Source organism: Rhinichthys klamathensis, unplaced genomic scaffold, assembly GCF_029890125.1.
Source record: "Rhinichthys klamathensis goyatoka isolate OS25496 unplaced genomic scaffold, OSU_Roscu_1.1 h1tg000170l_1, whole genome shotgun sequence".
In the NCBI taxonomy this organism is placed as follows: Eukaryota; Metazoa; Chordata; class Actinopteri; order Cypriniformes; family Leuciscidae; genus Rhinichthys; species Rhinichthys klamathensis.
In genome coordinates this window covers 1,387,596-1,531,774 of record NW_026606701.1, presented here as the reverse complement: position 1 = coordinate 1,531,774, position 144,179 = coordinate 1,387,596, and positions in this window count along the sequence as shown.

The window sequence follows — 144,179 nt, the reverse complement described above, 5'->3', positions numbered from 1 at the left end:
CGGAATTTGCATAGCGTAACTCCGCCTCACCTCGTGAGTATATAAGGAGAACGCTGGCAGCAAATAGCATGTTTCTTCGCTGAGGAGCCAACCTGAGTTCAGGCGATCCCCGCGGTACAGCGGAAGTGGCAGGAAGACGGAACGTCTCCGTTCCCTACTCAGGGAACGAGGGTTACATCCGTAACCGAGACGTTCCCTTTCGTTGTCACTCCGAGTTCCGTCGGATGACGACGAATGGGGATACCAGTCTAATCACGCCACTTCTCAGCTGTCTTCCAGTGCCCTGCGTAAATCTGAGATCCCTGTCGTGAGACTAGCACGGACGAAGGACTCCTATTTAACACAGGAATACCAAGGTACACTGGGGAGCATATCCCAGGTCTTAGGGAAGTATGCAATTACTGCCAACCCAGAGGGGGGGACTTAGAAATACACATATGACCCCGAGGGATGCATATGGGGAATCACTGGGGTATCCAGCCGCAGGTGGAATATTTCAACCCCAGGGGTGGCAAGGTGGCTTGCCAAGGGAAAGACACATGCTCAGAGAGGCTTACAGTGGGAATACACATGTGGGGGTAGCTCCGGGAGGTACCATGCACACGGGAGGCACCTAGCCGACGCACAGGCAAGAGACACTGGCGCCGACGTCAGGAGTGCTGGAGGAGCTCAGGGCTTTCGGAGAAGCTCACCTGAGGAGAATATCGCACGTATCCAGTCCGTAGAGTGGAATGGCGAGCAAGCGAAGACACCTGAGCGGGTCCGGTACTAGCTGGTTGAAGCGAGTACATGAGAGGACACAGGCTCCACTCGGAGATTGTAGAATCTGGCGAATGTGTTAGGTGTTGCCCAGCCTGCAGCTCTGCAGATGTCTGTTAGCGAGGCGCCATGCGCTAGAGCCCAAGAGGATGCCACACTCCGGGTGGAGTGGGCAGTCACACCAAGGGGGCACGGTCGACCTTGCTGCTGGTATGCCAAAGCAATGGCGTCCACTATCCAGTGAGACAACCTTTGCTTGGAGAGAGCCTTTCCCTTCAGCTTCCCACCATAACAGACAAAGAGCTGGTCTGAGGTCCTGAAACACTGCGTTCTGTCTACATAGATGCGAAGAGCACGTACTGGACAGAGCAGTGCCAAGGCTGGGTCTGCCTCCTCCGGGGGCAGCGCTTGCAGGTTCACCACCTGGTCCCGGAAGGGAGTGGTAGGAACCTTGGGCACATATCCAAGCCGGGGTCTCAGGATCACGTGAGAATAGCCCGGCCCGAATTCTAGGCACGCTTCGTCAACGGAGAATGCGTGCAGGTCCCCCACCCTCTTAACGGAGGCCAATGCAGTCAGAAGCGCTGTCTTCATAGATAGGAAGTTTAGCTCGACTGACTGCAAAGGCTCAAAGGGAGCACTACGCAGGGCAGTTAGGACCACTGCGAGGTCCCAAGAGGGTACGAGAGGAGGGCGAGGAGGATTCAGTCTCCTCGCTCCTCTCAGGAACCTGACGATCAGGTCATGCTTCCCCAAAGACTTACCTTCTATAAGGTCATGCTGTGCGGCAATAGCGGCTACATAGACCTTAAGGGTGGAGGGAGACAGCCTTCGCTCCAACCCTTCTTGAAGAAAGGAAAGCACAACACTGATCGAACAACTCCGGGGCTCTTCTCGGCGAGAAGAGCACCAGCTGACGAAGAGGTTCCACTTCAACGCATAGAGGTGTCTCGTGGACGACGCTCTAGCGGAAGTGATGGTAGCCGCCACCGCTGGTGGCAGGGTACTCAAACCTGCCTCGTCCCGTCCAGGAGCCACACGTGGAGGTTCCACAGATCGGGACGAGGGTGCCATAGGGTGCCCCGTCCCTGAGAAAGGAGGTCCTTCCTCAGAGGAATCGGCCAAGGAGGTGCTGTCGCGAGGAGTACAAGTTCGGAGAACCAGGTCCGGGTGGGCCAGTACGGCGCGACCAGAGTGACCTGCTCCTCGTCCTCCCTGACCTTGCGCAGGAGTTGCGCAAGAAGGCTCACTGGGGGAAACGCATATTTGCGGCCCCGCGGCCAGCTGTGCGCCAGAGCATCCGTGCCGAGCGTGCCCTCGGTCAGGGAATAATACTGGGCGCAATGGGTCGAGTCGTGAGAGGCAAACAGGTCTATCTGTGCGTCCCCGAACTGGACCCAAATCAGCTGAACCGTCTGGGGATGGAGTCGCCAATCTCCGGGGAGGGGCTGAAGCCGTGACAGCTCGTCGGCTGCACAGTTCAGGGCTCCAGGGATGTAAATGGCTCGAAGCGACCTCAGATGCTTCTGACTCCATAAGAGGAGGTGGCGGGCGAGTTGCGACATACGGCGGGAGCGCAGACCACCTTGACGGTTGATGTACGCTACAGTGGCGGTATTGTCTGTTCGGACTAGTACGTGTTGATTCTTGAGCACGGCCCGGAAGCGGCGCAGAGCAAGACGTACAGCCTGCAACTCGAGGCAATTGATGTGCCATAAGCGGTGGGGTCCTGTCCAGGAGCCCGCGGCAGCACGTCCATTGCACATGGCACCCCAGCCCGTGGTGGAGGCATCTGTCGTTACAACAACATGCCGGGAAGCTCGTTCCAGAGGCACTCCTGCCCGTAGAAAGCTGAGGTTCCCCCACGGGGTGAAGGTCTGACGGCAGGTCGGAGTAACTGGTACTCGGAGCGTGCCGTGTTGCCATGCCCACCTCGGGACTCGGTCGCGAAGCCAAAGCTGAAGCGGTCTCATATGAAGCAATCCGAGCGGCGTTGCCGCGGCTGCAGATGCCATATGCCCCAGGAGCCTCTGAAAGAGTTTCAGTGGAACCGCACTCTTGCCCTCGAACTGTCTCAGGCAAGTCAGCAGTGACTGCGCGCGCTCGCTCGTAAGCTGCGCGGACATGGCGACCGAGTCGATCTCCATACCGAGAAAAGAGATCCTCTGCACGGGGCAAAGTTTGCTCTTCTCCCAGTTGACCCGAAGGCCCAAACGGGCTACATGGCGGAGTACCAAATCCCTGTGTTCGCAAAGCTGATCTCGAGAGTGAGCTAGAATCAGCCAGTCGTCGAGATAGTTCAGAATGCGAACCCCGTGTTCCCGGAGGGGAACAAGGGCTGCCTCGACGACCTTCGTGAAGACGCGAGGGGACAGGGCTAGCCCGAATGGGAGAACTGCGTACTGATATGCCTGTCCCTCGAAAGCAAACCGTAGGAACGGTCTGTGTCGAGGGAGAATGGAGACATGAAAGTAGGCGTCCTTCAGGTCGATCGCTGCAAACCAATCCTGGTGCCGCACACATTCGAAAACGCGTTTGGCGGTGAGCATCTTGAACGGCAGCCTGTGAAGGGAGCGGTTCAATACGCGCAGGTCCAGGATTGGCCGTAACCCACCGGTTTTCTTCGGGACAATGAAGTAGGGGCTGTAAAACCCGGACCTCATTTCGGCTGGAGGGACAGTCTCGATCGCACCCTTCGCCAGCAGGGTAGCAACCTCCGCTCTCATGATAGGGGCATTGCCACCGACCAAAGTGGAGCGGACTCCCCTGAAGCGGGGAGGAGACCGCGCGAACTGAATCGCGTAGCCGAGCCTGATCGTTCGTGCGACCCAGCGGGACAGGTTGGGAAGCTCTAACCAAGCTCCCAAGGACTGCACCAGCGGGGTCATGCGAACCACAGACTTCCCGTCGGTGGGGCAGCGAGGCGGTATGACTGACCCAGACGTGGACGGCATAGCGGCCCGATGTGGGGGTGCAGTCATGAACCGCGCCCTGACAGAGGAGACCAGGGAAGGACGAACGTTCCACGGGGGTCTGCTCTGCCAGGGGTCTGGCGACAGAGGGGGATGAGAGTGGTGCGGTCCGGGGACGGCACGCACTGTCATCCGGCTCTGGGACAGAGGAGGACGAGGGGTGCACGGCCCGGGGGCGGCGCACCGTGTCGTCCAAGAACTCTGTGTGCTCAGGGATGAACGTGTTATTTCTTTCTTTAACCACATTAGGGTACTGCCCACCCGTGGGTGAGCAGCGGGGAGTGGAGAACAAAAGATTCTCCCCCGGCCCTCCACCGGGGGAAGGAGTGGTCCTGCAACCACCTCCTGAGAAAAACACGTCATCCCTGAGCAGCCCGTCTCAGGAGCGCCGCTTGGCCCGGCGTTTAGCGGGGGGCGGGGCTGGAGAGGGCTGGGGCGCCTTCTTGCGACTTCCTCCGCGACCGGGCCCGGGTGGAGGCTGCTGCTTGGGCCGGGCGGGAGGGGCGGGAGTCGCAGGAGGGCGCCCTCGGCGGCGAACAGACTGAGTACTCTGCCCGGTCGGCTGGGTGGAGGCAGCAGCGGGCCGTCGGGGCAGAATATGCTTGATAGCCTCAGTCTGTTTCTGCGCAGTCGAGAACTGTTGGGCAAAGTCCTCGACTGCACCGCCGAAAAGGCCATCTTGCGATATGGGGGTGTCGAGCAGCCGGGACCGCTCGGCATCCTTCATATCGGCAAGATTAAGCCAAAGATGTCTCTCCTGGACCACGGCTGTGGACATCACCAAACCCAGGGAGCGTGCGGTCACCTTCGTCGCTCGGAGAGCAAGGTCGGTGGCGGCGCGCAGCTCATTGAAGAGCCCTGGGTCCGTCCTACCCTCGTGCATGTCCCTGAGCATCTGGGCCTGGTAGACCTGCAGAATGGCCATGGCATGCAAAGAGGTGGCTGCCTGTCCCGCAGCTCTGTAGGACTTCGCCACTAACGTAGACGAATACCTACAGGCTTTGGATGGGTGCTTTGGCTCACCACGAGACGAAGCGCTCTGAGGACACAGTTGCATCGCAACAGAGCGTTCGACCGGGGGAAGCCCAGTGTACCCACGGGCAGCGGCCTCATCGAGGGGAGGAAAGGCGGATGAGATCATCGAGCGGTCACGGGAAGACATGGGAGTCTTCCAGGACTTCGAGATCTCATCATGCACGTCCGGGAAGAAAGGTATCGGGGCCTGACGCGGACGGGGGTCCGCAGCCTGACCCAAATACCAGTCATCCAGCCGCGAGCGCTCGGGACAGGGCGGAGGGTTCCACTCTAACCCGATGCTCGCGGCGGCTCGAGACAGCATGGCCGTCATCTCTGGATCTGACTCTGGCACAACTGTAGTCACACCCGAAGGCGGCAGCTGTGATGAGTCTTCACTTCCAGCAGACTCCGACCCACCTTGTGATGCTGCAATAGACATGGCATCTTCCTCTGGAGCGCCAAAGGAAACCCGCGGGACACCCGAAGATGATCTCGCCGGAATCCCCTGAACACTCACGGGTTGCAGCATTGGAGAGGGTGCGGCTGGGCACGGACTGATAGTCGGCGCTTGGTTCCAAACCGTCACCCTCAGATCACCCTGGCCACCAGCCGAAGTACTAGCTCTATTTCTAGAGTCAGTAGATCGGGGTGTGGATGAGGGGACCCTCACTCTTGCGAGATCACCGAGTCTTGACCGTAATGCTGCGATGGTCATGTTCCCACAGAGAGAACATGAGTCATCCACGAGTGCTGCTCTAGCGTGATCAATGCCCAAACACACTATGCAGCACCCGTGCCCATCAGAGTCGTCAACCAGCCTACCGCAACCAGAAGTGCACGGGCGAGGCATCTTTAAAAAGACGTGCCACGTGCAAGCTCTTTTGTGAGAATAGAAACCTGATTGTGTTGAAGCGCTCGGGGAGAAACACACTCGCTGTCGAACCACAGACAGATAAGCAGGAAGTGCGCGCTCGCCGAAGATCGCCGTCACACCAACACCAGAGAATCTTGCTCGTTTGAAGAACTGACAATTTCAGGAATGGCTTGTGGAACGAAGGATTAACTTGGCTCCAAAGCGAAAACATGCTATTTGCTGCCAGCGTTCTCCTTATATACTCACGAGGTGAGGCGGAGTTACGCTATGCAAATTCCGCAGACCCATGGCATTTCTTTGCCATTGGCTCGTTTTGAAGTATTTGAAGTTGATTGGCTTCTAAGCGAAACCCCCATTCGTCGTCATCCGACGGAACTCGGAGTGACAACGAAAGGGAACTACACACTCTACGTTACTCTACATACTCTTGAATTACAATAGCAACAACAATAACTGTTGAATCAAAACATAATTATATTTGAAAGACTTAATAATAATTAATTACAAAAAGGACACTAATGTAGTCTGTGACAAAGTAATACACTAAACCAAGTAAATACAATTATTACTGTTAATCATTTACTCACCAAGTATTTTGGCTCAAATGCAAATGATCTGTGTTGTGCTCATTAGGGTTGTCCACTAAGAACCATTGTGTGTTTTCTTGGCTTGAAGTCAATTTGGATATGTGGTGCTTTCACCCAGAAATTGCCGAGGTTTAATAAGGAATCAATAGGTGGGATAATACCTCTTTTGTGGAAAAAGCTATTCTGAACACAAAAGAGCGAAAGTAATGTGGCTTTTTGAAGATAAGAAAACAGGCACAGGTTACAGATTCGTGGTCATGTGTGAAATCACACTTTCTACTAATTTTGACAAGAAGTGGATGTGATTTTAGCTCTGGTTCTCTCAGTGTAGTGTATTCAAAATCTCATGCAAGTATCTCAGCAGAGCTTTGTGCTGCTCTAGCACAATAGCAGCGTTTCCACTGTCGGGCCAGTGCGAGCCAGGGTTTTAAACGGGACGTGCCGGGCTGAAAGCTCCGGGTAGCACCGAGCCCAAAACACACTGCATTTCCACCGTCGGGCCAGAAGCTCCACAGCGCTTCACTAAAACACGCCCATAACACGGCTCTCCTGGAACAACGTCACACAAACCCATCATTTCACCAACAAATGGAAGTTTTATCAGAAAACGAATCAGAAAGAAATCAGCGTGATCGCAAAACAAACATGATAAAAGCGACTGTTTGCTGGCATTTGTGTTGTTTACTTGAATATTTAAAACCCAAGAATCGATGTTTTACCACAGGTTTACAATAAAAAGTGATACATTGATACAATTAATTTGTGTCAAAATTGCACATTAGTCACACATAAATAAAGTGGTTTACCGTTAGGTCTATTTTAAAAAGAAAGAGGACAGACTTACTTATTCAGTCGCGTCTGTTTCTGTTTATTTGGTAGTTACAGGACATATTTACATCACATTTAGAAAGAATGAATGCTTGTGTAAAAAAAATATATTAATCGAACTTAATTATTTTTTTAATAATTGAGCCAAAACCAAAATGTGTTAGGTTGTGCCCCGCTCTCCCCTAACTGTCAAAGCCACCTCATTACTGATTTTCTGGAGCTCAGCTGTACAACTACAGTTACTACACAGACTGTCAACATACTCTCAACAGGTAAATTATTTCTTTCTTAAAATGTCTATAAATTTTAACTTTAAAAATTGGTAAACACTTTACTTGAAGGGGTGTACATAAGACTGACATGACACCTTCATAACCATGACATGACATATGTCATGAAAATGAAGTAGGGTTTATGCATGTTTATGACAACTGTCATTAAGTGTCTTTCGCTCAATAATGACATTTTGAATGCAAATATGACATTGTTTAAGATGTCTTTGTTATGACACCTTGACATAAACCATAACATCATAACCTGTCAGTGTCTTTGTCATGACAACTTGACATTAAATTAAGTTAAACTGTCATGTGGTTGCTTTTGACATTGGCTGTCATAAGGCCATTATAACTGTGTCATGAATATTTTTCGTGACCTCAACTACAGTGGTACAAATTGAATTTGTCATTAAACAGTTATAATGGCTTCATGACAGCCAATGTCAAAACCAACCACCTGACAGTTTAATGTAATGTTAACCAATAAAGCTAAGTGGTTTCTTAAGTTTGATAATTAATCTGCTATGTCATGTTTATGACAGGTTGTGTTGTCTTAGTAATGTCAAGTTGTCATGACAAAGACACTGACAGGTAATGATGTATTGGTTTATGTCAAGGTGTCATAACAAAGACATCTCAAACAATGTCATATTTGCATTAAAAATGTTATAATTGAGCGAATGACACTTAATGACAGTTGTCACAAACATGCATAAAACTTCCTTCATATTCATAACATGTGTCATGTCATGATTATGAAGGTGTCATGTTAGTCTTATGCACACCCCTTCAAGTAAAGTGTTACCAAAAATTGTAACAATCATTTCCTAACAATCATGTATTTTGCTCTTTATAGTTTAACAGAACATGCAAGTGTCAGCAGCTCTGTTCAGTTAAGGATACTCATCTTCTCTTCTCCACAAAGTAACAGGAGAAAGTAACAGAGACATGGAATGTTTTTTGATTTTTTTAATTATGATTTCATGCCTAAACATACCCAGTCACATTAAAGAAAAACATTAAAGCTATCCCATGACTTTATATCACTTTTGTCCTTTTAACATGGTAAAGGGCTAATACTGTCCCTTCAGGGTTGAATGGAAGAGACACAATGTAACTCTAAACTCAGCTGTGTATTTCAGATGCTGTCACGTATCATAACCTCTTCGTCTGCAGAGAGAAACTGCCACTCAGATTACACACATAATGAAGGACGTAAAGACATAAGGGATTGTGAAGATATTTCAACTTGGTCTTCATTATATCTATATCGTGTTCAATGTCAATTGTTATTTATTAATGTATTCAGCTAACAACTGTTGTTAGAGCTGTCATTTTTGCTACAATCTGCCATGTCAATAAAAAATAAAAGTACCCTATTGACACAACATGCTGTTAAAAAAAAAAAAAAAAAGTAAAACCCAAATAGAGGCAACGAGATATAAGACCAGGCAGAAAGAGAAAAAATATTAATAAATATTTTTTTTTTTTAAATTGATAATAATAATACTGATAATATGAAGCTACTAATGTTGTTGAAAAGGTTATTTGTAACACAATTAAGGTCCTACAGTATAGCAATTTTAAAGCAAGGATTGTTCATGGAACCTTATAAAAAGGGTTCTATTTAGCACCAAAAAGGGTTCTGCTATTGTTACAAGCCGAAGAACCCTAATTTGACTCAAACCAAAATAAACAAAATAGTAATGGGAATAATGTACTTTAGTGAACATAGTGAACTTACAATAAATGTGAATTAAATTCAGAGTTTTAAAGAAAAGTAAACAAAAAAGAAAAACACCACCAGTGACAGAAACAGGGTGGCGCTTGCAGCTGTGAGTTTTATTTTGAGCTACTGCACCATTCGTTTCTTCTTCCACATGTAAAGTCCTCCAAACCCCAAGTGCCCTAGCTGTGAAATAACTTGACTGGTTAAAAGGGGAAGAAAAGGTTTACATTGGATTCCCAGTCTCTGCTTTGTAGACTGTCACCAGTTTAGTCAAATGGGTCGACATATTTTAGCTGTGAGCTTTTGGGACAGTTTTTAGAGATAAGTACTTGGATATAAATTGTGTGTCTGGGTTTTGTGTAAAGCATGTTGAATTTGTCCGTGAAATGACTGTTACGGTTTGTTATTCGTGAATAGATCAGTCTGGCAAGTGCTTATCTCAAGCCAACAACTTCCCTCACTTGTCATGAATATACATCAGGCCAGAAACCTGAACACACAAGCCCCTCCACCAGTATGTAAAGTCTGTCCTGCAATTTCCATCAGTCATTCCACATTGGGTAAAGGCCATGAAATGAAGCAGTTGGCCTTCCTACTTAAATAAATAATCTCTTCAAATTAAACAATAGGAAGCTGAGGTCATGTAACATCAGAGAAAGTAAATAAACGCAATACCTGCTGCCGCTCTCAATGTTTAGGAGTGAACTTCATGAATCCATCCACTCATTCAGACGACTGCATGAGACCCGTATCTGGTGAAATGTAATTACTGGAAACACTAGTTTAATCTAACGCAGAATTCATAATAATAGTACAGAAATAGCAAGCTCCACGTAAGGTGAATGAATGGATATTGCAAAATATTAATGAAAAAAAAAACTGCATTTGCAGTGTGTGAAAATTTTCAGCAATATCACATCCTGGATAATTATGTTCCCTTACAGCATGAATGGGAAACATCTTTTTTTTATCATGTAAATCCCAATTTCATTACATTTATTTTCATATTCACACAGTTCTTTCCACAGTAAGGTTAGATAACAAAAGATATATATGTAAAATTTGTAATATTCATACACAAATCATACACTTGCTTAACAATATACAGTATATATGTATACTGTATAAAAACATTAATAATAATAAAATAAAACATTTGTTAGGCAAGCACATGACTTCAGCTCTAAATTTTTGTAGAGTGCTTTATGAGATGCATACAAAGCAGCCGAGAGACTTAGATCATCGTGTAGACTCCACATCTTTGAGTTTACATCTACTCCATCTGTTTGCTTTCATTTTCTACCAGAGCTTAGCAAAGCAGGATTTTTCCTGTGCTTTTAGTTCAGCTAGTTACTGTCAAAGGACAAATCATACAGGCCCACCTGGAATGCTTTCATAATCTTTCCAAATGTTTGAAAAATTCCAAGTCAAAGCATTTATCTTGCACAGGCTGGACACCGTATGAATCACGTTGTGCAAGTCTGATTTGCATTACTCTAAAAATATGTTTATACAGCCCTTAAACAAAGCCATATACAGTTTGTGATCTCTCTGAGTTTGAACTCCAGCAACTTGTCATTATCCAGTTTATTCGATTAAAACTGCAGAGATCCATTACCATAAGAGCAGAGGTCACAGTTGACTTGAAAGTGGATCAATGTACTGAATTTAGTCAACATTCTAGGCCAATGAATTTTGGGTTGAAGAATGGAGGAATAATATCTCTGTGCAGTACAGTTTAGTGCTTGTTTCATTAAATGTCTAGAAAAAGATTAATGGTACAAAGCACGATTGAGCTGATTGTCAAGTGATTTTCTATAATCTTAAAAGGCTTACATATTGACTGCTACCAATGGGAGTGTAGATCAAACATGTCCACAAGTCCCTGTAGAGGCAGGTGGAGTTTGAGTCAAGTCTTGGTTTCACTTCTTCGGGTCTTAGTCTTTTATCATTTTAGTTCACATATAAAAAGTGTTCAGTACGAGTTGTCTATATGCTATGAGTTGTTTGGTATTTCATTTGTTATTTAATCATTTGTTATTTAATATCACTCAGTACTTGTACTTGTAGGCCTACTCAGTAAATGTAATTACACTTTAACAAGCACACCATAAAATAAAATGTAACAGTTGTTTTATAAATCTTGTCTTGGGACATTTATGCACAGTTTAGCCTAGTCCCAGGCTAAAATGCACAATTTGGGCTGTCTAAACTGAAAGCAACTTGCACTGACATATCTTAAACAGTGCTATTGTTTTGTCTCAAGATGCAAGTAATGTTTTTTTTTTCTAAGGAAAGTTTAAAAAAGCTACTTAAATGTCTTAATTGAACTAAGACTTAATCCTGGCTTAATCTAAGCCCTGCCTTTGATACCGGGCTTAACTTAAATTAAAATGTTTTATTTCTTGGGATGCTTGATAATGGTACCATATCAGTTATCAGCAGATATTAAAGGTTTGTTATTGCTGTTGTTTTAATTTATATGTATATTTATATGTACAGCATATTTAATTGTTCATGCATATTTCGCACTGTATTATACATTTAGATTACCTTTGCCGTCATTTAACGCTCACTAAGCTAATCTTTAAGAAAACAAATAATTTAATTACACTGTCAAATCTAAAATGATTATACATTTTTTAGCTTATAATGTTGTTACGCCTAAATTTAAAACAATTGATTTTAGTTTATTTTTTATCAATTTAGACAAAAAAGCATAAACAGTATACACTGTACATTTTAATATCAGACATTTATTATAAAGTAGCATTTTGTAAAGAATTAAAGGCATTTGGACACCATTTATGTAATAATTATGTAAAAAATGATCAAATATTAAACGTTGCCAAATACTTTATGTAAATGTGAGTTTTAGACTTAGGTTTCCATCTCTTTTCCACCACGGAAAAGAAAAATGTAAAAGATAATTGTGATTTTTTAATCTCGCAATGCTGACTTTTTTTCTCACAATTATGTGATAAAAAGTCGCCATTGCGAGTAATAAAGTCAGAATTGCGAGATATAAACTTTTTATCACTATTATGAATATATATCTTGCAATCCTGACTTTTCTCAGAATTGTGATATAAACTGCTTTATAAAGTCAGAATTGCAATTTTGAGAGAAAAAAAGTCAGAATTGCAACTTTATATCTCGAAATTGTGACTTTATAACTCCCAATTCTGACTTTATATCACCAAATCTGACGCAATCCTGAGAAAAAAAGTAAGACATCTGTGAGATAAAAAGTCGCAATTTCCGTTTTTATTCCAATGCGGAAACAAGGTTACATAGAATTGCAAGTTTATATCTGTAACGATGTTATATCTCATATCGACAATACACTGACTTTATAACTTGAAATTGCATGTTATAAAGTCAGAATTTTAAGAAATAAACTCGATATTCTGACTTTTTAACTGAGATGTAAACTCAATTGTGAGAAAAAAAAAGTCAGAATTGTGAGACATAAAGTCGCATTTACTTTTTTTATGTTTTATTCAGTGGCGGAAACAATCTTCCATAGTGATCTGACACCTGATTGAATAGGAATGTCTATTAGCAATCAACAGCACAGAGACCAACTTCCAGGTGTTTAATCGCTATACCGGTGAAAATGCTCCATTGTTGTTCTGATCCACCATTGCTAAAGGAGGCTCATAATTTAGCAAAAAGGTCTCAGTCGCCTGTTCCCATGAATCTGTCTGATCACTCATAATGATCAAAAGACTGTGAAGTAAAATTGCATGGATTTGATTGGACTCTCAAAATATCTTACATGAGCTGAACCCAAATCTGTCATTTTTGGGGGGAACAATTTGATAAGTAGTCCTTTTAAAGAGCATTTCTCTCTGCGGTAGTGATGCTGAATCATACACTTTGATTGTGTTATCTGTGCAATTTGTAATCTAGCCAATGTGATTATAAAATGTCCACCAATCTGAGATGATGTCATTTGTCTGTGCCACGGCAACGGTTCGGTTCTGTAGGGTTCAATGAGGTTTTACTGGCCGCAGGATTGCGTGCTGGGACTTGAGTGTATTTGTACAGAATATTTCTAATCTTCCATTGTCTTTCAGACTCCAGCACTGACCCACAATGTGAGTCTCCATATTTTATAAGACTAATGGACTCCAGCAGCAAGCAAACATCTTTCAGCTCATCCACCCCACTTTCTTCTTGTTTTATTTACAGCTGTGTGTGACCTCTTAATGATAGCCATTGTTGTACGTGGCGATCTGCAGGATAGCGTGCAATAACAGCGGCTTTTCGAAACCATCAGCAGAGAGCTTTCTTTCCCTATTCTTTCTGATTCAGCTTTTCCACAAGCCCAGGCTTAGCCACACATGGCTCACGGCCATGGGGCTTCTCGTGCCTTTCCCAAACACCCACACACAACCCAAAATGTCAGAGGGCTGTGCCCCCCCCCCCCCCCCCCCCTACCCTCACCAAAAAAGGTAAGCAAACCCAGGAGGCCCATAATTCCAAAATGCAGCCTTATTGCTTTGGGATGGGTGATCCCAACGTGAGTCTCACAGGTCTGAGCTGTTTTGGTGCCGATCTAGTAGGATTTTATAATGTAACTCCAAGGTGTTGGACAATAAACAGCTGTCAAACCCATGAAATAGAGCTGCAACATGCAGACTTCTGCTTTAAAGTGTCTAGTGTCTTGAGAGAAAAGAGCAATGAAGAAAAGAAAAGCAGGCTTTTAACTCGCGGATCTTGTGTTTTGACTCTTTCAGCTGTGTGAGCTTGCCTTCTGAGACCTTTAAACAGGAACGTAGGCTCTGCTTTTAATTTCACCCGCGAAACCTCAATGGCTTCTTTGCCGCTTAAAAATGGCAGAATGCTAATTCAACTTTCCCTCTCAGTCCTCTGAAACATTTCTTATCCTTTCTGTTCTTCACAGATGCTTTTAAAAAGCATCTTCTAAACCTTCTAAGGCATCATTGTTCTATTTCTCTCCCACTCAATCTGTCTTCTGTGTGGTTTTGATATGTTTCTCTCTTCTCCCACCAAACGCATTTCAAGAAGGAGGCTGGAGACACTGAGGATGGCCTTGGATGCGGAGTCTTTGTAGTGCGTCCAAGGCCCTCTTCTCCTCATTGGGGATTCGGCATCAGTGTGGGCTGCCCTTGCTTTCCTCATCTGTCTTTCTCTCCTTTAACCCTTCAAGCTGGGGTTCAGTGGCTCCAAAGGACCCAGCACTTCACCCGGCCCGGCTATCGATCGCCATCACGCAGGACGGAGCGGGGGTTCAGCTCTCTCAGGTAAGCAGAGGGTTTAAAGAGCTTGTGTCGGAGAAACGAAAAGTGAGAAGGTCATGAAAGACCTGCCGTCTAGGCTGGAAAGGCATGATATCTTGATTGCAAAATCTCAAAGCTGCAAGTTTCTATAGGAACTGTGTAAGAACTGAGAGTAAGAGAGAGAGAGAGAGTCTAAGAGAATATGTCATGACAAAATTCAGGTGTGTATTACTCGAAAAAGTTTAATAAACAAAGATTATTGGAGTACTTTTTACTAAACAATAGTATTTCAGTCTTTCTACTTAAAAATTTCACATTTAAAGTAACACCAGGTAACTTTTCAACCTTCATAATATACTTCCACGTCTCTTGTGGAAGTATTACCTACTTACAATAGGTTGAATGACACGTCTGCCATAGCCTGACGGGGTCTGTAGCGTTTTTAATCGTACTTTTAAACTTCGGGTTTCGGGTAGTAACCGGCGAACAAAGAGAGCTACAAAATTCGACTGCTTTACGGCATATACGTCACTTCCACCACCACCCCCACTTCCTTAAAATCGGACGTGCGAGCCAAATGTAATAGTCATGGCAGAAGGAGCACAGAAAAACAAGAAAGCAAAGGTTTTATCGGAGCAAAGCAAAAAGAGAAAAAGAGAAAGTGATCGCGTTAAAGGCAGAACGAGGATCAACATTGGGCCAGCATTTTCTCGCTGGCGTGAGCTGAAGGAGGAGGAGGGGTGCCCGACCGATGCGGACTTGGCAAAAAAAAAAAAAAAAAAAAAATCAAATCAAAGCAAATGAAAGCCTGTCTAAACGGCGTGCACAAGTTTGGTAGGGGCTACATTCTTGCAAGTAAATATATAAGATGTACAAAATCATATTTTAGGATACCTAACATGTCTGTGATATTTGTTTATTTGTCTTGCCTCAAGCTATAATGCAAATCGATTTGTAAAATTTGCAGATTCATTTATGGTAGCTTGATATTATAATATTGACGATATATGGTTATTATCTACCACTCAAACATTGCATTGAAGTATCATATAGATTCAGTTACTAGGCTACTATAATGACGCTGGCTTGTAAACGTGATCATCGCGATCATTTGTCGTTAGAAAAAAAATTAAATCCATGAAATTATATTCATATGACATGCTGAAATATATGCCACTGTACCTGGGATGAAGACATTTCATACAAGACGCAAGCAGAACACCTGCATGTTACCTCTTCCTACAGTGTTCAGGGCTATCATGGTTGTCTTGTCAACAATTGCACGTGCATGTAGGATGACAGAGTTTACGACAGTAGTAGAGGTCTAGAGGACAATACTGTTTCCCAACTGTAGGGGGACCCCACCCCGAGAGCAAAAGTAACCTGGTGTTACTTTAAAAGAGCGTTACTTTATATGTCGAACGTCGCATGACCAAACCGTATGAACTAAAGCTGGTATCTATGGACTTTTAAGGTTATCAGCTAACCTACCTAGTTCACTTTGTTATTGGCGTTTTATTCTATTTAAATATCTAAACATTAGTGTAAAGAAAAAAAAAAGAAAATATCAATCTGCATATGCGAGGGACATTGGTTATGCTCATCTTTGCTCGCTCCTTTTAAGTTATCTTGAGTAAAACAGCTATTTTTTTTCACGAAGCACATACAAAGAACTGAACTGAAAGTGATATATTTTCTAAACAGATCGCAAGTTAAGTTGCACATAACCCCAATTCAGTGTGTTACTTGCTGTTTCTCTGTGAAATTTACTAGACATTTCTAAATGAAAATTGTCTCTACATACATTTTTTTCTCTTACAAGGTTTATTTATCTCTTCTATAGGTATATTCACTACATTGATCATTGGATTTTATGGAGGGTTTAGACTTCTTTTTTCTTCTTCTAGAAATATTTCACCTTAATTGCAACAGTTGCATCAGTGTGCTTGAATAAAGCATGCTTTTGTCATCAAATACACTAACACACTGAGCCGCACAGTTTTAGGCTCTGAGCTTGGCTCTGTTTACACCTGGTATTAAGATGCATTTTGGTTGATTGGATCACAAGTAGACGATGGAGACACAAACCCGTTTACACCTGGTGTTTTAATCCGTCTCTTTAGCCCACTTTTAACCATTTCTGTCCTGATTTCTTTAAGGGGAGGGGTAAATGTATGTTTTTTTCTAGATCTTTCAATCTAATGGACAAAATAAGCTTGTGCAATTTACATATGAACTCGCCCGGAGACTACCGAAAAACATACAGAGAGCATCAGCTTTCGTTTCTGCTACTATGTAACAGACAGACAGGTTATTAGAGTAATATTTATTATTATTTTACTCATGTTCATGTTGTTCTAAAGCCATATGCTATTTTTTTTGTTCCAAAAGGGGACATAAAAAAAAAAAAAAAAATGCAGCTTTTAATGCAATGACAGTTCATAGTGACCATGTCCAAAAAGGACACTATAAAAGTGGTTCATGTGTACGTTTTCTGAAGACATACGTTTTGTGGGACAATGAGACCAAAATGTAAGTTGTTATTCAATTATCTTCCTCTCCACTGCATCTCATTTCAAATTGGGTCTAGAATAATAATAATAAATAAATAAAAACTACATTTATGATGCTTTTTTGTCATGTAATTTTTTTGACTACTGTGATTGTGATGAAAAGAGCTGCATAAATATCATGTAAAAAATATCTATTTTATAAGGATGTACAGATCAAAAAAATTTGCCAATTCGATAAACTGAAAATAGTCATATTATGGCTGATAAATGATTAATTCCTGCTATTAAAATTATGCATTATTTTCTATAAATAAATTAAAGGGAATTTGGAAATTCCAGCATTAGTGCACAGCATGAAAAATGCATATTCATTTTAAGATTTGCTAAAGATTGCATTTATCAGTGCTATTAAATTATATTTATTTTTAAATATTAACTTTAAGTTAGCGTTATATGACAGCAAAGGTAATCTAAATGTACAATTAATGAAATATCCAATTTTAGCCGATACAGTTGAATAATAATAATAATACAATACAACAACAAAAAACACTCTAAAATCATCTGAACACATACCAATATATCATGTGCCAATTATTGTGTTAAAAGCAGATTTGAAATGAGTTAATAATTCCAGAATTGCAATTTTGGGGTAATCTGTCCCTTTTAACAGAGATATCATAAAAAATATTCTGTACATTGAGAATATACAATGGTACAAAAGGGGGAAAAAACGTGTCAAAAAAACACATGACTCTTCAGTTGTAAAGAAGAAACTGTGATCCTCTATGACTTTACTTGATCTGCACAATTTCCATCTGTCATTTTCCGTTAAGGAGAGAATGAAGCAGAGAAAGAGAGACAGACAGAGAGAGAAGAGATGTGTGTGTACTTGTGAAAGATGCCCAGACAAGGGCAGTAAAATGATGTTTCTTTTGTCTTTGAGTAAGTGACATGTTTATGGGCAGGCGCCGGCCCATCATAGCACATCCATCACTTAGAAAGGGCCGAGGGGATTGAGTTTCCCCCAATTTCATGCTCTCCGTCTTTTACCCTCACTCTCTTCTCTCTGTGACATATTTTTATGAGCCACCCTGTTATAGGCCGTGAAGCTACCTGTCCCAACTTGATGTGTCTTTGTCCCAGAGCGGAAGAGGAAAAGAAAGAAAGATGAAAATGTTCCTCAACTGAGTTGTCGTGACAAGAAAAGTATTTCCATTCATAAAATTCATTAACGTCCAACATTTGACCCCCCTGAAGCTTGATTTTTCCATCATGTCACGCAAACTACCTTCTGCATTTTTAGCATTTGAAATCTGCATCTTTAATCTTCTCTCTGTTAACGTCTTTTGAGTGGCATGTCCCATGGCCACTAACTGATACCATCATTACCAAATTGCGCAACCTCTTGTTGAAGTATGAAAATGTCATGGAGATTGGCTGTCTCACAGGGCACACGACACAGGAATAGAGGGCATGGTCAGAATGCCGGCAGACAGTCAGAGCGCTATCTCACTCCCTGCCACATCTGGGTCTCACATTAGCCTCTCCCGTCACATAGAAAGGTCAAGCATGAAATGCGACGAGTCTGATTATTCAGCGCACCATGGGCTCTGATCCCATCTGTACACAAGGGTCTCATACTCTCTCTTCATCTCTCTCTCTCTTCTTTTTCATCACACCCTGTTATTCTAGCCTATCATCTCTCCACACATCTCTTAAGGGTGACAAATATTCCAGGCTTTGTGCTGTGTGAAACAACAAAGTGATAGTTGCTGGTTGCTGCTTTGGTTGGACTAAGTCGTGTACATTCTGGACTTTCCGAAAATAAATCTATGACTGCCTTCGGATAATTTTGTGTGTGTGTGTCAGTGTGTGTGTGTGTGTGGGGGGGGGTTACATATGAAATTACATATCATACTGCAGTGAGTACAAGTAGGTCTTAAGATGTGATTTAAACATCTGCACAGTAGTTGAAAAACGCAGAAAGAAAGATTGTTCCACAATCTGGGAGCCACAACTGAAAACGATCACCTCTGCACTTAAGATGTCTGCACAATCTGAGAGTTTGATCTTAATGATCTTGTGGAGGATTGGATGTTTAACAGATCCCTACTTCGGAGCAAAATCATGAATGGCTTTAAAAGTAAACAATATTTTGAACTTAATTTGTTGCTTAATCAGAAGCCAATGAAGAGATGCCAAGATTGGAGTTAAATGGTGCCTCTTTTTAGTATTTGTCAATAGTCTGCACAGCATTTTACAGAGACGGGTTAGTGCCAAATTTGAGCTCCGAGTCAAAAATTACACCTAGATTTGTGACTTTTTATGCAGGATGAGAACTATCAGGCACCGGAGTACTTACAATGCTTTTTTTCATTTATCATTAATAAATTGGAATTCATCCAGCATTTCACATCCTTTAGGCAATTAAGCAGACCATTTTCAGCCGCATTATTTCCTGCTTTAAAAGGAAGACACAACTGTGTATCATCAGCATAACTGATATGAAATGCAATGTTTATTAAAAATGGAGCCCAATGACGTCATGTAAAGGGAGAAAAGTAGCGGCCCTAGAATAGAGCCCTGAGTTATAGGAACAGAAGAAGGATGATGATTCCCAATCTTTACCGCAAATGTTCTGCCCTACAGGTAAAAGCGAAACCAACTTAAGGTCACACTAAATATTTTCGCACAGCGTATAAATGTATAATATATGTTCATGTATAAAGACCCCTTTACACTGTGGGTGAAAACATTTAATCTTTATATTTTAGTAAGGGGGTTCCTCACAAGTAGTGTTAATTTCGTAAACGAAATCTATGACGAAAAATTTTAGTTGACAACCTTTTTTTCCATGACTAGGACGAGACAATGATGAGACGACACCAGCATCATTAAACGATAACTGTAAACTAAAATGTAGTTTAAAAATAAAAAAAGTACCAAACCTCTCTTTGTTTTTGTCAAAAAAGAGGATACAAATATTACAGACTGTTTTTAACAAGCCTCTACAAGGTTGCCAGATGTCAGGGTTTAAATTACCCAATCAGAGCTATACAAAATGTATAAAAAAAATACATTTTGTTTTATTTATTTTTAAATGAGTTGAAATTCTCTTGATTTGTGCTTATGGTTGAAAGTGCAATAATTCTGATGCAAAAATAAATTTCTCAAATGACAACAATCGCTTTGATTATAATTTTGAGCAAAATAATCGTTATTATGAGTTTAACCATGATGCAGCATGACGGAAATGTGATTACGTTTTTATTGACTAAATCTAGACTAAAATGCTGATACATAATGCATGTGTGCAGCTGTTTTAACTGAATGCAATTTGCACTGACATATTTTAAGATATGTCAGTGCCATTGTTTTGTCTCAAGATGCACACCGGTAATGTTTTTTTTTAAGGCACGCATATAAAAGCTACCTAAATGCCCTAATTGAGCTATCCTAATCCTGGCTTGTACTTTCAGTGAAACCAGGCCTCAGTTGACTAAAACTTGATTAAACAAAAACAGTAAAAAGTTGACTAAATATGATAAATACTAAAAAGTACATTTGACATAGGACTAAGGACTACTTTTTTTTAAAGCTGACAAAATGAACACTGTTCACCAGGGAATCATTTTCGGGGGTAATTTTAAGTAATTTTTAAGTTTACCTCAGGTAGAATTAGATCCTTACAGTTAATAAGAATCATTTTGTATGTAGTCGAGACACGATCACAAAAAGATTCATTTTATGAGAATACAATCTCTCTAAAATCCATTTTGCCACCCTAGTATTATTGTGGATTGTCTGTTTCAGGCCTTTAGATATTTGAAATGAGTGAAAACATATCTTAGTCCTGCTGTTCTCTTCCATTTAGCACAACTGAAATGAAGTGCGTGGGAAAGACACGTGGGATGTTAATGACGTAAAGTGAATTGAATCCTTTGTTTAATTCATGGGTTCAAGAACACGAGTAACCAATCTGTTACACTGGATTTTGCCCTTGTTAAAATGATTTGTCTCCATGTGGGCTTCCTCCATTAGAAAGATCTAGTAAAACACAGCTGTTCTGATCATATAGCATAATAACACCGGCACCCTTGTGGCCTGTGAGAAATCCCAAACAACAGGCTTTCAGCGTTCAGTTTTCAGTATGCGTGGCACTTCCAGTTGTGACAAGAGGCAGTGGGGTGGAAATGGTGCTGTAAATAAAAGTCTTAAAAAGAATTTAAGAGAACTTCTAAATGACAGTATAGTTCTTTTAATAATTTATTGTTCCATTAGAAGCAGAAAGCTGTTAGAGTGTGTTCTCCATTGTGCTGGGCTGTTTCTTTTATAACCGAAAGTCACGAACATTCAGTGGAAACTAATGATTTGGGCAATGCAGGACACAGTAGACGTTATGCATGCACAAACTATTGAATCGTTTGTTTTGGGAGTGATTGCAGCCTACGTGACTCTTGAGAAGGCAACATGCGGTGCAATGCAGCATTATTAATAATGCATTGGTCAGCAAGCCACTCACCTCACGAATACAATGTCTTAAGGCCTTTGTGTGTGTGTGTGTGTGTGTGTGTGTGTGTATGCGATGTGTGTGTGTGTGTGTGTGAGTGTGTGTGCAATGTTGAGCATAATTAACCCTTTGAGCTAAATGTAAGCTAAATATGTATTTAGCTGTGAGTGACCATTATTTTTTGTTGAATTATTTTTATCATGATACAATCATTTATTTTTTTATATTATATTTTCAATGAGAATAAAATAATAAGAGAAATATGTGCAGGAAGATTTAATTTGAAATCCTATTTCCGTTTATTTGAATACATCTCTTGTTAATGGCAGTGCAGATTAAATCAGTCTAATTTTAAAAATGAAATTGATGATGAACTGATCTGTACTAAATCAATGCAAAAGGGCATTAGAGTGTCTAGTGTTGTATGAATGTATTTGTGCCATAAGAATCCACTGAAGGATTTCAGCAGCTTACTTGGACAATATTCATAGATAAATATGATTGATGGTTTGAGTATGTTAATGTAATATATAAAATAAATATATTACCATAAGTTAATTAAAAAGAGGAGCAGATATATTTTGAGAAGGCACATTCTGGCCTCAATAGGAATGTGAGTCCATAATTGTGTCTTATGTTATTAATATCTCTGTAGTGTTGTGACAAAAGAGCTTGTTCAGGTGGACTTGTCTGATCCCACGTCAGCTCTTGTTGGTGTCCAACACTCCACCCTTCCTGCGTCGGAAGGAGACTAATTAACTAATGACATGGACTTCACTTCTTCCCATCAGAGTTCATTACATCTCCAAACAAACACTCCCATGGCACAATCGTGATTAACAGCAACGGGAATAAACAAGAGACACATCTCCCCAAAAGGCCAGCACTCTATAATTTAATCAGTCCACAAAATAAATGAAGAAGTGACAATGAACTTTTGACAAGTTTCCTAAGCCCGCGATCCGATCACTTGTAATTAGAAGCAGCTTTTCTTTTGAAAAATGCTTTGGGATAGGCCTACACAATATATTGGTATACTACTGTTTGATATAATTTTGTTTACATTTTTTGTTAGTTATTGCATGCTCGTTTCCTCTTTTTACATTACCTTTGCTGTCATTTAATGCTCACTTAAAGATAATCTTTAAAAACACTAAGTATTATTGTACTAATGTCACAGGTGGTGTATGCATGAGGATGATTGGTCTTCCTCTGCAGAGGAAGACCAATTTCCAAATTCGAGGTGACACAAACACCAAACGAGAACCGACCAAGACTAACTGAACAGAAGGAAACTAAATACAGATACTAATTAACAGAAACAGGTGGCACAGATGATGACAATGACTAAATACAGGTGACGATGAAGACGACAAGCAGGTGTGTAGACAAGAGGGATGCTGGGAAGTGTAGTGAAGAGGCGGATACAAGACAGACTGTGACAACTAATAACACTGTTAAATGTTGTATAATATGGGTTACCAAACAGTTGATGGACCCCATTGGCTTCTATGGGGCAAAAATACTACGGAAGTCAATGGGGTCCATCAACTGTCTGGTTACTGACATTCTTTAAAATATCTTCTTTTGTGCTCATCAGAAGAGAGAAATTCATACAGGTTTGGACCAACTCGAGGGTGAGTAAATAATGGCAGAATTTAAATTTTTGGGTGAACTATCCCTTTAAGTTACTTAATGCATGTTAAAATCCTCAGCTAACAACTCTCAGTGGAAATGGTATGCTTGGCTTGCGGCATTATGTTTGAAAAAAACATAATGCCGCAAAACTGACCCTGTTTTTTGACTTAGTGCTTGTATCTTGCTATCTGCATCTTCAGTAGCTGTTGTGGCTAATTTATGAAGTCAACTATATATTATGAATCACATGATATGTCTGTATTATGATCCGCCAGGCGATTAGGTGTTTGTTGGTGATTGATTGACTACATTGGATTGATATTCAACCTTTGAATCAGTGTGAGTTTGACGAGCCCTCTATAAAACCTGAAGCACTGCAGACACTGCAGTAACGCTGGCACATTCTCAGCGCTGATATATGATGTTGGACTGGCTTTGTTTAGCCATTCCTTATCTAATCAATGTTTTCTGGGTACTTTATGGCGTGAGAGAGAAAAATGGCAAAAGTACTTGTCATCTTTATTAGATATTAGAACGTGGAGCGTCTGCCAAGCCATTAAGTCATGTCAGCTTTAAGGCTCCCTTTTGAAAAATTAATTATCGACACAGTAAAAATAGTTAAGAAATTAAACTGTCATGATCTCTGTCTTGTAATGCTATGTAATTAAGTGGTGTTACTTCAGACGGTGAGTTAATCTGAGCTATAAGTAATGAGAGCTCGCTAACTGTGCAGATAAAATGACCTGGCAGGAAACTGTTTGAGTTCAGTGGTTTTTCACAGGATGCGGTTTTAAGCCAGAGCAAGGAGACTAATATCATACGCATACTGTATAAACCGCGCTATTAAACCCCACTCTGCAAATCCATCCTACTTCTATCACCACAGTAATAAATACCACAGTGACAGTGTGGTCACATCGCTTTTTTGTATTAATATAACTAAAAGTCGGCATGACATGGAAATTCACCCTAAATCTATTTTCTAAATGCATCTTATTGATCTTATTGTGAACAGGTTTCACCTTTTAGCTAAATGACAGACATTTTTTTTCTGGTGACGTAAAACCTCTACAATAATTTAGGCCGTTTACACTGAATCCTCTTTCTTGCATTGACTAAGAAAGGCCTTTTTCTTACAACTGACCAAAAGCTTGCATTCAGATCTGCCTCCCTTCAATCAACAATAACCGATGGATAGAACTAAAGCCGCAGCCTACTCTTGTACTTTTTTTTTTCTTGCTCGATAATGCGTTTCACTTTAATGTACATCACAGTATGGAAAAAAAGGTCTGTTGATACTTTCGGCAAAATAGGTTTGGATTTACAATATAAATACGTAATTGAAATTAAAATAATTAAGTAAATTAATTCAAAATTAATCCAAAGCCAAACTAAATTTTGCCTTCATTTTAAAAAATTTGGTGCGCCTCACTTTTTGTAATCCAAATTTGTACATTCATCATGAGACCTACAAGTTATTGTAAGGATCTAGTGTTATGTCGGAAAGTTAGCATGCCCCAAAATGAAATAAAGTGATTTACAGGTAGTTCACGGTGCTCCACAGGTGAGGGCAGGCCGACAAATCTCTTCCTCATTTTCCTAACCCTGAGCTCTCACTACACAAACACAACTGAGATCATAAAGTGCCCAGTGAGAATGAACAGATTGGCAGATAGAGAAGACCTTGTCTTTTTTTTCAGTTCCCTCTTCCCCCCGTCGGGTCTGATGGAGCTTTATTGATTGGCGCGGCAGAAAACCACACTGCATTTGGAGAGGATTTTCTGTCATCGTTCAGATAAAGAAAGAGAGGGAGAGAAAAAAGTCATAATCCGAACAGCAGGCTCCCTGACTGTGCTGAACACATCCGCCTTAAAGCCGTAGGTCCGCCGACCCGGTTAGTTCCACCGGGATGGCAAAGCGACTCGGAACGCTGGAGCCATGGATCGGCCACAGGCCGGCACAGGTGGAGTGAAGTCTGAGAATGGCTGTTCTCCTCTCTCTGGAAATCCTCTCTTTAACGGTCTCTGGATGACCTTGCCTGGTCAGATCGACGAGTTTAGCTCAGCTATCAAGAGGGGGGGAAGCTTTCTAATAGGCGCTGCATAGTGGTAAGGTGTCTGCCTGTCATACCTCATCTAGCCTGATACACCGCGACTACCTGCATCTCTCTGGTCGGACAATTACTGTCCAATTCCAATTTACTTCACCAAAGCACCGATGTAATGAAAAATAATTAGGAGGCTGAAAATGAGTTTTCTCATGAAATGGCCTCTCAGGTTGAACACAATCGCACTTGGCAGATGGCTGTGCAGGTCTGCTTTAATATGGGTGAGATGGTTAATCATGTCTAAGGTGCATGCGGCAAATATGAAACGCTCACGCTGGTAATGCTGCATGGAATATTGAGACCCTCTTTACCTGCTTCCACATACCTGTATTGATGCACATGCAAGTGAACCAAGCAGTAATGTTGGCAGACACAAATCTAAAATGCAGCTGAACGCCTCCTCAAAGGAAAACGTAAATTTGAACATATTACACCGGTTCTGATCTCACTTCATTGGCTACCAATTAAGTTTCGAATAGATTTTAAAGTTTTGCTTTTTGGTTTTTAAATCATTGCAGAATGTATCTCCCCAGTACCTATCTGAATTGCTTCACCCAGAAATTAAGTCAAGATCACTAAGATCGGGGGATTCGAACTTACTTTCTGTACCTAGGACCAGATTAAAAAATAGGGGTGACCGTGCTTTCGCAGCTTATGGACCCAAGCTATGGAATAGCCTACCCTCAAATATCAGATCTGCCCAAACTCTGACACTTTTGTATTGTATTGTAAAAAAACAATGAACTAAAATGAAATGGAAAAGCTAATGTTTTTCTTTGTATTGCATTAGTGTTCAAGAAAGTACTACCCACCCTCATGTTTACTCGCCCTCATGTTGTTCTAACTCATAAGACTTTGGTTAAAGCCACAATGAAATCAAAATTGACTATCTTTATTCAAAAACGTTAACCACCCCTAGTCCCTCCCCCCTCGAAATTACATCTGTTCTCTTAATGACATAAATCTCGGCAGAGGGTGGGGCTAAATATTCTCCACAAGTGACTGCAAAGTTTCATTCATATCTGCCTCCATTTAGTTAGCAACGCACAACTTCCTATAATCTAATCAATTCCAAAAGGATGAACTTAAGTCCCACCTACATGCAGTGTTGGGCAAGTTACTTTTAAAAAGTAATTAGTTACAGTTACTAGTTACTTCTGCCAAAAAGTAACTAAATTAGATACTCAGTTACAAATTTTAAAAGTAACTAGTTACTTAAAAAAGTAACTATTGCGTTACTTTCAAGTAAAATTAAATTTTAAATGCTCAAATGTGACCCGACCTCTACCCCTCTTTAACGGAACTTAAAATACATGTGCATGTTCAATTATTTATGATAAATCTGAATATTATAATAAACTGGACACTTAATACAATACATTATTAACAGAAACATGAAACATTGTACACACATCTAAAAAAAAAAAATGTTGCTGTGGGACAAAGTGAGACTAGCCTCCAATCAAATGCCATGGATGTAGATATTATGTTTATATAGTGGATCAATGCAAATAACACAATAGATGTTTTGGAACTTTTGATATTTATTGCCCCTCAACAGGCCACAACTGGGCAAAATTAAATTAAGCTTGTTAAGCTCGTCGCCATACCTGTCTCTCGTTGACTGACTGGCTTGTGTTGTTCCTTGTGTGTCCTGTCCTGTCCGACTATGCGTTATGATGGGTCGTTCGCAATTCATGAGCGTTAGCCGTTAGTGATGATGGGTCGTTCGCGAATGAGCGTTAGTGATGATGGATCGACTCGTTCGCGAATGAGCTTTTGATGGGTCGTTCGCGATTCTAAGAGTTAGTTACTCTAAGAGCCGGCTCTTTTAGGTGAACGTCGGGAGCTGGCTCGCATATCTGAAGAGCCGACTCTATTTTTTACAAATTTAGCCTATAGAAATTAAATAATTATGTAATAAAAATTGAAATATTATAGTCAAAGTCATTTAAAGAGCCGTTTGTGAGCCAAAAGAGCCTGCTCTTTTCATTGAGCTGAGTCAAAAGAGCCGAATGCCCATCACTACTATGCGTGCTTTCGAACACCCGCCCAACTCTACCTCTGATTGGCTTACAATGACATTTTTTTACTCTACCTCAGCCAATCGTCAGCATTTATGCGCTTGTCTCGTGCTCTGCCCACTAACCAAGGAAGAACAGTAAATAAAGTATTTGCCTCTCGCGCAGAGATCTAGTTGGTCTGATAAAAAAAAAAAAAAAACAGCTTCATCAGTTATAGAGGGAATGCATTAACGTCACTTTCCCGCCGGAACACGCCCCCCTCAGCCGGACTGAGTGGCAAAAGAGCTGCTGCGTGGCTGGAGTTAATAGGGGAAACTGCGAAAACGCGAGTAAAACAAACTATTATCAGTTTAAACTAAAAGTTGGACTCGATATAGTGTTCCTTGCAACTTATCAAAGATCCAGTGATCCATGGATATTGACATGCAGCCAGGAATCGTGTTTCCTGACATTTATATGTGCCTGATTTCGACGCCGGGGAAATAAATTAAGAAAATTTGCCTGTAAACGTTTTATATAAATACAATATAGATAGGTCTAAATCCGAGTGATCACTTACATTAATGTTATACTATATATCATCATATCGTCCAGCCCTAAAACTTGTATAGTTTTTTGTCAGTGTTTATTTAAAAACATCCAATTATGCAGAATATAGTCTGTTCTGTAGCTTTTTGCAGTCTGTAAAAATATACAGTACCTCAGATTTCTGGTCAAATCTAGTTGTACAGTCAATCGCAAAGCTCCTTCCCGTTTTAGATGTGTTTTGTGTGTTTTTTACGGCATTCACGCTGAAAACAAATGCTGCCGCTCAGTCTTTTTGCCACTTGTGGGCGTGACCGCATTCACTCCGGCCGACGGTGATGTCATGCGCATACCCTCTATAGTAACGCGCTGCATTTTTTGGCAGTAACGGTAACGGCGTTATTAAGATGAGAAGAGTAATCAATTAGATTACACGTTACTGGAAAAAGTAATGCCGTTAGTAACGGCGTTATTTATAACGCCGTTATTCCCATCACTGCCTACATGTTTATCTCATTCCAGACGCCGTTTTCCTTGGATATACGTCAAAATAGGGAAGAACATACCATTTCAACTTCCGTTTCAATTTGACTTTAATCTTCGAAACACAAATTAAGTTTTTTTTTAACGAAACCTCAGAGGTTTCCCTCCAATGACACTCAAGGTAACCAAGACTTAGAAGATCCAAAAAGGTCATAAAGGCATCGTAAAATAAGTCCATATGAATTCTTAATTGGTTAAAACCGCTCGATTTTTGGATATTGGAAAATATCTTAATTTGTGTTTTGAAGATTACTAAAGTCGTATAGGTTTGGAACAAGGCAAGGGTAAGTAAATTATGACAGAAATTAAAAAAAAAATTTTTTTTTTTTTTTTTTTGGTGAATAAACCTCTTTCAAGAAGGAACTCCTTGGCACAGAAAACAAATTTCTCCATTAAGTCTCATTCATATTTCAGTGTAATCTGAGTCTCCTTGGATACACTTGATATATTTCACCACTTTAAGCAACAAATTGAAACATTTGCACAGTAAAATGACTAAATAAAACGTGTGTCTCATGAGAAAAATCAGAATCTATATGTTTTCTTTTGCCAAATAGGAAATGTGCAACAAATCACACTGCAGTCAACGTGACCACTAGTGGTGCAATAAGGGCTTTAACTTTTACTTCCTTTGAGACAAACCAAGAGAGGGGAAGATTATCAATGAATAGCCTACTGACGTTCATCAGATAATGTGGAGTATAGTGCACAAACCGTTCATAGTTGTATAGAAAAGAATAGCCTGAGGTTGAGCAGATGATTTCTAATCCAAATATTTTGCTATAGACCTATTTTAAGTTTTTTGGTGCAGCAGGATAATAGCTGTGACACAAGCAGTCACAGATTTGATTCCCAGGGACAATGCAACTTTGATTGCCTTAATTGGGGGTTGTTGTAGAGACGGACTCTCCAACGGGGGGGGGGGTTGTTGTAGAGACGTAGAGACGGAGACGGACTTTTGACTTGAGCGCGGCGACTTCTCCAACGGGGGGGGGGGGGGGGGGGGGGTATGGGTATGAGCGGAATTTTGACTTGAGCTCGGCGACTTCTAAGGGCCCCCCCCCTGCCTCGGGCCCTCGGTACTTGGTACCCCTTTTCCCCCCACTACCACGCCCCTGCACACACATACACTGGCAGAGCATCTGTTATCAGTAAATGATGGAGAAAGTCCTTTCTTAATGGATTATTTCTTAAATCAAATCCAGATGCGACAGAACAGAAGTCATTCAATTCTCTATATGGTGAAATTTCACTGTCATTGACACGCGTCTGAATTATCACCATCAAATGTGCAAACATTGAGGGATCAGGCCAACAACAACATTCCTTTACAGATGTCACATTAAATACATAAAGTAGTGGGTAAGTTGTAATTTTGTATTAATTTTAATTATTTAAGATTTTCATTGAATTCAGTGTGTGCATAACAGATGCATTTTAATGTGTTTTTTTATTTAATTTTACAACTACCTTGTGATTGGCTGAAACATGTGAAAAGTAAAGTTATAAATGTTTTAAACGTTTTAGATGTATATATACATGAATATATTCCATTTTAATTATATGATAACAAAGCTGATAAACAGTATATGAGACATATTAGTTTAAGGAATCATTCAGACATGCCAGTAAGAACATAAACGTCTTAGTGTTTGCAGATATCCTGTTTATATAGTTCCACATATTTGGAATTGCTGGCAGTAAATTGGATGTATTGATAGAAAATTCCACTGATACCAAGGCCCTGGCATCCTCAAGGCAGCAAGGACACTTTAAAGAAATAACAGACTGCTTCACCATGAAGTGCTGGTGCTGGTCAGACTGTGGTATTACTGGACTTACTCCGATGTACATCAGCTATAATAACACAATGTGACATTTCTGTCTCGGAGCAGGTCCGTAAGAATGCTTCATTGCTGTTTACAGGCAGAATGAAAAGGTGTATGGTGAGATATTGTTGTTTATTTTGTTATGTAAAACCAATGGTATTAATTTTAAAGATAGCATATTTTTCAGGATTTCAAATCAGAAAACAGTAAATTTATTGTTCATATACAGGTCCTTCTCAAAAAAATTAGCATATTGTGATAAAGTTCATTATTTTCCATAATGTAATGATACAAATTAAACTTTCATATATTTTAGATTCATTGCACACCAACTGAAATATTTCAGGTCTTTTATTGTTTTAATACTGATGATTTTGGCATACAGCTCATGAAAACTCAAAATTCCTGTCTCAAAAAATTAGCATATTTCATCCAACCAATAAAATAAGTGTTTTTAATACAAAAAAAAAAAGTCAACCTTCAAATAATTATGTTCAGTTATGCACTCAATAGTCAATACTTGGTCGGGAATCCTTTTGCAGAAATGACTGCTTCAATGCGGCGTGGCATGGAGGCAATCAGCCTGTGGCACTGCTGAGGTGTTATGGAGGCCCAGGATGCTTCGATAGCGGCCTTAAGCTCATCCAGAGTGTTGGGTCTTGCTTCTCTCATCTTTCTCTTCACAATATCCCACAGATTCTCTATGGGGTTCAGGTCAGGAGAGTTGGCAGGCCAATTGAGCACAGTAATACCATGGTCAGTAAACCATTTACCAGTGGTTTTGGCACTGTGAGCAGGTGCCAGGTCGTGCTGAAAAATGAAATCTTCATCTCCATAAAGCTTTTCAGCAGATGGAAGCATGAAGTGCTCCAAAATCTCCTGATAGCTAGCTGCATTGACCCTGCCCTTGATAAAACACAGTGCACCAACACCAGCAGCTGACATGGCACCCCAGACCATCACTGACTGTGGGTACTTGACACTGGACTTCAGGCATTTTGGCATTTCCTTCTCCCCAGTCTTCCTCCAGACTCTGGCACCTTGATTTCCGAATGACATGCAAAACTGAGCAACAGTCCAGTGCTGCTTCTCTGTAGCCCAGGTCAGGCGCTTCTGCCGCTGTTTCTGGTTCAAAAGTGGCTTGACCTGGGGAATGCGGCACCTGTAGCCCATTTCCTGCACACGCCTGTGCACGGTGGCTCTGGATGTTTCTACTCCAGACTCAGTCCACTGCTTCCGCAGGTCCCCCAAGCTCTGGAATCGGTCCTTCTCCACAATCTTCCTCAGGGTCCGGTCACCTCTTCTCGTTGTGCAGCGTTTTTTGCCACACTTTTTCCTTCCCACAGACTTCCCACTGAGGTGCCTTGATACAGCACTCTGGGAACAGCCTATTTGTTCAGAAATTTCTTTCTGTCTTACCCTCTTGCTTGAGGGTGTCAATTATGGCCTTCTGGACAGCAGTCAGGTCGGCAGTCTTACCCATGATTGCGGTTTTGAGTAATGAAACAGGCTGGGAGGTTTTAAAAGCCTCAGGAATCTTTTGCAGGTGTTTAGAATTAATTTGTTGATTCAGATGATTAGGTTAATAGCTTGTTTAGAGACCCTTTTCATGATATGCTAATTTTTTGAGACAGGAATTTTGGGTTTTCATGAGCTGCATGCCAAAATCATCAGTATTAAAACAATAAAATACCTGAAATATTTCAGTTGGTGTACAATGAATCTAAAATATATGAAAGTTAAATTTGTATCATTATATTATGGAAAATAATGAACTTTATCACAATATGCTAATTTTTTGAGAAGGACCTGTATATATAAAATTGTTCAAATTAATAGAAAAAATTTATATGAAAAGTGCCGTTGGTACTGATCTCTCACATCATTTGCATATGCAATGTGGTTTTAATATTTTGTAACTAATGCAACAAGATGAATTTAGTGTAGCTTAATTGTCCAAAAGTGTCTTTAAATTGGTTGTTGGTATTCAAATTTTCAACATGGGTTTAATGGAAAAAGATGCCTCTATAATAAAACTTTTGTAAAACTTCAAAACCATACCTAAACATACCTGAAATGAACACTAAAACTAAAACACCAACAACTTTTTTCCTTTTACAAATACATTATGAAAACAGTTTTACCATAGTGCATGATTTGTACATTTTTACTTTTTCATCTCATAACCATGCAGCTTCAAATGTATGGCTTTTTGGATGTTGTGAAAGATCACCTGCACTTGTGATGCAGAGCACTCTAGTCCCGTGAAACACGCGATAAAAGAGCTCAAAACAGCTAAAATGGGTGGGCATGGCTGCTTTTATCTCACATTTGCTTTTGTTAACACTATCGGTAAGATTTGGGGTAGGGTTTAGGGTACGTTATTTTCCTTTTTTTTTTTTTACCTTTTAGCACCACTCACTGGACATTCCGAACGGCCACGATATGTACAACAACCAACATAATAAAACTTTGGCAGATTCATGGTCATCAAAACTGAAATCAATTTCACTTTTTGAAAGTATCACTAAATGTGCAAGAAGCAACATAATACCATTCCGAAGAAATGTCGCCACAGGCATTTTTCATTTTTCAATGAGCCTGTGTTGTAATATTTAGGGGAGAAAGTCCAGAGGAAAATTGGGGTAAATATTGAGGGTACGCTGCATCCTGCTATTATGCTTCAATCAAACCTCTTTGCACTTTTTTTTTTGGACAAAAGCATTTATCTGGTTCACTGCTGCGTTTGCTTGCTTATGCGTTTCTCAGTTTTGGTATTTAAATAGTATCTTTTGAGGCACTTTAAAGAGAATCTCTAAAATAAAAATGAGTTCTTTGCTTTGCCTTGAATGGAAATTTACAACAGCTTTGCCCTGGAAATCCACTCAATAACGATTCGTTCAGCTGTAAGAGACAGAGTCCTTTGCTCACTCATAGCAGTCCTTATAGGCCATTGTTCCCTACTGGTTGCGTGACTTTAGGTTTATATGATTTATTATACAATGTGTTTGAACATGTTACTTTCACATTGTACTGTATTGTTTTTTTTATTATGGATCATTAAATTCACATCATATTGGTGACTCATATTGTGACAGTATCCTTCGCACATCTCACATTTATTCAAATACAGGCTTAAACATCCCAGTATTTACACAAGGATTTAAATTTAATCGTTGCGTATTCAATTAGTTGCAACGGTTTATTCAAAGCACCTATTTAAAGGAAACTTATGAGCATTTGCTCAGTCGAAGATAAAGATATATGAGCAAACATTTTATCTGTTAGTTTTAAACATATATACTGTTCTAGCTAACAGTTTCAAAGAAAGAATTCAGACAATTAAACAGCCTCATTCATTTGAGTGTTACCAGTCAGTGGAAAGAAACCATTAATCTCCACTAGTCGTGTTCGTTGAGACACCAAGGCATTGAAATACTCCTGGGAAGTGGTAAATCTTCTCATTACAGCAAATATGAAGTCATCCATTAGTCATATTTTATAAGCTGCTATACATGAACTTTTAAAAAATATATATATATATTTTTTTTTTACGATCCAAACCCCTATTAATAATATGACTGTGTTGGTCTTCGGTGTAATAAACTGCAGAGTCCACTGGTTTGGTAAATAGGGCTGAAATGAAGTGTGGCTCTGATCATGAATGTATAGCATGATGCATTGCTGCTGTGCATAAGAGTAAATGTTATAGCTAAGTGAATAGTAAATCGCTGCAGTACAGGGGAGGCATCAAGCTTGTTCAGATTAAAAACTATGTTTTTATAGATTGCACAACCATTATTAGGTAAAAAATGTGCTTGTCTAAAATGCTGTGGCAAATATAAGACATTCACATTTCTAAATTTGGTTGATATTTGACTGCACCTTCCGTATCATTTGCTTTAAAGGGGTCATATAATGGTACATGCACTTTTACAAGTTGACTGTACTGAAATGTCTGTTGGCAGTGCCTGTACACAACCATCATATAATGATAAAAATCCATCCAGTGTTTTTGTTTTAATCTCCTTATATGTTTTTCCCTGCCTCAAATCCAGCCGTTCGACCGTGTGACGTCACACGGTCGGACGCCCCTCCCACGATTGTTGATTGACAGCAGCGTTTCAACACAGACCCGCACTGAGCGAGCTGTCATCATAGTGCGTTATTGTTGATACACTGGAGCAGAATGGCGTCTAAGCGATTGTGGTGTTCTGTTCTTGGGTGTAATAACGAACACAGCAGTCATTTTGATGTTCCTAAATCTGAACCGCTGAAGACACAGAGGCTGAGTTTTGTTTTCGAAGGGAATATTCCCCACGATCAACGTCAATGCTTTCATGTTTGCGCGAATCATTTCTCACCAGACTGCTTTATAAACGAGGGTCAGTATAAAGCTGGTTTTGCTAAGAAGCTGCTCCTAAAAAAAGAATCAGTAGCAACTATTTATGTTCCCTCTGCACCTCCAGAAGAAGTGAATGTAAAGTTGTATTAACCTTTATATTAATCTTTGCAAATCGCGAAAAAAAGTTTTTCATGACCATTAGTTGTAACGTCAATCTGTCAAAGAACTAACGTATACATCAGTAAACACATAGCGTTCATGTCTCACTACTGTACCCTGCCAGTACATACAAAGATAGATCAAAGTGACATTACGTTAACCAACCATTTAGAAACGTCCTGTTCGAGCCTTAATTGTCGAACTTCTTTGCGGCTGTCAGAAACTCCCGCCGCCATTCTTTCTCCAAAATATACCCTCAACTGTTGTCAAGGCAACACTCCATGTGCGTTGTATCAAAACGCCAGCAGAACAGAGGGGCGGGGTGAGCGAAGCTCATTATCATTTAAAGGCATATGCACTGAAACGGCGTGCTGAAAACAGAGCTGTTTTTGACCAGGTAACATTAGTGTTTTCTTACAATACTAATGAGAATTTTTAATAAAAGAATATTACAAAGTTTTCATTTAGACCCTAAACATTCATATTAACTTGTACAAAAATGGCATTATATGACCCCTTTAAACAGAACATTTTGTTATCATCTACCCACCCTCATTTTACATCAGACTCTAGCAAGGTTTTTTAATTCTCTCATATTTTATATTATATTGTATTATATTATATTATATTATATTATATTATATTATATTATATTATATTATATATTAAGTGATCCACTACTACCACTGTTGTCCCCTTAAAAAAATGGGAGCATGATGTTCCTGACTATATATTATCATCTTAGCATTACAAGAATTGTGCTTCTGAACAGTCTGGTTGCCTAGCAGATACTTCTTGTGATCACAGACACTGTGTTCAGTTCTGTGTGAAGGGGCGGGAAGAACACATTCATTTACATATCTTTGACTCCCACTGTAGTTTTACACATTTCTCACTGATCACAATCCAGCAGTTTGCCGCCATTGCAGACCAACAAAGAATAAATAGGCTAATCAAAAATAATTTGCATATCAGGGAATAATAAGTAATCAAAAATAATTTTCCAACACATTTATCAACACATTTGACATACGTTATTCAGCCCTTATAAATATCAGTAACTACGTCACAGCTTTTAAAATTTGAATTCCATACATTCATTTCTTATTCAAACTAAATCCTGTCATCCAGACATCTCCTCCCTTCCTCTTTCATCCTCATCCTTTTCACTAAAAAAAAATATTTTAGGTGGACAGATCAATACAGTACAAAGAACATCAAAAAAATGTTGGATGTTGGAAAATAACAATGTCTTTTCTGTTAACCAAATGCTTTTTAATCTTCGCTATTGCTTCAATGCAAATGAACAAGCGCGCCATTATTTGTTGCGTAGTGACGTGTATGTTCAGATATGCAAATTCTGCGAGTTGAGTATTTGCACTAAATCTACGCAGATCTGGCTTACACGAACTTCCCCAGCAAACTGATTAAACATAATAAGTAACCCGACAAATTGGCTAGTGATTTGCTAGCGTTACCCGTTGAATTTTACCTGCATTTGGCGGGTTGGCGGGTGTTAATTTCAAACCCTGTATAATATTGAAATATAGACATATAGAAAATATTGAAATGAAATATAGATGAAGTATTGCATTTCACACTACAGGACATGTCAAACTTCAAGGATTTCATGTCAGCTACCCCCCAAAAAAGATGTGTAAATGGAAAAGAGATTGTTATCGACATTGGATCACAAGTTTAGCTCACTTTTCATGACTTTCATGTGGCCCTAAAGTTTCACGGAGTCATCAGTGCAAATGGGGTGCCAAGTGTTGTTTTGGAGAAGCGCTGCACTTGCTGTGTGCATTAGACCTCTGCAGTGAGCTAAATGGCGATCTTCTGGCTGACTAAATGTCAGGAAATATACAGGAAATATAAAGTCACTCTCACATCCTTCATAACTCTGACAGCTTCCTCCCAGATAAACACACACTTCTGCTGCTGCAGAGCAAGAGTCATCTACGGCACTTATAAGAAGGGAGTAAAGAGGAAGGCTAAGAGAGAGAGAAAGAGGGAGACTTGTAACTATATCGATGTGTTGTCGACCTGTCATTTCTGATTGACCACCCCATTTAACATGGCACTCAGACAAGTTCTCATTTATCTGCTCTTACAAAGGTACAATATTGGCCTTACCTGTTTTCATAGAGCATGACTTCTTGTAGTTCATTCAAAGGACTTTACCACATAGCTTATCGGTAAAAAATCAACAACAATGAAGTCTCTAACACAGTCCAACACTGAAAAATGTGTTTATGTTCGAGAAGACTTTGCTACATGTATTTCAGATGGAGCCAAGGACACATTTATTAAAAGTGACAGTAAAGATATTTACAGTGTTACAAAATATTTTTATTTAAAATAGTGATAATAAGCAGCACATGTGATAATAAGAAATGTTTATTTAGCACCCAATCAGCATATTAGAATGATTTCTGAGGAATCATGTGACACTGAAGACTGCTGAAAATTGAGCTTTGTCATTACATGAATAAATTCACTTTTAAAATATATCAAAATAGTTATTTTAAATTGCAATATTGCACATATTATGTGTATATGTATGCGTGATTCAGGTTCCCTACCTAGTGTGACGTAAAAGTGCAGAATGTTTTCTGTTTTTTTAGGGGATAGAATATAGATTTTGACCGTTATGGGTACCTTTTTTTTCATTTTTTTTTTTTTTTCATGAAGAAACAAGCTTATTAATCATACAGAATTATCTTTTTTGAAAATTTGAAATGCCTATGGAGAGTCCTCATAAAACGTGAAAACCCACCGTGTGTGTGTGTGTGTGTGTGTGTGTATGTGTGTGTGTGTGTGTGTGTGTGTGTGTACGTGTGTGTACGTGTGTGTGTGTGTGCGTGTGTGCGTGTGTGCGTGTGTGTGTGTGTGTGTTCTGCCATCGTAGTAAATGTTGGCTTGGCTGTTGACAAAAATGTTCTGAGGCCATGTAGAAAATCACTGAGCTATAATAAAAAAGGAAGCAGGTGTATAATCACTTTAGTAGGACCATAAAACACATTGTTAAAGTTAAACAAGTAAATAAACTCCTGTACACGGATAAAAGTGCCGTTCCCTTAAGGGAATACCTTGTTTTGGTGTACTACAAGTATGGAACTCGAAATAATTGGATCCAAACATTACTACGTGACCAGTAGGAAGTGGCTTTGTACAACTTGTGTTGTTGTTTTGAAGGCTTTTTCTATCACCACTATCACAACATCTGCAACGCATGTTACTGTATAGAATGTACTGTAAATAGAAAATCTGTTTTGAGGTCAAGGTCATGCTCAAAATCAGATCAAATCAGAGAAAAGTATGCTGTAAAATCCTTTAACTGGGTGTCTCTCCCGCAGTGGGACCTTGGTATTAATTCTCTTTTATGAATGACGTGGAATATCATATCCAGTTTTATTTCAGCCATGCTAGAACTCCCCAGGGGCTCAGACTGTCTTTGGCTTTACATTTTCACCAAATTCTTTAGGAAAACTGTGAGGCATGTGTTATCTTCTGACAGCTTAGCAATATGTTGGATTTGAGGTACTGTACAGCAATGCAGAATGACATTTGTCATAAGGCACAGGAACTGACTGTAGCTCACTAAGCAAAACTGGCATTCATACAAATCCACAGTTGAGCATAAATCTTTCCACAGCACAATAACACTCATCCAAACTTTTGCGGCGTCCTTATGTTCATATATTGTTCAAGATGTAATGATGAACGGAGGTGCTAATTAAGTGCTGGTAATGGTGTTTTCATTTCCTCTCTCTGCATGTGTGTCTGGCTCAGAATCCGTCACATTCTCCCAAGCTTCATTAGCTATGAGCGAATCACACGTGTCTTTACTTCCGCCTCGCTGCTGTCCACCTGCCCTGTAATTAATAAAGACCTGCCATTTATTGTGCCTCTCCATCTTTCTCTTTGATTCTCCTGTCAGAAGCTATTAAAGCCCACTCTGGAGGCCCACAGAGCACCAGCAGGAGGCCACGTCAGAATCACATCAACCTGATTTAGTGGGCATATTGGAAACCTGCAGTGGAATCCAAGGGAAACACAAAATGAGTGCATGAGCCTTGAAACATTGTTCATTTGGCAGCAGGTTGCTATTTGTAGCAACTAAGTTTTCTTTTCTTTTTTCTTTTTTGTATGTCATTTCCTAGTAGATCTGTGGATGTCCAGAGATAACAACCATTACACAGTAAGCATAACCCCCTTAAAGTCACAGTGACATGTTAGTAGCGACAGATATTTTCTTCCATATTCTGACGTACATATGAATGGCAGGGCTTGTTCCATGCATCAGTTGGTGAGATGAGTTGGATGGTGAGATGTGGGCATTGCTCTCAAAAGTGGAGGCAGATGAATATGAACTTGCAGGGGTGGGGTTTAAGCAGACTAAATGTTTGGAGAAGAGATAAGTTTATAGTTTTCACCAGCAGGTCTGGTTGTGCTGATTTGAATAAACATTATGAGGCCAAAACAATTTTAATGGATGAAACATATGCGTGGACAATTGTTCACACTTATATCTATGCATTTAAAAATATGAATGGTTGAATTTTCATTACATGCCAACTTTGCATTTACTGATTAGCCAATGGGTTAATAAAAGCCTTCTGAAGCGAAGCAATTGTGTAAGAAAAATATCCATATTTTATTCTTTAAAAACTAAAACAACTAGCTTCCGGCAGACGGCCTACGCAAGTCGACTTACGCCAAAAGAGTAACACCTGACGCGATGTAGGAGTAGCGCAATCTTTGACGCCTCTCGCGGTTCAAACGAATAGGGCTGGGCAACAAACTCAAGCTCCTCCTCTCTTAGATCGAAATCCTCAGACATTTCTCTTTAAAAAATCTTATTTTAGACTTTTAATTCGTGACCTGTTTTGTTTTGCTCTATCCATTTTTTCAATGCGTCATGCGTCAGCTCAGGGGGTTACTCTTTCACCGTAAATCGATGTGTACGGCCGTCTGTCGGAAGCTAGTTATTTTAGTTTATAACGTTTTTAAACATGGATAAATTTCTTACACATACGCATCGATACGCTTCAGAAGGCCTTTATTAACCCTCCAGAGCCATGTGGAGTACGTTTGTGATGGATGGATACACTTTTTTTTGAGCTTCAAAATCTCATCCTCCATTTACTGCCATTAAAAAGCTTGGAAGAGCCAGGACATTTTTTTTAATATAACTCCGATTGTATTTGTCTGAAAGAAGATAGTCTTGTACACCTACGATGACTTGAGGGTGAGTAAATCATGGGGAAATGTTCATTTTTGGGTGAACTATCCCTTTAAGTGTTACTCTTCATGCAGTCTGTGAATGTTCCATTTATGAACAACTATGAAACCATGAGATCACAATATAGGCTTGTTTTTATTTCTCTTTGATATGTATATATTCCTGACAGTGGCTTTGTTCATTGATAAACATCTTATGAACAAAATAGTGCATGCTGTGGCTCAGTATCAGCTTGTTTTGCTTTGCTTCTTAGCCTCTGGCTGTGAAGTGACATCATTAAGGGGCTTTGCTCACACTCGTTTACATGCACTCATCTGAACAGCCCTGTTTTTCCTCCTCTGCTTTGCCTTCTGATCTGATGGCCAACAGCCCTCACTTTCTTATTCATCCCTCTCTTTCGTCCTGCATCCCTCCCTCCCTCCTGAGCTGTTAAGAGCTGCTTTGTTGGGCATTTTGATGTGTTTATTTAGTGTGTGTGTGTGTGTGTGTGTGTGTGTGCATCTTTGATCCAACCTGGAGCTGAAGAGAGGGACAGAAGGAGAGAGGCAGACAGGAAAAGAGAGTGTGATGGGAAAAGGTTTGTCGACATAAGACACACCTGAGAGAAGTGTCACATCTGCTCTCTGTGAGGAAAGGCAGGCCATGAGAGAAAGTCAAAGGGGATGCAGGGAAAACATGGAATATACAAATCCAGAGAGGAGCGCTGCTGGTATAGTAGCTGAATTTCCCGAAGGCACTGTTGAATACAGAGATCACCATGGTTGCTGGGAAACTTGGCTGGGTGCAACAAAACAACTATTACAATCCTTTGAAAGCTTTCAGAAATCATCCACCTTCATAAATTGATCACAGAGCTGTATTCTCCAAGACCAAGACAATTCTTTTCACTTTTAACTATTGTCATTTGCAGCCTCTGTAGATCCAAGATACACTTTTCCTTAAATAACTCTACTGTATAAATACAGTGGAAAGTGTAAAGAGGTTAGATGCCATAATATATGCTGTCACAGTCCATCACTCCGAAGAATAATGCAACTGAGCTTTTTTCAAAAACACGCCTTTCAGAAACACACAGACAGCAAATTGCATTATTCGGAGTCACTGCATATTAATTCAGGAAGATCAATAGCTCAGCGATGTTTGAAAGCTTGCTTTCATTTTATTGGCAAACACTGTATTTGTTATTACTTTGGCTAATGGCCTAATCTGGCTTAGAGTAATGAATGAGCATTTTTTGCACAGCAAAGCGTGTAGCACTATTTTTTTTTATATTTAAGTTCGGATAAAAGATTACCACACAATAATTCAGCACTATTTTTCTATATGTATTTCCGGTATAAGTGCAGGATAGAATGGACTATTATTCTTAGGTCTATAAAAAAATGCAGTTTTGGTTTACATATTATTCCTAAATTAACTATCTATTTTAAGTTGATTAAAGTGTCATGTGATGCTTTTGAAATATTACCTGCAGTGCGTTACTGTGTTTGTGAATGCAATGTAATATATAATATAATATGTATACATGTTCTTACAGAAAACATGCACTGAGCATTTTAAAACCTAAGCAAATATTTCCCTGAATTTACATGTCTTTTTAAAAGTTGATTCTCTTAGGTTCTTTGATTTACATAGTCTAAATAGATATTGGTTGCAATGGTGGATTGACAGCTTAATATTTTAACATCAGTAAGTACATAATTATTAAAATAATTAAGATTTAGTCGATTTAGTAGAGAATTCAACATTTTTCTAGGTTCTATGAACAGAATTTATTTCAGTGTTCACCTAAACATTTGTATGGGAGATATGTGGTTGCTGTAGCACTTCTGAAGTTAAGGATCATGCACTCTCTGATATTTTAGTTTAAATTCTATTGATTATTGAAAGACTCCCTTCAGCCTTTCTAGCACACAATTACACTCCCTCACACACATACAATTTGACCTACTTAAGGGTTCATGGGAGGAAGTCATGGAGAGGCATGTGACGGACTGTTATCTGGACAGAAAACATTCCTATCACACCTCACCTGATACGGATAACCTTGGGGCACTTAAACAATTCATAAATCTCCCTGACAGACATCCAGAGAAATTCTCAAGTCCTGTTCCAGCTTCCAAATGATCTGGTAGTTGCATGATGAGGATCCCATATCTCCAAAACTGAGACAGATGACACAAATGGGCCATAAGATATATAAATATACCCTGATAACATGACAGGCCTTAGTCCAAAACACTTTATGGTTCCAAAAAGGATTTGTGCATTTGACCTGACAAATCAATGGAAGACTGTTTCTAAATCACTTTAAAGATATAGAATTGTTACTCTGACTAATGTGCACACATTATATCAGCTATCAGTTTTAAATGATAGTTCACACAAAAATGAAAATTTTGTCATTGCTTACTCACCCTCAAGTTGTTCCAAAACTGTGTGAGTTCCTTTCTTCTGTTGAACACAAAAGAAGATATTTTAAAGAATGTTGGTATTCAAACAGTTGATGGTAGCCATTGACTTCCCTAGTACGAAAAAAATATATATATCTATGGAAGTCAGGAAACTTTTTGGGAGATCTTAAGGAATTACAATTTTACAAGCAATTGTCAGTTTTCAAAATAGAAGAAAATGATGTGTCCGTTCTTCAAATACATCAGTATCATTGCTTAAGGCCCTGGGCTCCTGACAAGATGAAATTATGGCCTAACCTTAGGCCTAGTCATGGCAGGCGACAGGTTTGACTCTTTACCCCCAGTAGAAAGAGACATCTGCCTCAAAGACAGGCAGACTGGATCAAAGGATCAAAGAGGTGCTGTAGCATTAAATAATAATGATGAACTCTCATTGTGCACTGTTTATGAAGCCTCAGTCTTGTTCAAGCAGATCATCCTCAGATCTTCCCCTGCCTTTCCATCACTATTTATTCTCCTGTCCGGCCTCATCAGAAAGACACCGGGTCAGTGCTTGGGTCTCTTTCACAGAGGTGCATGTGTTGTACTCCATCTCTAAACATTCAGACCAACAACTTTATGATTTATCATGTGGACATAACTCTATGTCTTAACATTGGGAGTGACCCGTGTGTAAGTTCAACTCTTTAAGTTATTGCTCACTTCTCTTCTGACCCGACCAGCTCAATTCCTGTCTATTGAATCGCTTCATCCTTAGACACTTATGCAACAATCTGGGATCCTCTTGTCATACATTTATTCATTAATCTGCTCATTGGCTCTCTCATGAATACAAATGCAGCTGTGACCTGCTTTACCTAACCCAAGACGTTTACAGGGCTTTCGCCACAGCTTTTGATACCTGCTCTCCTCATGCATACACATCACATCAACAATAACCAAAGGGCCGGGCACGCTGATAACACAAGGCGGAATTGGACTTCCTTGGCTTCGCTTCGCTTTACTTTGCATGGTGCAGTTTTCATTTGCATAGATCAAAATACAATTTGATCCCATTCCGTTTCAAGGAGGAAATACAATATCACGCTATTTCTAAAAATCTGATGGCTGGTAGCTGAAAACACATATGCCTGTCAGAAAGACGTGTAACGTCCTAGATTTAATATAGATGTTGTTATGATGAAACGTAGGGTCTTAAACTAAATGGGAGGTCCATTGTTTTGCAACCAAGTTTCTTTTGTTTTTCATTTGCATGTGTATTGGCTTTCACATCGATTTGGTTTTTAGCACAACCAAAAAAACACGAGGCTTACACTTATGCAAACCTTTAACAGAGGCTAGAGACACGAGGACGGAAAAGATGGAAGCTTCATGTCTGTGTGTTTTGTTTTGTTTTTAAATAATTTATTAGGGCAGTGCCAGTGATGATGATCTGGTTAATGGCAATGCTAATATATTGGTTATTATATTATATTATATTATATTATATTATATTATATTATATTATATTATATTATATTATATTATATTATATTATATTATATTATATTAAACCGCTTTTTTAACTTCAAAAACCTTTAGCTAACTATCTTTCTTTATGCCTCTCTTGTTTTTCCTTCAGTTGTCTGTTTATGTCTTTTCAAAGTGCTCATTGATCACTCTTTTTATCCCAGGACTTTCTCTCTCTCATAATAATAGGTCTCTTTCACCATATTCAAGCATTTCAGTGTCTTAATTAGCGCTAGTTTCTCTTGGATATCATCCTCACTGAAGGTTACTTACTTAACAATGATGTTTGGGTTCATGTGCATAACTTTGATCTGCCAAACTTGAAAAAATAACAGTGAAACGGCATCACAGTTGATGCTTAAACCCAACGCCCACAGGAAAGGCACAGCATACAAAAGAGAGCAGCTTTCCTACGTTTGAAGGTAAGAGCTGTGTCTTTGAACTGTCATTTGGCTGTGTTATCTCTCTGATCATGTGTCACACACTCTTCCCAAATGGCCCAGGTGGGGACCTCCAACCTCTCTGACCTCTCACACACCTCATTATTTAATCAGACATTCAAGCCAAGCAACAGGTGCCATCTTTATAGCTTAACCTTTGACCGTAGCACTAAAAACAACCCACGTCTGCACACTCCCCTTGTGAAAGCGAAGTGTGCTTAATTGTTTGTGTGTGCACTTGTAACGTACTTCAAATATTAAAAGTATATTTAAAAAAACAACTACTTGCAGATAATGTAATATTAATGAAATAAAAGCCCACTTAAGTGTATTTTCATGCACTTTCATGGCATACTGTATGTTTCTTAACACACTTTTATAATAATAATAATAATAATAATAAAGGCCTTCTGAAGTGAAGCGATGTGTTTGTGTAAGAAAAATACCTATATTTAATACTTTATCGACTAAAATAACTAGCTTCCGGCAGACGGCCGCTCACAAGTCGACTTACACCAAAAGAGTAACACTTGACGATGTATGAAGTAGGATGTAGGAGTAGCGTAAGCTTTGATGCCTCTCGCGGTTCAAACAAACAGGGCTGGACAATCGCGTTCGTCATTACGTTGTGTGTCAAGGTCAAGGGTTACTCTTTCGCCGTAAATCGATGCGTAGTTAACCGGAAGCTAGTTATTTTAATCGATAAAGTTTTAAATATGGATATTTTTCTTACACGAACGGATTGCTTCACTTCAGAAGGCCTTTATTAACCCCCTTGGGGCCGTTTCGAGCACTTTTATCACGGATGGATGCACTTGGATGGACTTCCAAAGACATGATACACCCATTCACTCCCATTATAAAGCTTGGAAGAGCCAGGACAGTTTTTAATATAACTTCGATTTTTTTCGTCTGAAAGAAGAATGTTATTTACACCTAGGATGGCTTCAGGGTGAGTAAATCATGGGCTAATTTTTATTTTTGGGTGAACTATCCCTTTAAGTACATCTTAAACCATTGTTTTAATGATATTTTGTCATGCTTTTGGAAATAATTTGATGTTTTGACTAGCTAAAGCATATGTAAAATACTATAATTTGTAATATTTTATTTGATGTAAAATTTTAAGTTAATACATTGTATACTAAATTGCAATTTCATCATTACAAAAGTGTAAGTACAAATACATGACACAATTTTTAATATGACATATAGTTAGTTTACCATAAATGCTTGTCTATATTTAGCAGCACCCTTTAAGAATATCTGAAAGATAATACAATTTCGAAATTACATGTAAAGAATGCTACTAAAGTAGGTGAAAAAGCATTCTAAAGTTCAGATAATTGATCATTTAATATACCTTTAAACTACACACATGTTTTATATAATTTGCAATTAACAGGAAATTTAGTTTCCAAAACATTACATTCAATTCACATTTAAGTAAATTATTTTAACGTATATTATTCTGCAATACGTTACTGTTTTTTTTAAGGTATGCTATAACACTTGTCTGTAAGTCTTTACTAAACTGATATTTTAACACCAGATGCTGAAATAACAATACCTTTAATATTGAGATATTACTATTGATTTAAGGTGTGAGGTCTCAGTGATTTTAATAACATCAACTGCAAAAATGAGTGATTGGCAAAGTCGATCATTCTTCATTACTGTGTAACATTTTCATTATTGTTTATGATTACATATTTTCTTAAAATAACATAGCAGACTTACTTTCTTCTGAAATGTTTTGAACAGTGATTATACTTGTTCTTCATGGGCCTGGGCCTGGATTCTGCCCAACTGTTTGTTTTCCAGCATTTTTGAAGCCCCTCCTTCAGTTTCTGGCAACAAACATCACCTTTCTTGCGCTCTGTCTACTTCAGTGTAGACAGATGTCGTGTTATTCATGAATATTCGGCACAGAGGCAGCGAGCCTGGCACTATAGACAAGCCTTTGATCCTCGTTTCAAAGAGGTGGCTGTCTGTGGCCCTGCCAGAGACGCCCCGTGACTCACTGTAGATTTGCCGCAGCGACCTGTTTGTTTTAGACGAGGCGCAGAGCCCCGTTGCTTGCAGGGACGTGGGTAGAACGACAGGCACCTGCGTTAGCGCCCACATTCGCCAGTGAATATATTAGCCGCGTGACAGCAGTACGTCAATAAGTTTGTATATATTAATGAAATAATTAGACATATATTTGTGCTTTGTGCTATCTGACAGTAACGTCAACAATGCCGTTCACATGCATGGGTAAACAGGAAGCAGTGACAGGCTGACTATATTATCAAACACAAACGGTAGAGTAATCTCCTCTCGTCGCCGAGCGAGCCGATACAATGGGTGCATCTCATTTTCCAACAAGATTACGGGGTATGTTTCATTAAAACTCTGACGGGCAAATACACTAACACACTGTGTGCTTGGAGATCGGCAAGTGTGTGTCGCTTAATCTGTGGTGACATTCACAAAAGAAAACGCAAACTGTAAAACAACCCATCTGTCTGGCCGACGTTACCTCGTAAGCATTTCGAAAGCATTTGCGGGTGGGTGTCTGCGGTGCTCTGTGACACTTTCCCATTAAAAACAATGAGAAGCCGCCATCTGCAGTCTGAGAATCTACTATGTGCCCGCGGCCCCTCTCGACCCCTGTAAGAAAAAAAACACACACCCAGTAGTCCATTCAATGCTGGGATCTTTTCATCCTGTCTGCTCCTCCAGTGTCGCTAATGATATTGGTTTCTCTCATCGAGGCATTTGAGAGGCAACCCGGTCTCAGGCTCTCTTTTGTCATGGTGAAGGAACGGAGGGTATCCTCTTCCCATCTGCCTCTCCCAGAATGCACTACAGAAGAGCGAGGACCTTGTTGGCACCCACCGATTCTCATAGTTCCTCACCTTTAGTATACAGAACAAAAGATTTCTGAGCAGTCCTCCACAGCTACGTTTCCATAGGCCAAAATAATTGCCTAAAGAGCACCTGAAAATATTTGGTGAGTGAAACCCCTTAGCGGATGAGTAGCAGAGATGTTTTTAGTTCTCACAGACTTTATCTACACTACTGTAAAAAAAAATTGGTTTACATTTTTTTCAATGTCTTTGCTCACCAAAGCTGTTTTTATTTTATCAAAAATAAATGTATATTTTACAATATTTATACTCGTCACAACACCAAGAAGTGTGCTTATAGCAGATAGACGAAGATTCAGAAAAAGATAATTCCAATACAAAGTTTAATCCAAACAGGCAATGATCTCATACAGGGCAGAGAAAACACACCGAACGTGAACGTGACTGAACAGAGAACAAATGTGAGGGTAGAACTTAAGTAGGAGCACAAACGAGACTAATTAATTAAACACAGCTGAAACCAAGGTAAACAAATGAATAGCGGGAAAACTGAACAAAGGAAACATGAGGCTAATGAAAACATACTAAAAGTCTGTGAATAACAAAACTGACAAAACATAACTGTGACAATACTATTAAAATACATTTAAAATAAAATAAAATTCTTTATTTGAGTATATTTGAAAATGTAATTTATTCCTGTGATGGCAAAGCTGAATTTTCAGCATCATTACTCCAGTGTCCTTTCTGAATAAAAGTAATAAAAAAAAGAAAAGAAAAATATATATTGACATTATATATAAAGACATAATGTATTTTTAAAAATCACTTTATAATTACAATAATTACATAATTTATTAAAAATAGAATTTGATATATATATATATTTTTAAGTTTACTTAAAAATTGAACTGTGCTCAAAAGAGAAAAGCCAGTCAGTCCTTAGGTGTATTATAGAACAAAATAAGTTAAAATCAACCAAGTAGCCGAAGTTGCCTGCACACTGAAAAATGCAATCAGACCAAAAAAAGAAGGTCTATCAATGCATCTTTAATTTAACTTTTTGCATGCGAAAATGTACACAATGTATTAAAAAACAGACCAGAGACTTCAGCCCATAGCTTTCTTTAGTGCTCATCAAGTTTTCTTGGAAAAAAAATGAAATAGCTACATTCAAAAATCAAAAACGCAACAATAAACAGCTAATTTTTTAAAAGTTTTGAGTGTGCCGCATAAATAGTCAATTTTTTGCCATCCAATTTTTATTCACAAATAGTTCAAATATCTTAAACAAAAGAACATGGCACTAGCAACCACAAAGTCATGGGTTCAAGTAATGCAAGAACTGACATCTGACATAAAATATGTACCTTGAATGTTGAATGAGTCTTATGTAAATTTTAAAGCCTGCACTTTATAATCTGATGACATGTTTGAGGATGTATTTTGTATTAATTAACAATAGTATAATTTTCTGGCCTTTGTGTACTTCTAGTTTAATTGTATCAAAGTTATGAATTTAATGAACGGGTAATTACTGCCATTAAATGTTTAAAGCAAATTTCACAGCCTTAAAATTTTGTGTAAGTTGAACAAATATCTATTTTGATGGACAGTGGAAATAACTGTTAGACAAATGACAACATAGAATGATATTACTTGTGTAGCTTTTGGACGTCCTTATGGCTGTTTCCTCAGTGTGATTTATGGGCTCCGTCCAGATGTAATGCTTAAATCAAGACTGGAGATTGGAAGGAAATCGGCCTTTATTGAAACCTCTGTGGTCTGATTTCACAATTGCAACTGCTGACCCAGTTTGCCAGTGAGAAAAGCCATTAGAAGCCTAGCCAGTCAGTAGAGCCCAAAGCAGATGCTTCTCATTGTTATCATCCTAACTAAGAGGAAGAACACAGGAGTTTTGGCAGGAACTTCTGTGCGCTCAGTAGAAAACAAAAAGAAAAAGGGCGGAAGAAGAAAGCAAGTCAGAGAAAGAGGAGGCTTGGGGCCTGAATGCAGTCTGTTGCCCTAGGCCATCTTTATGTCTTTTACAGTGTTGACAGTTGGCCGTATTGTTTCGCAGAGAGAGGTTATTTGACTGAATAAACTTCAATAATAGGAATTATGTGACATCAATTTAAAATAATGATCTAATCTGCATCGCCACATAGTGCTATCAATCAGTATATTAATGAAGATTCTTTTAAATTTGCATAAAAAAAAAAAGAATACTAGTTCTTGTTTAGTCCGAGACTAACCACGGCATTAAACCAAGCTTTGTTTACCTCATTAATAACAGTGTTCTACACAGTCCTGTCATTACCTCATGCTAATCAGATGATGGATTCGCATATGCTAGCCTCAGTGTGCAGTAGCAGGACACACACACACACACTGGGATACAGTGATTAATGTTTCTTCCCCTGTTTGTGTATTCGTCTATTTAGGCATTTCCAGAGCAGACCTCAGGAAATGTTGATTAAGTACTGCAGGAGTATCTCTCTCTCTTTCTCATTTTGTCTCAGTGAGAGTATAACAGTCTCTTTGACCTCAGCCTGATTCTTCTGTAACGTGCCACCGTCTAATTGGTGCTGGCAGGACACAGACTGTCCAAGCTTACGATGGGGGCTAATTTAGCAGACGTATTAGCTCCAGGGTGACACGTCCAAAGTGTGCCAAACAAAAGAATGAAGAGCTAAAGCATGTGCAGTCGGACACCTGCTGCAGCCTGTTCATTCCTAGATCTGTTCAGTGGAGGAATAGGGTTTAGCCAGTTAGCATGACCCTGTTAGCCCCTGCTGGTTGATGATGTACAGTAACTACAGATTCTGCTTACATCTGGTATAGCTAATAAAAAGAGCTTTTCTGATGATGTTAGTGCTATGCTAAGCTAACACGCAAAGTTGCTAACTGAAGGCTGACTGAAAACATAAAGGAAATATTTAATTTGACCAATCTTTGTATTCTGACTAAATGTGTTTGTAGCAAGCAACGTGGTAACGCTTTAGATTAAAGCCCGGAATGTACTGTGTAATTAAGAGGAATTTACAGCGTAACTTTCTGTAATTATAGTGTACCTATAAAGTACTTGCATGTAAGTATAAGGGAACAATATGTAAAGTTTGGGAAATAAAGGGATAACAACCAGGAGAATTAAAAAATATTTATACTGTAAGTATTATAGGTACTTATTCTACTATTATGATACAACAATCTTACATTTGGGAGCAATTTAGCGAGAACATACACTGCGTACCTTTTTGTAATAATTGTGTACCAAGGCAATACATACTGTATAGGCTTTTTAAAAATGACAGGGTACATATATAGGCATTTATACAATTCTTTTTTTTTTTTTTTTTTTTTGATAGCAAAAGTACAGATGTTTAAGTTTGGGCTAACATGTTTCAAAGCAAGAAAAGCTAAGACTATTGCATTTTTTTTAAATACTGGGAAATATATCTTGTTTGATGTGGTTACAGGGTAAGTGGTGCTTGTATAATAGGTTATAAAAAGGTATAAAAAAGGTTTAAAAGTATAAAAGGTTTCCGAGTCAGTGATATAAAACTGTGTATGCATTTTATTGTACTTAGCCTGTAACTACATGGAACAAGAGGGTAACAAGCACCACTTTAATTTACAGCCCGCAATGTCACACTTACCCTGTAACTACATGGAACAAGGGGGTAACAAGCATCACTACATGAAACAAGCATCACTACAACCAAATATTTAAGCAAAACTTGCAATAGTTTTCGTTTTCAGTGCACTTTTGTTAAAAAGATGACTTTATAAATGCATAGATATGTACCCTTTAATTTTTAAAAAGCCTGTAATTTTACAGTATGTACTGGTTCACCATTATTTCAAAAAGGTACGCAGTGTATGTTCTTGCTAAATTGCTCCCAAATGTAAGATTGTTATATCATAATAGTAGAATAAGCACCCTTTAGTTCTTTAATACTTACAGTATAAATAATTGTTTAATTCTTCTGGTTGTTACCCCTTTATTCCCCAAACTTAAAATATTGTTCCCTTATACTTATATTGTAAGTACGTTATAGGTACACTATAATTACCGAAGGTTATGCTGTTAAATCGCTTTAATTACGCAGTACTTTCCGGGCTGTAATCTAAAGCGTTACCAGCAACGTTACCGTTCAAAAGTTTGTCAGTTAGATTTTTTTTTAATAAATTAATTAATACTTTATTTAGCAACTGTGTATTAAATTGGTCAAAAGTAATAGTAAGGTATAATGTTACAAAATATTTTTTTTTAATTAATTTTGTTCATTTGATCTTTCTATTCATAAAAAGAATCCTGAAAAGTTTCCACACAAATATTAAGCAGCACAACTGTTTTCATTATTGATAATAAGAAATGTGTGTTGAGCAGCAAATCATCGGAATGATTTCATGTGGGATGTTAGATCATGTGACACTGAAGACTGGAGTAATGATGATGAAAATTCAGCATTGCCCTCACAGGAATAAGCTACATTTTAAAATGTATTAACACAGAAAATAGTTCTTTTAAATTTGAATAATATTTCAGAATATTGTTTAACTGCATTTTTTTTAATCAAATGCAGTCTTGGTGAGTATAAGAGACTAAGTATTTTATTTCTGCCCAGAAGGTATTAATGAGAAAATATTATGGCAAAAATCAAACCATACTTTGGGCTTTCAACAAACTAAAATGTGTAAATGCTGTAAAAGCTATTGTTACAGTACTTATTAGTTAAATTTAACTAATATTCATAACCTTATTGTAAAGTGCTAGCAGTACGTCTATTTTTTAACCTTATTGTAAAGTGCTAACAATAAGTCTCTGTGGGCTGGAGAGGAATTTCTGCAGTCATGTGTCAACTGCCGCACATCGACCAATAGTTCTTCTGTTCAGCCCAGGCATCAGATAATATTTTATATAATGACAGCCACTTTTTGTGTGACGAGGATTCAGTCTTTGAAAACAATTGAAAAGTAGCAAAATTTCTTGGAGCTGAGGGCTGATGAATAAAACATGAAATGGCAAAGGAACGTTATGAGAGAGAGAGAGAGAGAGAGAGAGAGAGAGAGAGAGAGAGAGAGAGAGAGAGAGAGAGAGAGAGAGAGAGAGAGAGAGAGAGAGAGAGAGAGAGAGAGAGAGAGAGAGAGAGAGAGAGAGAGAGAGAGAGAGAGAGAGAGAGAGAGAGAGAGAGAGAGAGAGAGAGAGAGAGAGAGAGAGAGAGGCTTTTTTCTCTGCAGCAGTAGCTTTTCTTCTGGAAGTGCTGAGGGCGGCTTGTATAGAGCCAGAGGGCTCTGCCTTTGAAACCCCTAATGAAGATCTTCTGCTGACAGCAGCCCGCACAGAGTGGCATCTGTAGCCCACATGTAGCATTTTTAAAAGGCATGTTGAAACAAAAACGAAAACAGTCTCGAACATGCACCCTCAGCACAGAGGATGCAGACCAATACACAATCTGACATATATATATATATATATTTATTACATAGCCTACTTATAAAGTGGTTTGCCGTCTAATATATACACACACACACACACACACACACACACACACACACACACACACACACACACACACAGTGTATCTTGGGTTAAATGGCAGACAACTTTAAACCTCAGGAAAAGAGTCAAGCATAAATTAGCCAATAAAAGTAGTATGTAAGCATGCAGTAAATCTATGCATCCTCAACAGAATAACAACAATACCAAAAAAAATATAAATAAAAAAACCCTGCTAAAAAAATGAACAGATTGGCGCACTGCGATGCATTAAAACAAAATGACCACTATTATAATTTATTAAAAGTGAAACACCCTTTGTGGCAAGTCAGTTGGCACATGGCAGAAACCCTTTTTTTTTCTGTGCAACACATAGTTCATACTTTTGAAATAATAATAATAAACAAAAAATATATGCATTTTAGTTATGTCAAAGCCAGCTCAGATTTTCTAGTCTAGTCTTTTGTTTTGTTTATTGTATAAACAGAATGCAGTTATGAATATTTTTTTGATATAATTATACTTATATTTATTTTATAATTATTTTTATACTAAAGTTTATTTTCAGCTCATTTAATTTTCATCAAGTTCATTTAGTCTTTGTTCATGGTTAATGTAGGAAACGATGTGCACCTTTTCTCTTATAGTTGTGGAACATAAACATTTAGCTGATTATCAGTATAAGTTATGTTTTGGGAAATGAAATACTGGTCAAGATGGTCACGCATCATACAATGGTCTACCTGTAACAATAGCCAACTTAACCAGCTTAAACATTATTTTCCTATGTAACCAGTTTACACTTGTCCAAACTGGTTTGATATTTTTCCGCAAGGATATTACAAGATCAAAAATAAATCAATAAATAAAACAAGCGATGAGTTGTTGATCACCATTTCTGAAGCATTGCACTGGGTAGCCCCGCCCACCGTTGAATGTCATTGGTCCAAAGTTACACTTTCAATCAAATGTTTTGACTGGCTGTGAGTGAACATCTGACCAAACCAACCCGATCTCACGACCAATTCGTCCGAATTTGGCTAATTCGTAACAATTCGTACGACCTCACTCGTACAAATTAGTACGATTTTTGCTAAAACGTACATATTTGACGAGTTGCCCAATTCGTACGAATGACCTACCCCTGACCCCGCCCCTAAACCTACCCATCACGTGGGTTTAGACAAATCGTACAAATTCGTACGAATGAGGTCGTACGAATTCGTACGAATTAGCCATCTTTTAATCACTCGTCAAATTCGGACGAATTGGTCGTGAGATAGCGTTGGACCAAACTCATAAGTTTGTTATTTCAAAGATCTTTATGAATATGAATCTAGAGAATCCTCATGTTACACTATATTCTAAGGCTGTGTACAGACATGCAGTCTGCTTCACATGACCTTCTCTGGCACATAAAGATTTATTGCCGTACCACTCCATATCAACAGCTGCATTTCAAACGTCTTAAAAACATGTCTACTGCTGATAGACCTATTTTACACTCAAGGTAAGAGACAAAAATGTATGTAAACATGTCAAAACATGCATTAATCTCCGTTACAAAGGCTCTCCTTTACAAAACTCTCTCTCATATCCAAAACCTTGATGAAAAGATAATAGTAGGTCTCAACATAGGTGGTTCATTTCAAGTATGTGACATAGCCGAGCATCAGTTCTTCATTAATTTAAGTAAATAAACAGCACGTGTTTTGCGGGTGGATTTGTTTGCACGTATTGAGCTGGGTGGGTAAAATGAACACAGCTGGCTTGTGAACTGCAATCCTCTTACAGGTTGGACGGCCAACAATCACAGCATGGTGTGAGAAATAAATAATAATACATTTACATTTATTCTTCTTTTTTATTTTCATTTGACACACTTTTAACTAGAGATTGACGATATTGACTTTTTATGACCAATATGATTTTTTTGTTTTGTTTTTATTAAAGTGCCCCTGTTATGCTATTTTAAAGGTTCCTAATTTAGTTTTGGAGGTCTTGAGGTATAAAACACAAAACCACATAAACAAAACACTCATTATAAAATATATACATCGTAGTTGTGATTCTGAGGAGCAAGCTGGTGCAAATAAACTGGGTACTGACCCATCTTTCCACAGCAAGTATTTTGTGAATCCCGCATTGAACTCCGAGATTTGAAAAGCAGTCATCAATAACATTACATGTTTGAAGGTGGGATTGTTTGCGGGTGGACAACGTACAAAATAGCCGTGCATTATGCAAATGTCTTATCTAGTGATGAAGAACCGTAAAGCAGTGGGATTCGAATTACTGACGACTCGTTTAGGCGGTTCAGAGTCGATTCTTTCGTTTGGGAGACAATAACTTTATTTATCACGCACTTTCGACTTTATAACTTCGCAGAATGTTTACATTCACAAACTGTTGAAAGGGAATATTCGAAAAACCGTAATGGAGCATTTTATCTTTTAATAATAATAATAATAATTATTTATTGTATTTATTCAAAGTTGCGTTCTGTTTTTTTTACTTCTTTGATTTGTGTTATGTTTACATATTTCTCACTTGAGAATGATTGACTCTTATATAAAAAATGTAGAAATTATCTGTACTTTTGTTGTGAATTCAATGTACACTGTGTACACATTCATATTATGTGTGTTTCCTGGAAATCAAACTCATGTCCTTGGTGTTGCTAGCAGCAGAGCTTAATAAAACACTGGATTCAGACATATTCCTTAAATGGTTTGCATGTAGTATAGGACAGTCATGTTGGGAAATGGATTGTCATTTGTGAGACCATCAGAGCGTCCCATAAAATCCAGTGGATTATTAAGCCATTTTATGGCATTTATGAGCACATTTCCACATTGGACTGTTGCATCAGAAGGTCGTCTTTTAATAGAGAAATATTTATGTTTTTTCCCTACATTAGTTCCTACATGCTGTTTTATGAATAAACGACAATGTGTTGTGTCAAGAATCTCATTCATTTTTGATTAAAAAGTCATCAGCTGCATTTTCACTCTGTTTCAAAAACAGGCAGAAACCACTGCAGGCCTCATTTGCATTGCCATTTTTAAGGCAAATGATATTTTAATGACTTAATTATGTTTAGTAACAAGAGTAATGCAATTCTGTATTCTGTCGGTGACTAACCCCAATCTGTTGGCATAGAAAAGTGGCACTTTTTTCCTTGTAAGCACTGCATTTTTGTTGAGAGTTGATGTGTGTTGATTTATTGTTTAATTGTCATTTACACAGTGCTTGTGGGTGTTTGTATGAGTGAATGTAAGTGTTACTGTGGACATGTGTATGTGAGAGGAGGTGAAAGGGAGAGTGAGAGAAGGAGTGGGTGAATGTGTGTATTTGCATGTGCATGACGTGCTCACATATAAAATCTAGTGTAACCGAGACAATTGTTGCCTTTCATGTCACTGGGAGAAATGGTTAATCAACCCCTTGATTTCTGTTACAGAGGCATAAATGTTCCACTTGCCTTATCACAGAACTGCTGAAGTCTGTTCAAATAGCATGCAGTCGCTCTAAGTCTGTCATCTAATGGCCTCAACTGTGTAAAATGCAACACAGGGAAAGTAAATTTCAAATGGCAAGCATGAAGAGCAGGGAAAAGAAGTAGACGATGCCGATTTGGTTTGTATAATCTACCCATTGCTCTCAGAATGGCATTGAGTGTATCGCTAGTGGTGTGACAAAATTTCTTTTTGCTGAGTGAGAGGCCAAATCTGTCCAAATTAACTTTGAGGTCCATTAGAATACTGCATTTAGATGAAAATCTGGAGAAAAATAGGGACGCAATTATCACAATTACTATACCGTAAACCTGCAATAATTGCCTTAAAAAGTTGTTTCTACTTGATTTATCCCATAAACATAATTTTGTTGGTATGAATTCACATAGCCTACTTACAGGGTTCTACGCTAAGGTTTTTCCCAAGGAGCACATGTGCTCCTAAATGAAAAAAATGTAGGAGCCCACAAAGAAATTTTGGAGCGCAGTGAAAACTTTAGAGTTTAACAAACTATTTATTATATATATATACACTACGTGTGTGCTCCTTCTCTTTGTGTTCAACTATGGTGTGAAACCGTCGATTTGATGCAGAAGTATAAATCACACTTTACAATCACTTTATAAAACAGAACAAGGGGAACGTGTTGCTCTCAGGAGAAGGCTAGGAGCACATTGGCACACCTGTGGAAATCTGCATCTTTCCACTGCAGAGGCTCTTTCCACAACATGGAGAAGAAACTAGTTTAAATGACTGTATTAGTATTACTAGTATTAGTATCTACTGTAGATTTAGTCGACTAAAATCTTATTGTATTTCGTCGACTAAAACTACTAAAACTAAAACAATTCATATGACTAAAATATAATGGGTTTAGTTAATGCATTAATTTAGAATTTCTCTAAAATTTCCAAACCCATATACTTCCGGAGAAAACATCTATTAACCAGTTAATATGAATGATTTTAAAGTTTGAACATGCAATACAGATTTAACTACTGTGACTTAAAAAATATCTTAAAATTAAATAAAACCACTTTTCCTAAAGTAGATAGTCTTCTTTTCAATTAATTATATATGCATTCTTTATAACTTGCATACATCATTCTTTATTCCTTTAAGCAGCAGACATATTTATTTGTATGAATTAAATATAATGAATCCTTATTAAAGCTATTAACGAGCAGTGAATGCTATTCTCTTTTTCTTTTGTTGCTTGATGACACAGACCGCATTAGGTTTATTACCCACGGTCACTTTAAGACATAAGACATCATGTCCAATGACATGCGGATCCAAATGCACTGATGCACATCCGATAGCCTACACTCAAAACTGTTTAAGACATAACCAACATAGTTTACCTGAATACTCTCCAAAACGGACATTTCGACATAATGTTGTGTGTTTGTCCATTCAGACACGAAAGAGAGCTTAATTCAGTCCTCGCGCGCTTTATATGTGTCTCTATGTGCATGGCTGCACGCTTCGGTTCGGGTGTGTGCGCACAGAAAACCGTACCGAATAGAGCTCTTTTTTTGCGTCGTCACTCTTATTCAGATATGTCTGCTCTACTAATTCTCCCAGACGTTTACATTTTTTTACGTTTTATGAGATGCAGCGCATGTCAACCCGTGTGCCGCTGGGTAGATCAGCACGTTACAGTACAAATGTGCGCATACCACAAACGCAGGACATCAGTTCTGACTGGATCGCTTCCCAAAACGTCAGAATCTAACATTTTTGTCTAGTTTTTATTCGTTGACGAAAATGTCAATAGATTTTCGTCATAGTTTTTGTCATTCAAAACTAGTTTTTATTTAGTTATCGTCTCGTTTTCGATTATGGTAGGTTGTAGTTACTCGCACATTGTGCTCGTAAATCATTTTTCCGGTTCGGAGGTATCGATTTTTAGGCGCATATGCGAGCAAAATGGTCGCACTGTAGAGCCCTGACTTAGATTGGTTCAGCGATATTACATTATATTTCTGACTTGAATAAAAACAGTTCATTTAGATGTTAAAATCTTTTTAGTGACACTCTTGTAAAAGTATAAAGAAATCGTACATTCAATCTTGTAGTTCGAAGATGAAGATCCACTGAATGAGGTTAAAATTGTCTATATTCCATCTTTGAACTGGTCAGTGTGGTCTGTGTGCTGGGTTTAAAGGGGTTTTGGGCACTTTTCAGCTGGTCAGTCTGAGAGACTGGTGGGCCGACTAGCTAAACCAGTCTGGGAGACCATGTTATAGCAAAGACCAGCTTGGAATGTTTTTACATGTAGCAGAAGTATGATATTGCTTTCACACAGTACTTCTACATATATAAACAAGAAACTCATATCAACATGTTAACTTTTCTGTCTGCTATACAAAACCAGAAAGACCAGAACTGCAACATATTTCTTTATTCAACTTTAGCATTTCGACTTTCACTCCAATGCCATTCATTCTGATGCTAGAGATCATTTAAAGATTAAATAAATGTTCACCGGTAAACATTACTTTATCTGGTCTGTCTCCATGGCTCATTTCCATCATCATTCCTGTGGTACTACTGCATTCATTCTGGTGGAATGTGCTGTCATTATCTGCATTTGAAGAATGAACTAAGAACCCAAATATGCTGCTAATGAATGGAGGAATTGTGAGTATTTTAATGGATGTCAAAGCTCATGGAGTCCAAGTATGAGACGGAGGTTAGGGAAAGGTAATGGGGGCCAAGGGCACTTTAGCTCATACTGAACACATAATCTTATGTCCTTGAGATATTGAGGAATACGAAGCTGAAGTTTGATGTCACTTTTATACAACATTTCTGTAAACACGAAAATAATGTCCCTCCTAAACATTGAGCTTTTTGTCATTGTATTAAAAAGTAAATTCATTTTTATACTTTATACACTTGATATTCCTCCAGCCTTGGCTTCAAAACATTCCCAGTGTTTTCAGTTCACCTTACAATGTGTGTGATTGAATACAGACCTAGTTTAATGAAATGGCATGCCTCGGTTATAGTCCCAGAACCAGGTTGGTTCAGCAGACTCCTTTATTTCTTAGTGTTGTAGCTGAGAAGACAGGAGTTTCCTACTTATCTCCCCGTTTCACTCTCTTTTTTTCCGCAGTCTCCCTTTTTTCCGCAGTCTGAGCTAGAGAGGCTTAATAATATCCCAGAGGCACGGATGAAACGCTCTCTCTCCACAGTGTCTGTTTACCAAAGAGAGTGTTTGAAGTTGTGCTCAAGATGTCTTCATTTCTCCACCAGAGGAATGTTCCAACAGGGAAGATTCGTTATTCAAACGGGGGGTTACGACGAGGAGAAATGATGAGGAAAAGAAAAAAAATCAGCCAGTGTTTCCTAGATGTGCTATAAATATCGCTCAACCAGAGGATTTCGTGGTTGGAAGCATCCTTGTTTATATATATTAGAGAAAGCGTGTTTAGGAACTAGCCTCTCGCGACATGATGGTTTAGCATTAGTGTCGTATCAGTCTGAGTCTCCCACAGCTGCATTAGTCTGGCCATCATCATCATCAATTCATCGCACATTTCACTCTCTCAGGACCTCCGTTCAAACATCTCCTTCATTTTAAATCTGAATACAAAGGTCAAATGTCAGATTTGCTCAACTTTTTGATAAAGTGATATGCACATTAAATAAAATAAATGGAGGATAACATAGAGCTGAAAAGTAATAAGTATGCATGAAATGTGAGGTGAACACATTTCTAAAATTAAAATTAGCACACTTGCAGTTCATTTCAATTAGGGTGACTATATCAAAAAGTTACATTTATACAACAACAAAGCCTTCATTTTCATAATCATGTCAAAAACGGTACAGTGCATGCAGGGACTCGAATTGGTGAATCATTTTTGAATCTGTTTATTTACATGAACCATCCGAATGAACCACTAGAATGAATCAGACTTTCAAAGTCTACACATAAGTGAGAACCATTTAGGATGAACTGATTTACTAGAATGAATTGGACTGAAAGAATTGGAATGAATGCTGCATGTGTGAGAGAGAACCATTTAGAATGAAATGAAAGCTTGAACATAAGTTCTGCCGGGAAGACTCAATTGTTACGTCACTTATTACCTTCTCATCTATCCAATCGTGTTTTAATACTTGTAGTATAAAAGATCGGTACTTACAAATGTCTGAGTTCGCAGATGCTGACGCCTACATTCACCTCCATCCTCCCCCACCACCACCAGGATGGTCCCTTCCTATACCTCCCAGGGGGTCGGCTGCGCCCCTGCCTTGTCTTCAGGCAGGAAATGCAGGTTCTGTACCCTCGGATTGCGAGCTACGGACAAAGATCTTTATATCATAATACTTGCTTGCTGGGCTTTTAATAAATGCATACTTGTTACATTATTTTGCCTCCCGAGTCTTTCTGGTAGAACTAATTCACTAGAATGAATTGGACTCTGAATGCTGCATGTGTGAGAGAGAACTGTTTATAATGAACTGATTCACTAGAATGAATTGGACTTTCCAGTGCTATAATGTGAGGGAGAACAGTTTGATGAACTGAATCACTAGAAAGAATTGAAACGTTTTACTGCTACATCCACTACAGAGAGAGGACTCTCTGAATGAACTGACTGTGTAGAATAAATTAATCGTATTTTCCAGCTCTGTGTTTGAGAGATAGAGCTGTTTAGATGAGCACGTTTCATTAGTCACTAGTGTTTGGTCAGGCTACATGGCTATTTGTTGGAAAAGTAGCTTGTTACCCATTTTAAACGCTAATTTGAAAATAACTCACACTACTGGAAATGTAGTTAAGTTAGCAACATTAGTTAATTCTGTCTGGTTCTGCCTTTACTATGCTTGAGATTGACAGATGGCTAAGCCTCAATGAACTTTAGACAGAGATAAAGTTGTCTTGTTTTCAATACTTCTGTTCACTAATTTTCTTATTCTTTTTTCTAACACTAAAATATAATATGACATTTAAATTGATACTATTGTAACAGTTTTTAGCACATTATATATTATCTCCCTTTGGTTTTGAATGGACAGTGAAAAAGGAGGTCTGGACTCCCTAATGAAATATTTAGTAAAATAATTCTACCTTTCACATTATGACAAACAATCCGATCCACTGCACAAGACCATCCCCATTATTAAGGACCACAGTGAGAACCATTATACATATATTTTGTCCAGTACAACCTTTTACAAAAAGACACATTCCACTCAGCTGTAGCATAATGATTTTGTTATTTGTGTTGTCTATGTATTCAGCATAGAGGAAGAGAGAGAACAACTGAGACTAAGCCATCGAGCGTCACAGTATCGGCCTTCTGTCCTGCGGCTGAACAGCTACTTATCAGGTCACATAAGCCACCCATTGATTCCCATTACTGAATCTTGTTATTGTTGGTTTGTATGGCTCAAGGGAGAGTTTACCACTTGCCACTTAAATCAGTTGACTTACAGTGTTCCATTTGTGCTCATTAAGGCACGGGTCATTGAAGGGCAACATGCCTTCGTCACAGTTTGAGGAAAATAGATAATTTCACACTCAATTTAAAGCACAATAGAGTGGCATTAATGTTCCTGTAAACATTTACGTTTCTATTCCTCAAAAATATATCACTTGCATTTGGGAGTTCGGGCTTTGTTTGATGTGCATACCAGTTAATATTACTTTTGGATGAATGGAAACTCTGGCCACAAAGTCTAGACCCATTTCCAAAAATGTTTTACTCTTAAAAATGTCGTAGAAGAAGCTGTAACATGTAGCAGACCTTGTACTGTTAGCTAAAGGTCTAGTTTGTGAAACTATGTGCAGAGACAGCTTTACATAAGGCAGGTCTATGACATCTTATTTGAAATGTTGCAGGTTTCACTGATACTATATGTGATGTTTCTTCTTCTTCCAAGCAGATTTGAAAGACGGAGCCCAGAAAGATAATGCATTCACCAGAGTCTATTACACTGTACTTCTGACGGTTTGCACATCCTGTGACCTCGCAGTAAAGCGATCTCCGCTTCTGACGGCAGAGATGAATCTAGACCTGGATGCCGGCTCTGTGCTGTCTGGCCTTGGAGGAGAAAAGAGGGTGGAGGCCGGGGTCATCATCATCATCTGTTGGGCCTTCTGAGAGACACGATCACAGGCCTGCCAGCTCCTCTGACAGTACTGAGAAGCCTCTGATTGAAGATGCTCTGGAAGAGAGCGAGCCAGAGAGGGAAAGGCAGACAGAGAGAGAGAGAAGGTGGAATATGGTCGGAGGGAATGAAATAAGCAGTCAAACTGTCAAGTGAGTCGTAAAATAGCTCCCACTTTGCCGAAGGACACTGCTCATCCTTTCCTGACAGCTCTCTTTCTCTTCCACCCCTCCCCTTCTGTTTTTTTCCCTCTCTCTTTGCTCTCTCTTGTTGTCTTTTAACAATTATCCAAAACCTTATTTATCTTAACAAAACTTAAAAAACATATATATATATATATATATATATATATATATACCAGCACAAACTTTGAACATAAGTACCCACACCTAAATATACTCTACTGTATATACAGGGGATATGGGAGCTTGCTGTCATTTTTTTTTCTCAATATACTGTAGGTTTATTTTTTGAAAGACAGTTTCAAGACATATACCTTAATGTCTGGGCAGCAAAAAAAGTTATTGAACATTTCTACTGTCATTGCACAGGGAGAGAAAAAAATATTACATTTGGGTTCAAACGTTTGGAATAAATGGAATGGCATGATAATTATTTCTGAATGATCATGTGACACTGAAGACTAAAGTAAAGGCTGTTGAAAATTCAGCTTTGCCATCACAGAAATAAATAACATTTTTTATTAAATAAATGCAGGCTTGGTGAGCTTGAGACTTCTTTAAAAAAAAATGTTCTAAAGCAGGGCATGTGATAAGTTGTCACAATAGAACCTGCCATTTAACAGCCTATTATTGTTGACTAAATACAAACATTAAGACAATTTTGAAATCCTTAACGTGTCATGAAACATCAAAAATATCCAACCATTGCTTTGATCAACAAATATAATTAAAAATGGCATTGGTGAAAAAATATGCTTATAGGCCTGAGAAAATGGTTCAACCTTTCATTTAAAATCTATAACCCAACAGATAGCAAAAATATGATAATATTGACATTTCTGATTGGAGGGCAAAATTCATAAATTCCTTTTCTTGTTGAATTTTTGACTCCAAACCTTATGTTTATTTGGATAGAGCCCCAGTGACAGCTTCCTAGAGTGACAACAAGCTTCTGTCTCGCCATCATGACCTTTTGACCCAGGAAACTTTCTATATGCTGCCTTTCCTCCTCTGGTGCTCTTTCTTCATTTACTTTCCCACACACGGTTTCTCTTAAATCCCAGAGCTCTTCAGTTTCTTCCCACTAAAAGAATCAGTGTGACGTGTGAAATCCCCAACATGATGCAATAATAATATGATGAAACATCCCTGTAAATCTCTTACTTATTATTTCCCTTAATCTACAGCACTTTTAAAAACACGCATAATAACATTGTGTTGCTTATATTGGCAATATAAAAGTGATATAAGTATGAACGGATTCGTCTTTGTTTTTTACTTTTTTTTCTTATTAAAATATGATTGAATGTTTTTTTTCTGTAACGCAGATATGCACGTTTTTTTGTTTATATATATATATATATATATATATATATATATGTAAACAATTTTAACAATCAAAAATCAGCTCATTATTAAATCCTGACAACTTATAATGAGGTTGTTTTTTGTTGCCTGTTTTTACATCAAAATGTAAACAGACATTCTTATCATCAATTAGAAATATAACTATTAAAAATAATTTTTGGTAACTGAAATAAAGCTGAAATAAAATGCAATTAAAGCATTAAAATTATTAAGTATATATATATACACTCACCGCCCACTTTATTAGGTACCCCATGCTAGTAACGGGTTGGACCCCCTTTTGCCTTCAGAACTGCCTCAATTCTTCGTGGCATAGATTCAACAAGGTGCTGGAAGCATTCCTCAGGGAGTTTGGTCCATATTGACATGATGGCATCACACAGTTGCCGCAGATTTGTCGGCTGCACATCCATGATGCGAATCTCCCGTTCCACCACATCCCAAAGATGCTCAATTGGGTTGAGATCTGGTGACTGTGGAGGCCATTTTAGTACAGTGAACTCATTGTCATGTTCAAGAAACCAATTTGAAATGATTAGAGCTTTGTGACATGGTGGAAGTAGCCATCAGAGGATGGGTACATGGTGGCCATAAAGGGATGGACATGGTCAGAAACAATGCTCAGGTAGGCCGTGGCATTTAAACGATGCCCAATTGGCACTAAGGGGCCTAAAGTGTGCCAGGAAAACATCCCCCACACCATTACACCACCACCACCAGCCTGCACAGTGGTAACAAGGCATGATGGTTCCATGTTCTCATTCTGTTTACGCCAAATTCTGACTCTAACATCTGAATGTCTCAACAGAAATCGAGACTCATCAGACCAGGCAACATTTTTCCAGTCTTCAACTGTTCAATTTTGGTGAGCTCTTGCAAATTGTAGCCTCTTTTTCCTATTTGTAGTGGAGATGAGTGGTACCCGGTGGAGTCTTCTGCTGTTGTAGCCCATCCGCCTCAAGGTTGTGCGTGTTGTGGCTTCACAAATGCTTTGCTGCATACCTCGGTTGTAACGAGTGGTTATTTCAGTCACTGTTGCCCTTCTATCAGCTCGAACCAGTCTGGCCATTCTCCTCTGACCTCTGGCATCAACAAGGCATTTCCGCCCACAGAACTGCCGCTCACTGGATGTTTTTTCTTTTTCGGACCATTCTCTGTAAACCCTAGAGATGGTTGTGCGTGAAAATCCCAGTAGATTAGCAGTTTCTGAAATACTCAGACCAGCCCTTCTGGCACCAACAATCATGCCACGTTCAAAGTCACTCAAATCAACTTTCTTCCCCATACTGATGCTCGGTTTGAACTGCAGGAGATTGTCTTGACCATGTCTACATGCCTAAATGCACTGAGTTGCCGCCATGTGATTGGCTGCTTAGAAATTAAGTGTTAACGAGCAGTTGGACAGGTGTACCTAATAAAGTGGGCGGTGAGTGTATATCGCTTTAATTTAATTTAGGTTTTAGTTTGAATAATTTTACTACTTAATAATTTTAATGCTTTAATAATTTTACTACTTAAAAGCAAATTAGAAATGTGGACTGAAATAAACTTTTTAACTTAAAATTTTAGACCTGATATTTGTATTTTATTTTATTTCAGCTTTATTTCAGTTACCAAAAATGATTTTTAATAGTTATATTTTTAATTGATGATAAGAATGTTTACATTTTGATGTCAAAACAGGCACAAAAAAAACTCATGCTAAGTTGTCAGGATTTAATAATGAGCTGATTTTTGATCGTTACCATTGTTTACAGTTAATTTCAAAACCATAACTTAATTCCTCTGCCATACATGCTGAAACACCTTATGCAGTTCTTAAGTAAGGAATAAGTCTTCATTATAAAATAGTGATTCAGCAGAGATGCTTTACACGATTCAGCAGATACAGCTAAAACAGCTAGAGGGGGGTATAAAGAGTTTCAATTCAGCTGGGAAACTCTCTCTTCAAAACACCTCATGCATCATTACTTATTCAGAGCTCTAGTGATACATTGTACAAGTCAACAGTGCACAGTGTTGGAGGCCTGTTACCAGCTGATTAGATCTGGAGAACAGTTTGAGCTTTCCTCAAATAGTAGGGCCACATAAAGTTTTGGCCACTGGAACCTTTGCCAAAGTGATAGATGTGGGTAAAAGGCAAAGTTCAAAAGAAAACTGATAAAAGATCTTAAATAAATCATGGATCAAAAATGTATTATTTTTACATGACTGTATTCCCATCGCTTCTCCTTTATTCTTCTGTACTTTAGTGCAATTACGTCATTATGAACCTGTGTGATGTTAATTTTTCCATGGAACACAATAAGATAATTTTTCACATGTTCAACTCAGTGACTCAATCTGTTAAGCTTTGAAAATAACAAACACCATGAAGTGCCCCAACTCCATTGCAGTATCAGTTCTAAGAAACAGACTAATTTAAGTGGTAAATCTGAAGTAAATTGTACATTTCACATTATCGACCACATTTCGTGTGATCTTTTCAAATTCTCTGAATAAAAAAGCAAAAGAACAAGCTCTGCAATTGGAGTTTCCAAACAATGATCAACCTTGCCATCTCTCCATCATCCTCTGCTGTCCTTCAGCAAACACTTTGCCAAAACCAAGGAGAAGAAAAAATTGTCAGAGAGAACAGAAAATCACCAATGTCAAAATCATCTCTCAGCATCTCAATTTTGATCCAAAACAGTGAATGTCAATCCATCTTTGGAGATTTATTGACATCGCCGCTCCTTTGTTCTTTTAACAGGATTTTTTCAATACATGCACTCAAAGGCCTATGAAAGCAAGCGGCCTCTGAGACTGAGGCGCCGTGGGATGAGCTGATTGATGGATGTCGGCATGCAGGGGGAATATAAATGCTGGCCTCTGATTCCTGCTTCCCCAGGGAGACACAGGACTTTCCCTTTTATGACCGGGAGCTTGCAGTGATTCTTCTGCTGCCTGGAGAGACTCCTAACTGAGCCTCACAGATTAAGCTGAGGAACAGGGCACTATAGGCAGATGAGATGTTCTTTGTTATGTGCTAAAACCATGCAGGTGGGTGATGGCTACAATATACAAAAGTATATAAGTATTTACAGTAAGGCAATATATAGTTATACTGTATACAGAATGCTGTGTGGTAGTCTATTAAAATGAGTTTAAATGGTTGAGTGCAAATCATCTTGTATCAATTTTCTCTCTATTGTCATATAATAAATTTATATCCGTCTATCCATCTATGTGTCTGTCTATCTGTGTAGACATAGCTGATATAGATAGATAGATAGATAGATAGATAGATAGATAGATAGATAGATAGATAGATAGATAGATAGATAGATAGATAGATAGATAGATAGATAGATAGATAGATAGATAGATAGATAGATAGATAGATAGATAGATAGATAGATAGATAATTTCTTAAATTGATTAATTCTTGCAAAAAATTGCAGTGACGTTACTTTCTTACCTTTGTTACCTTCCATCAATGTTGGATTTTTTCACTTAGACTGCAGCTCTCCTGATAATGCAAACTGTCTCTGTTCAGACAGTTCAGAGAGCTTCTACAGAGCCACGGGATTATTGTAACTTCACATATTCCTGGACAATTTAATAAAAGACAGTTTATATCCACCGTCATATTCATGTGAAGGGGATTTATTTCTAAAATGAAATACTGTTGATGTGTGGAGCAGCTTACTAAGAGGCTGAACGGGGACTTGAAATAGTGGTATCTCAATGAAAATAAACTGCATAACCATTAAAGTTGCTTTTTACAAGCCTCCTGGGTACGTACGTGTATGTTTGTGTAAAGGTACAATATATAAGCGGTCCCAAAGGCTGTCAACAAGATATATATTCACTCGCTCACTTGCTTGCCATTTGAAGCAGTGATAACACCATACAATGTTAATGTTACAAAACAGTTCAGACTGTAAATTCTGATTTGGAGTCACATTTGAAATCGTAAAATGACTACACTGATCTAAAAAGTAGTTTAAAACAGTATAAAGTTAGTATAGTGAAATTCAAACTTTATACTACAATACAGTAGGCTACAGTATATTTGATGGAAGTATTATTGCCGTTACCAAAGTTTTATAAAAGTAATAAGCCAAGACTGTGTGTTACTGTGGTTTTAGGTAAAAACTGTGTAAAAACACTGTTAAGAGCATCCTTTCATCACTTATTGCTTAATTTTAACACCCAACAGCTTAAAAAAAACCCAGCCAAATTACGCAGTGATTCACCTGGACCCGCTTGAAACATCAACCTGATTGGCTGTCCTGCAGCCGCAGGGAGTGCAAGTGATATGATACCTTCATCATCTCTTTCATTTTTGCTATTTTTTTCCCTCTCCCATTTCAATTTGTTTTTCTGTTTCATTTAGTATCTCTCCCTCTCACTCAGCTCTCTCGTGGAGGTGGGTGCGGGGCTAGTCAATATACTGTCAGAGCTCCATTTAGCGGTGACGGGGATGGGGAGGCCCAGAGATGTGCCTGGCTGACAGAGATGGATGCTACGGGCCGCCACCGACTGCAAGGACAAAGGGACACACAGGCAGGCGGGCCAGCAAGAAGGGGAAGTTGCTGCAGTCCTGCATTACTGCTCTTTGCAACAGCCATCATCATCTGCAGGGAGTTGAATTGCAGTAATGGGGGGCGGGGAAGGGGAAGTGTGCCGAAGAAGAGGGACTCTTTTTTCTGACACCTCTAGTTTTGTCAGCTCCGCACGCATTATTCACTGCTGTAGGGTGAGAACAGGGCAGTCAATTACACTGATATCACCCCGCAGCGAGAGAGATGCACTTGTCAAGCAATGCAGTGCTGAACTGACAGAGCATTTGAGTGACTCAATGATCAATACACGTAGATATGAAGCTGCCAATAAATATGCAGCCATTGCCTTTGAGGAATTCGATACGAGGTATTAGTTCATTAAGTGTATTATAATGTAATTCAATGGTGAAAATAGACAGGGATTTTAGCTTTTTCGGACAAATGTTGTTGACAAGTCATGAAAATAACAGTAAAAGGAGCAGATCTGCATAATAATTGAAAGCAAGAGCTTTATACTCTATGTCTTTATCAGAAGTTGATGAATATATAAAAGCATATATATAATAGACTTCCCATAATGAACTATTTAGACTGTGTGAAAGATATTTATTTTTGTCTCACATTAGCATTAGATAACCACAATCTTTCTCACTCATGTCATCCAGAAAAACATGTGAAGAAAATGTGGTGACCAAAAAAAGACCATAAATAAGAGATGAAAAAGAATCCCCTCCAAGAACTTGCTCACAAATACCAGAACAAAGTTTTTGAGCAGTCACACTTCGGGATGAAGTGTGAAATTTTTGTTGCTCTTGCTCAGATGAGGCACCTGGCACTGCGGATGTGTGAAAATGAGTCGATATTGCTCTTTACATGACAGTGAGCTCATGTAGTAGTCAGGACGATTAAGTTATCTCATTACTGTATGTAGGTAGGCCTTGGATCCATCCCATCAACGCCTCCTACTGCCGAACATATAACTCACCGCACTAATACATCACACACAAAGAGCGAGTGAGAAACAGATGGAAAGAGAGAAAGCCAAAGGGTCTAAGCTCACAAACTAAATTATCATTACTACATTATAAAAAAAAAAAAAAATTAATTAGGTGACCAGTATACACTTTACAGCATCGGCTAGAACCTTCTGTAAATGTGAAAAGGTGCTTTCTCCACTTAGTCGCTTTGAAAAAATGTTTTACAGATTGACAATTTAAAATGTTATATATAGTTTTTTTTTTTTTTTTTTTTTTTTTGCAGTTTATGGAAGTGGAATAAACTGCTTTGAATAATTGTATTTTTTAAATAATTGTATTATTAGCCTACAATTTTTGTGAAGACTTTCAAAGAAATGAATCAAATTAGATTACATCAAATCAGTCACAAGTGAATTATAAGTACTCATATACAATAAGTTGTGGTTACTTCAATTTAAGCAAGTAGACAGAACTCAGAAAAACTTGTTAGTTTTAAGTTAAGTAGATTAACATTTTTAAGTAATTGCCATTTGATTAAATTAAGTTAGTCCAACTTAAAACAAAATGTTATCACAACACAATTATTTTGTTTCAATAACTTTTTCTTGCCAAAGTAACTTGGAATTGTCAAGTTTACATAACTTATTTTTTTCAATTACGTATAATGTTTATTTACTTAATAATTTTAAGGCCACAGGTTGCCTCACTTTTTTAAGTAAAGTCAACTGATCACTTTTTGCAGCCTATGAACTTATTATATCTGTACGGAAGTTGTTTAGGTTGCCTCCACTTGGAATAACTCCTCAAGATACTCCAACGTTGATTTTTCCGTTATTACTGAGGTTGATTTGGCACAGCTTCAAAGGTCAAGATATGCAATATTGATGGTATTCAAGACATAACACTCACCTCTGTTGAAGAACCTCTGAGAACCCTCAAGCAGCACTTGACCAGTTGCGTTACCACTAACTCTGTTAGGCCTGCACTAACAACATGTTCTTCCTGTGATTGAGAGGTTATATTTCTCCAACCTGTTTCCACAGATGCAGGTTATCAGGCAAACTGTACATCCTTGAAGAAAACACAGTTGCAGTGCAGTGCAGTGTATTTTATCAAAATCCTTCCTGTACTACTATAAAAGGACAGTCTCATGGCTGACTGTTAGAATGCCTGTAGATGTGTGAATTAATTAAGGAGTTTGTCAGATATTTAGAGATTGTGCTGTTATGTTATATAATCATATTTTCAATTATAAAACAAAAAAGTGTGTGTACATATATTATAAATTAAACTTTCACAAACACACATTTTATTTGTCATTGTTATAGAAGATTATTCTGTACTTACAACACATTTAAACGATATATATATATATATATATTCATAAAAAAATATATAATAATTTTAACTAAAAATAAAATGTTTTGTCTATTGTTTTAAGAGCCTTTCCCTGAGAAGGTATTAAAGCTTCACAAGCTCTCTGTCTGTTCAGGTTGTTTAAATATCCGTTATCTACATTTCCTCCCTATCGGTTTAGGACACAGAGCTTAGATCCTGATACACAGAGGCTGATTCTTTGGAGAACGAGGTCTTTAAGACAGCCAGCCATTCTGTTCTTTGAGTAAACAGAGAAAGGGACTGTTTAACTCACCCTTTATCTAACAAGATATGGACTTCTTTCCAATCCTGTTTAGTCCAGATAAAGCTATGCTTACATTTCTGCTAGCTTAATCATGCTGAAACAAGACAGACTTTCTTTTTTTGTTGCCCAACTGATATTTTATGATATTTGTATTATGTTAAGTTTGTATACACGTCCCAGAGTCTTTTTTGAGTGTTTTTTTTACTATGCCTATAATTTAGTAATATAATATCTATAAAAGAGTGAATTATGCAGGCTTTTTATGTGTGACATTTTGTGGAACAGGACCTGTTAAAGGCTTTGTAAAAAGAAGTCCAAGTGTTGCATTATGTGTTACTGTAGCCACCCACAGGAACTTCTCCACCTACACTAGTGTGATTTGTCACATAGATTCTGACGATGAACTGGATCAATATCGCACAAAACTAAGGTGTTTCAAGCTTGTCTATGTGATTGTGAATGCGTTGCATTGAGAGGGGGTCATAAATCTTCTTCATAAATAATCCCTTGATGTTACAGCAATCTGCATCAACATGAATGACAGCAACTTTCAGGAGGGCAACGTGAACGCGTGCTGTGATACAATAAAGCTGAGAAAAAGTTCAACTTTATGCAAATAAACAGTGATGCAATGCAACGACTACTAATGGGAGTCAGTGAAGATATGAACTGCGAGATACTATAGTCGAGAGTCTGCAAAATGTGAAAATTAACTTTACTGGGAGCGATTTTACTGATATATTTCATTTTTTTTGTTTCTTCCCACCTACAGTGAGTTTGATATTCATTTATTTTGCTCATGATATATTATGCCCTACTGCAATTTATAACAAATGCAGAATGTTTAATTTTTGTAACCCTGAAGAATGTTCATTTTTAGCATCAAGAAAACTGATTGGTTGTCATCTCAAGTTTTACCGCTAATCAAAGTAGGGTGTTTTCAAAAGTTATGGCCAGTTTCAAGGCCCAGGGATATCGTTAGGGCATCCAGCCTTCTAGCGACCTATTGACCTCCAGCGATAAAATCGCTGCCAGTGATGCAAGCCATCAATGTACTGATGTAGAAGGGAAAGAGAGAGAGATGATATGGAGAACAGAAGCAACAGGTGGGCACCAGACCAGTGGATAAAAGGAGGCTTTGTGTGGAAAACAAGATGAACACATGCAAGGAAGCTCCAGGGAAGACGAAGGAGAGTCAGAGAGAATGTCAAAAAGTGTTATAAAGAGGGAAGAATGATTTGAAGGTCTCGAGGGAAGCTTTGAAATAAAAGAAAACCCTCAGAGAAGACCAGCTGAGGAAAACACTAAACCCGAATCAATCAGCAACAGGTGCCGTATACACTCAAAATCTCAATTCTATACCATCACTAAGGCCTGTAGAGAAGTTCATTGAGTGATATTCACATTAGTCTTCAATCCTACCCTGGCTTCTTTGGTTTCAGTGGAAGAAGCAATCACAAAAGTGAATCTATATGGTCAGGATTTATCATGCATTTCAGCTCAGTGTTTTTCTTGTGGGTGTCAGGTGCAGAGTTTGGTGTATTCTTTTGAAAACCTCACAAAAAGCACAAAGCTTTCGAGTACAGTAGCCCTTGAGCAATGCATTGGGTGAATACAGAGACCCAAAAGAAATTTGCCATTGCTTGGAAGTCATTGAAGTGTTTCATGATGAGGTGCATGCAGGCCCTATCTGCAGGAGGAAAATTTGATAAATAAGGTTGCAAGTTGCCCACATTAATCTTTTATTTTGTACCATGTTTAAAGAATTGATGAAACTATTTTCCCATGAGATCCATACTGTTTCTCAGAGCAGGGTTTACAGGGTAGAGTAATGAAGTAAAAGAAGCAGAACTCACTTATTAAAACAACATTTGAAATAAATCAGTCTGAAAAGAAGAAAAGAAAGAAAAAAAAGAAAACAGGATGACATAGCAGGTCTGTGGGGGTCACAGAACATATGGTCCCATTATTCATTCTAAGCAAGAAATTCTGCTCTTTTCAGCCTCGGGAAGGGAGTTTGCCATATATTCATACAATTTTCTAGCAGGGATTTTACCATGATCATCATGCAAAAAATGCCACAAGTTTGCATTATTGCATTTCATCTAGTTTCTTCTATTTTTTTTTTGCAACATATCTGACTATGGCTGTCACTAAATGTTGAAGATGGATCTTAAAGAAGTCTAAGAACTAGCATGATTCCTATTACAGTTTTTTTAAATTGCTTACACACTCAGGCCTACTCAGGTTCACTCATATACCTAATCTTCAGACCAAGTCTGCAAAACTGCAAGCACATTATATGCTTTACACTCAGTTTGCAATTTTAAAACAAACTTTTTGCAAAATGCTAAACACAGTAACCTACATTAGACACATTATTAAAAACTAATAGCTATATTGTTTCATTTGGGAAACACTGCCATTCAAATGCCACACTCATTACCACCCAGTGATCATATGTGAACAAATTGATTGGGGGACTGATTCAATGACTCACTCCAAAAGACAGTAAAGGCCGCCACACACTGCAATATGTTCAAGGCTTTTTAAATCAGATTTCTCCCCTTTCGATAATCCTAGGTAAAGTCCAGATTATCTTGATGGTTCCATAGATTATTTTATCAGATTTTCCTGTGGTGTGCAGTCTGTTAAGAGTGCCACCATGATCTCGAATCGTTAATATTCAACATGGACAAATGCACACACGCTCTGGAGATTATCACGTGAAACCCCAACCCCACTCACAGCACATCAATGTAACAGCTACCACACCATCTCAATTTATTCAATATTTAAATTGTATTTTACAACCCTACTTGCAAGCCAAGCTCAGAGAGGGTTGCAGGAAGTGATGTCAAGGGCAAGTAATAATTTTCCAATTTTAGAAGCCATTTGTTTGTGTTTTCTCATAGGGCAACACATGACTTTAGCCTAGAGACTTGAGACAAGAGGACAGTTCCTTCACAAAGCACTGAAAATAAATCAGATTCTTTCTTCCTGCAGTGGGATGATGGGACGGTATGCTGCACAGCTCCTAACATGTTTGGCCATGTAAATTTACAGCTGACGGCAGCAGTGCAGAGGGGAGAAAAGGTTATTTCAACCGTTGATTAATGGCCCATATCGGAGGAATCAATAAATGTAAATCAAAAGGAGAAAACTCTTTCTTCAGGACATCACTCAGTTCCCTTGTGAGAATGAGCACATGCAGCCGGCTTCCACCCTGGACAGATACCTGTTCAAATTCTGTCAATTCTCATTGGATGAAAGGAGATTGATAGGCAGGAATGCCCATGAGACAGCAGTGAAGAGGGGTCATTTTATCACACAGTTCTCTGGAATACTTTATTCTGATTGGTCAATCACAGTATTTAGAGGTCTGATATTTCCTGACATTCGCCATTGTCCATGGCAAAAAATGTACATAATCTAACTGAAACCAGTGCTACTTTCTTGTCAGGTGTTACACAGAGGACTCGTTCTCTCTTTTTTGCATGCAAACAAAACTGGCTCATTGTGTGTCTCATTGACTGATTGTAATCAAATTACATCAGAGTACTTCAGTATTAATAACCGATTCGTCTAGTTGTTAGGCTGATTGTTTTGTTGCAGTTGCAATTGTTGTATGTTGAAATTGCTATTTTTCTTAGCAAAAGCTCTTAGATAATTTACAATCGATTTTTATATATTTAATATTTTATTTATTTGGTGAGTAGCCATGAATTAAGTGAGATGAAATACAGTAATTCTCACAAAATAAACCCCAACAGTGATCAGGACCTCTGATCAAGTGTTGCTATTTGAAAAAGAAACATCTCAATCATAAATCTGAAATCAAATAAAATACAAAAAAAATAGATGAAAAACTTAAATGTACATTAGAAATGTTGTTTTGGCAACTAACTGAAAATAAGTTGAAAATGATGTACTAAAAAAAAATTATGAAAGCACATAAAGGACCAAACCGTTTAAGCTAAAATTATAAGCCAAAATGTACAAATAAATGCTGATTCAAAATATTAATAAATACTGTTATAATATAATACTAAAATAACACTGCTCTGATCGTACTGTACCCAATCCTTTATGCTTCTAAGTACATATCTACATTTCCAGGAAAAATATGACAAAATTACCTGTAATATAGATTTTGTAACATTTAAGGCACCCATCTTGGTTTATTAATTAAAATAACAGCAATAACTAGACCAACAACAAAGTTAGCTGACCTTTTATACAGAATATCCAACAGTTCTGCATGTAAATGGTTGTTTTCAGAGCCAGCACACCATGCATTAACTCACATCCAATGAGTTTCATGCAGTGAGACTTCCATTGCCCACACAGTAGCACTTAATAATAACATCAGTTGTATTTTTGTAATGGAGGTCACTGTCAGTCTCTTCCAGGTGATGGCTGGGTCAGGTTCAAGGATGAGGAGGATGAAGCTCGTTTGAAGAGCATGATTAATGGTTATTGTGATGTCTGTGACAGCACCCCCTACAGCTGTCTCTGGGTACTCTACACATCTGTTCCTGCTCAGAGATGCCAGGGTCATGTTTACAGACGAGATATCATCAAGCAGACTGGCTTAGGAAGGATTTGATGAATAGTTGTGTAGCTGTATGTGACAGCGCCCCTGCTGGCCAGGGCCTGGTGTTTATGGGTGGTGAAGAGACCTCAAACTGTGTAACCATGGGGACCTAGAGACACTAGGTCATGATAAATGTGTGCAGGGACTGTGCGTGTATTTGTGTGTGTAGGCTGATGTCTGTTTCTGTGTGTGTTTTATGTGTCTGAGAGAGCAAATGGATGGGCTTGTGTGTGCTGGGATGTACTGTAACTTCCCTACAGGCCTTGTTTTCCATCATCATAATCTAGGCTTAAATACCCACACAAGCACACAGAGACACACAGACTACAACAGCATGCAGTAGGGCTTTGTCCTAACCAAGGGGTCAAATAGCCAAGGTTTGGATGGTTAGCATGGTCCTATTGCCACTGCTGGTATGGCATAACGTCTCGGTTACGTATGTAACCCTCGTTCCCTGAGTAGGGAACGAAGACATTCCGTCGGATGACGACGAATGGGGTTTCGCTTAGAAAGCCTATTGACTTCGAGTATTACAAAACGAGCCAATGGCAAAGAAATGCCATGGGTCTGCGGAATTTGCATGACACAATTCCGCCCCACCTTGTGGGTATAAAGGAGGACGCCGGCAATATGCAGATATGTTTCTTTGCTGAGGAGCCAAGACTGAACTCGGCTGTTCTAGCGGTACAGCGGAAGTGGCAGGAAGACGGAATGTCTCCGTGACGTCAGCAGTGCTGGAGGAAATCAGGGCTTGTGAGGCTCACCTGAGGAGAATATCGCACGTATCCAGTCCGTGGAGTGGAATGGCGAGCAAGCGAAGACACCTGAGCGGGTCCTAGTACCGGCTGGTTGAAGCGAGTACACGGGAGGAAACTGGCTCCACTCGGAGATTGTAGAATCTGGCGAATGTGTTGGGTGTCGCCCAGCCTGCAGCTCTGCAGATGTCTGTTAGCGAGGCGCCATGCACTAGAGCTCAAGAGGATGCCACACTCCTGGAGGAGTGGGCAGTCACACCAAGGGGGCACGGTCGACCTTGCTGCTGGTATGCCAAAGCAATGGCGTCCAAAGCCAGTGAGCCAGCCTTTGCTTGGAGAGAGCCTTTCCCTTCAGCTTCCCACCATAACAGACAAAGAGCTGGTCTGAGGTCCTGAAACACTGCGTTCCTTCTACATAGGCACGGAGAGCACGTACTGGACAGAGCAGTGCCAAGGCTGGGTCTGCCTCCTCCAGAGGCAGCACTTGCAGGTTCACCACCTGGTCCCGGAAGGGAGTGGTAGGAACCTTGGGCACATATCCCGGCCGGGGTCTCAGGATCACGTAAGTAGGCCGGCCCGAAATCCAGCCACACTTCGTCAACGGAGAATGCGTGCAGGTCCCCTACCCTCTTGATGGAGGCCAATGCAACCAGGAGCGCTGTCTACATAGACAGGAACTTAAGCTCCACTGATTGCAAAAGCTCAAGGGGAGCACTCTGCAGGGCAGTTACAATTGACGTGCCATAGGCGCTGGGGTCCTGTCCAGGAGCCCGCGGCAGCATGTCCATTGCACATGGCGCCCCAACCCGTGGTGGAGGCTTCTGTTGAGACAACAACATGCCGGGAAGCTCGTTCCAGGGGCACTCCAGCCCGTAGAAACAGAGGTTCGACCTCGGGGTGAAGGTCTGATGGCAGGACGGAGTTACTGGTACTCGGAGCACGCCGTGTTGCCATGCCCACCTCGGGACTCGGTCGCGAAGCCAAAGCTGAAGCGGTCTCATATGAAGCAATCCGAGCGGCGTTGCCGTGGCTGCAGATGCCATATGCCCCAGGAGCCTCTGAAAAAACTTCAGTGGAACCGCACTCTTGCTTTCTTTTCTCAGGCAAGTCAGCAGTGGCTGAGTGGAGAAGGCGACTGAGTCGAAACCGAGAAAAGAGATCCTCTGCACGGGGCAAAGTTTACTCTTTTCCCAGTTGACCCGAAGGCCCAGACGAGCTAGGTGCCGGAGCACTGGGTCCCTGTGTTCGCAGACCTGGTCTCGAGAGTGAGCTAGGAAAGCCAGTCGCCGAGATAGTTCAGGATGCGAACCCCGTGTTCCCATGGAGAAGGGCTGCCTCAAAAACCTTCGTGAAGGCGCGAGGAGACAGGGCTAGCCCGAATGGGAGAACGGCGTACTGATATGCGCACCCCCTGACAGCAAACCATAGGTACGGTCTGAGTCGAAGAGAACGGAGACATAAGAGTAGGCGTCCTTCAGGTCGATCGCTGCAAACCAATCCTGTGGCCGCACACATTCGAAAACGCGTTTGGCCAGGAGCATCTTGAACGGCAGCCTGTGAAGCGAGCGCTCCCACTGGGAGAACGTGACACATCCACGAGCACTGTCTGAACGCGATCGAAGCCCAAACACGTCAAAACAGCGCTCGTGCCCATCAGCTGAATCTATCAGAATACCGCACTCATAAATACACGGGCAGATCGTCTTTAGAAAGACGCGTCTTTAGAAAGACGTGCCGCGTGCATGCTCTTTTTGTGAGAGAAAAGCTCGCGGCAGTGCTGAAGCTCCCAGGGAGAAACACACACGCTGTTCAGTTCAGCAGGCAGGAATATGAAACAAGCTGGAACTCGCCATCACACCAACACCGACTGGAAGCTGCTCGTCTAGAAGATTCTCGAAGATAGTCAGAGAATAGGCTGCAGGAGTGAAGAAAACTTCTTGGCTCCAAAGCGAAAACATATCTGCATATTGCCGCCGTCCTCCTTTATACCCACGAGGTGGGGCGGAGTTGCGCCATGCAAATTCCGCAGACCCATGGAATTTTTTTGCCATTGGCTCGTTTTGTAATACTCGAAGTCGATAGGCTTTCTAAGCGAAACCCCATTCGTTGTCATCCGACGGATCTCAGAGTGACAACGAAAGGGAACTACAGAATTATTGGGCAAAAAACATACATTTACATTAACATTTTAAGCAACAATTTTGTATTATATTTAAATTTAATTTGAATATATTATACATTGTGCATATATTCAAGAGGACATTTATGTAATATTAACCACTGTTCAAAAGTTTGGTGTAAGAGGGTTTTTTTTATGTTTTTGAAAAAAAGTCCCACCAATGCAGGTTTTATTTGGCCAAAAATACACTAAAAAGAGTAATATGACTGTTTTCTATATTAAAATGTCCCTATTATGCTTTTTATATAACTTATCATGCAGTGTAATACAGTATATAGCTGTTTGTACATTTAAAAGGTCTGTAAAGTTTTAAAGATCAAAGTGGATGACAAAGTTATTGTCTCCTAAAATAAAGAATTGAATCAGCAATTCCATTCTCACTTTCTGTTACATACCTAGGTAACACATTTTCATAATGCCAGCCTATGGGGTCCATTGGCTGCCCGCCAACAACGTCTACTTTGACCCGCCCTCAAACACAGTAGTTGTAGCTAAGGCCTGGAAGAGTTTGGTTTGTGTTGTAGCTGAATAACAAAGCTGAATATTCAACAGCCAGTAAGTGTCATATGATCATTCAGAATGCTAATATGCTTATTTGTGTCACAGTCACCCCTAGTTACATGTCTTCCTTTGTTCTGTTTTCTCGCCACTCATCTGTTTCTATGGTTACTGTAATTTAGTTTATCATCTGTTCCACCTGTGTCTAGTTAATCATCATCTGTGTCACCTGTGTTAGATCATCATCATCGTCTGTGTCACCTGGTTTCTGTTAATCTGTGTTCTTTAGTGTTTGTATTTCCTTTCAGTTCAGCCAGTCTACTGTATGTCCGTTCTCAGTGTTATTTAGTGTGTGTGTGTGTGTGTTCATCCTGCCTGTCTGTATCCTTTGGAATTATACTTATAGTAAAAGTTTGTATTGGAGCTGGTTTGCTCCTTCGTCTTCAGCCTACACCACACTGTGACAATGTGGTGCTCAAGAAACATTTCTTATTATTATCACTGTTGAAAACAGTTGTGCTGTTTCATATTTTTGTGGAGACTGATACTTTTTTTATGATTATTTGATGAATAGAATGTTCAAACGAGCATCATTGATTTGAAACACAAAAAATCTTTTATAACATTACAAATGTTTTTATGATCAATACAAATCACACACACACACACACACACACACACACACACACACACACACACACACACACACACACACACACACACACACACACACACACACAAATGCGGAGTCCATGCATGAAGGTTCCATGCATGAAGCTGGAGTGGCAAAGTACACACTATTCTACAAATGTTTGGATAGACAACAACAGAAACACAGCAGGGACATTTTTAATCTTTCTTCAGTAAACATATGAAAGAGTGTGTGTTTGCGTACATGTGCCACAGTTATGACTTTTCAACTGGGGGCCGCTGACAAGCTTTGCTGATTTCCACATAAATACTTCATAATAGTTTCGTGGTTTACCATATTCATGAAGCATGCATTACTTTAGTGGATCTATGCGCCTTATTTCTCCAGAGGGTCTCATTAGAATAAACAGATATGAGTAAAAGGTTTATGTGAATGCTGTACAAGCATACACTTACATCTCACTTTACATAGCAAAAGCTAAACACACAGCATCCAGGTCTTAATGCAGGTGAAATCAAGCTATGATTGCAAATTAAAGACCTGTTTTACTGTAACTGTACTGTAATGCTTAAGTCATGTGTGGCTAATCAAAACAGCTAACAGTTAGCTTTTCAATAAATATTTTCTCTTCTATATTTTTTCATATTCCGTGCAACAACAGGGAACATTTTTTATAAGGCTTCATAAAAATGTAATTTATCTACCTCTGAAACAACTTTTTTTTTTCCTGATGGCAAGAGCGAGTCCACACAGGCAAAAATAATATTAACCACTAAAATCATAGCCTAGTTTTCATGATCTAATCAAATTCTAATCAATAAAATCAAGCCCTACATTATTTACCGCTGACAATTTGTTTTAACAGAGTTATTTTTGTATTATTTATATAGCATATTATTTATATACTATTTATCATTGTTTTGAATTAGTTTTATTTTATTATATTTTACATTTTCAGTTTTAATTTTATTTTTTGTTTAGGTTTTATTTTTGTCATTTTTATATATATACTGTATATCTATTTAGCTTTCATTTTTTATTATTTAATTCATTTTCAGTAATTTTAGTACATCAACTTAGTATATCAACTATATATATATAGTTTTAGTTGAGAATAACAACACCGCTTTACTCAAAAATATGTCACATTATGGATGGTAAATGCATTTTGAATGTCATTTCCTATTTTAGAGGTTTGTGAATATAACTTCATGCTATGCTGCCTGTAAACAAAATGATTGCTGTCATTTTGGTCTGAAGCATTCCCTCCTTTTAATAGAAGTCTAAAGATGAAAACACACAAAGAAAGCCAAATGACACAACTGATTAACAATGCCATGTTAAGAGATACTCAAAGCGAGCTGATCCGAACTGGAAGGGAAATTGCCTTGGGTCAAAAGTGGTGGGTCATTTGATATTTGCAAATCCGTTCTCAAACATCTTTGCATGTTCTCTCCGCCGCGTATGTGTTCATGAGTGTGTGTGTGTGGGGTAATTAACCTCCTTTCAGTCATTTGGGTTTGATTCTGCAACACTGGGTGCTTTTTGTTGTCTCCTTGGCAACAATAGCTGTACGAAACTTAATAAATATGTTTTAAAATATGTGGGGAGTGTAAGAGAGAGAACGCTTAAACATGAAATCAATATTCTGCTTGGCAGAGGAGTTTACCCACACCACTGTTTGTAGCGGCGGAGGGGTCACAAGGACACCCACTCACACATCTATCATGGAGGAGCTGGAGCCAGATGAGGAGAGAAGGGAAGAGAGATAGAGACTGTTCAGAGGAGGTGAACAAGTTCAGTAGTGGGTGAGGATGAGGAGGATTGTGTTAAACAGGAGCTCATATACTCCTTGTGCAGCTATCTTGTCAATGTTAGCAGGAGCTGTCTCCGACTGGATGAGCTGAACTAAATTGGGATTTTTATGATGACATGATAATACTGAAATGAGAACATTACCACTTTGGCCTAAGGGGGTCTATAATACCTAGGACCTATCTGTTAGCATGCCCATTTATCTCAATGCCAGCTGGTCAGCTGATGCTAGACCCCCAGGAAGTGTCTGATTTCAAATCTGACATTTTTGTTCATGGGAAGTTTTTATAGCCATTCACCTAAATCTTAAATAGGCTGTGACTAATTCTGGAGTTGTGGGAAAATGACATCATGACATCATGTATACCAATAAGCTGACATTTTTTTAAACGACTGTAAACTGAAAAAAACCCTGAAAAAAATATGATACAAAGCTGTAACAATGTTATACTGTCTATTTAATTTGATATATACTCTATATTTACATAAATATTTTAAATCATTTTGTTGTTGAGATAACATGTAAAATGGCAATGTAACGTTTACAGAAAATTTTAAATTAAATAATGTAATTTGCATTTTCCTTTTACTAAACTAGTGATAACATTTACTGCAATTTAGGTTAGAATTGACCATGTTTCATGTTTCCATGTTTCATATTTACACACACAATTAAGACATTTGAACCTGAGGGGAAAATAAAATAACAAAACAAAATGTTTCCATAGAGAACTTTTTAAATAGAATAGTCTTGAAGCCCATTTCCAACACATAAGAAAAAAATTGTGCTTTAAATCAAAATTATGACATACAAAGTCAAAATCATGTATTATTTTATTATGTCATATTGATGTCTTTATGGTCTCATTTGGACTTTTTTATTGTGATTTACCAAAGCGTGTTTTTTTTCCCCTTAAGTGTAGGAAATTGGGTTCCATAAAAGTCACTTAAATGTGTAAACACTTTCCTGTATATTTGAGAATAAGACATTGGATCAATCAATGACATGAGTTTGGCGCGGACTATCTGTTTGGCTGACCAATGGCAGATGGGGGAGGGGGGATTTTTTTTTTGTTAAATTTTTTTTCGGCAAACCTTTTATCATTATTCTTGCAATTCTGTCTGGTGACACTAGCGGCACAAAAATTACACACTTCACCTTTGGAGCAAATAAAGATACATCTTATAAATATTGCTTAAATAAATAGCTTAACACCTTATGTTCCTCCCTGGTGTGGATCAGTCCTCTGTCCTCATGGTCATTGAAGGCTGCTCTCTATTTTAAAGCCAGATCATACAGTGCTGGGCAATGTCAAGCAGACGTCGGAGGGGTGGGAGGTTGACGTTAATCATTGTGAGATTGCTGGGTAGATAGCGTAGTGACTAATTTCTGTCTTTGCTGGGAGAGTGATTAATGTTGGGTGCTCAGGTTGCAGGAGATAAGCTTCAGCCTTCTGTGAGGCTGCTATGGAGGATAAAACAGACCACACTTATCAAGGGCATGATGGGAAAGTTAGGGGGGCTCTAGAGAGTTTTGATGCATATGGTCATCAGCAGATATGATCAGCCAGTCAGTGGAGTAATCCATTAAGCCTAACTCAAACTATAGACGCCCTGCCACTGGAATATGAGGAACAATACAGTGTCATGTTGAATGATTCACAGGAAATTCAATTGGATAAAGCACAGGCTCTATAGATTCATGTTTACACATTTGCTCAGGGTCTGATAGTGTTGAGACTGACATGAGCTTTTTGTACTTTTGCAAATGTTACCCCAGCGTAATTGTAAACCCTGGGTTATCTTGTGCCATGTTTCACACTGTTTAATCTTTAGCCAAGGCTAGTAATGAATGGTCAGGTTTCGAGTTTCCCACTGTATATTTGTTAATGATGAGTTAACGTTCTTAATTGCATATCTGAGGTCAGCAACACAATTTCATGGCAATTTGTAACATTTATGTTTTAGAGAATTGGTGACTAATTCATAAGAATTCCCACCCCAGTGACAGGTCTACCTTCATGCTTATAGTTTGCCTGCATGCTTACAAATGTAAAACCACATTCTAGTAGTCGTTTTATTCTGTTCAGCTGGAAGTGTCTCTCTTTAGCTCAAAACATTTCACCATCCAAGTGGCTTCATTTAGCCTGACTTCGTCATACTCATATTCTAGTCAGAATGTGAGTCTGATACTGCTTCATAGGGCTTTGATTATGAGGCGTGTCTCAACCGAACCAGGAAAAAAAAAAACTCTGCACTCAATTGGATAGACCTACAACCAATGAGAGCAACGCAGTAAGTCAACTACTTTGCATAGCACAGTTGTCAACTACAGAACTCAAATGCACGCACGCTGGAAGAAGTAAAATAACGAGTGTTGCTTCTTTTACTTGGCCCTCTATGAGTGCGACCAAAGGAGAAACTACAACGACCACAGGGTTTTCATTGCGTCCCATCTTCTTAGTTACCATCAGAGCCAGCTGATAAATTAAACTTTTGCCGAATCCCGTAGGAAGGACGGCAAACACATCTTTCCGATCGACAAATGCCTTGATTGCAGTTCTATGTTCGTCTTTTAAAATGAATGCGCTGTCGATTTCTTTTACAACAGACGCGATAGCGGAATCTCTACATCTCAGATCTCCAGCTGCAGTCATCTGTGAGGGAAACCAGTTCAACCCAAGCGCTCTTTGATAACGTGATGATTACGTAACTGCAGATCATCTGTCCATCATCGTATAAAGCCCGCCCTGGCAATTTGATTGGCCCGACGATTTCTGAACCGATCATAATTACTCCTCAATGGAGCGAGTCCAGACCGAACTTCCCGATCAAAAAATGTTGTGGGCGGGGTTCGGGCTGGCATCCAGGCTAGGCTTCATTGGTTGTGGCTTGTAAAACCATGTTCTCATGTTCTCTTTAGTCAGCTCTCATTCAATAAGGACCATCCCTTTAGGTTGTTCTTTTTGTCTCTCATCATATAATTACTTTAAACCAATGCCACACAGCGCTTCACTTAGCAAGCTCCGCGCCAGCTACATACTGACATCTGATGGTTAAATGGGGTAAATTAATTAGTTTTGCTCTTACTTTTGTCTCTCTTTCTTTCCCTCACACACATTCCCTATTTTTTGCTCCCGCTATGCTTGGACAGAAGCTGAGCTGTCCAGAAAGGAGGGGCGGCATCAGATTCCACCACTGAATGTCTCTCAGTATGATGGGAAAAGGAAGGCACATGTGGTTTTGTGATGGGACTGTGGTGAGATTCTTCCTTTCCCATGTCATGAGGCTGAACAATGAGCCAGTTTTGACAGATCTCCTGCTGCAACGGTAAACAGTTTTTCCCAACCGCAGCTCTCAGCTCAAGATGGGCCAGCACAAGAAGCTCATCACAGCCATCTGTACTGCATTCAAAAAGACAAGTGTTGCAAAACTAATTGTTTTGTCGACAGTAAACATGGGAGAAGTTTAAGTTAGCATGGTGCGTTGTCCCCTGATAGCGGTTTATCTAGTCATGTCTGTGTACCCCAGATTTTTGGTTTGAATAAATCACGGCAATTGCATATATATATATATATATATATATATATATATATACAGTATAGAGTATATATATATATATATATATATATCAGTTGCACATGCAGGCCAACCCATAGATATATAGATGCCTCATTGGCGGCTGTTTCTATGGGCCGCTATAGGTAAGCCAGTCAAAACACCGGTCCGTGAATATTCGAGTGCAAGTGGACTGTGCGTCTGCAACTGTAGTTAGACACATGTCTGAATATCTATGTCTGCAATAGACTTCAGTAGATGATTTTGCTAAACTAACACAATACAACAAGACGAAGGTGTCAGCTAACACAACATTAAAATGTTACCATCGTATAAAAACCTGTAACATTGAGTTAATACATACTGTAAAAACACAAACCAACACATTCTCACCAGTGAAAGGTTATCACATTTCTTCTGGAATGTAAATCTTGGCGAAATCACATGCAGAAGCTGTGCAATGTTTTGGCATCAATTAATTTTACTGTAAGGGATGACACACTGTCAACAAGGCAATAGCAACATCAGGAAAAGTTTTGTGTTCCTGAGATTCAGACACAGACGATAAAGTCCCACCCTCACCTGCGCCACGCGTTGTTATTGGCTATAGGGCGACACACCCACTGGCCAAAGGTATATATAAAGAAACATTTTAAAAAGTCCATATGACTTGTGCCTTATATTCGCCCTCTGAAGTCATTTGATTGCTTTGTGTGAAGACCAGAACAAAGGTTGTTCACTCAAAATCTTTTTCTCCTCCGACTTTGGAAACTTTAGTTGGTTCTGGGCACATGTAAGTATGTTTGTTTATTTTGTTCATTTGGTAAAACACCAGACAGGAACTTTGGGATTTAAGTAGCCAGACAAACATCAAATTAATGACAATTAACTAGGCTCAAGCAGTCTGTCAAACTCTGAATCTTCTAATTAGACCCAGCATGTTCCCATCACTCGCATGGAAGACTGTAACTATGCTACTGACTGCACACCCAATTATTTTAATCCTCGGCCCACTCCTCCTGAGCGACTGCTCTCAGGGTCTATGAGAACAGATAACGCAGCTAAAGACACCCGCAGAAGCCAGCTCAGCAGCCACGTGCCCCAGCCTCTGCCTCACTGCCCCGGGGCATCTGTTATGCTGGCCGCGACTCCTCCAGGCTCTGGGAGAGCTGCCTAAAATAAGATGTCAAGGGATTGTCAGTATTCCCAGAGAATGTATACCAGTGGGTATGACTTGTGGATTAGATGAGGCTATCTTTTATTTACCAAACTAAACAGAATGGACAGTTGTCAGTGACACTGGGTGTAGTTTGTAGAAACATGAGGGAATGTGACACCTTCGGGAACTTCCTGCAAGCAGAGTGAGGAACATTCACTTTTACAGTTTTGTTGACGTGTTGACAATTGATGAATCAGGAATGACATTAATGATAGTAGCCAGTCTAATGATTTACTCACTGAGAAACACTGTAGTATTCAGTAAGCTCAGTATGTCATCAATCATCCACAGAGTTTTTGTTGCCACAACTTTCAATTCTTATGTAATACGACACACCTTATATCACTGTATCACTCATATTCATAGAGAGCTGTCTTATCCACAGTGCGCATCTCTATAGACCCAAGTCAAACAAACCCTATAAAATCCAGCTCTAGCCTCATGCTGAATGAAGCCCTGAGGCAGTGGAATAAGATACTGCACAGCTTCATTAACAGCTCAAACACTTTTACTTCGCTACTACTTCTTATATGTGAGGTGCTATTGCAGTCCGAGTTGGGGAAAATTCAGAATTAAATTCAATGACATATAATTTATGAGTTGGAATTTGAATTTAATTGGCCACAAGGATTCAAGAATGCATTAAATTGATCACAAGTGACAGTAAATAAATGTATAATGTTACAAAAAAATTCAATTTAAAATAAATGTTCTTTTGAACCTTCTATTCATCATAGTATCTTGAAAAGATCTATCACAGTAGTTTAGTCTTACTGCATGTCAATAATTGTCTGTTTTTATTTCACCTAAGGAATTCTTGGAGTAACATCTGAAACAAAGATACTTAAATGAGGCCTAAATGAGAAATTCCATGAAGTCTCCTGAGGAATGAAACAATGCATCTTCCACTGGGACAGTATGTGCTTTAAGTCTGCTGAGACAAGATAATCACTGTCTGCTGGGTCAGTTCCCGAAAAAATATGTGGAGGTTGACCAAGATGAACCAAGTCCAAGGTGAAGACTAGCTCTCAGGTGAGCTTTTTAGAGCAGGTAAACCAACAACAACATAGATTGAATAGGTTCATAGTGAAGAACGCAAAGCCGTTTTTTATTACACACTATACACACTTATTACACACTACAACTCCCCCGAGCAAGACTAAACTCTCACACTGTTGTCACATACATCTTGTTTTATTGAGACAGTTATTTTCAAAACACCAGCTCCTGACGTATACCTCAAGGATGCAGGCAATTATGTGAAGTGAAATGAGAGATCATGAGCAATAAATTGCAACTCCCGCTCTCAGCGCCTCAACTCTCAGAGCAGAGTTTGTTTTAGAGTCCTACAACCGTATGCTTTCTGAGTGGAATTAAACATTAAAGAACAGATGAGATTAACAGACTCGCATTTCATTATCCAGCTCTGAGTGTGAACAAAATAAAAGTGAGACCAGAAAAACAAAACTATTTCAAGTTAGCGTTCCCAAGGGAGGAAGGGAGCGAGAGAGATAGAACTAACCTCGACAGCAGTGGATACGGGACACATTAGCAAACTCTTTTTGCCAATACACAAAGCTCACACTTAATTGATTACCTGATATTCTGTAATTGATCGTGAGTCTTGGAAATCAAATGGCTATAAAGCAGAATGTGTGTAGACGGGGATTCAGATTAAGGAGTGGCAGGACAGGCATCTGCCCTGAATAAGGATGACTCTATCCTGATTGCTTTTGAGGTCGCAAATTATATCCGAAGAATCTGGAAATTCTCACAGCATTGTTGCAATGAGATTACCTCTGTCTATGGATACACTGTTAGATGCAGGTATGATAGAAATTATGCCAATATAAAGCTGACGGGGGAGTCCAAGTGGGAGGGTTCCTCAAACAATTTGTCATTTAAAGCAAAAGACCCATTAATCAGGCATTTCTCTATGTGTTCACACCGAGAGTTACTTTCCCATGGGGAGGTGAGATGGAGGAGACACAGAGACGAAGGATGGGGGAAAACATCGGCAAAGAGCCTAAATCATCCGGTCCCCAACAAAATCCAGCTACTTGATGTTATAGATGAGGGATAAAAAAGGATTATGCGCTCGCTGATTAGATCTCAGTCACTTTGTTCTTTCCGATAACACATTATTATTATTATCAGAAACATCTTTTCATTGCTGATGGAATAAAAGTGAAAAAGGAGAAAGAAAGAAAAAACACCGGGTGACATTGAAAGCTGTGACGTGCTCTTAAACCTTCATAATGACTATGACGGCTTGTTGTAAATATTTTAGCGTGCTAAAGTTATCACAGCAGAATAAGCCATTAATCACATACAGGCTTGTTTGCTTGGAGACCCTTTCTTTGTGGCCTATAATCCACAGTCTGAATGAGTTCTCAAAGGAGCTTCTATGAAGTTGTTTTCAATTACAAAGCCATTTAAGTGGCTGAGAATGAAGAGGACCAAGTTGAATCTTCCCCTGTTTTCTTTACAAATTAAACATGCTCTAATCCTCTCAGCTATTTGCCTTTGCCCTTGGATTTAATTTGTAGAAATTTCAAATCGCTAAATCCAAAAAAGAAAACTTTAATACTTTGCTGTGATTCTCAAAGCAGAAGAAAGTTGTTCGCTTGGCACGTCCTCTCCGTCTGCTGCCCTATTTTCCACCGTCGCACCTTTTTAACTTTTTTTTTTTTTTTTTTCAAAGGCACAGTCACAGCCAAAAGGTGGGGGGCTCTTGGTATAATGATATCAAAGCTAGCACAGAAAGTGACTCCATTGAAGTGAAGCCTGATTTGGGTGAATCTGAGGTCAGGCCCTGGGCCCTGTCAAATGCAGAAGGCACTTGATGCTGTCAGTGTCACTCAATAATTCAGAGTCCATCCTGAGGGAAGGATGACCCTATATATCTTCTCCCACACTGTCTCAGCCTGATTTTCACCTCTCGTCGGACCCCTAACAGCCAGGCAGGACACAAGCCTTGCGGTGCAATCTTTGAATTATCTAGAGGTGACCACTGGTCAAACCGCAAAAAGTGAAAAGGAAGATGAGGGCATTTTTACTGCTACTACTACTACTAGGAGAAAATTGCAACAAGGTAGTTAAAGTGATGACATATATTCAGCAGATGCTCACTAAAGTTGTATATCTGCTGGAGAAAAGGTATATGATAATTTCAAATGAATGATAAATGTTGAAAGTTAAATCTCTTTTTGCATTAAAAAAATACTTGGAAATGTATCATACAATTGCAATGTGTAATCTTACAAAGACATACAATAATTAGTACCATATAAAGGTGAAACCTATTTAGTAATATTATTACTCTGAAGTGTACTCTTATTTGAGATTCAGTAGATTAATATAATTAACTATTAAAATTAACCACTGTTACATGTGCAAATGTAACACTCTTATTTCTTTTATTAAATTATTTTTTATGATCTAGTCTTACTTATTAAAAGTCTATTGTGTTATTACGTTACACTTACATATAAATGTTCAAAAGATGGCAGCCAGAAAGCATAAAAAATATTACAATTGTTCCCTTATTGTGCAATGATGTGTTTTGGAGAGAGATACTGTATGTTCTATGTAATTTTGTTTGTGCAAATATGTAAACCCACATGCTTCAGTGCTCTTTTTGATAGTGTATTTGAAATGGAGCAGAGAAAATAAAACAAATGAAAACAATATGAATGGCTCATTACATTTGAGTATATTTTAAAGACATTTTTAGACCCTTGCAGTTATTTTACACTGTAACACCTATTACTGTAACTACTTTTTTTGCCTACACATAAAAACCTTGCCGTTTGTGGACACCAAACACAAGAACGTTCCTTAAAACTTGATCCAGAAAGCCAAAAGAGCTCCTTTCACAATACTATTCTGAAGTAGTACGTATAATTACACCTGGTGATAAGGTTGTGTAAAATCAGAATGGCTGTCATGGGGAGCATAAATATTCTGACCTGTGGATTTAAGGTGACCTTTTTCTGAAGGAGCATCTTCTAACCTTCTGTCTCACATTCCTCTGCTGTAAAGCTCACATTAACTGCATGGCTATTATTTCAGCTCTCACAGGGAAAATAAAGCCACTGGCTGTATGGATGCCATTTTGAGGCTCATTTTAACGCTTGATTAAAAGCTTTTTAAAGCCCACACTCCTTCACAAAATCTAGACCAGCAGTGAAGGCAAAAGAACAAGGCGTGAATGCCATTACTGTGATTTATTTGTGTGAATTGTACACTCAGGGTTGATGCAGGCAGCAAATTTCTGTTCTGTTCAGAGAGAAAATATATAGCCGTGTGAACAGCTTTTCCAGTATGCTCAGTATATCTCAACACAATGCAATTCATGAGCTTAAACATAAACTTGCTCTTCATTTCATTTATGGTTTCTTTACAAACCCTGTCATCACCTCCCTTCTGAACTCTCCAGGAAGAAAACCATGTCCTCTTTGACTTCCAATACCCTCAGTCATGGACTCCAAGCTTCTTTACCCCTCTTCAGAGGGGGCTGAACATATATTTACTGTGAGGAGGTGAGAATAGAGGGTTTGTTGTAGAAAGAGGAGCTAAGAGAGCAGCAAGAGTTGATGGCTTTTTTCCCCTCTCTATCCCATCTGCCCAGCAGGCTCCCGGCTGCCGTGATCTCAGCTCCATTCCCCGCCAACATTCCTCCCCAGGCCACAGCCGACATAATCAGATTCCCCGCACCAACCCATCTCCCATCTTTACATGTTAATATGTATCCTGACCAGAGGGTCTGTGTCAAATGGGAGGAAATGATGGCTTGCGAGGGGGCAGGAGGAGATAAAATACAGTACACCTGCAATAGATTCAGCACCTGGTGGACACATGGAGGGGTTTTCACTGCCTGTTTAAAACAATCATTTATTGGGGACATTAAATCAATGTCCATGTGGCCATATGGATGGAGTTTGTGAAGGGAGTTTCAACCTTTATTGGTCTATAAGACATATTAAGTGCCAAATTCTTGCAGAACCCACATATCCAACCTAACAGCAAAACCATGTTGCAGCATGAGATATTATAAATAAGTTTTTTTTCTCAAATGAGTTGCCTGATAAAATATGAAGCAATAATAATGATACATTTAAGTAAATATTATCATTTAAAAGCAAATACATTATGATGCATTTCATTTAATAAAGTTCTTTTTAGTAAATTTCATAATTATTGACCCAGCTACATTTAATTACTCTAAAATAATCTGATCTGATTATTTCTGTATTTTCTTTGATATATTGATCTCTCCTGCCATTGAAGCTAGATCTGTGTCTGTCAAGAAGAGCTGCTTAAATGAGAACACTGTACTATTTATGAAGGCTATATCTTTAAAGCTGCAGTCCGCAGTTTTTCCTCTTTGTCGTCACCTCTGTTCAAAAACTGCAATTGCAGTCATTTGCAGAATTATCAACTTTACGTGAGTTGTACTTCGACACGACACAGCGCGGATGAACACAATGTTTGAGGAGAGTGTGCAGCTGTCAGTCACCGCGCCGGTGTGGATACTGGCATTCAGAATCACAGATTATTCTTTTTGGAAGTATGACCAACATAATAATTTTCACCGGAAAATGTCATCTGAACAAGTAAGTAACATCCATTTTTGTTCTGGTTCTGACATTGCAGTAAATCAGGCTGAAATCTAACAATCGCTTAGATCACGCAAAACCGTGCAAATTATACTTTTTTCTCAAATTGTTAATGTTAACAACATCAGCATTGCGTGACTACATGTAATGTTCTTCCGATATGTATCCTTGTTTTCGCATGGGTCCGGTTGCAGTCTCTTTTTTTCTGTAGCCACTCTGAAGTCCGAACAAAGTCTTTTGCATTTTACAACGGGTGAATCTGTCGTCACTGGTGATTGTCGTTTGAACCTTTCTGGATCCGCCATCAAATTGATAAGTTTAATTATAAGTGCAGTGAGAAAAGGCTATCAATCTCCACCTCCAACATCCTCACACGCAATATAGCCTACTAGCCGAGACTCCTTCTTTATCTGTACAGATGTGACGTAATGACGCAAAGACATGCTCGAATCTCCCGCGGAAATCCACCAGTGCCACTGGATTAAAAACATTATTACAAGTTTACTGTTTTGAATCGAGCTAAGGCAAGCAGGTCACTGAACACTGGCTATTTATGTATTTTCTCAAATATGTATTTTGGATCATTTTTAACCCAGAAAAAGCTACGGACAGCAGCTTTAACACCAAGCATATCTGCTGACTCTGTTTATTTTTTCCTTGATTCTTTTAACTCAAAAGTTAAAAGCGTAATTGATGATATTGCTCCTGTGAAAGTCAGGACGAAGAGTGGCAGACAAAAAGCACCTTGGAGAAACTCAACAGCAGTGCAAAATATGAAAAGACAATGCAGAAAAGCAGAGCGCATGTGGCGAAAGACAAAACTTGTAGTCCATTATAACATCTACAAAGACAACATCCATGCTTTCAATATGGAACTAGCAAAGCTAGACAGACTTTCTTCTCGAATATTATAAACAAGCAACTTAAACAACACACGCACTCTTTTTGCTACTGTAGAGAGACTGAGAAAATCAATAATATCAGAAAGGTGATCAGCACATCCTTGAGTTGCGATGGGATCAGACAGATCAGACCACAACCTGAGAAAGTAGTTACTATGTCTGATTTCAAAGAAATTGATAGCAAAATTTTGGAAGAAACCGTACAGCACCTTAAAACATCAACCTGCGCCCTTGACACACTTCCCACATCTTTTTTCAAAAGTGTGTTAAACTGCTTAGAAGCAGATCTCCTAGAAGTGATAAATGCCTCACTTCTCTCTGGGAGTTTTCCAAACTCCCTGAAAACTGCAGTTGTCAAGCCCCTCCTGAAAAAGAGCAATCTGGATAAGACCATAATTAAGCAACTATAGACCGATCTCAAATCTTCCATTCATCGGCAAGATCATTGAAAAAGTTGTCTTCAATCAGCTGAACAAATTCCAAATAAAAGAACAAATACATTTTTTTATAGATTTTTTGTGGCATGAGCCAAGGCTCTCTTGAAAATAAAAATTGGGGCACACTTTATATTAGGGTCAAATTCTCACAATTAACTAACTATTAACTACTACTTTTGCCTCAATAAACTCATAAGTACTGCTAATTAAGCTAGTTGTTAAGTTTAGGTATTGGGTAGGATTAAGGGATGTAAAATATGGTCATGCAGAATAAGACATTAATATGTTCTTTATAAGTAAGGGATGTACATCCAGCCAGTTGTTATCTCAGAATAAACACCGACAGGGTGATCAGGACCCCGACGCGAAGCGGAAAGGTCTTGCATCAGCCTGAAGGGGTTTATTCTGAGATAACAACCAGCTGGATGTACATTAAATTTCATATTTAAAATTTTCGTCTCTTTTGTCCAATTTCAACCACATTTGTCATGATTTCTTTGAGGGGAGGGTCTAAAAGATGAAAAAAGCTAATGCAACTTACACATGAACATGACCAGAGAAAACATACTGAGAGAATTTGTTTACTAGTGCGCTTCCCATAATGTTTACGCATTAAGTCAGTAGGCAGTGATTATGCATTCTTTTGTGGCTGTTCGAACACATTCGACCACATAAGCGTTCATACTACGAAAAGTAATCCGGTCAAATGTGTTTTCGACTACCTCTGGAACTGATTGAATGTGAACAAGCTCAAAATGTTTTACACCCTGTTTTACTTGTATTTGGTGTCATCCACTTGTGATCTGATCGACCAAAACCCCTAAATACCTGGTGTAAACATGGCCTAAGATACACTTGATAGAAATCCCATCTACATCATGCCGACCCCATCCATGTAAGGTCTGAGAAGCTCTGAGTTAGAGAGATATGGCTCATATAAACAGAGGGATATGACCTTCAGGTCAGGACGGACTAATATTTCACCTAATTAGTCAAATTGTCATTCACATCATCAAGTGGTACTGCAGGATCCTTTAGCGAAGGAGAGGCTTGATATTATGTATTGTGATTTTGTCTTGAGTCTTTATGGTGAATTTAGATATAGACACTTCCTTCTGCCTTTCACTCCTTAAAGAACCATTACACAGCAAGAAGCTTCCTTTCATTTAGGAAACAGTAGCCATTATCTTGTATTTTAACTTAATCAATCCTTCACCCTCCTCACTCGTCAGAGAATCATTTAAATTCCTATTTGCTTTTACTGCCATTTGAAAGATATGAGCTTGTCAGAAACTAGAACAACGAGCACATTTTATGAGCTCTTAATCTGGCTAAATGAACCCCAGATATGAAAGATTTCAGTAGAGTTTGCAGATGGGTACTTGATGAATTTTTCATTCCTTTGTATGGAGACACATCATCCCCGATATAATGTGCAGTCAGGATGATGGCACCAGGTGGAACAGGAATAAACGAAAATCTCATACTTGACTTCATGAAAGCTTTTTAAGAAGCACTACAAAGGTGACCTTTTACCAGAGGTCAAAAACTACTTGTACTCCACTCCACTCAACAACAACAACAAAAAACAACACTTTTTTCCCTCCAATCTAGCTTAGTCGGTTACATTACAGCAAAAAAAAAAAAAAAAAAAATCCTTTCACTATCAGTGCTAAGTCATTTCTGCAAGACACTCAACACTGTTGCAGATACTCTCAGTCTGATAATGGTCTGTTAATGGAGTGTCTTATCTAAAATTCGTGTAGCTCTGAGGCATCTACGTGGGGCCTATATGGTTTTCCTGGAGTCATTTTACACTGAAAATGCCTCCACACATTTTGTGGTGGATAAAGCACACATATAGTATCACGAGTACAGATGCCCTAATTAAATATTACTCCACTAAAGTATTCACGAGTTCACACTTACATCAATTAAACAGAGTAAAGATTATGCGTATTTGGCGTGCTGTCCGGGGGGAGGGCTCCGAGCTCGGAATTTTGCCCGAACCCAGAGTACTCCCCCCGTTGTTGTAAGAGTATTAGGACTATAAGTGAGGAGATGGGGTGGTGGAGGTGGTAACACAGATCACTTGCTGAGACACAGAAGTTAATGCCGGTTTGCACCGGATGTGCCTTTATCCCTTCCTGGTCATGACGTCACCCGCCCGTGACGCTCATTCTTTCCATTGGACTAGTTGACATTGATGCTCAGACGCATTCACGCTGGGGGCGTTCCCAAAGCGTCGATGAGGCATCGCGAGTTCCCTCGAAAGGGAATTAAAACCTTTCATAATTTAAAGGGATAGATCACTCAAAAATGTGAAAAATTTTTTATTTCTTTTGATCTTTTGAAGAATTTTAGTTAACACACATTTTAGGTTTCCATTGACTTCCATTGTATGTACAAAAATGACAATGGAAGTCGATGGAAACCAAAACTTTTTGATTAATAACATTCTTCAAAATATGTTATTTTATGTTCCACAGAGGAAAGAAAGTCATAGGTTTGAAATGACATGAGGTTGAGTGAACAATGACAAAATGTTTTTGTGGACTTTTTTGTGTGGACTATCCCTTAAAGTAATTGATCATTTAAGTGTGTAAGCAAACATGTGAACATGACAACAACAAAATAGGCCATGATATTGTATTTAAATGTTTTAAAATGTTGTTGTGTGTATCAGTCAAATCCTCTGCACACTCGAGCTCTGAGGATCATATTACTAATGGTTTTGCTTCATTTTAGTCGAACATGGCCAGCTCAGAGAGTTGTTTTGGAGACGCACTTCGACTGAATTATTCAGTCAGTTGATGACTCGAGAACAGCTGCAAATGGATCAGTCCAATTTTAGAATGAAGAATTTAGTGCATTTTGAGAACAAGGTGTTGAAATCTTCTGTTCAACAATAATAAGGAATGTGGATGTGGATGGTCCTAGGGGGAGCTTCGAAGAGTATGTGGAGTGGGTGCTTGCATGTGGCTCACCTTTCACCGTCTACCCCAGAGGTCTTCATCCCTGTTCCTGGGTACCCACTGTCCTGCAGAGTTTAGCTCCAACCATAACCAAACACACCTGATGCAGCATAGACCCCTGGTCTATCCCGTTGAGGAGGCCGTTGCCAGCCCCACTCCAGCCCCAGAGCCCAGCCAACCATCAGACATGCCCATTACAAACCAACCTTAGCCCATCGCTGACTCAGAGCCTAAGGCGTCATTCACATATAGTGCCTAAAAACGCTAGGCGCGCCGCGTTCTCCTTTTTCCAAAGCTCTAGGGCGGTTGCACTCCGGAGGCGCCTGTCGTTGCTAAGCAACCATCAGCTACGTGACCTGCTTGCGGCATTCTGAAAAGTTGAGATGTTTTTATCTCGATGCGGCGTGGACGCGCTTGGAAAAAAAGAGCGTGTCACACCACGACCGCGTCGCTTCCATTATGAGCGCCAACATTTTAAATAACGAACTTGAGCGCGCAAAAGACGCGATATGTGAAAAGGCCCTAAGCCTGCCATGAAAACAGACCCGGAGCGATCGCTAGAAGCAACTTTTATCCCCGGACCTGTGCCCAACATGGAGTCTGTCCCGGTGAAAAACTAAATGAAAGCTGGAGCTTGACTGATTTAATACTGGATGAGGAATTATTATGTGATGAGCTGGATGAGGAGGTGCTTGCTTGTCTTCAGACACCGCTGGACCCATCCAGTTCCTAGTCGTCTCAGTTATCGCTGGATAAGTCCAGTTCCAAGTTGTCCAAGTCATCTCTGGATAAGCCCAGTTCCAAGCTGTCACTGGTTAAGCCCAGCTCCATATTGTCATTGGTTAAGCTCAGCTATAAGTTGTCTACGTCATCCAGCCCTAAGTCTCCTTCATCACGGATGGTCCCACCCAGCCTCGCTCTCCCTCCTCCTATGCCAAAGCCTCAGTCTCATCTCCGCTGTCTCCCTCCAGTGGTTCTGCTCTGCTGCACGCATCTGCCTGCGGCTTCCCAGTCATCAACTCCGCTTGGCCTGTGGATCCCTTTGCTCCATATCTCAAGCCTTTAAGCCCCGGACCCCATCTCGGCCCTCTGACCCATCAGCTCCACCTTGGCTCAACACTCCCTCTGCAGTCTGCTCCACCATGTACTGTCATCCCTCAGCCTCCGCTAGGCTCCCTTATCCCTCCAGGCCTTCAGTGTCACACTGGGTCTTCGGCTATGCCTGGGTCTGGTCCCGCCGGCCTCTCCACCAAGGCTCCACCATGGCACCTCCCTCCATCGGCTAGATTGTGGACCTTCATGTCTCTGCTCTGGGTCATCCTCCTGCTTCTCCCGTCTCTGCTCTTGTTCCACCTGTCTCCGCCTTAGCTCATTCCACCTTTATCTCCTCCCTGGTCATCGTCCTTGGTGTCTTCCACTGCCTGCTCATCATCCTTTATGATTTGCAGCACGAGGACGGGTGGAGTTCTTTTTTAGTTTCTAGTCTTTGTTTTCATTGTCTATATTTGCCTGTGTTCGAGTCATTCATTAGTTGCCATGGTTTTTTAATAAGTTCTCACCTGTTCCCTGTTCTCTTGATGATCATCCTCCAGTGTATATTAGCCCTCTGTTTCTTTAGTTCGAGGTCTTGTGTTAATGTTACATTCATGTGTGAAGTGCTCTTTCATTTCTAGTGTTTATTAAAAGTTTTATAATCATTCATTCTACGTCATGCATCATCCTTGTATTTAATAGGGGTGTAACGGTACACAAAAATCACGGTTCGGTACGTACCTCGGTTTTAAAGTCACGGTTCGGTACGTTTTCGATACAGCAAAAAGAAAGAAATGCCAGAGAAATTTCTTATTTGTTAAAAGAAAAAAATATTTTTAAATAACTGAGTTTTCCTACATCTTGAAACTTTCAGGTTTATAAATGGGGGTCATTTTTGAAGAACAAATAATGTTTTGGTCATCACATTAAAAATAACATTTAAATATATATATATTTATTTATATATTATTTGAGTTTTGAAGAGCTGGAAAAATATGTGTGAAGTACTTGAAAGCAGTTCACTATTCCAGCCAAACTGGTTACAGTTAGTGTTAGCCTACTATATTAAATCCATGGTGAATGTTGCTGGTCTGTGGACGTAAAGTATTACTAGTTCATTCACGGCACAATGTTTCTCCTGGTTTCCACGTCAGCGCTGTTTGATCTAGAGATCTACGGTTAATAACGGAGAAATGTGAATGCTTCTCACTAGATCTCGCAGTGCTGTTATTACTTCAGTGGCGAATTAAAATGTTTTCGTTACTGGATCTCTTAGCGCTGTGTTGTAACAGTGTCGCTTGATCGAGATCGGCTCGCGCTGCACAGATGTTGCTGGTCAAACGATCCGTAAAGCACAATATAATGAGTAGCGCAGTTTCGTTCCGCTTTCATTACGTTTGCCATTTGATGTTGCGCAACGTTGTGGTGATCGCGCCAGCGCGAATTTTGTCGGCAAGAAAAATGGTCCAAGGAATCGTTCGGTTTGTATGCGTACCGAACCGGAAGCCTCGAACCGAAACGGTTCAATACGAATACATGTACCGTTACACCCATAGTATTTAACTATTCACGCAACCCATGACAATAACAGTAAAAGTTTTCCAAAATAAAATATAGGCCTATTAATTTTTTTAAATTAGAGATACTTACTGTTTTTTATATGATTGATAAAGTTTTGCGGGAAAACAAACGTGACAACAAGAACATGGAGGGCTGTTAAAAATGCTGAGACCAAGAAACCATTTCTTCCCCCCCGGATAATAAATAAATGATCATATCTGCAGATCCAGACAGGTGACAACCAGACCTTGTTTGATCATTGGAAAAATTCCCAGAAAACTGTCATTCACATCCTGAGTTATAATGGAGTCTTATTTTTATGACATCTTCATCATTCCCACAGTAAAACAGTGTCAGTAAAAATTTAATGTGCTGTGCTGATTTGCAGCTAAACCTTTAGGCCTCTCAGGCCCAGAAGTTTTTTCAGGTATGAGAGAGTCAGAGCCTGAGGGGCACCTGCTCTGAGTTAGACACTCATAAATAATATTGGCCTGCTTGTTTAAGCCTCGTGTACGGTTCCAAAGCTCAAAACCGTGGCCGCACACGCATGTTATAAGAACACAATCAACACCCCGAGCTGCTTGTAACCTTCTCACTGTTTAACCTGGCATCAGACACAAGATTAATGACATTAAAAGCACCATGTTTATGAAGTAAAGAAAGCATTTATTTACACATCTGGATGAAATGAAAGCAATGAAGCATGTTTCTGAGTTTCTAAACATAGCTGTGTCTTGATACACGATCTTTGCACATGCATTCTGTATGTCAGTGGACTGCTATGAACTTATGTACATTAAACTTATATGTGATTTACATTAGAAGCTCATATTCATGTGCACGCATATGAACGCAACACATATACAAATTAAATGAATTCCTTTGAAGTGCAATTTTATCTAAACACCACTGTATTGTAGCAAATGCCATTTTTTTGTTAACAAGCTAAGGTTGTCAGACCGCAATTTATAGCTAGAATTGGAACTAAACAAAACTTTCAATCCTATATACATTGTTTTGCTGTAAGAAATGGAAAGAGAAAAGGGAAAGTCCCACAGAGACTCAAATTAGTCCCTGTCTTTAAATGAGGAGTGGAGAGAGAAGGAAGTGAGTTTGATTTAATGTCCTTCTCTCCTCTCAGGCCTATGAGGAGGGGAGGGACTTTATTGTGTGTTTTAATGTCTAAAACAGTGCTTTATTACTTTTTGATACACCACAGCTGCTTTACCCAGATTATTTGCTGAAACATTTAAGTGAGAAAAAAAATTAGTATGCACATTTTGACAAAATGCTGTCACATGATTATGTATGCAGCTTTACATTCAAGAAAACAAACATAATAATAATCAAGCCATCACAGCAATATAATTCTAGCACCCGATTAATTTAGCAAATCGACTCATTTTGATAAAAATATTAAAAACATGATTCTCTGATTAACGAGCCCCGTCTCAGTAAGTATTCACATAAACACAGTTGGTTATGTTTTAAGTGAACGTAAACAGTTGAGAAAATAAAATCTCATGTATAATTATCTTCAGTCTATTATCATATTGGATTATATTGGATCAGTGCAATAGGTCATAAAGTGATAGTAGCCTATAAATACCTGCTGCAGTCTATGACAGTAATGTTAATTAAACAACAAAACACAGTTTTAACAAAGATTAATCTATATTTAATTTATAAAGTGAAAACTATACAGTGTTATTTTAATTACATTTCTGTACCTCAATACTACTTTTAGGGCCAGTTCACACAGAACGTGTCTTTGCTGTTAAAAAAGCGAGACGCAGGCCAGTGGAACAAAAAAGAGCAAGGTTTAGAGACGCATTTTTTAAAAAATGTAACTACTTTTAAATTGAGAGTCGCATTCTGTCTAGCGTCTGTCTAGCGTGTGTTTACATTGTAAAAACGCATTCTGTGTGAACGGAACTTAGACCTTACTTTATTTGTAACTTTGTTCTATTGTATTTATATGTGCTTAGAATTTGTGAATTTGTTCTTATTTTATTTCTGACTGATCACTTGTCTTTAAAGGGATACTTCACCTCTGGAAAGATGAATGTGTATTTAAAATGGTTCATTTATGTAGAAGAAATGTGAAATTATTTTTGAATTTGGAGCTTTCTAGACTAAGAAAAGCCAGAAAATGTATTTTTGGCTTATGTGGATGAAAGACAACAACTCCCAGAATGCACTTGCTTCGCTGCCCTAGGAGGCCACGCCTACCGGTAACAGAGCGCAGTAGTTAAACGACAAGTCTAGGCTACTAGTGAGTCTCCGTGATGAATCTCCCCGGGATTTCGAGATCGCCCAAAATGTCCGGGATTCGGCTTTTGCGTTCTACAGTCGCCATTCATTATGTTTACTGTGGTGAGCAGGACAAGACTGAGGGCCGCGGGAGAACTGCGCGAGGCCGGTGGCGTGATTACCGATGAGTGACACCTGAGACGCACCGCTCTCGTATCTCTCAAGCCCCGTTCACACTACACGCGACGCGATACCATTCATTTCAATGGTGAGCGGGCGACTTCCGGCGACAGCGACCGTTGGCGACCGGATGGGGCGTGTCTGGCGACGCGACAAAGTTTAGATCTGTTTAACTTTATGCAAATGGGGAGCGACTTTCGGGAGCGACAACCAGTAGGAGCGGAGCGCGTATGATCCTTCTCCACATCATTGGATGTCATTCATAAAGGCAACCAGTAGTGGGAACTCCCACTAGCGACCTCATCGACCAGCCACTGGCGACATGCAGCGATAAAGTCGCTTGTAGTGTGAACGGGGCTTCACGGAGGAGCGGGAATTTTCTTAGCAATGTTAAAACGCAACCGATCACTTGTTTAGCGTTCATGTAAACACTACATTCAGATTCACCAATCGGAATGAATTCAGTTAGATTGAAACAAAAGGTATTGAAACAAAACAATGAATGGTGACTGCAGAAAGCAAAAGCTGAATCCCGGACATTTTGTACGATCTCGACGGCCGGACATGTCCGGGAAAAAGAGGATGAATGGTAACCCCTACTCACCTTTCTCCTACTAAGTTACTCAGCTTTCTCCACAGAACAAGAGCCTGCTAGCTTAGCTTCCAAAAAAAGATGTCTGACACTATGTGTACATTCCCTGTGAGTGAGATCCCACCCTCTATGGGCGGGTTGAGAACATGTGGAACAGCTCCTACTACTGACTGTAGTCTTTAGCCTCTGGCCAAAAAAATACATAAATCTCTCGTCTCAGGGGGATATGAGGGTGGAAAGCACGGTAATTTGAAAATACTACAGGTTTTCTACTAATACAAAGCTTAATGCTAAATCCTGAAGTATCCCTTTAATAATGTTTGAACTTCATTACTTAGGCTAGTAGTTTTTGCTGTTGTTTCAAATAAGTACTTAAAGTATTCTTTAAGTGTTAAAATAAAAAACAAAGTTACATTTGTGTCACCCTACTATGAAGCCCATAAAGGGACCTTTGCAAAAAAAAAATATATATATATATATATATAATTATATATATATATATATAGGCTATATACACTGAACAAAATTCTAAATGCAACACTTTTGTTTTCCCCCCCCCATATTTCATGAGTTGAACTCAAAGATCTAAGACTTTTTCTATGTATTCAGCTCATGTATTCATTCATTTTCACGATTCAGCTGTATTCGATCATATGTATTCATTCATTTTCACGATTCAGCTAATGGGCGCGAGCGCTGTTTTGAGTGTTTGGGCTTTGATCGCGCTCAGACAGCGCTCGTGGGTGTCACGTTCTCTCAGTGGGAACGTGACCATCGCAATGTAACGGTCGAGACTCGATGAGCTCAATAGAGTGAGAGTCCCCTCATCCACACCCCGATCTATTTTTCTCCACGTGAGATAATACTTCGGCTGGTGGCCAGGGTGACCTAAGACGGCAGGTCTGGAACTAAACCGACGAAAATTCCTCGGTCCACACCCAATCTTTCACATTGCAACCCGCGTGGTCCCGAGAGAGTTCTCATTCGGTCCCCTGATGAAATCATGCATATCGCCGCATCACAAGGTGAGCTGGAGTCCTCTAGAGATGATGGCTCGTCTGTGCTGCCGTCCTCGGATGTGCTAGCATAACAAGTTTGATCCAGATTTCACAGCTATGCTTTCCCAGGCTGCCGCGAGTATCGGGCTTGTGTGGAACCTTCTGCCATGTCCCGAGCACTTAAGGCTGATGATTGGTTTTTGGGGGTGGCGAACCCAAATCCTTTCTACCCGGACGTGCATGAATAGATCATGAGATCGTGGAAGTCTCCTTTGACTTTTCGCGACTGCTCAGTGGCCTCTTCCGCCTTCTCTGCCCTTGTAGAGGCCGCGGCCTGGGATACACTGGGGTTCCCCCTGTGGAGTGTTCTGTGGCGACACTTATGTGTCCCCACAGCGCCTCCACCTGGCATGGCGATCCTAAGCACCCCTCCAATGCCTGTAGGTTCTTGTCTACTCCGGTGGCGGGGACCTATAGAGCTGCGGGGCAGGCTGCCACCTCACTGCGTGTTATTGCCATCCTTCTGGGTGTTCAGTGACATGCACGAGGGTAGGGCTGATTCAGGGCTCATCCTTGAGCTGCCTGCCGTCACCGACCTTGCTCTACGAGCGACGAAGGTGACCGCACGCTCCCTGAGTCAGGTGATGTCCACATAGGTGGTCAGACATCTCTGGCTAACCTGGTTGATGTGCGCGAGGCTGAGTGAATACGTTTCCTCAAGTCCCCCATATGGCCTCTTCGGCGGCGCGGTCGAGGACTCTGCCCAACAGTTCTCGACCGCCCAGAAGTGGACTGTGGCTATTTTGTCTGACCCCGCGGCTATCTGCTGCCTCCAGCCGCCGGCTCAGACGCCTCAGTCCGCTTGCTGCCGAATGCGCCCTCCTGCGACTTCCGCCCCCTCCCGCCCGGCCCCCAGCAGCACCGGGCCTGGCCGTGGAGGTGGTCGCAGGAAGGCGCCCTTGCCCGTACCAGCCCCGCAGCCCCGCTGAACGCCAGGCTTTGCGGCGCTCCCGTTACGGGCAGCTCAGATGTGGGTTGCAGTTCTTCAGGGAGTGGTTGCAGGGCCACTCCTTCCCCCGGTGGAGGGCTGGGGGAGAATCTTTTCTAAACCAAAGAGCTGCATCCCATCTCTGAGCCCCCAGAGGGCCGGACGACAGCGCGCGCCGCCTCCGGGCCTCGCCACTCCCGTCCCCCTCTGTCCCAGAGGGCGCGGATGACAGTGTGTGCCGTCTCCGGACCTCACCACTCTCGTCCCCCTCTGTCGCCAGACCCCTGGTAGAGCAGACCCCCGTGGAACGCTGGTCCTTCCCTGGTCTCCTCTGTCAGGACGCGGAGCATGACCGTGCCCCCACACCGGGCCGCTATGCCACCCACGTCCGGGCCGGTCACTCCGCTTCGCTGCCCCTCCGGGGGGACGTCTGTGGTTCGCATGACCCCGCTGGTTCAGTGCTTGGCAGCCTGGCTAGAGCTTCCCAACCTGTCCCGCTCGGTCAGCCGAACTATCAGGCTCGGCTATGCGTTCAGTTCGCACGGTCTCCTCCCTGCTTCAGGGGAGTCCGGTTCACTATGGTCGGTGGCTATGCCCCCTTCATGAGAGCGGAGGTTGCCACCCTGCTGGCGAAGGGTGCAATCTAGACTGTCCCTCCAGCCGAGATGAAGTCCGGGTTTTACAGCCCTTACTTCATTGTCCCCAAGAAAACCGGTGGGTTACGGCCGATCCTGGACCTGCGCGTCTTGAACCGCTCCCTTCACAGGCTGCCGTTCAAGATGCTCACGGCCGAACGCATTTTCGAATGTGTTCGGCCCCAGGATTGGTTTGCAGCGATAGACCTGAAGGACGCCTACTTTCATGTCTCCTTTTTACCTCGACACAGACCGTTTCTTCGGTTTGCTTTCGAGGGGTAGGCATACCAGTACGCGGTTCTCCCATTCGGGCTGGCTCTGTCTCCTCGCGTCTTCATGAAGATTGTCGAGGCAGCCCTTGTTCCCCTACGCGAACACAGGGTTCGCATCCTGAATTATCTCGACGACTGGCTAATATTAGCTCACTCTCGAGATCAGGTTTGCGAACACAGAGACCTAGTGCTCCGGCACCTAGCCCGTCTGGGCCTTCGGGTCAACTGGGAGAAGAGCAAACTCTGCCCCGTGTAGAGGATCTCTTTTCTCGGTATGGAGATCGACTCTGTCGCCAAGTGCGCGCAGCTTACGAGCAAGCGCGCACACTCACTGCTGACTTGTCTTCGACAGTTCGAGGGCAAGAGTGCGGTACCACTGAAATTATTTCAGAGGCTCCTGGGGCATATGGCATCTGCAGCCGCAGCAACGCCGCTCGGATTGCTTCATATGAGACTGCTTCAGCTGTGGCTTCGCGATCGAGTCCCGAGGTGGGCATGGCATCATGGCACGTTCCGAGTTCCAGTAACTCCGACCTGCCGCCAGACCTTCACCCCGTGGCGGAACCTCAGTTTTCTACGGGCCGGAGTTCCCCTAGAACGAGTTTCCAGGCATGTTGTTGTCTCCACAGATGCCTCTGCCACGTGCTGGGGCGCCATGTGCAATGGACATGCTGCCGCGGGCTCATGAACAGGACCTCAGCACCTTCTGCATGTCAATTGCCTCGAGTTGCTGGCAGTACGCCTTGCCCTGCACCGTTTTCGAACGTTGCTCAAGGGTCAACACGTACTAGTCCGTTCAGACAATACCGCGACAATAACGTACATCACCGTCAAGGTGGTCTACGCTCCCGCCGTATGTCGCAACTCGCACGCCACCTCCTCTTATGGAGTCGGAAGCACCTGAGGTCCCTTCGTGCTATTTACATTCCAGGAGATCGGAACTTTGCAAACCGACGAGCTGTCACGGTTTCGGCCCATCTCCGGCCAATGGCGACTCCATCCCCAGTCGGTCCAGCTGATTTGGGACCAGTTTGGGGACGCACAGGTAGACCTGTTTGCCTCCCACGACTCATCCCACCGCGCCCTGTATGACTCCCTGACCGAGGGCACGCTCGGCACTGGCGCACAGCTGGCCGCGGGGCCTCCGCTTATATGCGTTTCCCCCAGTGAGCCTTCTTGCATGGACCCTGTGCAAGATCAAGGAGGACGAGGAGCAGGTCATTCTGGTTGCGCCGTACTGGCCCACCCGGGCCTGGTTCTCCGAACTGATACTCCTCGCGACAGCACCTCCTTGGCCAATTCCTCTGAGGAAGGACCTCCTTTCTCAGAGACGCGGCACCCTATGGCACCCTCGTCCCGATCTTTCGAACCTCCACGTGTGGGTCCTAGACGGGACGAGGCAGGTTTAAGTACCCTGCCATCTGCGGTGGCGGCTACCATCACTTCCGCTAGAGCATTGTCCACGAGACATGCCTATACGTTGAGGTGGAAAATCTTCGTCAACTGGTGCTCTTCTCACAGAGAAGACCCCAGGAGATGCCCGATCAGTGTCGTGCTTTCCTTCCTGCAAGACGGGTTGGAGCGAAGGCTGTCTCCCTCCACCCTGAAGGTGTATGTGGCCGCTATCACCGCATATCACGAAGCAGTTGAAGGTAAGTCTCTTGGAAAGCACGACCTGATCATCAGGTTCCTGAGAGGAGCGAGGAGACTGAATCCTTCTCGCCCTCCTCTCGTTCCCTCTTGGGATCTCTCAGTGGTGTTAAATGCCCTGCAGAGGGCTCCCTTTGAGCCTCTCCAATCAGTTGAGCTTAACCCTCTGGGGTCCGAGGTGTTTTCTGGGTCCTGGAGGTGTTCTGACATGCTCTGACATTTGTGCCTATTTCTGTTACTTGTGACATTTTCATGGCTAAAGTCTGATTACACTGTATTCAGCACAAACTCTGCTACAATAATATGTCAGCAGCATGTATGTAAAAGTTTGTAGTTTTAAGATAATGACGTTTATGCGTGGTTTGTGAAAAAACAAAAACAAAATGTCACTGAAATAAGGTCATGAAACCCATACTAATTATTTCTTCACAAGACTTTTGAAAATTGTATCACGTAGCCTAGAATATTTGCTCCAAAACTATGTGAAAATCATCCTGACTACTCATTCAGATAAAACATTATAATGATTTAAAATTTGAAAGACATGTTTTGTGTAAGAAAGCTTTATGCGGGGAGGCGTTAACCTCCCATTAATATTGAGTGTTTCACACCTGAGAAAGACAAAGACCCTCCCCTAATGGCCCTAAACAGTGCTATCATAATGAGGAGCCTTGCACAAAGAATGAGGAGAGACTTAAAAAATAATGGCTTTTTGATTGTTTGGATTTATTTACAACACAACATAATCCAAAGGTACACAACAAATGGCAAAAAGAGCACATTATTGAACAGAGACAGATCTAAAGACAGAGACTTGAACAGTCACACACCTTTGTGCCATTGAAACATAGTACATACCTGTCATTTCCAAGGTGTTTGATTTTTCACTTTACCATGTTCATGTAGGAGACTCATGTGAATGTTGTAGTCAACAGTACTCACCTGGTTCCTGTATAAAAAAAATAAAATAAAAAAAACACCAGCTGTGAACATGTTGATTTCCAGAGAAACTACAGGGCAGCACGATTTTGGGAATACATTTTAGATCTTTCTGGTTAAAATTGCTTTTTAAAATGTAAAAAAATGCACACAGACACATACATACACATATCATTTCATAACATCATAACGAATGGAAACATTTGGAGTAAAAACATAAAGCCTAATGTTTGTCGCGTTTTGCTTTCAAACGGACTCAAACTCACAGCGCGTGCAGAGAACATTTACTGAAGCGATCGAGCCGCTCCAAACTATTAAACATTAATGTTAACATATTATACATCTGGGGTTTGAGCAGATATCCACAAACACAGTATTTAACAGTAAGCACGGGTCTAAACATTATAATATTCACCATGTTAGAGTAAACACTCGCGAGCCTACTTTTATCATGCTGTTTTATTATCGAACATAAAAATATCCTCGTGTGGTATACATTTACCATTGAAAGGTTGCCTACCAGTCTAGTTCACATTTCAACATGTTTCTGTCTACATGTAGATACACATATACATGTACGATATTAGGGATTTTACTCCAATCTCATTTCTTAACATACATTTTAGTCTGGCACCAGTTTAACATGTCTTACCTTAAAAATCTTCTCATCTTCAAATCGCGTTCTTCTAATTCTTCTGAGGTAAATCCAAGTGAAACAACACAGCACAAACACATCCAAACTCGATGAAAAGCAGAGAGGAGTAAGTTGGTCTAGTCTCCGTTATGAGGTGAAGACGGCGTTAACAGCTTTGCGTTCCTCCGCATTGCTCATTTGCATATGAACAGCTGTTGCTCGCGTGGGTGTGGTCACATTAGATTTAATTAGGACGCGTTTGAGAAACTGTAAATGTCGCTGCTTTCATACGGATAACTTAAACATAGAATATTTGTTTTTTAATATCATTTACATCATTTAAAAATAGAGACTCCAAGCGTTGTAAAGACATACGTTTCAAGTCTGTGTGACAAACATTCGTTGAGTTACAGATTATCTTCTGTCGCGTTTCAGAATGAACTTCACATTGAGAGAGACAGCAGAACGCGCATCATGTTTATTTTCTTTATCTTACGAAAAACACAACATTTTGTTTTTATTATGAGTGTACACAAATAAAAGAAGACATTTAACAGTTTTGAATGATGTATAACACTTATATGTAAGATCAAAATCAACAGAGTATTTTGAGTCTATTTTGCACTGATAAGAAAAAAAGCGAGCTGGTATCGCCGGCGTGACCGCCGACCCCAGAGGGTTAAGTTCCTGTCAATGAAGACAGCGCTCCTGGTTGCATTGGCCTCCATCAAGAGGGTAGGGGACCTGCACGCATTCTCCGTTGACGAAGCGTGCCTGGAGTTCGGGCCGGGTCACTCTCACGTGATCCTGAGACCCCGGCCTGGATATGTGCCCAAGGTTCCCACCACTCCCTTCCGGGACCAGGTGGTGAACCTGCAAGCGCTGCCCCGGGAGGAGGCAAACCCAGCCTTGGCACTGCTCTGTCCAGTACGCGCTCTCCGTGCTTACATAGACAGGACGCAGTGTTTCAGGACCTCAGACCAGCTCTTTGTCTGTTATGGTGGGAGACTGAAGGGAAAGGCTCTCTCAAAGCAGAGGTTGTCTCACTGGATAGTGGACGCCATTGCTTTGACTTACCAACAGCAAGGCCGACCGTGCACCCTTGGTATGACAGCGCACTCCACCCGGAGTGTGGCTTCCTCTTGGGCTCTAGCGCATGGTGCCTCGCTGGCAGACATCTGCAGAGCTGCAGGCTGGGCGACACCCAACACATTCGCCAGATTTTATAATCTCCGAGTGGAGCCTGTGTCCTCTCGTGTACTCGCTTCAGTCAGTTAGTACTGGACCCGCTCAGGTGTCTTCGCTTGCTCGCCATTCCACTTCACGGACTGGATACGTGCGATATTTCCTCAGGTGAGCCTTCCTCTCTGAAGCCCTGAGTTCCTCCAGCACTGTTGACGCTGGCGCCAGTGTCTATTGCCTGTGCTTCGGCTAGGTGCCTCCGTGTGCATGGTTCCTCCTCTGAGTAACCCCCACATGTGTATTTCCACTGTAAGCCTCTTTTGAGCATGTGTCTTTCCCTCGGCAAGCCACCTTGCCACTCCTAGAGTTGAAAGTTGCCACCCCACGGGCTGGTCACTCCAGTGTTCCTCCATATGAAGCCCCCCTCGGGCCATGTGTGTATTCTTAAGTCCTCCCTACGGGTAGGCGTACTGCGGCATATTTCCCCTGAGATATGCTTCCCAGTGTACCTTGGTATTCCTGTGTTAAGTACACTCTAAAAAATGCAGGGTTAAAAAATAACCCAACCTTAACCACGCCGCTGGGTCACTAACACGCGCTGGGTTGGTTTGACCCAAGTGCTGGGTTTTTCCATTTAACCCATATGGTTGGGTCATTCATTTGACCCAACCAGTGGGTGAAATTGACCATCTCGCTGGGTTAAGTCTTACTCATGTGCTGGGTTATTTCCTGTATCATTGCCTTATTAAACTTAGTAACAAATATTTTTTTATATTACTAATGTAAAATAATGATTGTCTCTGTAATACAATAAACCAGAGAGGCCACTGTATATGTGATTTCAATCATTTTTTTTATTTTTTTTACATTTTTAATACATCTCTTTAATATTTTTTGTAAACAATTATTACAATTATACAATGTATACTCATTCTAAGATAAAAAAATAACATAACAGTTCATTAAGTAAGGTCTTTATACACCACTGAAAACATAGTTATGTGTATGATATTGTTTTCTGTTAACAGATCCTCCTAAATACAGTATTACACAATGCACCTTTAAAAGTCAATAAGCAACTAATTTGAACTCTTATACGATTTTATTTATTAAGATGTGTTGATTTATTAAGAATAGCTACAAACATTTACAATGCGACTAAATATCACAGAGTTTTCCTCAAATTTGACAGAGGACGATTCTTTTCCATTAATTTGATACACTGCTTCGTGTATTTAACATGAAAAACAAAATAAAACTTTGAAACCAAGATCACCAGCCTCCAGCAAAGACTCGGTCTCGATGACGTGGCCTGGAACAATGGCAACGGTCTGACGTGTCCCCCTCGACGCATCCCTGATGCTCCAGTCATTTTGTAAATATTCATCCATGTTGGTCCCAAACTGTTGATTACACACAATCACTTAGAGTGTTGCAATATAACTGACATGCAAGTTTTTTGTGAAAGTATTTATATTTTTTTTATTGCAAACATTATCAAATATGGCCAAATGTGAAAAACAAACAAAATGTATATTTACACATCTAAATAGACATTTAGCAGTCTAATGGGATTCAGGATAAGACAAAAACACGATTTGGAAAATGGATTCATGATGTACTCGCTCATTATAAACATTTTGTAAATTTTGAACACAAAAAAAGTTATGGACTGCAGCTTTAAAAATTAACAAAAATCTATTTAAAAAAAATGCTATTTTATGTTGCACACAGAGATTGCACCTTTAAGTATTCTAAACCTAAATTAATTTCATAGTTATCAAGCATATTAAACGTCTACCCTTATTGAAGTAGAAACACTAAAGCAACTTACAGGTTGCATGTCAAGGACCTCTGAGCCTCTGTGGTGGGTCTGAAGCCCTCTCCTCCTCTCCTGTAACGTTAGATGGATGGGGGAAGCAGAGTTTGCAGGAGCTTTAAAGCCAGCACCTAAACAATATGAGCATAATACATAAAGTTGCATTAACATTTAAATAGTATAACAATTCATATTTCTAAAGTAGCATTTCTGACTTTTCTGCCCTGGTGTTTAAAATGGCGCTGTTGTGACAATAGCAAAAACTATTTGGCCTCAAACATCGCGCACATTTGATCCATGACCACTGTCTTAGTAGTAACGTTACTAAACTATTCTTAGTAGGCCTAGGTCCTAACAACTTGTAATGGGTTCAGGGCGACAACATGCTTAATATGAAATCGATTTATTTCTCATTACCTCAGTCGCCGTTTGTAAAGATTGCACGTCAGACGTCATACAATTATTATTAAATTTTTTTGGTAAAAACGATCCTGGTGCCGACATAGACATTACAGAAGAAACACGCAGACTGTGCTGGAACTTACCCCCGTCGCTTCCTCTGACGAGAATTTCTTAAAGGTGACCTATAGTTCAAAATTGAATTTACCTTGGTATAGTCAAATAACAAGAGTTCAGTGCATGGACATGACATAGAGTGAATCTCAAACTGGACTGTTTTCGCGTTCTCGTTTAATTCACGTTTATGAAAAACACCCCTGAAAAACGGTCGGTTCTCCACACAATACCGACTGTGACGCAATAGTCGGGATCATTAATATGTACGCCTCCAAATATTTGCATAATGCCAGCCCTCAATGCCAGGCGGAACTGCGCAGCCGAAGCATGGCAGTTGCTCAGTGTGGATGTACACATGAACACAAAAGTATTTTTTAGTTCCTTCATCTGGGCCTCTGAAGAAACAATGGGTTAATTTTATTTTCTCTGGAAATTTCCAAACATTTCACCGAGTGTTTCCTCAACTTGGGCCAATACAGAGCTGGCCTCGGATCGAGCTACCAAGCAACACTTTCTGATGAGTAATTGTTCAAGTTCAGACAGGTAATCTTTCTCTCAAAATCGTTCAATACTGTTTATGCATCAGTAAGTCAAGCCAGTGACTAAAATATCAGCTTCACATCGTTTCTTTTAGTAGGATGAAAATAATCGTATTTAATTTGTGAACAAATTATATACAGAAAGCGATCAAAGAACAATCTTTCCACACAGCGCGAGTTTATCTGGACACTTGCCAAACTCGTTATGAAATCAATGACGCACGTTACTGCACAACGAAGCTCTTACTGTATTTACATGATCGTGTTTGCATTGGTGAAAGCCTTAGAGAGAGAGTGCAGAAACTGCTTTGCAATGATAAGATCTTCATTCTCGCGATCAACACACAGTCATCTGCTCAATGCTCATCACGGCAACATTTTATGTGATGGGAATAGATCTAAATACTTTAAAAACATCTCACGATTCGTTTTTTTTCGATAGCTGTTATAGTAAAAACGTATAATAGCAGTAGTAAAAGTATTCGGGAGAGAGTTTCACATGTAATGCGTTGCTATTTCATATGCAAGCATGTCAGCCAATCACAGCAGTGGCCGCGGTTACACTGAATCCCACAGCAGACACGCCCCTTCAAACAGAGTGTTCAAATCAGAGGCTAAAAGCAGGCTAGGAAAAATGCCATTTATTTCTAAATTATGATTATTTTTTATCTAAAAAACATACTAACATTATAAGGGTAACCCAGGAAACATTATAAAATAATAAAAAAAAACATTCTAGGGCACCTTTAAATGTGCCAGCAGACTTTCCACACAGACTAGACTTTTTTCCCGCAGTTTTTTTTACGTACGTGCCCTAGGGACATAAACACACTGCGCGTGCACGGGTTCATTCAAAATGCTTTCCTCGCTTTTAATTACTAAACGTCCACAATAAATACGATATTTACGTGATGAAATTACAATTTAAACTGCATATTTCATTAAGGCTGCTGATATAGCTGGTTTACAACGTGGCATTTTGTCAACAAATCTAACCGGCTAGCTGTTACTAATGTTTTACAGAATAAATACGTTATACCCCTCACACTTCCATATCAAAGACTGTATGCTGAACAGTGAAATTATTATTGTTAAAAATATTGGTAGACATATTAACTTACCATAAAACACTGCCTGCTCCGACCTCCGAGTGAAGTGAAGTCCTCCTCGAGTCAGAAGTGAAGAATCCAGAAAGTTCCGCAAAGAATAAACCGGTTGCTGGGTCAAAATAACCCAACCAGCTGTTTATTTGTGAATTACTCCCTTACAACTCATTTGACCCAGCATGAGCAACCCAATAATGTGTTTACAGTGCCCCAAACAACCCAGCATTTTGACCCAGCACAATCAACCCAACAATTTGTTTACAGAAACAACCCAGCATTTTTTTGAGTGTAGGACTCCTTCGTCCGTGCCTATATCACGACAGGGAGGTCAGACTTTCGCAGGGCACTGGAAGACAGCTGTGAAGGTGGCGTGATTTCACGGGGACCCCCATTCTCCATCATCCGACGTAACTCGGAGTGACTATGAAAGGGAACGTCTCGGTTACGGATGTAACCCTCGTTCCCTGAGTAGGGAACGGAGACGTTACGTCTCCCTGCCACTTCCGCTGTACCGCTGGGTAGACGCCTGAGTTCAGTCTCGGCTCCTCAGCGAAGACATGATCTGCCTTTGCCGGTGTCTTTCCTTATATACCCACGCGGTGGGGCAGAGATACAATATGCAAATTCCGCAGACCCATGGCATTTCATCGCCATTGGCTCGTTTTATAATACTCGAAGATGATAGGCTTTCCGGCGAAACCCCCATTCTCCGTCATCCGACGTAACGTCTCCGTTCCCTACTCAGGGAACGAGGGTTACATCCGTAACCGAGACGTTTTCACTGTACAGGGTAGATGGCAGACAGCGTTGTGTGGGTGAGCGGTTTGCTGATGTCAACGTTCTGGATCGAGTGGCCCATGGTGGCGGTGGGGTTATGGTATGGGCATGCGTACGTTATGGACAACGAACACAGGTGCATTTTATTGATGGCATTTTGAATGCACAGAGTAACCGTGACGAGATCCTGAGGCCCATTGTTGTGCCATTCATCCACAACCATCACCTCATGTTGCAGCATGATAATGCACGGCCCCATGTTGCAAGGATCTACACAATTCCTGGAAGCTGAAAACATCCCAGTTCTTGCATGGCCAGCATACTCACCGGACATATCACCCATTGAGCATGTTTGGGATGCTCTGGATCGGTGTATACGACAGCGTGTTCCAGGTCCTGCTAATATCCAGCAACTTCGCACAGGCATTGAAGAGGAGTGGACCAACATTCCACAGTCCACAATCAACAACCTGATCAACTCTATGCGAAGGAGATGTGTTGCACTGTGTGAGGCAAATGGTGGTCACACCAGATACTGACTGGTTTTCGGACCCGCACAATTTTATTGTTGGCCAGCCTAAGGCACACCTGTGCAATAATCATGCTGTCTAATCAGCATCTTGATATGCCACACCTGTGAGGTGGATGGATTATCTCGGGAAAGGAGAAGTGCTCACTAACACAGATTTAGACAGATTTCTGAACAATATTTGAGAGAAATATGCCTTTTGTGTACATAGAAAAGTCTTAGATCTTTGAGTTCAGATCATGAAAAATGGGGGCAAAAACAAAAGTGTTGCGTTTATAATTTTCTTCAGTGTATATAGACTTTCACGTGTGCACAAGAATTTTTATTGCGTGCTCACACATTACAATTGTCTGTTTATGTATACTATAACCTATTTCATTTGTGCGTCACTGCCATTTTACTATGAAGAAAAAGAGAGTATGGATGCACATGAAATAATAAAGCTGTATTTGCTCAAAAATTGCCTTTCGTTATAAGGCAGTATAGGCTAGCTCTAATATCACAGCCTTATGTCCGCTTTAACACATCCTCTGCAAAACCTCTCCGTGAAATGAGCTGATGGCGCAATACGGCTGTGTGCATTGTCTTATTTGCCAAGTTCAAGGGTCCATAAAAAAAGGCTGATACAGTAAAAAGTGCTCAAAATTTTGCTTTCGTTAGGTCTGTGCGTCATATTTCAAGGCCTTATGTCCACTTTAATGAATTTAACTCTGTGGCGGCCAAGAAACCGCGATGTGAAATGGGCTCAGTGTGCAAGTTAAATGGTTCATGAAAAAACTTTGAGACAGTAAAAATTATTTTAAAAAATGGGATTTCATATTTTTTCGTATATCTGAGATGAGCATGGCCTTTAAGATATGAACTGCTAGTTTTTAACTTGTTAGACATATAAATGCACTCCTTTTGAAAGATATTATTTTCTATTTTCAATAGCGAGCTAAACTCCAAATATTAAGGCTGCATTGTTGTGTTAAATTTGAAATCTATGTACTTTAGGTCAAAAGTTTAAGCTATATATCAAATGTTATCATATAACGCTCTTCAGAATTTCCCCATTATCCCAAATAATGGTTCTTCTGACAGCTATTGTACGAGGACAATGCATAATTACTGCAATGAAGAGTGGCACAGCACAGCTTAAAAGCATCAAAAAGAACAAGTCTTACATAAAGTGCATTTAGCAACATTTACTGAATGTTTTCCATTTGGCCTTTATGGCCTGTACCTGCTGTCCCTGCATCACAGACCCCTGTTATTAAAGACAAGCCATGAAATACCCTGCACTACTATGAGCCATGCTAAAATACAATCATAACCAGGGCCTAAAATTAACACTTTTTAAGTGCCAAATACGAGAAAAAAACGGCATGGAAAGTATAACTGTGTAATAAGAATTAATTCATAAGGATGTTTAATTTATACAGTGCAGACTATGCAGTGTTATTTTACACGTGCCTACTTTATTACATTTCTGTACCTGAAAACTACTGCCAGAACTACCTGAAAAACACTGTTTATTTAATTTGTCTTTTTGTTATATTTGATTTATTTGAGCTATTGCTTGTAATTTGATTATATGTTTTTATTTTACAACTGGCTTTTACTTGTCTTTAATGTTTTAAATTTATATTAGTTAGGCTAGTAATTTTAGCTGAGGTCAATTGAAATAGAGAATTGTGAATTTTCACTGGTATCTAAAATTGTGGTGTCATTACTGCCCATTTTTGCAAAAATAGATTCATGGCCTGTAAAAAATATTTATGGCCGGTCAATTTTCTGAAGTCACTGACCATTGGCAGGTGTGGCAAAAAAAAAAGTTAGCTTTAGGCCTTGGTCATAACCATCACTTTTTAACAAGGCAATCATAAACAACACCAATCCTGCCACAAAATGGCAAATAAGATCCTATCTGGGGCTGGTGCCACTGAGAATTGCTTCTATAAATGCATGATTCCATTCTTTCAGGATATATGCTGCATGATTCATAGCCTTACCTGTCACAAGGAAACATTTTTAATCTTCTAGAATCTTCCTACAGTACTCCTTCCTTTAAAAATAGATAGCAAAATGTCCAGCATAATGAGTAATTTTGCCATGGAATAAACGGTTGTTATTTTAAGTTTAACTAAAAATGCACATCAAAATCAGTTTTATTATTGCCTTGGGCATTTTTGAAGGAAGTCCTCAAATCGCTTTTTGATGTTGTGGTTGACATTTATATAATGGAATGAGACATTATTTAAATGTACCATGACCCTGAAATGCAGGGAGGCCATGCAGAGGCCGATGTACAGATATTTCAAATGGAGGAGGTCTATTGAGCTCCAGGGCCTCCATCTTTAACATATACATTTAACAATTTTACACACCACCATTTTAAAGTATTTTTAATTAATACTTTTATTTAGCAAGAAAGTGATCACAGTGATGACAGTAAAGAAATTTAAATATGATATATATATATATATATATAATGCTTAATATATGTTGTTTAAATGATTAATATATAATGTTTAAATAAACTTTCTATTCATCAAAGAATCATAAAAAATATCATGGTTTCCATAAAAAATATTAAGCAGCACATTTTCAACATTGATAAAAAAAGAAATAAAAAAAAACCCCACCAGAGCACCAAATCGGCGTATTAGAATGTTTTCTGAAGAGTTATGGCTGCTGAAAAGGTAGTTTTGCCATCATATTTTAAAATACATTAAAATAGAAAACAGTTATTTTAGATTTGATAATATTTCACCATATTACTGTTTTATTGAATTTTTTATTTAAAAAAATACAGCTTTGGTGAGCATAAGATTCTAAAACTAAAAAATAAATAAAAATCTTTTAAAAACATTCTCATGTGAATAACCAGTGTGTGTGTGTGTGTTTAGCCCCTTTCACACAGCGCGTTGAAATTGCCGGGAAATTGCCAGAACGCCTTCTGTGTGAACGCAAACACGACCCGGGATTGATGCCGGGATCGATGCCGGGTTGGGGACCTAGTAACATTGCCGGGATCAGTCCCGGAACGCGCGCTGTGTGAACAAAAGCCTGAACCATGCCGTGTCGTAATGATGACACCGAAGTGAAGTGAAAGCAGGCTAGTGAAACGGTACGTAATGCGCTAGTTTATGATCGAATCAGAGAGAAAAATGCACAAGCGTGGTTTCTCCATAGAAAAATCTCAGCTCATAAGCAAACTATACACGCTGCTGAGACATTACATGTCACATCGATGTCACGTGTCTTTACGGGATTTTTACGGGTTGTGTGTGAACGCACTCTCTGATTCCGGAAAATCACTAGCAGTGTGAATGAACCAAAATCAAACGAACCCGGGTCAAATCCCGGGTCGCTTTATCCGTGTATTTTCCGGAATCTCTGTGTAAAAGGGGCTTAAGATTAAGATTGTTAGCCAACTATGGTCGCAAGTTCTGTCATTATCAGCATAGTTCAACGAGTCGGTGTTTCCCGAAACCATCGTTCCAACGAACATTCGCAAACAGCATCGCAAAGTTGTGTGTTTGGAACGACAGCTCTCGACCTGTGGTTAGAAGAATAGTTTCTTGTTTGCATGACATGTGGACTTAATAAATCCTTATCTTGAGCAAAATAAGCAAGCTGACATTCACTACTGTGTCTTTTATTTAGAATACATACAAATGTCATTTACGTCTTTTAGTTTGTCAAGAGATTTAAAGCACCGTTTATGAATATTGCGCATGTGCAAACGTGCTCTACTACGTAAGAACGAGCCTATGATTGAATCTGGAAATAAAGCAAATAACTGACAAAAATATTAGATAGTCCTCAGATGCCGTGTCCGTAATTTATAGCAAAACATCTAGCATTAATTCGATCTCAAACAGATTCATTAAAATAAGTTATTACTCCACCACCTGCGTGACATCATTAACCAACGTGGTTGAACTACCAATTTGCGACAATACGGTTTCGGGAAACAGTCGTAGTTGATTTCTTCAATGATGCATCGTACTATGGTAGTTAAGCAGCGAGTTACGTCGTTGTACGGTAAACGCACCCCAGCTTGTGCGGTATGGTTTTGCTTCACTAAACGAATTGATCAGGATTCATCAGGATTCGTCATTCATCAGAAATCATACACTGCTTGCGCTCTTTCAGGGCTGTAGAAGTGGTGTCGAGGCGCCGTAGAATAAGTGCATGAAACTCAGTCACAACATCAGAAAAAAAAAAAACATGTGTGAGATCTGCTTAAGGAAGAGAACGTCATTCTGAACAGTTCTGGCACCATTTTTTTTCTTCTTTTTTTTTTCTAAAAACTTTATCAGTGGGGATACAAAATATCTTGCCGCCTAGGCTAATTACTTCTTATTGTAGTCGTTGTAAGGGCTTGAATGTGTAATGTTCCTCGTTTTGGCAAAGGTCTCTCTGCTGATGCTTCATTTTAGTAAATATGCTGATTGCTCTCCCATAGTCCTGCCATGAACCCTACCTTTGCTCCTCATTTGAATATATAAAAAAATGGTTTATGAATGTTACATATAGTGTGCTACATTCAAAGCTAGAGCATAAAGACAGGTTAAAGATGTTCCTGCTGTTCAAAATCTCAGCTGTTCTATTGCTCAAATTCCCACAGCGCAACTTATACAACACCAAATTCTGATTTATAATTGATTTATTGTATGGGCTCTTAACTCTGCCTATATGTCCTACGTTCATCCTTTAAGATTTACAGCAAAAATGTGAGCACATTGGATGTCATGTTTGTGCTGCTCATAAAAAAATGTCTTTAATATCATCGGAGCTGCAATGTTAGCACGTACGCTAATTGGTCACAGATCACGCTTGACCTGATTTGTGCTACGCTCTCTGTTTTTCCTTATTGTGTCACTCCCTGTCATGTATTGAGCACATAAAAAGATGAAGAAAGTAGCACAGATGGTGCTTCATGGGAGAGGATTTCTCAGCAGACGTTTTTTGAATGCTTATTTAATGTTAAATGCAATAAGTGTTGGGGGGTTGGGAGGTTGAACAGCCTTTGTTTCAGAGGCAAGTGCTCAGCATATCAATCAATGAGGGAAAGCGAATGGTTTCATAAATACCAATGAACACAGACACACACTTGCTCACAGTCTTAGTACATACCAGACTGTTGGGAATTAGCAAGCAAGCACGGACAAACACACACAACCAAAATTACTATGATAACATGTAAACACAATCAGATGGAATATGGCCAGGGTAATTTTGTTCATTGTTCGGTGAATGTGTGTGGACGTCTGCGTCATGTCTGTCAGAAAGTATTTATTATTCTGTTTCCCAGAAGACACTGCTGTGTTGTGTAGTACTTACCTTTTGGCTGGGCTCTTCAGAGGGACTCTAAATTAGATTGTACAAAAACTATCATTTGTATGATTTTGCAGGACTATATGGATATTGCTTGGCAGAGAGGATGTTAGATTGCATCTGCCTGAATGATCAGCATGCTTAAACCAATGTAAACCTGTTAACACACACTGAAATCTGAGGGATGTTGAAGGTTTTCCTAGATAGATATGTTGTCATAAATACACTGTGACAGACCTGGACTAAATTTTATATTAGTATGTTGTTACATCGGCTCTAAGGTTTTTAATCAGACATTCGATTACACACATTATGTGTTTTCTTTAGCAGTTATTTGGAATGTTTCAAATTCCCAAAACTGTCATACATTTGAAATGATATTTGAGTTCTGTTCTCCACAGAAAAATGTCAACATTGTCATATTTTGGTTATAGCTGTTGTGTAAACAAGTAAACCTAATATCCACTGAAAAACTTTCAGACATGAATTAGTTGTAATAAAGCTACAGTATCTCAAACGTGAGTAGACCCCTTACATTTTAGCAAACATTTTAGTATATCTACTCAAGGGACAATACTATAGAAATGAAACTTGGATATATTTTAGAGTAGTCAATGTGCTGCTTGTATAGCAGTATATATTTACTGTCCTCTGAAAATAACTCAACATACAGCCATTATTGTCAAAATAGCTGGCAACAAAAGTGATTACACCCTAAGTGATAATAGCTGTACGTCGTTTAACCATGCAAAGCCAAATGTCCTATTTATTATGTTCATGTTTTTGTCTGCTTGACAGGACCATACAAATTGTTGTATCTTGTATTAGAGCAGTTCAAATTGGTGCTTTGAGTACAATTCTCTCATACTGACCGCTGGATGTTCAACATGGTACCTCATGACAAAGAACTTTCTAAGGATTTGAGAATTGTTGCTCTCCACAAAGATAGCCTAGGCTATAAGAAGATTGGTAACACCCTGAAACTGAGTTACAGTACAGGCCAAGGGTCAATCAAAGAAGTTGAGTCCTCGTGCTGTGCGTCAGGTGCAGAAGCTGGCTTCAAAAAACAGACGCATGAGTGCTGCCAGCATTGCTTTAGAGGTTGCAGAAGTGGAAGGTTAGCTTGTCAGTGCTCAGACCATACGCCGCACACTGCAACAAGTCAGTTTGCATGGCCGTCATTCCAGAAGGAAGCCTCTTCTGAAGCTGGCTCACAAGAAAGCCTGCAAATAGTTTGCTGAACAACAACCTGTCCAAGAGCATGAATTACTGCCCTGTGGTCTGATGAGACTACGATAAACTTGTTTGGTTCAGATGGTGTCTGTGTGGCGATGCCCTGGTAAGGAGTACCAAGAAAATTGTGTCTTGCCTACAGTCGAGCATGGTGGTGGTAGCATCATGGTCTGGGGCTGCATGAGTGCTGCTGGTACTGGGGAGCTGCACTTCATTGAGGGAAACATGGATTCCAACATGTACTGTGACATTCTGAAGCAGAACATGAAGCCCGCCCTTCAGAAACTGGGCCGAACGGCATGATAACGACCCCAAACACACCGCCAAGATGACAACTGCCTTGCTGAGAAAGCTGAAGGTGAAGGTGATGGAGTGGCCAAGTACAGTATGTCTCCAGACCTGAACCCTATTGAGCACCTGTGGGGCATCCTCAGGGTGAAGGTGGAGAAGCACCATGTGTCTAACAGCCAGCAGCTCAGTGATGTCATTATGGAGGAGTGGAAGAGGATCCCAGCAACAACCTGTGCAGCTCTGGTGAATTCCATGCCTAGGATGATTAAGGCAGTGCTAGATAACAATGGTGCTCACACAAAATATTGACACTTTGGACACAGTTGTGACATGTTCACTTAGGGTGTACTCACTTTTGTTGCCAGTTATTTTGACAATAATGGCTGTATGAGTTATTTTCAGAGGACAGTAAATATATACTGCTATACAAACAGCACATTGACTACTCTAAAATATATCCAAGTTTAATTTCTATAGTATTGTCCCTTGAGAAGATATACTAAAATGTTTGCTGAAATGTGAGGGGTGTACTCACTTTTGTGAGATACTGTACTGTATATTTTAACTGAAAGGTTGAACTGTGTTCAGGACAACAGCATTTTTCATCAATATCAGGCTGGGGCAAACAAATCATACAGTTTATTAATTACAATATTATTGATCAAAACTATGATATTTGACATGGTATTAATGTTGTTGTTTTTTCAAGAATTGTTTTGTGTTTCATAATTGTGCTGCTGTAAAGATTTTATTAGATAGCCTAAATATTTGCTATAAGCCTACAGTATAATAGGCTGTTTAATGGCAGAATACATTGTGACAACATGTCCCCTTGGTAAAGCAATTTTACCAAACAGATAAGAGTCCATGTGTGATTATTTAAATAAACTAATTAATCTCACTAAAGAAAGAAACTCCAAACATTTGGCCAACTTTAAAGCTAGTCAACTAAATTCTGTCTTACTGACAGACTGACACCAAATTCAACTATTTCAACCTCAATGATCTCATATAATCACAACCGGGACATTCCAGTCCCCAAGTCCATTTACCCTAATACTGTCACTAAAATATGCACAGAATATAAGATACTCATTCCAGCAATAGTTAAGAATGATAACTGGCTAATTTCATGATGGTGAATGCATCATTGCTCTGCGATCTCAGTCCCATAGGTGAGTCCAGATAATACCTCTGTTGAAGTATTTTCAATGCCCATCTTTCCTTATTAACCCCGATCATAGATATGCATTATAGCAACTCTGCTATATTGCCCCCAGCAGAAATCACATTTTAATTGTGTCAGCTCAGATTTACAGCTTTCGTGTAATGCGTTATGAAAAGCATATAAACTGATTACCACACCACAGCACCCTGATCGCCCTTCTATTAGTGTAACTGCTATGAAATTATGAAAATAGCTGACAACACCAAAGATTTTCTGTCCTCCTGCTGTCAGACCTGTAATATCTCTTCTTAAATTAGATAACATGTCAGTATATGCAAATATGCAAATAATAATAATAAAAAATATCACTGAAGCTAACAGTTAACAAGGGCTGTAAGTTTATAACATCAAGTAATCAGTTGAGTGATCTCCCCTGTGAAAACAAAAGCAATTAACTTTCCTCCTTGAAATGACACTACAAAACTACATTTAGTCACAGAACCGCAGACATATTGGGAGGAAGCACAAAATAATGAACACATCTGAGTGTAATGAAGCATTTTGGGGGAAAAGCTCAAAGCCATTCCATGTTTTCATGTGGAAAGAGCAAAAAGGCATTTGGCCTCTCCACAGAAAGTGCTGGAACCCATCGGGAAGTAAATAGATTAACAACAGGGAGCTTCTGAATGATCGTAGTGGTCAATCAGAGAAATGAATTGTAATTGTCTCTTAAATGAGGCAGTGTGGGCTGTATTGCTGCTTTATGAGGACAGGGTGATGGATTCTTAAAATGTGAAACCACCCCAGCTACCCATGATTCAAATCAGCTGGGGCCTGTGTCCTGGTGATATATTGAATTATTTTTAGTGGTGAAAGTTTCCGTGCCATTTTCATTGCTCCAGCATGCCTGAGATCAAGGAGAAAGATGGAGAATGGCTTGATATATGCATATGTTAAACCAAACACAGACGAAATCAGGTCTGATAATGTCTATGGGCAGAACTTTCCAACTTACTCCTTGATCTCAGGCATATACGGTCATGGTTTAAGGCTCTTTATTGCCCATCAAAGCAGCTTAAATACTGAATGATTAAAATTAAGTGGTGGCCAAACGCTGTTGTTGATTTATATCAAATGGTATATCAGCTAAATAAACAGTCACTCAAGAAAATCAAGAAAAAAGGGATGATAAGGCAATAAATAGTATATGAGTGTGTGTTCCTGATAAACCCTACTTTATGGGGACCAAATGTCCCCACAAGGTCAAAGATTTCTGGTATTGCCACCCTTGTAATGTAGGGTTTATCAAGACCACACACACACACAGTGGGGGACGGAGGGGGGTGATTTTGGGACGCAAGAGTCACTGTATTCATGTTTTGTCTTTTACGCCTGTGTTATGGAAATCATCATTATGAACAGCAGCTACGCTAATTATTTTCCCTTTGCTTTTCTGCTGTTATCTCGGGACGCGAGTCCCGAGAAAATGGCGTTCGTCAGCTCCAGTTTGTATCCAGCCTCTCACGGAGACTTCAGATGCTCCAATCACAAAGCCTATGAAGTGACGACTCAACACGGGCGATATGGACTCTCTATGGTGGACGCCACTGATCCTCAACAACTCGTCTTAAGACCGGCGTGCATACTTGGACTTCCAAAAAATACTCTAAATGTTCCGATCCAATCTGACTTGTAATGCTGCCCGAATCATGCACTGTTCCTTCGTTGGCCAGAGGAGAACTGGCCCCCCGACTGAGTCTGGTTTCTCCCAAGGTTTTTTTCTCCATTCTGTCACCTGATGGAGTTTTGGTTCCTTGCCACTGTTGCCTTGGCTTTTGGCTTGCTTAGTTGGGGACATTTAACATTTAATATTCAATAATATTATTGATCTGCCTTACTTAAGGTGGACGTTGAAGCAATTTCTTTTAGAAACAAACTTTGTTATATTGTTATATTGTTTTTGTTATATTGTTTTCATGTTATCACTGTGAAGCGCTTTGATACAATCTGTATTGTAAAAAGCGCTATATAAATAAAGGTGACTTGACTTGACTTGACACACAAATTTTTTGGTCCCCATGAGGAAAACAGCTTATAAATGGACTCTCTCTCTCTCTCTCTCTCTCTCTCTCTCTCTCTCTCTCTCTCTCTCTCTCTCTCTCTCTCTCTCTCTCTCTCTCTCTCTCTCTCTCTCTCTCTCTCTCTCTCTCTCTCTCTCTCTCTCTCTCTCTCTCTCTCTCTGTGTGTGTGTGCAGGTTTGGTACTGCAATAGTATACATAGTATATTTATTATGACATCACACCACATCGTTTTTTCCCTTTCTAATCACCACTGCTCAGAACCAATTGCGTTACTGTTCCCATTCCCCTCACGAAAACAAAGAGAGCCATGTCCTCTCCGCTCATGAATATTTAGAAGATAAGCAAAGCAGTCGACATTCCTATCCCCCCCAGGAAAGTCGATTTCTTCATCAATATGCATTTGCGAGGACTTCCGGAAAAGGCACTTCAAAGTTCATCAAGAATTCTTTTTGTCTTTTCTGTGAATCCTGCACGGCCAACCATGCAAACTTGCTCTCTCTCTCTCTTCCTCTTCCTCCTGACGTCTATCAATAAATTATGGCTGAAGGCTTGATGTCTCACTCAAAAGATCTCAGTGTGGGAGAAATGTGAGTCCAGAGACTCCAGTTCCTCAGCTGTGAATCACACAGCTCAGCTGCGGCACACAATTAGGAAGAAACAGCGGCCTATATTTTTTTTTTGAAATAACTCACAATAAAAATGCTAATCTGGAATCAATTTTTGCATATTGTGTCCTCATTAATATGATAATGTGGACAGACGGAAACTGATCTGAGACCATGATCGTCACCGTTATTAAGTCAAACTGAATATGTAAGTGACAGGATGAAACGAAAATGGCTAGAGATTTTCTACTGAAGACAGGAAGAGACGCAAGGTGAGGGAGGAAGGTTTTCACTTGGTATTGGAGTATTGCATGGCCCAGTATATGTTAATAAAACAAGACGCTGGAAAGTTTTCAACAGAAAGGAGAAACCCATCTCCTTCAAGCTAGTAGCAATTAGTCATGTATGACATGAGTGCTTGGGGACATTAAGCCACTCAATAGGCTGTTGTAAAAATGTTAAAAGTTTTACAAAAATATGCAAATTAGGTGGAAACAACCTATAGCTCCACTTTTTGGGGGGCAACAGAAAAGCTAACTTTGTACAGTGTACAAGTATTCCTAAGAAGTGAAGAGTCTTTTGGCATATACAAAAGGTCTAAGAGTTTGCTGACTCTGTTGGCTGTAAAAGAGTACATAGACTCAGAAACAAGCAGTAGGTATGATGAATCGAAGGTCACTGTGCTTTATTAGGACCTTGGAAGTTAATAATGCATCATGGCCAGAGCGTCTGATTGATTGCATTGAGAGTCAGGGAAATAATTCCAACCGGGGTCTCTCGCTCCCTCTTTGGGCCCCGCCCGGGGGAGGCCTTCTCCGCACAACACCTGCAACTCTGCCCTACTGCTGCTCTGGATGCATAATATACCCATCATTCTCACACGGGTGAGAAGAGAGCATTGCTGGACTTCATCCAGGAGCCGGTGAAGGACACGATTATGTGTGTGTGTGTGTGTGTGTGTGTGTGTGTGTGTGTGTGTGTGTGTATGAGAGGGGAAGGGAATGTGTTTGCAAACCACCTGAGAGCAAGTCTTGTGGCAGTATATAAGGCTAAACTCAAAAAGTAAAAATGTACTTTGTGCTAACACATTGCAGTACACAATTTTTGTAAGTTTTCATATTTCAAATTTGTTTTTTTTGGGTGTTTTTTTTTTTTTTTGGTTATTCTATTTATTGAGCTTTTTCAGTATATTAACAGAAAAAAAAGGTTACAATTTCGATAGCGATTAAGGCAAGACAGTTTTTTTTCATGGCAATTTTGAGATTTTGGGCTATTAGGTTTTTTATTATGTGTTGTTCCACTAGTGGAAAGAAACATCCAAAATAAATTTTTATACGGTGACCGGGAGGGGACATGTTCGGTTCACTTATTTTTGTCGTGGCCACAACATATAAACTCGTGGGAACGTGATATTAAGTCGTGGGAACGTCAGAATATCTCGTGGGAACGTCATATTAAGTCGTGGGAACGTGATATTAAGTCGTGGGAACGTCGTAGCCTCGAGATCATATGTTGAGGGAACGATATATTTTTCTCGTGGCCACGACTTCATATTTTGAGAGAACGACATCTATTTGTCGTGGCCACGAGTTATGTTGAGGAAGCCACAGCGGCCAATACTGTAACCGTACCATAGCATAGCCTATATAGACTGGGCTACAGCAGAGATGGAGATGACAAAAGAAATAACATTTTACTTTAAATTAGGAATGTCATATAAATATATAGTGCGGTCTTTGACATTAAGACATGGGTACGTTATAAGTGAAAGACACCTGAAGCGCATTCTTAAATTGAATGGGCTTTTTTGTCGCACTTTTGCACTGGCATGAAGTTGGTTTGACGTTGGACGTTCGATATTCGCATTTTAGGGGCCGTCTCAAAATTACATGCGACATTGGCATAAACGTTTCCAACTTCAATAGCATTTTAAGACAATGACTTACAGTCATAAAACCAACTGTACATTGTTCACCCAGGTCTCATGTATGATGCACACCTTTTAGATGTTTGATATTTATGACAATAAACTGCTAAATCATATGCAAATAATGCTATGTATTTCACTACTGTATGGGATCATATACAAAATATATTACAATATTTAAAGCTCAGTAGCATTTTAAGACAATGACTTACAGTCATAGGTTTTTTACATCGGAAGGTTTTTCAGTGGGTTTTGTTCATTTATCATTTGCCTATATCCTCCTGAGACCCAGAAAAAAAAAGTTTTTTGAATTTAGTTTTTTTCCATGTCATCACACTGTTTAGAGCACAATAAACAAATGGTAAAAAACATAGACCTATATATAAAATAATATTTTATTCATACGTTATGCTATGTCCTCTGTAGTGGACTCCAGGACTTGTTTAAAAAAAAAAATTACATGAAATTATATGTATAGGCAAAAACAATGGGTTTTTTTTTCAATCACCAATCAATTTTGGGGTTTCAGGATTTTTTCAACCAAAATTTGTATAAAGATTATTCTCAACTATGTTATGAAAGAAATAATAGAATGAATTGATACACCATTTTACTTTTTGCAATATGTGGGTAAAATGGCGATAAATTAATATTCCCATTCAATGCAATGTATCTATACACTGTATCTAATTTGCACATTAATGTGTTCTTGGAGCAACATTTAATGAAAAAAATAAGTGTAATAATTTAATAAGGAATATTGATGTATAATTTATTTCCATATTCACTTGTTGTGTCTCCCAGAATGCCTGATAAACATGATTTAAGTCCTGATGTCCTCTACAGTGGACACGTTTGAAATCAATGCCCTGTTCTGTAACAGAAAGTAATTTTTTTTTATTTGAAACCCCTTAACATTTTCCTGAGATGTTGTTTTATGAAATACAATTTGAAAAAGTAGTCCAATTTAAATTATAATTACAATATATTATCATATTTCCACAAGAATGCTACATTTGATCACTAACTTAATGTCAGACATTTTTAAAGACCAAGGAGAAGTTGTTTTCATGGTGAAACCTCCAAACATTTGGTATCTCTGAAAAGTCCTGAATGTGCTCTTTACAGGACACCCAGGTTGTGTCATGTGACATGTATGATGTCAGAGAAATTTACTAAAATATAATGTCCACTACAGTGGACAAAAGTATATTCTTGGGTCCCAGGAGGAAAACTTTATTCCTAAAAACATGAGTTTTTTCTAGCTGTTGCATTTTCTGATTTAAAGCTCCTGCAGGTAACTTTTGAAAACATGTATTTGCTAAAACTGTCATTATGTCCTGACAGTAGAATATGAGACAGATAATCTGTGTAAAAATCAAGCTCCTCTGGCTCCTCCCAGTGGTCCTATTGCCATTTGCGAGAAATACACGCTCCCGGTCAGAAACAACCAATCAGAGCCAGGAGGAATGTCTTAGCAGTGTCAATCACGGTCGTGTACGCGCTGATCACACCCCTCTCTTGCACAGCGCGAGCCGTCGTCCAAACTCAAGATTGCCGGCGTGCTGCAGCTGTGCTTATGACGGAGAAACAACCTAAACTGCCAATTCTCGAGTGACACCTGCTCATAAAACAAAGAGGTAAAAGGAAAAAGACTGATGATGATAACCAAGCGAAAAAGAAAGAATTACACAGTTGACTCTGTGTCAAAACTCTAGCCGCATAACATGTAGATAAAATGTCACGCACTCTGCTAAGCAACAATTGAAACCTGCTAATTCACTGGCTTGTCATGTTGCTGAAATAATGTACTAGCACACCTTATCTAGGATTATATATCGCTAGAATAATTCCTTACATACTGTAACGTTCGTTACCTTTATATTAACGTTATCTTACTAGCTATTTAACTCATAGAAAGAGTGCAATGTTATAAAGTTACATGTAGGCTATTGGAAAATGATTTGAGTTTGTAGTCAAAGTATGGGCAGGCCATAGTCAATGTAAAGCATATTATTGACGTTTAGTCCCTATTAGTGAATGTGCCTTATAACTTTTTATCCGCCGTTATGGGTGGCCCTGTTTACTAGCCTGCGCGTTCACGACAGGCTCCGCTGTGGAGGACGAGCTGTGGAGGACGAGCTGTGGAGGGAGGGCTGTAGCGCAGCAGAGAGCAAGGGGGTGGGACCTGTAAGTTGTGCTTGTTCAAATTTTCAGGCTAAGTCAACGTTTTCTCAAAACTCCCTACTGCAGCTTTAATGCTACGTTCACACCGGACGCGAATAGCGCGTCAAATTCGCGTCTACCGCGTCTAGTTTGACGCTTGACCACTTTGTGTTAATTCGCGTGTCAATGGCAAAATTGACGCGCGTAAAAACAAAAGTTTGAAGCGAAATTTACGCGCGTCAGAGGCGAAAGTTTCGAAACCCGTCTGCGGCCATCTTTTTAGATGTTTATCGAGCATTAGGATTAGCATTATTCGAGAGAGTCACCGCTCGTATATGCTCTGGAGAGCAGAAACAGCTGCGTAGGGGACATCGTCGCTGTACTCGGGTCCACCAGACCCTCCGGAGGGTTTCAGGAGTTTCACCATTTGTTCCAGGAGCTAGGTTTGGTGGACCTAACGGTGAGGACGCTGACGAGGACACCGTAGGCCATGTAAAGCCTCGGCCCCGAGTGGTCGCTGCCTGACGAGCCCGCGCTCTACAGCCCGGCGCGAGGTTCACCCTCGCCCGCACATTTATTTGATAATAAATGGAGCCAGCCTCCAAAAGTGAAACCTGTCCTGTGATTTTTTTATTTATTATACACTATGTGTTTGTTGTTTTTACATTAAAATAATAATGTTTCATATAATCTAAAATAGATATGGAATAAATAGCATTCAATACAAAATGAGTACTATCACTCATATATTAAAATCGAGTTTTTATGTGAAAGATTTGCTTTGTTGTGCATTAGAACCACACCAGACATTTTAGTAATATTACAAAATAATTTATTAAAATAACAAACTTTCACTTCACCACGTGACAGCAGCAAGCAGGCTCCTGATTGGTTAACGCGGCGCGAATTGACGCAGAAGTTCAAATTTTTCAACTCGGGCGGCAGGCGCGAATTCGCGTCAAACGCGTGAATGCACAAATAGCACTAACTAAATCATTCGCGCGTAACGCGCTTCCGCGGCAGACGCTTCAATTCGCGCCATTCGCGCGAACTTGACGCGCGAATGAGGCGTATTCGCGTCTACCGCGCCGCGCTCTACGCCTCATTTGCGCCGCAGGAATTTTTTACGCGCGTAACGCGTCTTTGCATTGACTTAACATTGAAATCACTCGCGCCTGACGCGCTATTCGCGTCCGGTGTGAACGTAGCATAAGAGATATCCAAAATCCTCCCTGTATAAACCTTTGTCTCTAATGTCAAAAAAATGAAAGAAGAATATTTAAAGTCCCCATGAATTCAAAATTGACCATACTTACTTTGTTTGCCTAAATTGATCGTTTTGTGGTGAACAATTCATCCATGCAAGTCAATCCACACAAAAAATTTTTTTGGCTTCGTAATCTTTAATCAAAATCTGAAATTTCCCCTCCCCTCTGCGTTGGAGGACCTTGCCTGATGACGTAGGTTTCACGGTTTGGGCGTCTTCTTAACATCCGTAATCACGCCCCTCCAACTGACAGTAGACAGGCTGAATGAAAACACCTACTTTTCTAGATCCAATCAGGTGCTAGTTGGGGAAAAAGCCACGCCCACCATTTTGCCTCATTTAGTATTCCGTTTCTCTCGGAAATACGTCACAACACTGGAGAAAAGTCGTTTGCAACTTCCGGTTCACGGGGACTTTAACCTGGCTTTATTCAATGTTCAGATATCTGGAAAGTTTTGCAAATGGGTGCATATTTAATTAGATAATGCATCATTTTGATATTTAAACAAATTTTAGAAAACTTGTAATACAAAAAATGTTGGCAATTCTTAATGTAATCAATCAACTGGGGAAGTATGTGATATATATGTTTCCTCCAAGAACATAAAGGAGGCAGTGTCTCCTCAAAAAAATATATATAAAGTGTATAAAGTGTTTTAATTTTGAAATATATGGTGTAAAAACGTCTGAGTGCTGCCCTCTTCAGGTTAAACGGAAAGCTCTTGGAGTAGGGGTACTCTGTGACGTAGGGTACTCTGTGACGCTACTCTGTCACGCCCTTGGTGCGAGCTCACCACACCCTTGGCAGCCCCTGGTATAAAAGCATCTGGTTCCGTCAAAACTACTGTAGCAAGTCAGGAGTTGGAATTACGAGTATTGAAAACGATCAGGATATTAGCATCTAGTTAGCATAGCATTTAGTTATTTATTTCGTGTAGCCTAGGTAGTTAATTAGCATAGCTGTTAGTGTTGTTAGTATTGTTAGAAGCAGTTAGTTAGTAGCATAGTATTGCATCAGTTAGAATAGTGTAGATTTTTAGCATTAGCTTTATCTGTATTTAGTACAGTGGTTAGGATGGTACGTAGGTGTAGTGTTGCTGGTTGCAACAGCACTGCTGGACTGCATAACTTTCCACTGGACTTGGAAATTAGGCGCCAGTGGTTGCATGCACTTGGCCTGGAAGACCGTGAGTTCGGTCTATCGCTCGAGTGTGCAACCTGCATTTTACGCGGGATTGCTTCTCCAACGCAATGGAGGTGGAAATGGGCTTCTCCACAAAGCTCGCACTGAAAAGTGACGCAGTGCCAAACGCTGCTCTTCCTGCATGGACTCCACCAACGCAGCGGCGTCCACGGCCGCATTAACAATAGGGCTAGGCGGGGCTAAAGCCCCGGGGCACGAACGAGGAGGGGGCCCTTGATTGGCTGTGGAGCAGATACTACTAGCCATCTGATGGCCAAAGCCTTACAACGCAACGCCCCCCACAAATTAGCCCTGTTATTTAGTAGTGCTTTGCCGAATATTCCATGCATTATCATGGAATCATTATCATTAATATTATAGTGACCGTTCGCAAAGACCCGCCTTTTTTAGTTATAGGCCTACTGTGTGACTGACAAGCCAGGCGGCTCTCACGAGTCACGCACATCGTGTTCTCACTCACACACTAAAAAATACATCGCGGGGCAAAGACTAACGTTACACAATTGACTACGAGAGAGAGTTCAGAGCAGCTTACTGTTGATATGAAACAAAGTCTCAACTTTCAAACAGGGGCGCAACCCCGTGTCAGAGGGGTATGCAGCAACAATTTTTGCGCCCCTGACAGATGCCCCTGAATGATGTGTCAGAAAAAAAAACTAACACTGACTTTTTTTGACCAATGCATTACACCGGCACTAACCCAGCGCCGCCAATTAAGCAAAAAAAAAAAAAAAAAAAAACGAATGGGCCGCCGATGTACGAGTTTTATGGGCCGTTAAGACAAAAAAAAAAAAAAAAAGTATGAGATGTATCGGCCGAAAAAGCACGTCGGCCCACCCGGAATCTCCCGGTAGTCCCGATGGCCACAGAGATAGATAGCCTACATGCCTGGCTGGATGTCACACTTTAAATCCTACCTGGTGGCTTTCAGCATGCACTTATTTAGCTGCTGTCGCATCAGTTGACATGCCATCTCCTTTTCCCGCTTTCTTTTTCTATTTTTAGCCCCACAGCATTTTGTTTTATCCATCTTTTTCGACGACAACTCACTACTCGTACCTGCTCGCTCAGCGCTCACGGCGCACCCGCCCGCTCGCGATATCACCCCGCCCCCCTTCTCCATGAGGGCGCCTACTCTAGCCTGTTAGTCCTCTAAAATTTTATATAACAAGAAATGCAGAAATTATTTAAAAAACGCACAACAGCAGTACGATGGCAAAGTAATTTACTGCCCTATATATATATATATATATATATATTATTTTATTTTTTTTATGATTTTTTTTTTTTTTTTTTTTACCATCGCTTTGGCGCCCCCCATGGTGCTGCGCCCCTATGCGCCGCATATAGCGCATACCCACTTTTTGCGACACTGCTTTCAAATATTGTAATTTAAATAATTTAAGCAATACCGTTTTCAAGTTCAAGTCCACCGACGTTAATCTACTGACAGCTTTGTTGTCGGACTAAATTGCGTATTCGGCGTTATGATTGTCCAGGTCGCCTGTCAATCAAACCCCCGTGGGTAGCAGAAATGAAACGTCACGTTTTAATTTAACATAATACATTTATTCTATATTTAACTTGTGAACGATCGACCTGCTGCTGCACATAGGCCTATAACGTTAGATGGCTGCCTGGAGTGCCTGCATGCGCCTTATTAGAATATAGCTACGCATCAACCAATAAATCGCCTCCACCCTTCACTCTAGTCTAGACCAGAGCCATAGAGAGAAAGAGTTGCGACACTCTTTGATGTCGCCGCGACGGCTGTCACGTGGTTCATGTAAGCCCCATTAGTTCCAAAATATACGCGGGCTGTCATGTTCTTCTATGGACAGACAGCAGCGATTGCATTATTAAACGGTAAATATAAAATAAAACACACACCCAAGTACTTTTTAAGCTGTTATTGCATTTTGTTAATGTCAGTTTTGCATTTGGAGAGGCAGGGTAACAACTTAGATAAGTTTTAGGCTATTTTTTTGGAGGGAAAAGCTTAGTGTTCATGTTCGCATGGGTAGTACGTTAGCACTGGCTTTAGCGGCTCTAACTTAACTTTTCCATGTCATTCATCTGATGATGGACGTCTCATGATATTTATTTTAGCACAACTGGGCTGTATTAGGCTATTGATTCCCGTGATCTTGCTTATAAATTCCGATTCAGCCATTAGCTTAACGTTACCTTCGTGATCATGCAAAGAGGTCTGCAGTCCGTTCAGAACTCCAACCAACATAAAATATAAATAATTAAGCTGTGCATGTACAAATGAATGATTTAGGAGGGAAATAGACTGCTCCCATAACGTAGAAAGCAAAGACTATATACAGCAATGTTCGGTAAATATTCAACCGAAAAATATTCTTCATAAAATTAAACCGGAGAGATAGTTAATGAGTGAATTAACTATGTTCCTAAATACATATAAGCATATGCATAACCCTCACCCATTTAAATAAATGAATTGTGTGTGTGTGTGTATATAATATTATATATAGGTTATATATATATATATATATATATATATATATATATATATATATATATATATATATATATATATATATAATATAATTATAATATTTATATACATATAAAATATTATTAAAAATATTATATATTATATACATCAGGTTACCAGTTAGCTAACGTTAGTGAAGTGTTGGTCATGTAAGCTATCGCTGCAATTAACCTATTATCTTCCAATAAACATTTACTAAAACTGGCTACATTAAATATAACTACAGACTAGATTCACGAGAGGTCGGCTAATGTTGTCATGGTGCAATGGATCACAGGAAGCAAATGCGAGTGAATGAATCTTTATTGTCTCAGTCCACGGCAAAAGCCAGCAATGGTGACGCAGGGACTGGATGGTCAACTCGGTGAGTGAAGACAGACGGTGCGAAGAATCCACGGTGAACGAAGAACACACTCTAGGCACGAAAACACTCCACGGAACACGACACGATCAGGAACAGGAACCAGACAGGGACACACCAAACAAAGATCTGACAAGGATGAGAGAACAGCGGTGAGTATAAGTAGTGGTGATGATCAACTGCAGCTGGTGATGTGATGATGAACAGCTGGAGCGGATCAGGTAATGCCATACAGACATGCCCCTCACACACGTGCGTTCATACAACAACGTAAACACGAGACAAGAAGGAACAGAGAAATTGTCTACCGTGACAAATGTGTGTAAAAGTAAAAAAAATACAGTAATTTCATTAATTTACCAGCGAGCGTACTTCGGAAGCACTGAAAATAAATGGGGTTCAATGGAGAAACTATCAGAGTTTGGAACTATCGGCCGCTCCACGACACGCGTTACTTCCGCATTCCAAAGTTCCTATGGCGGTCTATGGGAGTGTCGCAACTCTTTCTCTCTATGGCTCTGGTCTAGACTATTTTTTAAAACACAGCGTCATCGTCGACCCCACAAATTTTCGGTAAGTTTGATTATTAACTTGATGGATGTTTGATCTTGCTTTTTGTGTTTGATCAAACTCTATATTCGCCTAAAGGGCTGGCGATAATATATCCATTATCCGGTAGAAATATGTAAATTTTGCTGAGACATCATGATGTAAGTTTATAAATTAAACGCGTTTTTAATCATTGTGGTTTGGATACAAATTATTTTAAATGATGGTGAACTTGAGGCGGTTTTGCACAGCGCACTTGAGTTCCGACCCTGAGGTCTTAAAGTGACAGTAGCTGCTAATAAAGCTGCTGTCGCCATATGTGTCCATAATGTTAATCAAACATCAGAAAGAAAGTAATTTACTGCCCTTGAATGAATCACTTTTGTAAAATTAATAAGAATGAATGTTGAATTTATAATGAAAACTATGTATTGTATATTTGATTACTTTATACAATATAATATTATTCAGTGCTTTAAGTTTTTCAAGGTCGATTTCTTATGTGCCTTTGTTCTATTGTTATTTGTGACTCTTGTCATCGGTAAGCTTGAGATTCTTTTCTTAAGTTACTATTATTTTTTTTGTGATATTGAAATTGGTCACAAGAATTATGAAATGTTAGTGCCATTAAATTTTGATATGATAAAAAATCGTTTTAAAAGTAATATAACTTAACTGTGATCTATATCATAGATGGATAAAATGACTCGTATAATGATAGAACATTTAGCTCATGTAGTTGGTGACCTGTAGTGGTGGGGGGCCCTGCAGTAACTCATAGCCCCGGGGCCCAGTGAGCTCTTAATGCGGCCCTGCCGGCGTCATGATGTGAGTGAGCATATATTTTTTATCACAATTTATGTTCCTTCCTATTAGGCTAAAGTTAACACTCTGGTGTCGACAAACGCGCCGGCGCGATTTGCTGGATATTTTTTTTCACATAGCAGCAAAATATACTGAACATAATAGTCCATTTTAGCGAGTCTGACAGCACCTGTCACTGCGGGTCTCAGGTGCAGGAAATGAGTTCTCTTTGGCCTGAATGAAGACAATGGGAACTGGGAAGACTAATTCAAAAATAAACAACTTAGCCATTTAGATATCACCGCTTTATGTCAAGTCAAAATTGAAATCGAAATTCAAGTAAGTTTGGCATCGGGCCAAAAAAAAATTCCCCACTAGATGGCGGGCCAGAACATAGTCAAACGATAATTTAAGAAATTAATTGATTAAAAAAATTCAACTAGAATTGCCAGTGACATACTGTTACAGTGTCTTTTGTAACTGCTAGTGATCCTGTAGTAGGACATTCATTAACAAAAAGCCACATTTGTGTGGCGGTGTCTGGGTTTTCAAGTTTCAAGTTTGTATTTATTTATATAGCACATTTAAAAACAGCAAACAGGGCTGACCAAAGTGCTGAACAGTAGACAAGATAAATAACAAGGACAAACCACACATTCATGACAAAATATCACAATGAATTAAAAGCTAAAGAAAAAAAAATGGGTTTTAAGAGAGGATTTAAAAACAGTTAGAGATTGAGCCGCTCTGATATAAACCGGAAGGCTGTTCCACAGCCTAGGGCCAGCAATCGCAAATGCTCTGTCTCCTCTTGTTTAACCGTGATCTGGGGACAGACAAAAGTGTCTGATCACCAGACCTCAGGTTTCGTGTGGGATTGTGTGGGCAGAGTAGCTCAGACAGATAGCTCGGTGCCAGATTATTTACGGATTTAAAAACAAAGAGAAGAATTTTAAACTCAATTCTAAAATGCACATGTGCACATGTGCAGAACGCTGCGGCAAAGTTCCTCAAAAGAAAACGTAACTTTGATCATGTTTCACCTATCTTAAAATCTCTGCGTTGGCTACCTGCAGGTAGCCAACGCAGAGATTTTAAGATAGGTGAAACATGATCAAAGTTACGTTTTCTTTTGAGGAACTTTGCCGCAGCGTTCTGTACTAATTGGAGACGAGCAATAGAGTGTTTGGGTATGCCATAGTAAAGAGAGTTGCAATAGTCCAACCGTGATGTAATGAGCGCATGGACAGCAATCTCTAAGGTTTTCTCAGAGAGAGAGGATTTGATCTTAGAGAGAAGACGTAGCTGGAAAAAACAAGAAATAATCACCGCATTTATTTGTTTTTCAAATTTGAGGTTCTGATCCCAGAGAACACCCAAATTCTTAATGCAAGATGAAGTTGGATAAAGATAATCCAGATCAATGTTACTGCTATTATGGTTGTCATGGGGGCCAAAGACTTTAACCTCAGTTTTGGATTCATTCAAAAATAAGAATTTTACTTCTTCTAGGCATGCAAAAAGAGATTTCAGAGCAGTATCTTTGTTGCGTTTCAGAGGCATATACATTTGTCTATCATCTGCATAGCAGTGAAATGATACACCATGCTTTCTGAAAATGGAGCCCAGAGGAAGTAAATATATGGAAAAAAAGACACTCACAGGAGAGTTGGGCTGGTGAGGAATAAAAATTACCCAGTTTGAAAGAGAAACTTCAGTTTTACACTGAATAAATTGATAAAGCAATAGTGACACGTAACCTTGCAAGTTATCTTTATTCACCAACTTGCAACACAGACCGCCTTGCTAAAACACACATATGTGGGAGATGCAGAATGGATAAAAATAACTAAAAAATTAAAAGAGGACTTGAATAAGCCCATTAATGGCATGTTTGAGTCATGCTCTTAACAAACTATGTTGTATTTCCTCTTTCAATATTGTGAATAATAAATGTGTATCATTTTAATTTCCTTACAATGGAGCCTAACTCATTGTAATAATTATATTTATTTGACGCCTACTTTTACACAGAATTATTCCTTGGCATCCTCACGTACTAAACTGCATTTTTTTAAAGGGGTCATATAATGCCATTTTTGTACAAGCTAATATGATTCTTTAGGGTCTAAATTAAAAGTTTGTAATATACTTTAATTAAAAATTCTCATTAGTATTGTAAGAAAACACTTATTTTACCTGGTCAAAAACAGCTCTGTTTTCAGCACGCCGTTTCAGTGCATATGACTTTAAATGATAATGAGCTTTGCTCACCCCGCCTCTCTGTTCTGTGCATACACCATTTGTAACACAATAACCATAACGCGTTGTTCAGTATAAACGTGGGATTATGAATTGTAAACCTTATGAGTGTAAACCTTAACGTTAGACGCATTCATTGTGAAGCGTGCAGCTAGCGATTTGCAAAGATTCATATATTAATATAAAGTTTAATAAAACGTTACACTCACTTCCGTTCTTCTGGAGATTCAGCAGGAACACGAATATCTGGTACCGATCCTTTTTTCATGAGCAGCTTTCATGCTTAGCAAATCCAGCTTTATACTGACCCTCGTTTATAAAGCAGTCTGGTGTGTGAAATGATTCGCGCAAACATGAAAGCATTGACGTTGCTCGTGGGGAATATTCCCTTCGAAAACAAACACAGCCACTGCGTCTTAAGCGGTTCGGATTTAGGAACATTAAAATGACTGCTGTGTTCGTTATTACACCCAAGAACAGAACACTACAATCGCTTAGACGCCATTCTGCTCATAGACAGTGCTCCAGCATATCAACAATGTCCGCGCAGACTATGATTGACAGCTCGCTCACGAGCGAGGGCGGGTCTGTGTTGAAACGCTCCTGTCAATCAACAATCAGTGTGACATCACACGGTCGAACGGCTTGATTTGAGGCAGAGGAAAACATATAAGGAGATTAAATCAAAAACACTGGATGGATTTTTATCATTTTATGATGGTTGTGTACAGGCACTGCCAACACACATTTCAGTACAATCAACTTGTAAAAGTGCATGTACCATTATATGACCCCTTTAATTGTTTGCGTGCTGGAAGTACGCTATTACGTCGTGTGCAGAGTAATGTTAACATAAGCTGGTGAGAGAAAATGGCACTACAACCAGATATTATTGCTGGCGGGCCAGTTTTGGTCGCCTGTTGACGACCCCTGATGTAGAAGCTTGATTACTGCTGACAATAAGTTGACTATTAAAAAGAAAAGCTGAATATTAGTTCACAAATAATATTGTTTAAATTGTTACTGCCTTCAGTTATTATTTTAGATTAAATGTCAAAATGCATAAAAACAGTAACTTGATTAAATTTATACTTGGTTTTAATAAATATAACTTTAAATAGCTAGTGCAAAAAATACAAAATAGAATTGTATTTGTTCTCTTTTTTTGTGCTATGTTTATTTAAATTAAGTGTAACAGGGACATTTTACATAATGATATTCACCTGGGGGGTCTTTCCTTAAAAAAAAAATTATATGTAATTATATATTTGTTCTCAATTCCGTTTACTGACTTTATGAGGGGAAAAAACTAACCTATTTTTTAAATATTTAAATAACATTACATTATACATTGTGTAAAATGGAATGTTATTTAAATATTTAAAAAATAGGTTAGTTTTTTCCCCTCATAAAACCAGAAAACGGAATTGGGAACAAATAAAAAAATTATATCATTTCCATATGCAATGGAAACTGGCCAATTCTTGAAGATTCTGAGGACTGGGTGTTGAAAACCAGCTGTGATTGCATGCAAGATTATACATGTGATTACAAAGGCTGTTGATGTAGTGCTTAGAAGTACTGAGTAAATCAAAAAGTAATCAACTCAAACTCCTTGCACAGGAAGTGGCCATGGCTGACCACATCGTCTGCATTCATAACACCCTCTTAAAGTCAAACACTCTCAAAGGGAGGGTCAGTGTGTCAAGGGCTTTTGTGTATGTAGGTGTCCTGGTCTATTTTTCAGACCACATATGGATGATGAGGATAGATGAAATACATTTTATACAAAGAAAAAATGCATCCTGTCATATACTTAAAAGGTAAAACCTCAGATCTTCCAGTTAAAATGAATACCACATAATAAGCTTTTCCCCTATGATTATATTACAAAAAAACTGTCACTACACTTAGCACGAAGAAGGCAGTACATGGATCAGTAGAGCTGTTGTACTAATATTCCAGCCCGTTCTCATCCTTTGGCGTCATACATGTGACGCTTTGGACATTTCGTTGAAATCTTGCGCACATGGCATCCTTTAGCATCAATATGAGACGCAGAACCCAAGGCGTCATACAGGTGACGCTCGTCTAAATCCAACGCACATGGCCTCGTTTAGCGTGAATATGAGACGCAGATCCCAAGGCGTCATAACCGTACCCTACCCCAGACCTAAACCTACCCATAACAGTGCGTGTTATATTGACGCTAAAGGATGCCATGTGCGTAAGATTTCGACGAAATGTCATATGGCGTCACCTATATGACGCCAAAGGATGAGAATGCGTTGAATATTCTGCGACAATGTGTGTACGGCCGAATATTCAGTACTCCAGACATAGGAAGTTAATATTGAGTAACTGACATTCAAACTAAATCTGGTTAGTTAATCTGTGTATTTTCTTCCTAAAGAAGATTGGTTTAAGTTGAACTAATGCAATTAGCTGTCTTTTTTGAAAATGTAAATGTCTAGTTTTGAAAATGTCTAGTTTTTGTGAAGTTGAGGGTGAAAGATTTGCCCATGCGGATTTCACAGCGGGTTCAAGTTGGTCAAGTCTGTTGCATTCACCACCAGAAAGCACACAACAGTGTCTTCTCTGTGATCTGTCAATTACATATTGCTACACTATTAACAATTAAATTTTTTGTCTGTCAGTGAACACAGTGTAGCGTCTGGACCAATCTGACACAAAATTATTCATTATAGTTAATGAATAATCCAGCAAACCCCCTTCGCCCAAAGTAACACCCAGACATGAAAGCCATTTACACCAAAAGGAATGTGAAGAGTAACTCACTCAATTTACCCATAGGAAAGGCACATAAAGCCCATAAAGCTTTTCCATAAAACCAAAAAGACTTTTCTTCATTAATTTATAGACCAACTGTTTTATGAACATGCATTTCCCCAGGACATTGTGTGTATGATCATTACTGTCTTGTGTAGTGTCTTTTGTACTACCGTTTTATGCATGCTTTATGACAAAACCACTAGATAATGTAAACTTATTGGTGTCATGCTTCCTATCAAATTAATCATTGTGTGACGCCATAGATATATACATTAGATGTCGCCTTGGCTACGGCAGTTCATTGGAACGAATGCGTCAATAGAGCCGCCATCATGGAACAGGGGAGCCCCTCCTCTTTAATGCATAAGCGTCAATGTAGGCAAAGGTCTAACAGAAATAAAATCACCATAAATCGTCAGGAATGCGATTTTCTAATTTTTTGGTTCGTTCAAATGGTCAGACATGTATTCCAGAGAAAAGTCCAGAGAAAAGAGAGAGAAAAGAAAATTTTTTTTTTTTTTTTTTAAACATTCTTCCTAGTTCAGATTTCGTTTGTGCGAACATCCATACGCAGCACAAAAGTCCGAAAATCCATGAATTTGAAGTACAGGCGGAGATAGCAGCGTTACTTCCTATGACAAGACCCCTGTTCCAAGAAGGCGGTGGTTTTGACCCATGCTTAGAACCCCAAGGCGACATCTAGTGTTAATATCCAACGCATTCTCATCCTTTGGCGTCATATAGGTGACGCCATATGATATTTCGTCGAAATCTTACGCACATGGCATCCTTTAGCGTCAATATAACACGCACTGTTATGGGTAGGTTTAGGTCTGGGGTCGGGTTACGGTTATGACGCCTTGGGATCTGTGTCTCATATTCACGCTAAACGATGCCATGTGCGTTGGATTTACACGCGCGTCACCTGTATGACGCCTTGGGATCTGCGTCTCATATTGATGCTAAAGGATGCCATGTGCGTAAGATTTCAACGAAATGTACAAGCGTCACATGTATGACGCCAAAGGATGAGAACGGGCTGTAATATCTATGGTGTGACGCCCTGCACATTGGTGTATATCACTTCCTTATAGCATGCATTGAATGCTTGTTATATTAAAGCTGCAGTCCGGCATTTTTCCTCTTTGTCGCCATCTCTGTTCGAAATCTGCAATTGCAGTCATTCGCGGAATTATCAACTTTACGTGGGTTGTAGTTCAACACCCTCGACATGGCACAGCGCGGATGAACACAGTGTTTGAGGAGAGTGTGCAGCTGTCAGTCACCGCGCCGATGTGGATATTGTCATTCAGAATCACAGATTATTCTTTTTGGAAGTATGACCAACATAAGAATTTTCACTGGGAAATGTCATCTGAACTAGTAAGAAACATTCACTTTTGTTCTGGTTCTGACATTGCAGTAAATCGCGCTGATTAAATAACAATTGCTTATAAGTTATCATTTCACGCAAAACCGTGCAAAGTAGCTATACTATGTTCTCAAATTGTTAATGTTAACAACGTCAGCAAGCATTGCGTGACTACATCATGTAATGTCCTTCCGATATTATCCTTGTTTTCGCATGGGTCCGGTTGCAGTCTCTTTTTTTCTGTAGCCACTCCGAAGTCCGAACGAAGTCTTTTGCATGTTACAGCGGGTGAGTCTCTAGTTGTCACTGATGATGATCGTCGTTTGAACCTTTCTGGATCCGCCATCAAATTGATAAGTTTAATTATATCAAGTGCTGTGAGAAAAGGCTATAAATCTCTACCTCCAACATCATCACACGCAATATAGCTTATACTAGCCGAGACTCCTTCTTTATGTGTACAGATGTGACGTAATGACGCAAAGACATGCTCGAATCTCCCGCGGAAATCCACCAGTACCACTAAAATTAAAAACATTATTACAAGCTTACCGTTTTGCATCGAGCTAAGGCAAGCAGATAGTTTTGAACACTGGCTGGTTATGTATTTTATCAAATATGTATTTTGGATAATTTTTAACCCAAAAAAAGCTACGGACAGCAGCTTTAATCAAAACATAAAGGGGCACAAACTGCCAGCTTACTCCAATCATGCAAACGAGTCAGCTTCCAAACAAAGGAACTTTTCCCGCTGGAAATTGCACCTTTCTCATTGGTCAAGCCAAACTTGAGAGGAGTGACCTCCCTCGAGAGTTAAAGGGCACTGTCGGAATGACCTCCCTCTCTCTTCCTTCTTCTCCTGGTTGCTGTTCGTGTGGTAAAAACTCGTTCTGACTGCGAGGTCGCGAGCCAATAGGCCTCAACATCAAGCCGTGTGTAACTTCCTTAACCATAACAGAGTCAAACTAACACCGCAAGTTCATCATCATTTGTTTTCATTCAACGCGGAAGAAATCGAATCCATCAGACCAAACCATCAAGACTTTCTCCTGAGACTGCATATCCGGACGCCCGTTCCACGGCTAAGGCAATGCAAGTATATTACAATTAACTAACTAAACAGCAGTTTAGTATAAGTTGTGAACCCCTTTGTTAAAAAAGGAGCTTTGAAGTAAGAAACTGATGGTTCTTTCAAATTATTAAATTACTCTTTCCATAGCTTCATTCCCTTTTTCTATTCCGGTTTCATTCACTTTCACTTTTCCATTACCCATGTATGCGTGATTTGTGTGTAGGCCTATGTGCATGTTTAGATTAGTTATGTGTTTGTGATTTAGTTAAATAAAGCTTTTGTGTACATTCTTGAGAGTTGATTCTGGTCTGCTTATAAATCAACGTCAATTTAATGATTGTGAATTAAGGCTAAGAAAGCTACATGCTAAGAAAGAGTTTTTTTTTCTGTGGCCATGAAAAACATCCTTTCTGAGAGTTGATAGACCATCAATACTGAGTGTTCGCAGGACGAACAGATTAATTGATTGTAATATTAATTCAGCTACAACAAGTTAATTCGATTAATTGATCCAAATATTTCTAATGAATTATTCATATTTCCCTTTTCAGCTTATTTGCTACAACACAGATCTAGAGACTGTGGTTGTATAGCTTGGCATTGTCAACCTGATCTAATGTGAAAATTTAACTATTTTACGAGGTGACAATTTCATAGGAATAAGTACAACGTGATTCGTAGAAAAACATAAGTTTTTTTGAAAAGGGTAAGTATGAAGGTCCACCCCTAAACATTAAGCAGATCGTATGAAAATGTAAAAGACGGTCAGATTTCATTTAAAGTTGCCACTAATTCGCTAAAACGTTAAATAGTTACAAATCGCCATGAGTTCATATTTGCTTTGTCCAGCAGAATGTATAAATGTTAATCACAATATAAATGTCCTCAGGATTGTGCCCTTGCTTGGAAAGACAGAGGTGAAGCATGTATTTAAT